The sequence below is a fragment of the Thermobia domestica genome, chromosome 2, assembly GCF_964235325.1.
Source record: "Thermobia domestica chromosome 2, izTheDome1.hap1.1, whole genome shotgun sequence".
NCBI lineage: Eukaryota > Metazoa > Arthropoda > Insecta > Zygentoma > Lepismatidae > Thermobia > Thermobia domestica.
This window is the reverse complement of record NC_137455.1, coordinates 98,470,478-98,614,656: the sequence shown is the minus strand read 5'-3', so window position 1 is coordinate 98,614,656 and position 144,179 is coordinate 98,470,478. Positions and strand designations below refer to the sequence as shown.

General features: G+C 35.6%; 2 protein-coding genes across 5 annotated transcripts; both read left to right on the top strand.

Moving 5' to 3' along the window:
- Window positions 1-10,963: 10,963 nt before the first annotated feature.
- LOC145679113 (zinc finger MYM-type protein 1-like) lies at window positions 10,964-13,081 on the top strand. The gene has a single exon (XM_081749706.1). The coding sequence runs from the start codon at window positions 10,964-10,966 to the stop codon at window positions 13,079-13,081; it is 2,118 nt and encodes a 705-aa protein (XP_081605832.1).
- An 82,036-nt stretch (window positions 13,082-95,117) lies between these two features.
- Window positions 95,118-131,693, top strand: lolal (longitudinals lacking protein-like). 4 transcript variants are annotated; one of them, XM_081744208.1, is made up of 4 exons: window positions 95,118-95,250; window positions 115,782-115,980; window positions 125,372-125,567; window positions 130,891-131,693. In XM_081744208.1, the coding sequence occupies exons 1-3, from the start codon at window positions 95,228-95,230 to the stop codon at window positions 125,564-125,566; spliced, it is 417 nt and encodes a 138-aa protein (XP_081600334.1). In that variant the 5' UTR covers window positions 95,118-95,227; the 3' UTR covers window position 125,567; window positions 130,891-131,693. The 4 variants fall into 4 exon arrangements, with proteins under 4 accessions (XP_081600334.1, XP_081600345.1, XP_081600353.1 ...); XM_081744219.1 differs by having other exon boundaries at window positions 95,160-95,288; XM_081744227.1 differs by lacking the exon at window positions 95,118-95,250 and adding an exon at window positions 95,255-95,399.
- The last annotated feature ends 12,486 nt before the right edge of the window (window positions 131,694-144,179 follow it).

Sequence of the window (144,179 nt, the reverse complement as noted above, 5' to 3'; positions counted from 1 at the left end):
GAAGGACATGAAAACTATTATTGGAACGCTGAATCAATTGCAAAAAACCGCTTCTGGATATCTTCTATCGTTTTTGCTGCTATACCGTTGACTAAAGGATGGACGAATGGACGGACATAGCCATACTATAAGACAATTATGCATAGTATAGCTTAGAAGTCTAATTTTATTTTTTTTTAAAATATCTATGTTAATTAATCACAATGATACTGTTTTACCTATGGTTGCCAAATCTTACGTTTACCCGTAAGTTTCTGGAACACGTTCTGAAATCAAAATAAAATATTTCAGCTTAACGTCTCGTAGTTATGGCCATTAAGCTAAGCGAGACTGATGATTAGGGCAAGTGAATGATGATGGAAAAATTGGTGGAATGAGATTGTGGAGGGAAACGGGAGTACGCCGAGAAAACCCACGGACACGATGCTATCTATCACAATCTTACTTGCCCTGGTATCGAACCAAGAGACCCCACGTGCCAGATCTAAACGCTCTACCACTGAGCCACAATGCTCCGTTGGGCATGTTTTAATTCTTCCCTTAACCCTTTGGGGATCCCATGGTACAATTTGTACCATACGCGTTTTTCATGGTACATTGCGTTATTTCTCTTCTATTTCAGCTTTTTCGTCCGGTTTTTTTTTGTTTGTTTTTTTGTTTTCCAAGTCCAGAGGCCTTGTAGAAGACATTACGTATGGTTTCAGGCCGTCCTGCGTCCAGACATAGGAAGTGATGACGTCATAAGTCAAAAATTTATTTTCTCATTTTCTAAGCCTATGTTCAATATTTTTTGGCGGGCTTATTTTTCTACGTAGAAGATTGAAATTTTGCACAAACATTCAGTCCACCGAGTAGTATTTACCAAATGTTTTGTTCCGATGTCAGTGCTAAAACAGGGGGGGAACCAGAGGGGCAAAGAGGTAAAAAAAAGGGATATTTTTACCCCCAAAATCCCGTTTTTCGTAATTTTCCCGCCTTACATACATGATAGGACCACGTGAGTCATACCGTCTGAAAGGCAGTTCGATTCTGAAGAGAACGACGGTTTAATTATTATCCTAGGGTAATTAGGGATGTCTCAGGGAATTTTAAAAAAATATACTTCTATATAGGGAAAAATGAGGCATTGTCGGTATATATATTTTTTGGCAGGCTTATTTTTGAACGTAGAAGATTGAAATTTTGCACAAACATTCAGTTCACCGAGTAGTATTTACCAGATGTTTTGTTCCGGTGTCAGTGTTAAAACAAGGGGGGAACCAGAGTGGCAATGTGTTAAAAAAGGAATTTTTTTACCCCCAAAATCCCGTTTGTCGTCATTTTCCCGCCTCATATACATGATAGGACCACGTGAGTCATACCGTCTGAAAGGCAGTTCCATTCTGAAGAGAACGACGGTCGAATTATTATTCTATGGTAATTAGGGCCGTCTCAGTGAATTTTTATCCAAATATACTTCTGTATAGGGTAAAAGTGAGGCATGGTAGGGAAATTTTTTCTGGCGGGCCTATTTTTTTACGTAGAAGATTGAAATTTTGCACAAACATTCAGTCTACCGAGTAGTATTTACCAGAAGTTTTTTTCCGATTTCTGCGTAAAAACAGGGGGGTCCAGAGGGGCAAAAATTGAAAAAAGGGAAATTTTGCCCCCCAAAATCCCTTTTTTCAGGAATTTTCCGCCTTAGATACATGATGGAGACGTGTGAATGGTACCGCCTGAAAGACAGTTCTATTCTGAAGAGAATGATTGGCGAATTATAGTCCTAGGGTAATTAGGGATGTCTCAGGATTTTTTTTTTCCTGAGATCATAGTGTTTTATGGTAATTTGGGGCATTGTGGGAATTTTTGGTACAAATTCTCTCGCCCTTACTATTCAAGATAGAAACTTGAAATTTGGCCCACACATTCAGTATACCAAGTACTATTTATCAGATTTTTTTTAGATGGCTACGATCACACAGGGGGGGTCCAGGGGGGCCAAAGTTTGAGAAAAAAAATTTCCCTCCGAAATTTACACTTTGACATTTTTTCCGCTTCTGGTATATGGTATGAGCATGCAAGTGGAACCATTTGAAAGCCAGCTCTATTCTGAAGAGAATGAGGTATGAACCATGATCCTAGGATAAATAGTGACGATACAGTAGCTGCTTGACTGAAAGTCTAAAAAATAGCCCAAAAAGCCAGGATCACAAAAGGGTTAAAGTGACTTCTTCCGGTTTTTCAATAAGTAAAAGAAATGATTTTCCACATGCTATTAACAACGTAATATACGTATTGATGTAACTTACTGTAGTATTTCAGAGTGTCTACTGAGTTTCATTTTCAAAATTGCAGTATATTTCCAGTATATTCAGTATAACTATCAGGAAAATTCCTGATACGGTATCCTCTTGTTTACTATAGAAATCAGCACGGAGCATACGTTATCCGTATGCTACATAGGCACTGCAATTAGATGTTACACCATGCTGTTGCAGGATGTCTGACATCTAACAGTTTTCCGTATACCACATGCATATACTTATGTTACCTTCGTCAGCTGTATGTTATAAACGCCCATTTGTATGTGAGATCCTGACGCCTACATTGTTTCATACGGAAAGTACGTATAGATGGAACATTTATACAGAAAGTATTATAAAACATGCGTTTTCAGTTATACGTCTGCTGTACGTTGTCAACAACTACAGGAATTACGCATGTAACCTATCTTTTTAAGTACGCTACCTACATTTTTTTCTCAGTGCACCCATTGCTTTAAATATCTAATTACAAATTGTATACAACTCTTGCTTTGTAAAAATTTACAATCCCAATGGATATAGAATTGTTTCTAAGACTATTAAAACAATTTCAAACAAGTATTGTTGACAAATGACCAGTTTCATGAGTTTTTCAGTATGTGGACCAAATTCCAGTATTTCCAGTATCAAAATTAAATTCCAGTATAATTCAACTATTTCCAGTATTTCCAGTATCAGTAAACACCCAGTATTTAGAGAGAAATGCAAAGTTGAGTTTTTATATTCTATTTAACTGGAACCCTAACCTTATCTTTCAGAATAATTTGGTTAGCCTTCTCTGCCAATACCGTCTCGACCATATCGCAGTTTCGATTGATAGTGGTATACTGATGTCACGAACAGAAGCTACTATGAAGTAATAAAAGCAGAACTACAAGTGCTTGTGAAATTCATATATTCCGCAAGGATTTTTTGAACGAATAAGAAAAGAATGGGGATTGTTAACAGATGTCAAGTCTTCATTAAAATGCAATTAAAGGTCAACAAAGGTTTATGTAATGAAGTCTTCCTTTTTTCACCTTTTTCCTCTGAAAAATCTGACAACCCTGTACCAGAATGTGTTAAATTTTGGCACATATCCGGTGCTACTTCAACTCCACCGGATTTTCGAGTACATTGCTAAAATGACAGTGGTTAAGGAAAATTATTTGATGTGTTACTTGGAGAAGGCTCTAGTGTTCTTTTAGTAGCACGTCATCGTTGTTGTTTAGTCTATAGTTGGCAAACACAATGTTTACGAAACATTTTTTTTTAATTAAACGAAAATGAATATTATGATGGTTAATAAAATAGCTTATGTGGAATAAGTATTTATCAGTGGTTACGAGCAACAAAATATAGTTGGTAAGTAAACGGAACATCGTGGACTTTAATGCTATGGTCTCGCAACTTCCTTTTCTGAATGAAAGAAGAGCATCAGATGACCAGCAAAGTAATCAAACACGGTGTCAAATGTTCTTGGTTTAGCCTAATTTTGAAGAGCCTGTATGGTTGAAATACACCATGAACAAATATAACAACATCATAAACAGATGGAAGAAATTCTGCTAATGTATATTTTATCAGAAAATTCATACGCTCACAAAACTATTTTCGTACAAGATTACAGAAAATATAACATATTACTTGTTACTTGGTATGAATACCAAATATAGTAAATAGAGCTTTGGTCGTAGGTCAAAATAAAAACTAAAACAAACTCTCGATACGTTACTTAGATACTTATGTCATCCCACAAAAGAAATGTGCATGTTAACACTTTTGATCGATTCCACTGGCGCAAATCCCGGGGGGGGGGGAAGAGAGGGACATGTCCCCCCAATCTTGGAACTGCGGGGACTGTCCCCCCCAATAATCCGATTTGAAATTTTTTGGGGGGAGAAATATGATGATTTCTGTCCGAAGGAAAGTGAGATAAAATTGATATACCTTGGCTTGTTTCGTTTTTAAAAAGAATCATATTCTTTAATATTTCAAACTGAACTTCGTGTCCTGGTGCATTTTAGTCACATCAATGTTTATGAATTCCGCTCCCTCTACTTGGACACAAATTGCAATAAGTGGCAGAGCAGGATATGTTCCTCTCCTCATGCTGGAAAATTGACTCAGCTGTAGATACGGGCACAAATCCCGGGGAAATGGAGGAACATGTCCCTCCAATATTGGAATTGGGGGACTAACCAAATAATCCAATTTGAGAAGTGCTTTTTGGGAATAAGTGTGGTGACTTATGTCCGACTGCCACAAAGGAAAGTGGGATGGAATTGATTTCTCTTGGCTATATATAGGCCTACGTTAGAAGACTATTCCAAGCTCTCAAATTTCTAGCCTTTTCCCATACATAACAACCTAATATGCAGGTATCCATAATGGATAATTCATTCAGTGGTGGATCTAGAAGGTAAAAACTGGGGGGGGGGGGCATCCAGAATCCGGACTATGATAGGTATATCATGAGTTTACTATAAACTTTCAAAAATATATAAATAATAGCTTCAATTATTTTTGTCACTCAAAAAACTGGGGAGGGGGCTAGGCTCCCCGGCCCAGCCCTAGATCCGCCACTAAATTCATTGCGAAACATGTCTCATCAGGTGTATTATATCATTTTAATAATTAAACTTCATAAACTTATAGACGTTTTAATATACTTGTGTTGCAGCGCAACCACAACAAAAATAGTCACCATTCATTGCAAAACTGAATTACGCAATAAATGGCTGATCTGTCATTGTTGATTATCGCCAGAGGTAAGAGGGGAACTGTGATAGACATAGAGATATCACGTGATTTTGTGTGGGCGACAGCTCATTCTTGTGGTGAAGTTTAAACCGATCGCACTAGCATTTTATATTGTGAAAATGAAGAAAGCAAGATTTTCGTTTGATTCCTGGAGGATTGAGAAACCTCCTGATAACATTTAGGATCAAGAGCACAAAACAAAAGAGGTGAGTTTAATTTAACTAATGTTTTCGTTATTCTGTTGTTCAAAACTTTAAATCTATTTAAGTGCAAACGTATATTATATAGTCTACCATTACACTAAAGACAATATCATTAATTATTGGCTGCAAACATGTCAATAACTATGTAAATAGAGAAAAACAGAGAAAGGTCTCTGTGTGATTGTGTGTGTACGTTCGCGCGTGCATTACGTTTGCTGAAACTAAGTATAACTATTAGCCTCGGAAATATAGCCCTATATAGTCTGATTATATTTAAATTATTTAGGCTGTCGTTTCATCCTCCTTCATGCAGATGTAAAACAGCTCTAATTAATCGATATACAGGATCGTTTCACTCATGATCAGAAATATTTGTAATTGATAAATGATACAATTTACAATCTTACAATACTGTCTCTACTGTAGAGAAAGTGATATATTCAAATCACAAGCAGAAAATAATTGTCGCGACATGATGAGATCAAGTACACAATTTTATATACGTAGTGGACTAGTGATTAGTGATAGACCAGTGATCTGTGATGCCGTGCGAGAAATCATATCACCGCGAATGTGAGCAAAGATGGTGCCCAGACCAGGCCACGCAGGTGGTTTCAATCAATACACTATGAAATCCTCATGTCATAAATTTACCCCCAAAAGGTTTCTATAACAATTGCGAGGGGCAAGTGCCTTGTAAATTGTATTTGTCCAATTGTTCTCAATAGTCTTAAAAATGAAGTAGAACTTCAAGAACTATGTCTGTCATATGGAAATGAATACACATGCTTAGCAGTATTTTTTTGTTTCTCTTTTGGCTATTATAATATTGTACTCCAGGGGAGCACCCACGCAGGTTGACCGGGACCGGAGCCCCCTTCCCAGAACTGTGTAACTTCTTTAAATAATATGTTTTTGTTGCCTACACCAGGGGTGCATTTACGGAAGTTCACGAGTTCATCGCTATATGCAAGTAGTATCTAACAAATCATCTATGCTCCAAAACGGCTACCAGTCAAATCCGTGCTTTGTATAGCCCTACTTGAGGACAATTCTTGATACACACAATCTCTGTTAAGGAAACTTGTGTTAAAATTTCTAAAAGTTAGCCCTTTCACAGAGGAAGTCGACTTTTGTCGACAGAAAGAAAATTTCCTTAACATGTGAATGTCGACTATAGTCGACGTGTTAAAATTTGTTTGTCCGTATCTTGGCTTTGTCGAGAGTAGTCGCCAAAGTTGTACCGTTCAATTTTTTTTGTGTTCTATTGTTTTCGATAAACAATAGAAATCACACAGAAAACCTTTGGCGACTACAATCGACAAAACCAAGATACAGACAAATTTTAACACGTCGACTATAATCGACATTCGCAGGTTAGGGAAATTTTCTTTCCATCGCCTTCCACAGTGAAAGGGTTAAACAAAAAAAGTTGAATAGCCAAGAACAAGAACATTATTTTCTTAATGCTTTGCTGTGCTAAACGTTAGTTTTGACGCTTAGGTTCTGTTCTATAAATTCGAATATGTTACAATTTTTTATGAAATTCATACTAAAAGAAAAAGTTCTCTCAATATAAATATTTATATATAATTTTGTTCACAACAGTAAAATGTTTTGATATGCATATATGGGCATGTAGTGTATCCACATGTTAGATACATTTTTTAATCTTACGTTAAGTAGTGTCATGGATAAGTTTTGTGTGTGATACTGATGTGAAAGTATTGAAATCAGGGGCGGATTCAGGCTGAATATTTGGGAGGGGCGGTCGTTAGAGCTGAAAACAAGATAAGAGTGTATTGCAAATATATATATTTCCTTTAGAAAACGAAACTCTGCTCCTTTGTAGAATTGATTTATTTAAAAATTGCTACTAATAGGTTACAAATAATAATAATAATAATAATAATAATAATAATAATAATAATAATAATAATAATAATAATAATAATAATAATAATAATAATAATAATAATAATACCAATAGTTATATCAGGTACCGGGGTGGTTCACAAGATGTTAAAAAAGACACTTGAAACCACTGGAATTGAAGAAAAAACAAAGAAGAAACAAAGAAGAAAAGCGTAATACTGAACACATGCAGAATCGCAAAAAACTTCCTGCAAACCCCAGAATAATAATAATAAAAAACCGCAAAGAAACAGTAATATATTTGGATATTACCTTTATATTACTACGTCGCCTGTTCCAACAGAGTAGTAGAGGATAATAATAATAATAATAATAATAATAATAATAATAATAATAATAATAATAATAATAATAATAATAATAATAATACCAATAGTTATATCAGGTACCGGGGTGGTTCACAAGATGTTAAAAAAGACACTTGAAACCACTGGAATTGAAGAAAAAACAAAGAAGAAACCAAGAAGAAAAGCGTAATACTGAACACATGCAGAATCGCAAAAAACTTCCTGCAAACCCCAGAATAATAATAATAAAAAACCGCAAAGAAACAGTAATATATTTGGATATTACCTTTATATTACTACGTCGCCTGTTCCAACAGAGTAGTAGAGGATAATAATAATAATAATAATAATAATAATAATAATAATAATAATAATAATAATAATAATAATAATAATAATAATAATAATAATACCAATAGTTATATCAGGTACCGGGGTGGTTCACAAGATGTTAAAAAAGACACTTGAAACCACTGGAATTGAAGAAAAAACAAAGAAGAAACAAAGAAGAAAAGCGTAATACTGAACACATGCAGAATCGCAAAAAACTTCCTGCAAACCCCAGAATAATAATAATAAAAAACCGCAAAGAAACAGTAATATATTTGGATATTACCTTTATATTACTACGTCGCCTGTTCCAACAGAGTAGTAGAGGATAATAATAATAATAATAATAATAATAATAATAATAATAATAATAATAATAATAATAATAATAATAATAATAATAATAATACCAATAGTTATATCAGGTACCGGGGTGGTTCACAAGATGTTAAAAAAGACACTTGAAACCACTGGAATTGAAGAAAAAACAAAGAAGAAACAAAGAAGAAAAGCGTAATACTGAACACATGCAGAATCGCAAAAAACTTCCTGCAAACCCCAGAATAATAATAATAAAAAACCGCAAAGAAACAGTAATATATTTGGATATTACCTTTATATTACTACGTCGCCTGTTCCAACAGAGTAGTAGAGGATAATAATAATAATAATAATAATAATAATAATAATAATAATAATAATAATAATAATAATAATAATAATAATAATAATAATACCAATAGTTATATCAGGTACCGGGGTGGTTCACAAGATGTTAAAAAAGACACTTGAAACCACTGGAATTGAAGAAAAAACAAAGAAGAAACAAAGAAGAAAAGCGTAATACTGAACACATGCAGAATCGCAAAAAACTTCCTGCAAACCCCAGAATAATAATAATAAAAAACCGCAAAGAAACAGTAATATATTTGGATATTACCTTTATATTACTACGTCGCCTGTTCCAACAGAGTAGTAGAGGATAATAATAATAATAATAATAATAATAATAATAATAATAATAATAATAATAATAATAATAATAATAATAATAATACCAATAGTTATATCAGGTACCGGGGTGGTTCACAAGATGTTAAAAAAGACACTTGAAACCACTGGAATTGAAGAAAAAACAAAGAAGAAACAAAGAAGAAAAGCGTAATACTGAACACATGCAGAATCGCAAAAAACTTCCTGCAAACCCCAGAATAATAATAATAAAAAACCGCAAAGAAACAGTAATATATTTGGATATTACCTTTATATTACTACGTCGCCTGTTCCAACAGAGTAGTAGAGGATAATAATAATAATAATAATAATAATAATAATAATAATAATAATAATAATAATAATACCAATAGTTATATCAGGTACCGGGGTGGTTCACAAGATGTTAAAAAAGACACTTGAAACCACTGGAATTGAAGAAAAAACAAAGAAGAAACAAAGAAGAAAAGCGTAATACTGAACACATGCAGAATCGCAAAAAACTTCCTGCAAACCCCAGAATAATAATAATAAAAAACCGCAAAGAAACAGTAATATATTTGGATATTACCTTTATATTACTACGTCGCCTGTTCCAACAGAGTAGTAGAGGATAATAATAATAATAATAATAATAATAATAATAATAATAATAATAATAATAATAATAATAATACCAATAGTTATATCAGGTACCGGGGTGGTTCACAAGATGTTAAAAAAGACACTTGAAACCACTGGAATTGAAGAAAAAACAAAGAAGAAAAGCGTAATACTGAACACATGCAGAATCGCAAAAAACTTCCTGCAAACCCCAGAATAATAATAATAAAAAACCGCAAAGAAACAGTAATATATTTGGATATTACCTTTATATTACTACGTCGCCTGTTCCAACAGAGTAGTAGAGGATAATAATAATAATAATAATAATAATAATAATAATAATAATAATAATAATAATAATAATAATACCAATAGTTATATCAGGTACCGGGGTGGTTCACAAGATGTTAAAAAAGACACTTGAAACCACTGGAATTGAAGAAAAAACAAAGAAGAAACAAAGAAGAAAAGCGTAATACTGAACACATGCAGAATCGCAAAAAACTTCCTGCAAACCCCAGAATAATAATAATAAAAAACCGCAAAGAAACAGTAATATATTTGGATATTACCTTTATATTACTACGTCGCCTGTTCCAACAGAGTAGTAGAGGATAATAATAATAATAATAATAATAATAATAATAATAATAATAATAATAATAATAATAATAATAATAATAATAATAATACGTAAAAGAATAATAAAAATGCGAAATCCTTTTGAAAGAAGAACTTTTAATTCGTATTCATACGATACATTTTATTATTTCGTTCATTTCCTTGCTATTTTCAATTGTATGCTTCACTTGTCCAATCTCGATCCTTAACACTATTCGACAACTCCCAAATAAAACCATTTGTTTCCTGTACCTATCAAACTGATATTTCTAAAATCGGAATATTGACAAAAACTTGCGGATAAATACGATTTATAGTTTATTGTCTGTTAATTGTTAACAGGAAGGAGTATTCGGTTTTGAGAATGGAGGGAGAGCGCAAAATATCGTATCTTGAAAAAAATGAACATAAATTACCACCCGAATTTTCAAAGGTGGACATTTTCTTATCACGAACGCCAAGGAAAGTAATTTTTTGAGATGTATTGCTTCAATTTCCTTCTGCAACGTAAAAAAGTAAGGAGTACCTATTTCATGTTTTATTTTACATTTATAATACAAAGTTGAAAATCAAGATTTTCAACTTTAGGTTCAGTTTTATTTTATTTTTAAAAGTATCCTATTCTAGAGTAGGGCAATTGCCCCGATTGCCCCTCCTGGATCCGCCCTTGATTGGAAGTATGTTTTGAAACGTAAACAAAGAGTGGAAGACATTTTCGACTTTAGATCCTCCTCCCAAACAAAAATTTTTGGGTGTGTGCTTGTTGTACTCTTGTAATTTACTGACATAAAAATTTATAAACATCACGATTCCAGTGCTTGATTTTCACAACTGATGAAAGAAGAATGTCAATGTGATACATATTTCCTGTTGCTCAAATTTTAATAAGAGTTTTCCCCCTCACCTACAGGATTCACCGGAAGCTCGTCAAGAAAGCAGCAAAATGGAACCACAAGGAACATCTCACCCTAGTACATCCAGCGTGGATATGGCAACTGGAAGTCATGTTGATGATGAATGTTTTGGATCTGTCAGCAGCTCATCCAGTGAGGGAACAGCCTCTAATATGGATTATCACGAACCAAACCAACCAGGTCCCATGAGTTATCCTAAACAGCACCTTCAATCAAGAACTTTACAGTTTCAAATACAGTGGTATAAGAACTTCCCATGGCTTCAACAAGACAAACGTAAAAGTGATGGTGTTCTGTGCTTTTATTGCACAAAGTATGTGGACACTTGTACTGAGAAGAAAATGATGTCCAAGTGTGAAGATACATTCTCAAAAACCGGCTATTTCAACTGGAAAAAAGTAGGAGAGAAATTTTCAACACACAGCAAATCACACTCTCATCAGCAGGCAGTAATGAGCTTCCATCAGATGAAAAATCCCATTGAAATTCAGCTTTCTTCTCAGTGTCAAGCATCCCAGGAGAAGGCCAGGAAATGTCTCAGTGTAATAATAAGCACTATTGTTTATCTAGCTAGACAGGGTATGCCATTAAGAGGACACAAGAATAATGAAGGTAATTTTCAAGAGTTGCTGAAACTGAGGGGAAATGATATTCCGGAAATTCGTGAATGGTTCAATAATTCAACAACATGGACGAATTTCGACACACAGAATGAAATATTGACAATTTTGTCAAATTTCATTTTAAGGGAAATCATTACCAACATTAAGACGTCACGAAATGGAATATTCGCACTAGTGTGTGATGGTACAAGGGATATATCTGGAAATGAGCAGGAAAGTATATGCATACGCTATGTCGATCAAGATCTTCATCCTGTGGAAGCCTTTATTGGATTTTATGAGACAGATACTACAACAGGACAGGCAATATCATCTCTGCTGTTGAATGTTTTGAAAAGACTGGACTTACCCTGGTCATTACTTAGAGGTCAAGCATATGATGGTGCAAGCAATATGAGTGGTAAAGTGAAAGGTGTTCAATCAATAATTAGGGAAAACCAACCTTTAGCTACATTTGTTCACTGCAAGGCTCACTGTGTAAATCTTGTAAGTAAAGAAGCATGTGAATCCAGTATTGTGGTGAAGAGTGCAATATTAACAGCCCATGAAGTAGGTGTCATGTTTTCAGAATCACTTAAACTGAAAAGAGAATTCCAGAATGTGTGTTGCAACCAAGAGATGGAAGAAAATAACATAAGAAAGTTAAGACCCCTGTGTCCAACTAGATGGACTGTGCGCGACTGTCAAATTCACGCTGTTATTGTACAATACGGACAGATTTTGGAAACAGAAAATGTTACCCAGTCAAATGACCTCAACCGTGATTCTGCATGTGGGCTTCTTGTAAAATTGGAGCAGGGAGAAGTGTTCCTTGGACTGCTTATAGCTGAAAAGGTAATTGAAATTCTAGAGAGATTAAACCAGGCATTGCAAGGTAGGCAGCAGAGTATAAGTGGTATGAAGGAAGCTGTTACAATAGTTACAAGTGAGTTACAGACTCTCAGGTCTGAAGAAGCATTTCAGGACTTGTGGAAAGACTGTGAGAAGGAAATTACTCAGAATGGCCTGACACCTCTCCAGTTACCTAGAAGGAGACAGATTCCTGCTCGCCTAGGTGGTGGTTTTGTACACACTAGTACTACAGCAGAGGAATATTATCGACAAGAGTACTATAGAGTAGCTGATACTGCAGTTACAGCGCTGTCATTGCGGTTTGATCAGGATGGAATGAACGAAGTAGGGAAATTGGAAGATTGTCTTATGCATTGCACTAAAATAAATGGCATAATTAAGAAGTACCCAGAACTATGCCCAAATGACCTACAGGTAGAGTTGCAAATGTTCAGAAAGACTTACAATTGCAAAAGTGTTAATGCAGTTGTTGAAACGCTCAGGACAATACCTCCTGAAGTTCGCGCAATGTTCTCACAGGTTGAAATGCTGGTACATTTTACTGTTAATTGTACCGGGGTCTTCGTGCGAAGCAGAAAGAAGTTTCAGTGCATTGCGAAGATTGAAAACCTATCTACGGTCTTCAATGACACAAAAGAGACTGAACAACCTGGCAGTGTGTCATGTGCATAGAAAACTCCTGGATGCACTGAACTTGAAAGACGTAATGAGAGCATTTATAACAAAAAACAAACAAGGAAAAATACTTTTGGCATAATTTAATAGGAGTTTTCCTTTTCTATGAGTTTAATACCTTGGTACACATATATATACCTAATTCTATAACAAGCAAAAGTGTTTGAATGAATAGTACTGTACTGTGTAGTGATATTATTCTTTGTTTTATTTGTAATAAACTTCATTTTAAGTTTAGGACTGCATCTATGCCTAAGGCTTCATAGTTTCTGTTAAGTATTCACCTTAATGATGTAAAGGTTTTAAACTTAATTTCATTAAATTTGCCATTAATGATTGTTACTCTATTTTCAACTATTTGTTTAATTCCTGTAACGATTACTGTAATGTTGTCGAGATCACCATCATTTTGCTCAGATAAGGATATTGTTGCGTCATACATATTTGATTTTCTTTCTTCATAGTTTTGGGGAAGTCATTATTTATATTATTGTAAAACCAGTGTCCAAAAATGTTAATGTGGATTATTGTGAATGCTTAAGTAGAAACATACCAATTATAAATATGCATGTATTCAGATTTCAGAATGTGTTCAAGGCACTGATTGTATTACTGATATGTACCACTACTTCACTTACATCGCCTGATATATAATATACATGTTCAGCTCAGAAATCAGATTCACCTACTGTAATAAGTGTCTCATCTCCCCCTCCATTCCAGAATAACCCTCAAATCTGCCAATGTTGAAGATAACTCTGCTCCACTGATCCTCCACAGCATTGTTTTCCAACTTCATAAATATTTTGAACATCACTTAAATAAAATACGGGAACGGTCTTACTCGTCCCCCCCAATGTTGATGACAGATTTGCGCCGATGATCGATTCAGTTTTACTTTTCGGTTCCATCCTTATTGCAACTTGCTTTGCTCGTGCTTCATGTTAATTGCTTTCCGTTTCCGTTTTAACATACTTATTATTTACGGAATCCCTAAGCTCATTGTCACATAGCAAAACCTCATCATATCCCTTCATAGCCAAGTGGGCAACATTCATGATTCCTGTAGGCGTAGTTCCAGGTTTCATCTCCAATGAGGATATAAAGTACCGTCGGTGCTGAACTTTCGTGGCCCAAAAGTCAGAGTTGAACTCTGTACGTTAAACTACATGCAACCCAAATCTCGTTATTGAACCCTACGCTAGGCAGAATCAATACACTTTTATTTTTACTGCCCAATTTTATATTGTTTTTAACTAAGATCCTATGCAGCTAGACCATTTTTTTTCACACGAATGACGTGTTCCGCCCATCTTAGACGTTTCACCCTTAGTATCCGTATGATTTGTAGTTGAACATTAACCTGATATAACTTTCTCCCTTCAATGATTTGTTCCTCTTTCATACCCAAATACTTTTTTGTCAAAATTTTGTATTTAAAAATCCTTAATCCTTGGCCTTTCTTGCGTGATAGTGTTCAACTCTCACACTCATATACTGCAATAACGGAAGGAAAAATTACGTTTTCTATTGATTTTTACTTTATTTCCGTTTTCGATATTAATCGATTGAAAGGTTTGTAGGAAGTCGTAACGCGCAATTTCCAACAGTAGCTTTCCTTTCTTTCTCGTACTTCATTGATTTTCATGAGTTAAATAAAATAAAACTCACAAGGACAGTAGAGTAATTCGGGGGGAAGTGAACATAGTAGGCATGAAAGTGAAAAAATCTTCCACAGAAATGGTAGCACGGCTGATTGAAAATTATATATGAATAGTACAGACCTTCTGTATTCTGAAAATATAAGTATGGTTCATATCGTGTCTCAAGTAATGTGCACAGAAAGAAATGAATCATACAAGGTAAATTATTCACTTCACCCCACACGTGGGGGTGAAGTGAATATACATATGTTGTGAAGTTGTGAGAACAAGTGTCCTTAACATAATGTAAATAACAAGATACAAATTGCTATATAATGAGTATACAGCTAACGAAGAACATCTACATGATGTAAAGGTACATAAGCTATTGTTGTAGAAATGCTTAAGAAGCAAATAGACATACAAATCCGAGATTGTGTCCAAAGTACCGTCTTGGGGTAAATGAGTTCTTTGATCTTACAAGGAAGGGTACAATATTGGAGTTCCCAATAGGTCTTGAACTCAGGTTTCTCTTATACGAGACGGTGGTTAGGAGGCCAGACAAGGAATAGTTAGATGTAAATATATTGTTTTGTCCATATTGTATACAAGGAATGATTAATGATTAATGATATATGGAATGATTAAGAGGACTATTCACATCTCCCCAAAATATGATATGTTAGTTACTTCACCCCATCTCGTCGTCTTTTTTCAAAACATTGTTTTGCGTCTTTATGTTCGCAATATATTGAGGAACATCTATATATGCATACCTAATAGTCGCTTCTTGTTGCTGTGAAAGTATTGGGTACAACACGACTACTTCAGGAAAGAGTTGCCCTAACTACTTACTGTTCCATATTACAATAGGAGCAAAAAAGGCTACAAATCTACTCGCCTACCCTGCTGTCCATGCTCGCTGCATTCAATAAATAGTTCGCGTCTTTCCTCTGCACATTTCCTTCTTCGTAAGCTCCACACTCAATACTGCACACACAGTGCTTTACAAGATCAGCACCGATCAACTTTGTTGCCACATATCATTAAACTTAACTCTATTCACTTCACCCCTATGGTCACCCCCTCCCCGAATTACTCTATATGTAGGTATATTGTACTTATTATAGAAATTCATCTGATTTTTGTATACATGATCTGCTGAACACATTCGATATTGAGTAAACTTGGCAAAAAAATAGACCTTGGCTTGTTTAGTGACCTTGTAAAATATTTTCTGTGCAGATCAAAGTATCAAAGTTGGGGTTTGGACATACAAATTGCTATTTGGAAGAAGAATTGGAAGAAATTTCCTGGAACAAACCTGTTAAAGGTTAAGTAAATGCTTTGTGTATACTTGTATTAATAAAGATTATTCAACTTTAATTAAGGACTTTTTTCTACAATAAGAAAAAACATTATTTACAAGTTCTTTGCTTTCGATCATGGCGAAAAGCTTCGTTCGATCATGGCGAAAAACCTTCTGTTGTAACCACTTTCATAAAGGTTTAAATGTATTTACTAACTCTACGATATATTATACCATTGATTACTATTGACTCTATTCTATGCTACAATGGCTCTTGGCTTGTTAGAGTGTTATCCACGAGACAAAAAGGTTATTATTCTTAAATTCTTATGATAACTCTCGCCTCGTTTCTGAGAGGAGAATCTAGACGAGACGAAACGTTTTACGAGTTGTTTTCGGTAACATTAGTTCACTCAAGTTTTAAATCTCAAATACGGTTTTACTGTTGCATGTTTCATAGCATAAAAACTATAAATGGCTAGTGACTGAACGAACACAACGAAGAGCATTTACCAACTTTTAAAGATACGCAAGTAATTACACCATATACTCCAATAGTAAATATGGTTTAAGTGTTCTTATATGACTGCCTTCATGGACCTCTCGTTGCGTGGATGGATTCTGAAAACTTCTAGATGAAATTAAGAGAAAAATTATTCCATAAATTTTGTAAATAAAGTTACAAAACAACACGAGAAAAATTTGAGACGAGAAAATGTTACTTCTCATCTCGTCTCCTACTGTGTACAATACTGCTTGTTCCCATGTAATTCGTCTTATCTACAATCATTTCAAGAACGATATCCTTACACGATGCCAGAATAAGATTTCTGTTGTCTTGCGTGTTATACACAATGTATTAAATTAGCTAAATACTATAGTGCACGCCAGCCAAATTGGCGTTTGAATTTAAGCACTGTTCTCACATCGATCAATGCGCTTACAGTGACGTTGCTGTCTCCGTGATTTGGAAATTCGATTTGGCCCACATACTGTTTCCTCTCAATGAGACAACAACCTTGTTAACATGTCCCAATGCTTTTGCAAACGTCTGCGTCACGAGTTCCTCAGACGTCAATTCAGTTAACGCATAGAATTGAATGACTATTCTATGAATAAATCTTGTCTAATGACTTCTGACATAAATAATCTGCAAATAGTTAATACTTTATTCAGTATCATTTTATAGATATTGCATTTATTTATTTCTAAATTTCCAATATTTTTCATTATTTTGTTGGGCAGTATAGAAATCTACCGCAGCAGTTGAAGAAACGCACTATTATCTGTTTCCTTTTCTCGGAGTACTAACAGGTGGTAGTAACAAAGATAGAATAATATGATATACTAAATCCCTCTAACTACGGCCTTCGAATGCACGCACTCGAAGCTCGTTATAACTTGAAAAAATCCTTGTGGATCTGCTGCTTTCTTGATACTTTTAAAAGCTGTTCGCCATGCTATGACTAGTAGATATTATTGTGGTCTCTTTCTCTAATGCTTGACAGTCCAGAGCTTTAGAGATCCGTCTTTATTTACATCTAAAAATAGTTTCCGTTTGAGAGATAACTTTACTGACTTCTTCTTTATTTTTTCTCTTTTTTTTATTGTGGTGAGCTTTTTCTTCTCAATGAAAAAAAAATAAGAGACACGAGTTGTCCGACAGTTCTGGAAGGAGGCCGCAATATCAATATTGCCTACTTCTGTTCCTTCTCTTTCTCTCGCTCATTCTAACCAAGCTGTCTTATATCTGGACATTTAATAGCCTCATCTAACGTTGATTATAGCTGCGAAAATGAGCTTCTGCGAAGAGCAAGTTACGGAAATGAGATTGTGGCAGGTGGACGGACGGAAGGCTATTTCTATACAGAAAGAGAAAGGACAGGGGAATGGAAAAAAGAGAGAGAGTGCCAGTGAGTGGGAAAAAGAAAGTAGATGAAATTACGCTGAGATTGAGAGGAAGGAAAAGGAACATCTTCGCACGGAATTTTTTTCCGGAAGCTTTTCGCGTACCACGTAGTCACAAAACAATGTTTTTGACGTGGATTTAGCGTTAGATATATTAAAACAATTTATTCTCAATTATCTCAAACAACAATTATCTACTTACTGATTCCTTGTTCTGCAAGTAAGAAATATTTACACTGACCACTCAGAATATTATGATCACTATCCTATTACTTGGTATGTGTATCTTTGACTAGAGCAGTGATTATTTCAGGTTTACTCCATGGGAGAATTTCAATACACTGGGGTGAGAAGTAGTAGTACAAAAATACTATAAATCCACATTAAGCACGATAGGATATATACGGTGGCGGAGGAGAATTCCCCACGGGTCACCCTCAGAGATGATCACTGAGCTCCAGAACAGCATCAGTGTGGTTTGGCAAGGAAGCAATGTGACCCGCAGGAGACATGACACACAACATCTGTGTACACAAATTAATTAATTTATGTGGAGAGAGTGCGAAAAAACAGTGAGCTCGGATATGACATTCAATGACATCCTAAAAAGTGTCCAATTAGATAGAGATCAGGTGAGTTTGGAGGCCATTACAGCCATTAAAATTCACGGTTGTTGATTTGCATAAAATAATTCAGAACATTCTAAATAATTACTTATCGTTTTAAGAATTCTTATCTGTAAGGTTCTGTATGGATCATGTCACTCATGATCTTCTAACTTCGAAAAATGTCCATGCTGAAATTATAAATAAAATGGTGAAATTATGAGTTATTTAAAAATTTACTTTGAAAATAGATATACAATTTTACGAATAGTTTTAACATTTTACAAGTAAGTTAATTCAAATTCAGACATGGAAGTTAGCTCAAAGATATTCCTTTTACTTTTGGACATTCACTTTTCTTTAGAAGGAAAAATGTATTTGTTTCGCCACAATTGTTCAAATATTACAACTGGCAACGACATAGATAATATCTAGACAGTATTTTTTACTAGATTTTGTTCCACGGAATTATCATGTCATTTAAAAACGTATACATTTAAACTTGAAATCAAATGAAATGAAATCTTTAATTTTTACGTCCCACGGCTATGCCGGCTAGGCTAAAGGAGACGGTGATGATGAGAAATAAAGGAATGAAGGAAGTGGGAGGAAACGGGAGAACCCCGAGAAAACTCACGCACACAGTGTTTGTCCATCACTGGGGCGAGCTGAGATCAAATTAAGGACCCCACTCACCAGAGGTAAACGCTCTACCACTGAGCCACTGTGGTCATTTAAACTTGTGATAGTCACATGTTTTAGGAGTTGAAGTCGCATTTTAAGTGAGAGCATTGACAGTATAAAGCTTTACATCACATTCATAAAGGTTTTAATTTTTCACTTCAAATATATTTACACGATATAGTAATGAAGAAAGATAAGTTCTATGGATAACTTTATAATGTTGCTAGACTTACAGAATTTCCAAAATGACAGTCCGTTTCTTAAGATTTGCACACAAAACTCATGTTACGGTCTTCACATAGAATATTTGAAACACATAGAAAGTGTTTAACAAACTGAGAACGTGAGGTGAATGTTATTTTCTACGAAAACAAAAATATGTGGGCTTTGAATCTTTCTTTGGTGAAGATAGTATTGTTTTCTTCCCTGGAAGTTTAAAATTGAGCAACGTAACAATTATAGGATAGGCAGCCAAAACGACACCAGTGATAAGTTGGTTGCATAACTTCCTGTGCACCCAAAAAATCACGAACCGATAGTCAGCAAAAATATTTTTCTAAAAAATCATCCGACTTAAAATTTAAGACTCATAAGCAAGGGTACTCTCAGGTTAATTTTTTAAATCACAAATTGCGCCCATGAATTTTTTGTCGAGATGCATTTTTTTTAAATTTCAAATGGCACAATTTAACTGAAATTATATCATTAGAATGCTTTTAAGAACGCCAACTGTGAAAGAGATCTTACTTGTTAGTATGAAAAACATTTTAAAATATTTTAATTGCCGTAGCAAAGAAAGAATTCTCTTCTGATTTCAAGGACAAAATTGAGGCGGGAGGCATAAGCATAGACTGACTTTGCTTTCGAAATAGAAAAAAATTTAGTCTACGAAGGAAGGTGGCTGAAAAATTGTCACAAGGGGGAAACAGTAAACTTGGGGAAATTTCGCCCAAGCACGTAGGGAAGAGATGGGTACCGCTGCTCATAAGTACTGTGCGTATGTTGTAAAGGTACTTTGTTAATTCCAGAATATAATATAGTAGAACAAACGTGGTAACTGGATAAAAAAATTATTTTTTAAAATTCAAAAATGTGAAAATTTCCATCATCCTCTCCCCAAACCGATTATGTTTTAACGGAAAAAGTCTCCATTCTCACCCAAGATAGGTGTTTTTGTGTTATCTCCAAGTGATATCAACAATTTCGCTGTTGAATGAAATGAAACTTGTAGAAAGTTTTTTTTTATTTGACATATGATTTTGTATAATTTCTATATGGTAATTCCGAAAATTAAAGTAGTTTCTTTTTCTACAACATAGATATTGTTAACAAATTGGGAAAGATGGTTGAGTAAATTTTGCTATTTACGTAACAATTCTGCTAACTTTATGGTTATATTTGACCTACAAAAGAATATTATCTTAGTATGTATAATACGATACGTCATTGATAAACTTCTCACCTTTTTTGTTGTTGTTGTTGTTGTTGTTGTTGTTGTTTCTAAGCATAGTTTCTTTTGTGAGGAGTTCGTGCATATTCACGTACCAACGTCCAGCCATCATTCCTGTACCCCAACGTCGCTGACACCCGCATTCACTTTCTTTTATGACCTGGTGAAATCTTTGTGTTCTTCGCTTAAATCACTCAAGTTAGGAGAAAAATTGTCTAAATGTGAATACAGGAAATAAATCTTACGGCTCACTTTGCACTCAAATGTTTTAAACTTCTGCAGTGTATTAAACACAATGTACTTTCCCGAGAAAATTATAACAGCCTCTTCGAATGCATCCAATGCTTCTCTTTCAACACGTGACATGCGATGTTTAAAGTCCTTAAACAACTTTCTGATCGAAGAATAAATGAATTCTCTTTCTTTCAACTCAGCATTTAAAAGTTCTGGAAACTTTATAACTAGATACTGGAAGCACTGCCCATCTTTATTCAAAGTTTTAAAAATTGTTTCATTAACATCCAGTTTAATATGCAAAGGTGGTAATATTATTTTATGGGTGTACGAGGCTCACGTATTCCACACTTTTGCTTCATGCAATACAGCTTCTTTTTATAGGCCAATCTATTTGAGTTCAGAATTTATCGTGAATTCGGTGTCCCATTCACAATCTTTACATAGCTGCAGAATAACCACTAATCTTCATTTTATTTTATTTTATTTATTTATTCAATTAATTTTTTGCAAAAGCATTTTCATATTTTTGTAAATTTCTTTTAAATCTGAAGAATGTGCAATTGGTACAGAAATTGTTGCTATTCAAAAGAAGTACATCCCTCAAACTTCTCTTGTTGGAATCAATGAATATCCTCCATTCTTCTGGATAATACACACCTCCTGTGAGTTTTAGCATAAGATTTCTGACGTGACTACAATACACTAAGTTTCCCTCAGCAAACAAGAATTGCACAAATTCTGGGTTATATCTAAAAAGAATGAAGATGATGTCCATGAAGGCAATAAATTCTTTTTATTGAGCCTAGAGCTAAGTGTTTCGCTGTTTCCTTAGATTCAAGTCTCGTTTAACTCAGGATGTATAAATAACTTAGTTTCAGTTTTCTCTTGACTGCCGTCCTCCATGTCACAATTTGCGCTCCTGCTACTAGAAGAATAATCTGAAAGCAGTATGATTAGGTATTGGGATATCAAGACGATGCAGTAAAGGTCGTGATGCAGATGGCAAGTTAGAATATGTACAAGGTTCTGTTTGTTTTAGCGGTAAAACCTTTAATGTCAGACTAACAAAAATAGTAGTATGATCTTTTTATTCGCGCCATATCATTGGTATTCCAAAACGTAGAAATATCTTCTTACCTTTACTCCAGTGCCTTAGATTTTCGACACATACATTACATACTGTATGTAATGCAAATGATTTGTTTAAGTCTAACTTCATTAGGGATAATATGTACGTTTCAGGAACGATGTTATTTTTGTGGACTGCTTTGACTCTACATAACTACCACAAATGTAGCAGAAATAATCAGGATATTTTCGACACTTCCTACATTTCATTTTCACTCAACAACTAATGGCACAGTTGGACACAACAAAACATACTCATAGACAAACCTAATTGTCACAATCACAGTTCATACTACGATATTACTGCGTCAGCAACATAAGACTCATCGTGAAATCAATTAGTGATACCATATACTGTACAAACTTCTCCATTGTGGCAGAGTAGTTAATTATGCCTGTTTTATTCTAAATATTCAAAGATAATCACAAGGATATGACATTGATAATTTCTTTTTGTAATAATAATAAGTAGTTCTTCGGAAATATACATTTACGAGGATGATTCAGAAAGTAATGCCTCCTTTATTTGCGTTTAACAGATACCACCGATATAGGTATCAGTGGAAAGCTTGCAACGTCACCTACAAATGCTGGTATTACTTTTCAACATAGTCCCCATTACATGCAACACACTTGCGCCAACACGAAACAACGTTTTTCATGCCGTTGTGGAAGAATTGTGGTGGCTCCTGGCGACATCATTGTCGAAGCGTTGGCCCTTAACATGATTCTTAAGTTTGGGGAGAGTCAAAAGTCGCAGGGCTCAAGATTCGAACTATAGGTAGGATGAAATAGGATGAGGTAGATGGAACGGGGCGTAGCGGAGAAGAGGACGTGTGGCGGTACTCCAACGACTGACGCTTCGTTTCCGGGTCGTAATGATGTATCTACGACTCTTCGCCGGCGATGAATGTTCCTGGACACAAATCTTCCGTAGTCAGAAATTCAATGACAGCCCGCTGTTTCAACCGGACGTCATGACTGGATGCCATGGATCGCTCCATTCCTCTGGAACGAGAAGAGATAGGAAGGTATAACAAGTGACATTCTATAGCTTAATTATGAGTACATTAATGATAAACAGTTCGGAATGTTTGCAGTACTACTGGCCAAGTGGTGAGCTTAGAGACATTACTTTCTGAATCATCTTCGTATAAGGCGTATTATCATAACCCCCGTCAATTTAAGTAAACTGCACGTGATGTAGCAAAACCAACCACGTTTTAGGAATTTTCAGGAATCTTTGGAATTTTTTGGAATTTAAAGAAACGTTAATAATTTCGAAACAGATATCACTTTGGAGTAGTGTTTTTTAAAAGTTAAAATACAATTAACTTATTGTCAACTCTTTGCAGTTTAACTTTCAAAGAAACTTAGATCAAAGTCGACCAACCCCTGCCGATTCCTGAAATCCTTGAAATTTTTAAAATATAAATACCGTTTAAATAACTAGAAGATACATAATAATACTAGAAGATAATAATACCTGTGCAACGAATTTTATATATAAAAAAAGTGTCGTGATATATTAACACATTTTAAATACATATTAGTCATACTTATATGAATTTCCCTCTTAACGGTATACTAGAAAGCAATATAAAAGTATAGACTTAATTGACACTGATAAAAATTATATATGTGTGTGGAAGTTAAATTTTACGTAAAAAGTTTTCCCCTTGCACAAAGCTGAAAGAGCATTTCTATTATTTCATGAAAGTGGAATGTGTTGTTACTAGTTATCATTTGGAGAACTTTGAATTTATTTCTAAAAATTATGTAATCCATTAGCCTTAATAGAATATTATCTAGTATCCTGCAATCTGCTATCCTTACTTCCCTTGTAAAATTTATTACTAAGGTGTCGTATGATTTAGAAACTCGTATCTCTCGATGGATTGTGTCTAGAATTCTGCGAATCATCTTTGTAACTGTCCACAATTCTCGAGATAGTTCGATTTACAGTTTATGTGCGTCACTTGTTTACAAACATCCTTGGGTGTTTAAGTGCATCTATTAAACTATTTGTTTCTATGAATTAAACTATTATTTTATGATTTCTTTTAGGTTAGTAAATTAATAAATAAATGTTAACAAAATCATTGTAGTATACATATGAGTCGCGCTGACAATAACGTTAAATTTAAATATAATGTATATTTAACAACTCTCCAAATTCTTCACAAGATAGTGGTTAGTGTTAGCCCAAGGTGTGTGCTCTTGCGGGTTCAAACCCTGGAGAAAATATTATTCAGACACCGTAACCGTCCTATTTGCCTTAAAGTTGCTATTTAATAATCCGAAAAAACAAACATTTAGATGTTACTATCTATTATTATTAGAGATGCAAAAAAGCCGGCTTTTTTGAATCGATGGTTTTTTTCACATAAAAAGCCGGCTTTTTTGGGAAAAAAACGAGAATTTTGGAAATTTTGGCTTTTTTCAACTTCATGATTTTTCTATCTAAATAGCTTTCTTATAGTATATTCTATTCTATCTATATATATAAAAGAGAACGTACAAATCCTTTGTCCGCTCATCACGCTAATACGGCTGAACCAATTTCTTTTATTTTTGGGGGGTTATTAGGATTTGGACCCTAGATGGTTTTTATCATATCACTTTAATTTTCAATTACCAGTGTCTTGAGATAATTGACCATTCAGGTGTCCATTACGTACAAATCCTTTGTTAGTTCATCATAGGTATAAAAATAAACGTATTTATATGCAACCCGCATGACCGTGTCACTCGGCGGGTTAACATAAATGACAGGCGTTATAATGGTTTTTATCATATCACTTGAAAGCGAAAAAGTAAAAATTATCTAAGTAACAAAGTTTATTGCGTTCGGGGGTGACCGCAGCGAAGCGGGGCGGGTTAACATAAATGACAGGCGATATAATGTTAACATTTACTGCAATCTTCTATGGTTTTTATCATATCACTTGAAAGCGAAAAAGTAAAAATTATCTAAGTAAACAAAGTTTATTGCGTTCCGGGGTGACCGCAGCGAAGCGGGGTGAACGCTGCTAGTAGTTAGATAAGAATTCCATGACCTGAATGTGATATTTCGCTCTGAAATTCACCATCAAGATGGATGGAGCACATGTTTTACGAATTAAAGCTAACATGAAGAATGTAGTATTTGAGGGTAATTTTAGAGGCTATTTAACTTTATTTTAACTTTTGAGTTATCGACATCTCTTTTCTTCTCTAGTTTGTCATCCGTGTTTCATTTCTAAGAGCTTTTAGTACTCTAGCTTCTAGCGCAGAAGTTAAACTTGCCCGTTTTTCTATTTATCCGTCAAAGCGTACGTTTTTCAATATATCCGTCAAGCCGTACTTCCATATTTCTGTTATACTGTAGCTGTGAAGTGATTTAGCAATAATTTTCCGGACACAACCTTGAATACCATTTTATACAAATAATCAATAGCGGATTTAGAAAAGTACTTTAGGAGGGTTTTTTCTGATTGTTTCGTTTCCAAAAAAGTCCTAATTTTATTTGGGAAGTGCTTGAAGTTTATGAGTACAGGCATAATATTTCGTTTCGTTCATATGTTTAGCAATAATCTTCCGGATACAACTTTAAAAATCATTTTATACTGAGAATCAGTGGCGGATTTAGAAAAGTATTTTGGGAAGGGTTTCTTACTAATGTTTAGTTTTTTTAAACATTCGTAATTTTTATTTGACGGGAGCTTAAAGTTTATGAGTAAAGGCATAAATAATAGATATTTCGTTTGTTGCAGACATTCCGTAACTTTGGGGAACGAGCTTCAGTCCGAAAGACCGCCCCCCTAACCTTCGCAAAACCGTCACTGCTGGTAATTAGTAATAATAACGATTTAAAAACAATAAAAAAGGAAGTCGCCCAACTCACAGTACACGCACTATTTCTACTTTCACAGATGGAATGAAGAAAAGCTTTGTCAGAATGGTCGAATGCTGGTTGAATCCCGGACTTCCCGATAGAAGCGCAAAAGCTAGTTTTTTTCGGAGGGGGAGTTCCGTAATGATATGTTGAATCCCTCTTGTTAAAAATTCAGAAAACTTGAGGATTGGGTAAACTGTGATGGTGGTTCTATAAAACTTAACTGTAGAATTTTAAGAATATACAGAACCAAAAGCTCTAGATGTACAGCCTTTAAGTGTATCATATAAATCTAAATATTTCTCTTATGTTTTATTTTAATTTTATTTTGTTTCAAAAAGAGGGTATGGAATATTTTGAAGTAAAAATACTACATACTATTTTCCTAGTTATTTGTGTATTCTTTAAAAAGAAGTGTTTACTTTTAGGGTTGGCTGGTTTACACCAACTTTTTTTTTAATAACTGGTTTAACCCTTTCACAGAGGAAGTCGACTTTTGTCGACAGAACCAAATTTCCTTAACATCGAATGTCGACTATAGTCGACGTGTTAAAATTTGTTTGTCCGTATCTTGGCTTTGTCGAGAGTAGTCGCCAAAGTTGTACCGTTCATTTTTGTTTGTGTTCTATTGTTTTCGATAAACAATAGAAATCACACAGAAAACCTCTGGCGACTACAATCGACAAACCCAAGATACAGACAAATTTTAACACGTCGACTATAATCGACATTCGCAGGTTAGGGAAATTTTTTTCCGTCGCCTTCCACAGTGAAAGGGTTAAACCACAAAAATAAAAAGAATGAAAAATGCGAATCGTGTGAACTTTATGGTAACGTTTCCAGATATCAAACCACCTGCAATAGTTTTATTTCCCTTTCACCTTTTAATCAATGTGTCCCATGTCCAATTCTCGGTCGAACCACAAACCTTCTTTCATGCGTAACCCAAGTAGCGGTTCGGATGTCAGTTTAAGCGAAAGTCTTCTCCTTGATAACCTCGGTATTTCGTAAGGATGTTAAGCCTAAATATACGAAACAAACCAAATTGTATATTTCTGCATGCCTAAATGCGTGTTGTTTTATAAAGAAGCCAATATTGCTTAAATATATTGATAGAAATTGGCAAAATTTATCGATTGCCTACGTAGCTTCCAACATTAGCTTGGATTGGACTTTCAATGATATCTACGTACCGGTACTAAATTTGTAATTTAATACCACAGTTTTAGCGTACTGATTATGGTACGTTGACCTTTAAATTTTACATGCAAAGCAATAACAGGATTTTCCCGTTATTGTCTTACATTTCAAGTAATGACGGGATTTTCCCAATGGCTAGGGCGGGAGATTCTCAACTTAAGAAATTTACTGACCGCACTTCTTTAAGCTTATGGGAGTTCTTCCGGCATAACCCCGCTGTTGCATAATAACATCAAGGCGAAACAAACTTATTTCTGTGAATATGTAATATAAATACATAAAGCAAAAAATCTAAGTCAAAAAAGCCTGGTTTAAACCAAAAAAGCCTGGTTTAAACATCCCCCAAAAAACGGGTTTTTGGCATTTTCAAAAACAACCACGGTTCTTGCCAACTCTGCTTACTTTTGTATATAGGAGGTTAAAAAATTCTTATTATATACATTGGTTAATCCTGTGGAATTCATAATGTAAATATGTCGAAGAAAAATTGTTTGAAATATTTTTTCGAAATTCATAGTTTATTTTCGATGTTTTATATTATTATCAGCATCAACCACTAATTAAATGATTTTTTGTGTTATAGAGAAGCGATACAAAGTCTGTTTTATCAATTTAAAGCAGTATTTTGAAAAAAGCCCAAAATTTCCCAAGCAAAAAAGCAAAGCAGAAAAAACCGAGTTTTTTTCCAAAAAAGCCGTTTTTTTTTCGAGCCCTTGCATCTCTAATTATTATTATTATTATTATTATTATTATTATTATTATTATTATTATTATTAGGCATTCTAATTGTTGGCAGGTTCGGAAACTAACGAGTTTATTTGTTTATTATTTTAGTTCTTCCTTAGGTTCAGGTCTGGAAACGTTTCTTGTACGTTTCTCGATCTTCAGCTTCCTCTTTTAACTTCCAATATTTTCTTCTATTTTTCAAATCATCTACCAGTTGTGTATACAGTGTATTACTCAAAATACAGGATGGGCACAAAATCGCCTTCTCCAAAACAAGTAAGGAGAGAAAAGAAATAAGCGAACTGTATACAATCAAGCGTTTTTATGTATTAGTAGGAGTAGAATTTGTACTACTGTATGTCTCTCAGCGTAAAGACACACCACAGATACCTCGCGATCGAGGTCGAAGTGTAAATCGCCGTCGCTACCTCGATGGATGAAGAGTGCACATAGCGAGGACGTCGCACCCTCGCTGTAAGTTCTCAGTTTTAGGAGAAACATTACTGTGACGCGTGTGAAATTATTCTGCCAGTGCATAAAAATCACTGCGAAACGACATTTGAAATCTAAAGGACCAAACTAGTTATAAATAAGGATGGACGCGAGGCAAGACATGAGAAATGCCAAAGTCTCGTCTCTTGTTTTGCAAAAATATTTGAGTCTCATCTCTTGTCCATCTCTATCAATATTCTAAATCAAAGACTTTTACGTCTTTTTTTTAAATTTTCTGTGAAGAAATGCCCTCTTTCAGCACTCAGGAGAGAAATCATTTCTTAATAAAATAAAAAAAGGAAAGAAGTTTGTCCTCAGGTTTCGAGCTGAACGAGGTATTAACTTCATCAAGTGTAGTTTCGTCACTGCAATTCCATTATTCGACGTTGCCTCCCTATGGACACCTGCCTGTCTTTACAGTGTTTCTTTACGGTATATCAGTAACGAATTTAGAAGAAATTCTTTTTATTAATCTCGGAATTAGGGGGTGGCGTGAAGTTTTTAAGCATTGATATGATTCTTGTTTCTTTAGAAATTCTGGAATTTAGGAACTTCAGCCCGAAAGCCCCTTCCCTGTAACCGCCACTGCCTTATATAATAATAAGCTACAGTATAATCTTAAATAAATATGAATAACTTATCTGACATTCCCATTTGAGTTGCTTTTATCTTACATTCTCTACTTGAAACGTGCTTATTATGATATTGTTTGAGCCTGCCTCTTTGTCCATATTGATGGAACATTCATTAGTTCTACTAATATGTCTTTCATAAACAAATTTAAAGTGAAGCAAAACCTCTTGAGCATAGATACACACCATTCTCTGCAGACGAAATTCTGAACAAATGAAGATTTTAATCCGTGCAGCGCTTTAGGAAGAACCAATGAGAACACAAACCACCAATGCTTCCACTGAACATCGATGTAAAAACAAACTTGGTTGTTTATCATCGCAACCACAAATTCACCATCGCGGTCGACCTCTATGTCGCGATGTAGTGTACAACTTCGGTATGAGCTTACCAATTTGAATCCTGTGTTTGTGCCGTTATCGAGGTAGCGACCGCGACTTAAACCTTGACCTCGATCGCGAGGTATCTTCGGCATCTTTCTATCCTAAGTTTGACTGGGACCGGAACCGTGTTTTCGTACTGATGTCGCTAAGAGTTATTTACTAAATGAAGTTGTGTTAAGTAGTACAGTTGTTGAGATGAATCGCAAATTCACGAAGGAACAACGTATTGTTTTCGCACTACAAGGTTGGTTGGTGGAAACAATGAAAGCACAAATGTGGTGACAGTAGAGTTTAGTAATAAACACCGTTTTCTTCCCTCAGATAAAGACACTTTTGAACTACAGTTACTTTTATTTTTACCCACTGTATTTCCTTATAAACGAGGAAGAAGAAAGTTCCTTTGTTTGGAAACTAAAAAGGGAAAAAAGATAATTGTGTTTAGTGTATATATAATGTATATAGTGTATAGATAGTGTATATACACTTACAATGTGTTGTGTATATGCATACAATGGATGTTACACGAGAAGAACAGAATGGAGCAATAAAGTGTGGTTTTCGCTTGAACCATACATACGAAAAGCTCAAGCAAGCTTATGGTGGAAGTGCATTACCTCGAGCAACAGTGTTTCGGTAGTTCAAAGAATTCAAACAAGGACGAGTTTCATGCGTCAAGCAAAGTGGACGTGGTGCTTCTGCCTCTGCTGTGACAGAAAGAAACATCAGTTCTGCTGCCGAGATTGTCCGTGAAGATCGAATTACGTAAACTAAGTGAAGTGTTGGGAATTTCGTATGGTAGTGTTTTTTTCAATAATGCATGACCACCATATGTCCCGCGTTGTGCCCTTGGCTACTACTACTGTTGCCTCCGGAACAAAAGGCTGTGCGAGTTGAGACTTCCCGTGAGGTGCTGCGTTCCGGAGATGAGTTTCTTCAGTCAATTATCACTGGAGATGAAAGTTGGTTACATCACTACGATCCAGAGAAAAACCAGGCAGCACAATGTGAAAATCACCAGGTTCTTCCACAGCAAAAAAAGGCGAAAGTTGTTCCAACTGCAGGAAAGATTATGGTAATCACATTTTCTGCTGTAAAGGAATGTTTTATCTGTATGTAGTTCCCGCTCATACTACTGTTATAGGAGCATACTACACTTTCGTTTTGGCACACACTGAGGAAGAACATTGCGAAGAAGCGATCTGCACTTCATCAAAATGGTTGGAGACTTCATCATGACAACACACGACCTCATCGCACTTCCAGTCTGGAATATTTAGCTAGATTCAACATCAATTGTGTACCACATCCACCTTACAGTCCCGATCTCGCTCCGTCCGATTTTTTCTGTTTCCATCTCTTAAGGCAAAGCTCCGCGGTACTCACTTCGAGACCTCTGAAGCAGTGGTGAAGAAGTGAGAGGCGATTCTGAAGGACATATTTTTAAAAAATGGCATGCATCACATATTCCAGGAATGACAAGAACGTTATAAAAAGTGCATTCACTCAGGAGGGGACTACTTTGATAAAGATCATGTGAGCATAGAGTTTGAGCAATAAACACGTGTTCAAAAAAAATCAGTCTGTATTTATTGATCAGCTCTCGTAACATATGTATAGTATTTTGTAACTTTTCATGTGTTACGTAGATGCATTCTGCGTGCCATGAGTTGGTCACTTCTGGTCTATAGTCTATTAGTTCCACTATTCACTTTGTGTGTGCGCCTCGGAACAGTATTTGCAGGTTGAAAACTACTTGTAATTTAAAATCTAAGGTAGACTGAAATGAAATAAAATTTTCAATCCCACATCCCATGAGAAGGCTAAAGAAGTCGGATAATTAATGAAAGTGGATGATTATGAAAGAACTGTTAAAATGATAATATAGGAGAAAACCTCAAGAAGACTCGCGAACACAAAGTTCTTCACCACAAATTTCCATGACGAGATCGAACCAAGTATTCTTCGCATCAGAGATGGGTTTTCTGCCACTGAGCCACTGAGAGCCCTCATCCAAAATTTGGTTGTATCTTAATTCAATATAAGATAATTTTGTTTCGTTGTTGCATATAAGAACATAGAAACAATTAGAGGAACTCGTTAAAACAGTATTTCAGTTCTGAAAAATAATACAATAATACAATCATAATACATGATGTTTAGGTTTTTATATTACTTTTCCGTTTTTATTTTAAAACTGACAAATAAATATAGATTAGCCTGATGCCAATTTATTTCTAGAATGTTTTTTTAACAATACTAGTCTTATAGCTGAAAATAATGCCTCTATAAAGAAACTAATGTTTCAAGAATAAGAGAGCATTCCCTTACAATACAATAAGGAGTGGCTACCTGTTACAAATCGGAGACCACTATGAGAAGCGATTTTCCACAGTTTCCCACAGCCGATTTATTTGAAGACTGAAATCTGATTTTTCGAATTCCAGTTCTTTTCGAAATCCGGAACTTCCTCTATTTTTTTTTTTCAAAATTAAGAATTATTCCGAATTCTTAACTTTTTCGAAATTCAGAATTAGTTCGAATTCAAAATTTCTCTTTTTTTCTTTCCAGTGTTCGGCAAAAATTTGATTTCGCTATCTCGAGATTAGGCCACTCCACTGTAAAGCTACTGAATTAATTAATCAGGAAATCAGTTATTATCGCATGCAAGACACTAATTATTTTATTCTTGTAAAAAAGAATGGAAACACAGTAATTCCTCAGTAATTAAATATAATAGTGATGGCCAAATCTGCGGAAAACGAAAAATATGTTTTCCAAAATTGAAAATTTTAGTTTCATGATTTTTTTTTTAATTCGAAATCTTTCCTAAATCTGGAATTTTCCTGACACCGTTTTTTACTTTATATTCCGAAGTTTTTTTTAAAAAATCCAGGTTTGATCATTCCTAAAATATACAGAGTCCGCCAGAAAAATGTATACACTCTTTGTCATCCTCTATCGGGATACTGGCGTTGACAATATTGTTCTGAAATTAAGTACATTCTAGTATGCTTTTCGCCCAGTAGATGTCAGCATTGTTTTCAGTTAAAATGTTGCTCGCTGTGGCTTGGGACTTTCGAGAACCTTCGCCAGAAGATTACAGGCATGTACAGTACATCGGTCTCCATTGACACATTGACCACTGCAGCTGCAGCGACCATTCGTTGTTCCGTGCGCCTCAAACTTGTCAACAATGCATTTGATTGTTAGACGGGTTAGTAGTTCAGTACCGAGCTTCCCTCTCCATTGACGTTGCACTTCCATTACATTCCCAAACCTGATAAAACACTTCAAAACTTACTTACGCTGCTCGAACGTCATTCTTATCTCACTAACCGTGCTGACAGTACCGACATCTGTTGAGCGAAATACAATACTACAACATAATTTTAACTGAAAACAATTTATAATGGCGGCATCTGTTGGGCGGAAAACCATACAACAACATGCTTAAATTTCAGAACAATACCAGTATCCTGATACAGGATGACAAGTAGTGTATACATTTTTCTGGTGGACTCTGTAGATACAAAAAACGCTTTTCTTTCTAAACAAAACATCAATCACATAAATTCGTATAATTTAGGACATACATGTCTTTATCATTGAAACAATCTTTGTATTTTTCTCATTTGCTAGTTTTCATATCCCTTGTTATTGTCATGAAAGGTTAAGTGAAGCGATAAAATGTAAATCTACAAATCTCCTTCTTCATTAATATTACCTCCATTAAAACCAGTGAAATTAATCACGCCGTCTTTTCACCTGTTATTCTCACCTTTATGAATATACTTATAAGCAGGTAACGCCCTGCAACAATGAAGTAGGAAACGTACGACGTCTATCAATCTCCTGTGAAAACTAACAACAAGCAGTCACGGACAGCATTAGAAGAGCAAGGAGGGGAAGTAAGAGCTATCCCCCCACCCCAACCCCTGACATGACAATTCATCATGGTGAATGTATTAGTGATTCCACGAGCGTTAAATTAGGTCACGAACTGCATCGATTTGGTTCATCTTCTCTCCATTTGAATTCCCTCTTCCCTGCTGATTTTTCCCTTTTTAATTTAGGTTTCTCGGGAAGAGATGCCCCTTGTGCCAAAGAGTGCAGGATGCCCATGATTGACTTTTGAATCAGCCTGAACTCTTTTCAGCTCAGCCTACCACCTGGGCGCTTTTTGCCGTTCGTTCTTTTTTCTATCTTGTAGCGAACGCAACTTCATTTTCGCGTCTACATTGTTACGAAACGACATCGGAGTGATGGATGGTTATGACGTCACGCTTTGTGGCGCTAGTGTTCCCGTGAATACATCCCGCAGATGGTTCCCAGAATGTATGAGCGAAGTAACAATCGTTGTAACAGCTTTGGAAGCAATTAAACATGGAAGTAGGCTATTCATTTTTTTTTTTTGAGTCTTATTTTTTAAGTACATGCATAATGCACGTCACATACATACTCATACAGACACTATCAAACACAATCCATACATACAGACAAGAGGTGGGAGTTGTATGTTGTCAAGAAAAATTGTCACGGACACAAATTGTTAAGGGTGAACGAGAAAAAAATAGTATATATTGAAATTGTGCATAATTACATATCCTAATTGTTCTAAAACCTTGGCGGTAATTGATGTATGTCCCGCATTTCAATCATCACTGCTGAAGAAATGATTGGCGGGACATTAATGTAGACTTGTAGGCCTAAATATCTTAAACCAACAGCAGTGATGCCAACCTGAAACAATATAAAATCCCATGTCGAGAGGCAAAAAATCCCATTTTACGTGTGAATTTCCCACGTTGTATTAATTAAAAGTATGGTGTAGCATTAAAAATTAAATTTCTTTGTATTAGTCACTTTTTACAATATCTAAATGAATAAGCCGTAAATTTCGATCTCGAAAAATCCCATATATGCTGCTTATTATCCCTTTCCGAGAAAATAAGGTCAAAAACTCCCACGATATGGAATTATTCCCACAGGTTGGCATCACTGACCAACAGTCGGCAACTAGCGGATCGTCAAGGTCAAAAACTAGACCGTCAAAAAATTTCTTGAAAATATAAACTACTCAAGTAAATTACAAGTATTTAAAAAATAATTCTATAGATAACAATACACTGTCCCTTATACATGTAATTTTTTAAATAGTATTTTGCAAGTAATTGTGCGACTGATTTGAGTTCTTAATGATAAGTAGGAGATTAAATACATAGATGCTATGCTGTGTAGCGCAGGAAAGTGCGCTGGAGAGCGGGGACCGGAAGGAAGCAAGCGGGCCGGCCGGAATAGCTTATCCCGAGCCACGTAAAAGCTCTGTGCACCCTAAGGAAACATAAGAATTGAAAGGTGTGAGGCAAAAACATGGTAGCCCACAATTTTACTATTTTAAGAAATTAGAGGTTTTCTGCTGCACGTTCATTTTCAAAGTCGGAAAGCTATTTTATTATTATTATTATTATTATTATTATTATTATTATTATTATTATTATTATTATTATTATTATTATTATTATTATTATTATTATTATTATTACATAAGACTATACATGAAGGATTAAACGGCCAAGGTTAAACGAAGCGGTATGGGTTACTCTCTGTCGAATGCTGCAAAAGGCAGCGATTGCAAAATTGTGGGCTACCATCTTCTTTACTCACACCCTTAAATTTTATGTAATGAAATAGGAAATTTTATAAATCGATCTCTCACTTTGGCAACCTCTGAAGCCCCTCTTATTCGGAGCAGGCCCATTCATTTTAACACAACTTTTGTGCTCGTCACTCAAATGAATTTTTAACGCCAGTTTATGAAACGTTGATGTAAAATGACAATTTTATTTTTCGAGCGGGTGTACTCGGCGGCGGCGACCTGTGACATGGAAGCCGCTCCTTTGCGATGCAACACCACACAACATTGTTTAAATTCAAAGAAAAGTATCATACTTAAGTGAAATAAAATATCGATATTAAAATGTAACTTGGTAATATTTGAAGGATATACTTACTAACTTATACTTCTTTTAAGAATAAAAGTAGCCAAAAAATCTTAGAATTCGACAATCAATTCTATCTTGAAATATGTAGTTTTTCATAAGAGCTAAGATTGTAATCTAATTTATCGTTAGAAGAAACACGTAAATGAAAAAAACAAACAGGGAGAGATTTGAATCCAGTTTCTAATCTACCAACTGTTACATTACCACCAGGCCCGTATCCAGGGGGTCTAGGGGGGCCGCCCCCCCCCCTAAATTTTTGCTGGCCCCCTCTAAAGTTTTCACGGTAGGCTTGCAAATGAACTATTTATATAATATGGTGATGAACTATAATATTGTTGAATCGGGCCCCCCTAACTTCAGCCGGGTCCCCCCTAAATTTTTGGGCTGGCTACCGGCCTGATTACCACTGAATTACCAGGAAATATATTTTTTTTTCCGACACTGCTTGGATTACTTTTCCGAAGAGTCTATTTGTTGTAGGTTTATACGAAACAAATCCTTTTAAAATTCCTTTACAATAGTTTGACGTGTGTGGAAAATAAACTCTAGAATTGTCAGGTTGACAGATGTTTTATTGTAGCAACAAGGTTGTAGGGAAAGGAGAAACAAATGGGTGCTAGACTTCCCAAACGATTTCGTAATCCCCTAAGTCTTATGCGTTTATTAAACATGTTTAACATTTAAATGTTTAGAACAGGGATCCAAATAAGCAACAAAATTTTACTCTCCCAAGAAAAGAGCTACTTGTCCACATCCCAGTCTTCACAATTTGAAATAAATAATAGTGACTCGCCCGCACCAATGAACCATTCACCCGGGCGAGTGGTTATTTGCATCCCTGGTTTACAGCAAATGATGAACATTTATATTCGGTTGGAGCGAATAAAATATTCGTCCCATCCTAAGTACGTCAATTTCAGAGGCCTAAAAGTGTAAACTATAATATCTGGTTAATAAAACTATTTCAAGTTTTATGAAGGTATACGAAAGTTACTACTATTTCGAGTAACTTGTGAAAAAAAAAAAAGCACTGTTCGAATTTTCCAAGTAATAATTAGTGCAATAGTTATTAATCATCAAGTGTGTTACTCTGAAACGCCGAACTGAATGCTCATAGTTGCGAATTTATTACTTTACTATGGGTATATATGTGAATTTGATCTGATTTTTTTATAGTTTTTTTAAACATATCATTTATACACATATAAATCATGTCAAACAAATTGACTTCTTAAATAGTTTTTATTCCCTTATGGATAGTTAATCGGTAAATTTCCTCTAACTCGTGATTCTATGTTCACATACTGTCAAGATCTATGCTTCAATGAGCTCTTTTTGTTTAGCTCATTCATTAGTCTATTTACGCTTTTCCTCAGTGATACCTAGTTTCTGAAGATTAAGTTCATGAAGAGTTTACAGGAATTTCATGGAATGACCTGGACATCTTATGTCAAAATTCACGTTTTGTTATTTAACCAGGTTATCGTTATACCAAAAATTACTTGCATATTAAACTATTCTATTTCAACGAAGTACAATACACATGGAACAATGTTTAGAAATGCAACAAAATCTACTAGCCAGAGTTAAGATGAATCGAATCACTGTCTTTCGAATCGAATCAGTCTTTGCTCAGTGAACAAGAGATTTCTCAACCAAACCTCAAATAACCAGACGGACTCTGATATTATTTTACCAAGTCAACCAACTATTTCGTAGTCGTTTCAAATTAAATATCTTTGCATTTTCTTGGAAGTTTTAATGGAGGAATAAGATTGATTGATTAATTGATTTTGAGTTTTACGTCCCATTCAGCAGCGAGGCTATATGAGACGTGAACCTACTGATTAATGTGGAATCCGAACCACATGAGCTCCCGCCGGGAATCGAACCCGGGTCTCCCGCGTCAAAGGCGCGTACGCTAACCGTTCACCCACGAAGGAGCTCTGGAGGAATAAGAAATGACAGCTCCCAGAAAATGGATGGTCCAAGTTTCTTTCTATTTGAACATCTAGAAATACTTATTCCACCAGTATTTAGTAACTGGAGATGCTCGTTTGAAAAACAATAATTTAAATTTTGGTTATTTATCGTTCCTTCGTAAATAATGCAACAGAGTTCAAAAAAGCTGATGTCCAAAGTTCCTAAGCTATAAAGTAACCGTAATCGAACAAGAGACCTAGCTTCAACTCTGCTAATTGAACCATAAAATTGTTTCTTTAAATTCATTTGTACAAAGGGCGTTCAATAAATTTTTGCGCAGATGGGTATAATATTTTTTAATAGGTGCAATATGATGATTAAATTTCAGATGAACATACTTTGATTCTTTGGCTTCAAAATTGTAATAATTGTTGTTTCATATTCTTTACAGGTAGACCACAATGGACACTGAAGTAGACATCAGGATTCGACAACGATAGGTAATGGAATTCCTGTTCAAAACCGGTGATGAATTAGCCACATCAATTCGTAAGAAGCTATTTCTGATTTATGAGGTCACACATTGGACCGTGCCAGTATCCAACGTTGGTTACAGCGGTTTAAATGCCCTAGACTTTCCATATCAGACCAAAAAATTAAGGCCTCCTTTTTCTGGTATCAGTGCCATGTCATTCTCATAGACTACTTGAAACATGGCTCCACAACTAACAAGAAGCGTTATTGTTTGCCATTGGATAAGGTACGACGTACTCTCCAGACCAAGAGACTGGAGTTACAAGATAAGGTAATCAAACTCCATCATGACAATGCCAAGCCTCACACAGCCATGATGACACCAGAAAATCATGAAAACGGAATGGGAAGTAGCACCTCAGCCTCTCTATAGTCTGGACGTTGATCCTTCGGATTTTTTCCTTTTGTTCGTCTGAAGGTTTACCTACGAGAAAAAACATTCGAGAGTGACAAGGCCCTCAGTACTTGTACGACACAATGGAATAAAAGTCAGCCACCCGAATTTTACCAAAGTGCATTCAAGACAAAGAAAGAACATTGGATGAGATACGTCACAGCAGATGGAGACTACATTGAGTAACATGGAATTTTAGCCAAAAGACCAAAGTATGTTTACCTAAAATTTCATAACCATATTGCAATTAATAACAATATTATAACCATCTGTGCAAATATTATTGAAAACTCTATTTACCTTCTAATGACTAACTAGATTATAATCGTTAGCTCTTGTGAAACAACTACGTATTTCAAGATAGAAGCGATTGTTTAACGCTAAGATATTTTGGCTATTTTTATTCTTAAACAAGAACATTTTGGTAAATAATTAATAATCCTTAATCCTTAAAATCCTTAATCCTTAATCCTTAATAATAATCCTTAAAATGTTAACAAATTATATTTCAATATCAAAATTTGATTCCACGCCATTAATATCGAAATTTGATTCCATTCCATGAAAAAACTTTTCTTTGAAGTTAAACTTCCTAAGTTAAACTAAGAAACAAGATATGGCTCTTTAAATCTCTGGAAGTAGGCCATTTTTGGGCCAATATCTCGGGAACGGTAAGAGTGATGCGAAAAATTTAATCACTTTATCAGATAGTTTTAGATGCTCTATCGAATGCAGGGTTCAAAATTGAAAAAAAATTGCAAATAACAGACAGATAGACACACAGACATGGAGAATTCAGTAACGAACTTTTTAAGTTCGTTGAAAACTGAAATTTTATACCAAACAAATATGTATAAGAAGAGGGAAAAAGTTTGACATACTCGATAATACCATTAGATTAACAGTGTTGTCACACAACATGAAGTTTTATTTTTCAAATGGCACTATGTTACGCTATTACATATTTCAAATCTATTGTCGTACAGTGTTGCAAACTGATGACGCTATAATATCATAAACATCGAATAATAAAATTTGGAAGGGTTCTACGAAGCTAATAAGGCAAACGTGACATGGACGAGGTAATGCACATCAGGCCGGTAGCCAGCCAAAAAATGTACGGGGTGCCGGTAAAACTTAGGAGGGCGACCATAGTATAGTTCATTTGCAAGCCTATCGTAAAAAGTTTAGGGGGACAGTAGAAATTTAGGAGCTGGCCCCCTAGACCCCCCGTGGGCCTGATGCACATCCAAAGTGCCTTAGTATCCAATATTAGGGTCATCATAAGGTATTTTGATGGTGATTGTATGAAATACCATATTTCGAGCAAGTAGAAACAAAGTAGCAAGGAATTGAAAATTTAACTTTTATCACAGGATTTGATTTCGAAAAAATGTTGAGATAAGGATCAGATCCAATAACATACATGTTTTCCAATAGACAGAAACATTATCGTGCTGTTTACAATAATTTCATATCTCAAACCATTCCGGAGACATGAAAAAATTGTTAAATTTGATATATTGCTTAAAATAGCGTATTTGTGGGAACTTTTTAAAACATTATTTTATTCACTCTGCTTATACATTACAACAACTCTTTTTGGAAGGTGTAATTACAAGTTCTCGGAATTACATAATTTTAAGAAGTATTGCAAACTTTTACCATGTCTATGAAGCGATTTGTGACAATAAGTTGCTGTGAACGGCATTGTGGTCTTCACATTTATTGAAAACTATTTGTAATTAAATGAGGTACTTAACCTAAGCAGTTTCTCAAAATACATTTTCAATCCTTTGTTATTTTGTTCGTATTCATTTGAAATCCGTCATATCATGATCATAGTATTAGACACTAAATTACTTTAGATGTGCATTGCTCTGTCTATCTTACTTGCGTTATTACTGCTATAAGAGCCACCAAAATTTCAATGTTTGTGATACTGTAGCGTCCATTAATCAATTAAAATGCTCATTCGGTTTTGCATTCAAAGGAGTGCTAGGAATGACTGAACATTAAAAAAAAGAAGAAGAAGAAGCTTTAATCCGAAAAAACTATAAAATGCATTTTCTTGAGGAAAAATGGATTGAAGTTTAACGCTTGAAAAATTTAAAGTTTTATTATAAACTATTAATAAATCCATCCACGCAACCATCTATTTGTATCTTCTGCAAAGAACGTAATATTATTAATCTCCATTTGCTGCTTCTAAATCTAAAAATACAGCAAATACTATTTTCTTGTTTATTTGAAATACACAGCATGAAAATTTAGTCTTTTTCTTTTAATTAATTTCACAGGATTTAGCAGATGTGCTTTGAAGAAAAAAAAATTAAATTAAACGCAAATCCCAACGTAAAATAAGCACTAAAGAGACCCTACTTTACATATGTATTTTTCTGCATTATAAAAACGTATGAATCCAGTTTCCGTTCTATATTTTCTTTCACCGTCTGCTGATTAATCTACGTACTTTTAACGTGAATCTCTATGCCTTTCAACCAAAGAGCACAATATGCAATTAAGAAAAGAAAGCCTTTGAAAATTAATCCTTTGAAAAGAAATCCTTTCAATCAAACTCCCAATATGGAAGAGACATGAGGGCTCCTCTAAATTTTCGCTGAGTATAAATAAATTAAGTCAATTAATATTGATTCAAAGAACTTAGTCTTTCTCCTAAATTTTATATTGTCCGCTTCTATTTCTGGCAAGTTTCTCGTCTAATTTGAACTCACTGAGTTTATGTACACTAAGGTGAAACAAAACAAAATCGATTTTTTTAATTTATTTTTAACAGTGCTGGAAAGTCTGATGTGAAAAAGACAAAGTTATGGAGTAATCGAAGTGTGGTTTGAGGTGCTCCAAGTGCGATAAAGTTTCATAAAGTTGACATTTCTTGTTTAATTTCAGCCTGTTTCACTCTTTTATTTCCACTATAAAAATCTTGATTGTGTTTTTTATGTCTTTTTATTGATGAATCAAAATTTGTGGTGGTGGAGGAGGACAGTTCTTAATTTATTATGAGATTTTTTAAGATATCCAAAAATGTGCAAAAAAATTTAGCGTTTTTTTTAAAAAAAAACAAAGAACAAATACTGTATACTAAACAGAATTATTACTCCGTTATTCCTCTCTCCCTTGCCGAAAGTTTGTTTCATCAATAAAAATACATTACAACATTAACAAGTACAATCAAGGTTTTTATAGTTCAAATAAAAGAAGTATGGAAGAGACTGGAATCGAAGAAGAATTGTCAAATTTATGAAACTTTATCGTACTTGCAGCAACTCAATACATGCTTCGATTACTCTAAAATTTCATTTCTGTCTTTGTCACATCAAACGGAAACTTTTCCTCACTATCAGAAAAAAAAGAAATTTACAAATTCGAGTTTATTGTTCCACTTTAATGTACACCGATGTCCAATGAAGATGACTTTGTTATAATAATGCATCTTCCGTTACATTGTTGTGTGGTTGGAAATTGTAGCATCAGGAGAATATCATTATCATAAGTTGAATTGACTAGGTTTGCATATGAGACAAGATTTGAGACTTTCTCGTCTCGAAAAGTTGTCATAAAAATTGTGTCTCGACTCGAAAAGTGTTTCTTTTTCAGTTGGAAGAGCTCTGGCTTTAACCCATCAAGTATGAGGGATGACATCCCTAGGCAGTCACACTATCTGGTGAAAGGGAAAGAAGAAAGGATTGGGGAAGGAGAGAAGTGGCCTGGGACCTATATGTTAGGTATTATCCCGGAATTTGCCTGGTGTGAATAAGAAAAAAAAACAGGAAAACCTCATTAAGGATGCCTGGCCTGAATAAGCTTTTTTAACGCCTTTTCAACCGAGTGCCCTCACAGGGAATCGAATCCGGTACCGTTCTCACCGAAGGTGAGAGCGTTAGCGACTACGCCACGCGGAGCCACTTTGAGCCCTCTAGCATCATCACTAGTTTCGTCCCGTATCTCATCACAAATATCCTATCTCATTTCGTCTCGTGAGCAGTTAGATTTTAGATTTTGTTTTCGAACCACGAGAGACCCAATTGGCGGGTACCCAGATCATCACGCAAAATCAATTCTTGCAGTATAAGCCGTGCTCCAACAAACCTGGATGCAGACACCACCCATTACATCTTTACTATCGTAAATATCCCGTCAATTGCAGCACATTTAGAAGTTTTACTGCATTACCATATTCTGCTAACTTCTTCGCATTTCCATAAGGGTTATGTACTGTAACACCATTCTTAATTGTAATTCCTCTTTTTCCTTTCACCATGTTTCCTATCACAATCCCGTTACACACATTTTATTCGGAAACAACGTCCAAATCACTTTTTTTCTCCTTTTAATTAACTCAAATAATTATTCCTAATACTTCCTCTTTGATCTATTCCACCCAAATACTTTTTTACATTCTTCGCTATGCACAAATTTAAAAAAGGTTCTAATACTTTTCATCGTTTTCTTGTGGTATTCATGTATAGTACAATATTCCACATAACATTGGATAGAGTTTTCCTTAACTCGTTTCATTTTTAAAGCCTACCAAAAGGTTTCTTTAAACACACTAGTTGTGGTTTTATTTTACTTTTTAACTTCATGCCAACATTAATAAATATTTACATATCGACAATAGTTCATCTGTTCTAATTTCTCTTCATTCTCATTATCTCCTTACTCTCACATTGGATTGTTTTGTTTCAACGACCAATACTATTATTTTTATCTCGTAGTCTTTGCCGATTTTTCTCTAGATTTTGTGTCTCATCTTAATTTTTGACTTAGATTTTCACAATGTGAGTCATTATATACGTAATTTATTTATCTCCTATCATGATGCCTACACAATTCATCACAATTTCTTCTACAATAAAGCTTGTCTATGTTGACAACCATCGGTACCATTCTCCTCCTAAATTGCCAACTTAACAGAAAATAAATGATTTCTGAAATAAAAACTATTATAGATTATAACTATGAGCATGCTTGCCCGTCGTAGCAGGCCCTGTAATGTTCAGGCTTAGTTTTCATACCAAGCTGAAGTATGTGCTCTTAAACATGCTTGCCCTTCGAAGCAAGCCTCTTGGCGTCTATGCCTAGCTTCTATACTAAATGGATTAAGGTGTTGTGGAATAGCATCTTGTTGTGGTAGATTTAACCTTAGCCAAACTAAACCATCAAAAGCCATAGCCATACTAAACTCTCTGTGGTTCACACTTAGCTCTTGTGCTAAGTTAATTGTTCAGAAGTGAAATGAAACGCTAGTCTGACAGTGGCATATCCATAGTGTGTCCATAATCGCAAACAGTATGTTAATATCTACAGGCATTTACCAATACCTTTTGTTAATCCATAGTGTCATACATCTAATTGCTAAAGTTGTATTTTATATGCTAATGTAACGATGCACTTCACCAGTGCTGGAGCTTCTCCATAATTCCTGTGTTTACGTCTACTGAATATAGTCACCATTTATAACTTGCCTTTAAAGAATGCCACTTCTTCTACATGGTTTTTATAGTGTCTTTAGCGCAAGTGTGATTTATCTCATCTTTTTTTTTTTTTTTTTTTTTTTTTTTGTATAGCTAATTTGATTTTGTGAAATCTCTGTCTTCGTCCTAGGTATGGCATCATTTTACACTCCTCACTTATGGAGTGTTATTAATGGAGCATCAGTCATGCGTTTTAAGTGCGTTAGTGTGTGGTATCTAGTTTTGCCTTATTCATACGTTCTATGCCCTCTCTCTGAGTGGCTCAATTTTAGTATCAGTTTGTCATAAAATGCAGCTATAATGCTACTCCGTTGTGCTAACCCAAGCGTTATTCCTGTTGGTAACCAAGTGAACAGATGTTTTTCCCTGGAATATGGAAGCTTCAAGTTATTGAAAAGTTTTAAACATAAATGTTATAATGAATTCTGATCGAAGTAAGATGTAATTTTCTTATTTCTTTACGTAACCTGTAATCTTGGTACAGGTAAGAGTACTCTTACTTATGGTTTTCTTCTTACTTATAATTTTCTTTTATTAAGCGCGCTCATTTATGTGTTCATTCTGATATATTCTATCAGTGTTTACTTCGTTTACTTTTATTTTATTATTATTTTCATGTAATGTTTTCTGACGTATGTCATTACACAGTCGTAACCGATTTATTTTGCCTTTCTGCTAATGATTATGTAACAGGAATTGACTTGTTGATTTTGTTGTAAGCACTAAATGCTTACCACAGCTTTAGCTATCTCTTATATTAGCTATTAAGAATATTGTTGTAATTTCGGGTAATCTCATACCTCCGTTATTCAAGCTATTAAATTTTAGTAAAGGTGTTTTAGCAACAAGGAAGGAACCTGCCCACAATAGTTCCTGAATTATTTTTTTCTTTCTTTTCTTTAAACATGTAATTTCTAGTTTGTTTGTTGTGTTAGTGTGATTGCTTAATTATATACCTCTATAATCGGAAACACACTTAATTGTTTGCATACTTCCACAAAATATACAAACACCAAATTTTGCATACTTGTTCATCATGGGATGTGAGTAATGGGAAAATTCCGATATCACGAAAAAGGCGACATTTTCCATGTAAATGAAATGTCGAAATTTTTCGTCGTTTCGAAATGCTGGTTTTTAGAGTAGTTCCGCACAACATAGAAACGTCATATTTTGTCAGGAAGTGAAGCTAAAAACATAGTTTATGATAGAAAAAAGAGCATTAAAATTCGTGTTCGTTTCGCGGCGCAAATCGAAAAAATGTGAAATTTGTAATGGCTGTATCTAGGACGTTGAAATTTCGAGGTGATGTTTATTCTGATGCGTAGTTTGCGAATCCGCCCTTAAACTTGAAAAAATAGTCATGTTTGGTGTAAGAAAGTGCTAGGAATGTTATAAGGGGGCGTCTAATTCTACACAACTTGTAGATATGGTGGAATCACGAAATTGCGTTCAAGTGTGTAGATTACAGCGCATGTGAGGGGAAAAATCCGACATGTTGGAAAAGTCGTCATCTTCGATTCAAAATGGCGGCTCAAAAATCTGTAACCATGAAAATTGTAAGTTGTGCTCTTGGTAGGTAAGCCAGGTTTCGCTATGTTATTAAGGACGTAGTTCAGTTTAAGTGAAGAAACAAATCATTGGAGAAGTCGCCATCTTGAATGCAAAATTGCCATATTTTTGAATTGCCTTCATTTGGACTCTTATGTGGTATATTGAGGAGAATAAAACATACAGAATTCAACGTAGTAAGTTAGCTCCGCGGTAAAGTGTTTGATTTCTGAGTAGCAGGTCTGGGTGCGATTCCCCGCCGAACCTTGTTTTATCTTACGTTGTTTTCTTATCACGTTGCTTCGTTTTATCAAAATAGTTTCTGTTGGCATTGCGTGAACAAAATATTTTCGTTATTACAGACATAGACGAAAAGAATATATTTATACACTAACTGTTGATATCGTCTCGAAACTAGGCAGTATGTTCGTGTGAAGATTCGAGACGATACTCAACTATTTAGAAAGAAACATATGTAGCTTTAGAGATGGGGCAACACCAGTGTTTCTTTCAGAAACAATGTTCCTGAGGATCACAGTTAGTATTCCCAGGGGCACTGCTCATAGTATTCTATTTATTATTCTATTATACACGTATTATTTGGTCTCCTGCGGGGGCACTCTAAGAGCCCCAAGGAGGCAGTGTACCCCCCAAAAACATTTTGGAAAAAAACATTGAGCATCATTTCCACGATATAGTAAAATATACAGACGAGACAAAAATACATTTTGTCTCGCGACGATAGTGTGTGCTTCGAACCGGAAATAATTGCAAACAGTCTCCCTTTTTATACTGGTCGTTTAGATAGATGCGTATACCAAGTTTGAAGTCTATACCACAACTGAAAAAGTATAAGATTATAACTTTTAAGGAAATACACACACACAGACACACAAACACACACACACACACACACACATATATATATATATATATATATATATATATATATATATATATATATATATATATATACGCACCTTTCGACAATTTTCTCGTTGGCAGCGTATATAGTTATAATATACGGGATACGTGGAAAAGTGCCTCTTTCGGTTCAGTAGTTTGTTTACAGGACCGGTTGGAGAGAAATGCGTTTTATAATAGACTCAACCTTATAGGCAAACAATATATGCTATAAAAATAAAATTTCAAAGAAAGAAAAAGTGAGAAAAAAATTGTTAGTAATCGAATCCAGGTCTCCTGTCCAGTAGGCCCACGTCAATCCCCTACACTACCGATTTCCTTAGATTTCCGACTTCGTTCTTACTGTTCACATAATACTGGTACGTTGAGGCCGGCATCTGTGGGGAATTATATACCTCTATAATCGGAAACACACTTAATTGTTTGTATACTTCCACAAAACATACAAACACCAAATTTTGCATACTTGTTCGTCATGGGATGTGAGTAATGGGAAAATTCCGATCTCACGAAAAAGGCGACATTTTCCATGTAAATGAAATGTCGAAATTTTTCGTCGTTTCGAAATGCTGGTTTTTAGAGTAGTTCCGCACACCATAGAAACGTCATATTTTGTCAGGCAGTGAAGCTAGGAACATAGTTTATGATAGAAAAAAGGGCATTAAAATTCGTTTTCGTTTCGCGGCGCAAATCGAAAAAATGTGAAATTTGTAATGGCTGTATGTAATACGTTGAAATTTCGAGGTGATGTTTATTCTGATGCGTAGTTTGCGAATCCGCCCTTAAACTTGAAAAAAATAGTCATGTTTGGTGTAAGAAAGTGCTAGGAATGTTATAAGGGGGCGTCTAATTCTACTCAACTTGTAGATATGGTGGAATCACGAAATTGCGTTCAAGTGTGTAGATTACAGAGCATGTGAGGAGAAAAATCCGACATGTTGGAAAAGTCGTCATCTTCGATTCAAAATGGCGGCTCAAAAATTTGTAACCATGAAAATTGTAAGTTGTGCTCTTGGTAGGTAAGCCAGGTTTCGCTATGTTATTAAGGACGTAGTTCAGTTTAAGTGAAGAAACAAATCATTGGAGAAGTCGCCATCTTGAATGCAAAATTGCCATATTTTTGAATTGCCTTCATTTGGACTCTTATGTGGTATATTGAGGAGAATAAAACAAACAGAATTCAACGTAGTAAGCTAGCTCCGCGGTAAAGTGTTTGATTTCTGAGTAGCAGGTCTGGGTTCGATTCCCCGACGAACCTTGTTTTATTTTACTTTTTTTCTTATCACGTTGCTTCGTTTTATCAAAATAGTTTCTGTTGGCATTGCGTGAACAAAATATTTTCGTTATTACAGACAGGCGAAAAGAATATATTTATACACTAACTGTTGATATCGTCTCGAAACTAGGCAGTATGTTCGTGTGAAGATTCGAGACGATACTCAACTATTTAGAAAGAAACATATGTAGCTTTAGAGATGGGGCAACACCAGTGTTTCTTTCAGAAACAATGTTCCTGAGGATCACAGTTAGTATTCCCAGGGGCACTGCTCATAGTATTCTATTTATTATTCTATTATACACGTATTATTTGGTCTCCTGCGGGGCACTCTAAGAGCCCCAAGGAGGCAGTGAACCCCCAAAAATATTTTGGAAAAAAACATTGAGCATCATTTCCACGATATAGTATACAGACGAGACAAAATTACATTTTGTCTCGCGATGATAGTGTGTGCTTCGAACTGGAAATAATTGCAAACAATCTCCCTTTTTATACTGGTCGTTTAGATAGATGCGTATACCAAGTTTGAAGTCTATACCACAACTGAAAAAGTATAAGATTATAACTTTTAAGGAAATACACACACACACAGACACACAAACAGACACACACACACACACACATATATATATATATATATATATATATATATATATATATATATATATATATATATATACGCACCTTTCGACAATTTTCTCGTTGGCAGCGTATATAGTTATAATATACGGGATACGTGGAAAAGTGCCTCTTTCAGTTCAGTAGTTTGTTTACAGGACCGGTTGGAGTGAAATGCGTTTTATAATAGACTCAACCTTATAGGCAAACAATATATGCTATAAAAATAAAATTTCAAAGAAAGAAAAAGTGAGAAAAAAATTGTTAGTAATCGAATCCAGGTCTCCTGTCCAGTAGGCCCACGTCAATCCCCTACACTACCGATTTCCTTAGATTTCCGACTTCGTTCTTACTGTTCACATAATACTGGTACGTTGAGGCCGGCATCTGTGGGGAATTATATACCTCTATAATCGGAAACACACTTAGTTGTTTGCATACTTCCACAAAACATACAAACACCAAATTTTGCATACTTGTTCGTCATGGGATGTGAGTAATGGGAAAATTCCGATATCACGAAAAAGGCGACATTTTCCATGTAAATGAAATGTCGAAATTTTTCGTCGTTTCGAAATGCTGGTTTTTAGAGTAGTTCCGCACACCATAGAAACGTCATATTTTGTCAGGCAGTGAAGCTAGGAACATAGTTTATGATAGAAAAAAGAGCATTAACCTTTATTTTACGGCTTGTCAGTACACTGCCAGAATAGTAAATCCGTTCTTTCCCGCGTGGCACTGTACTGACACAGGCGAAAGGTCTACTTTGACCCGTGAGCACACCGTTTGAGAACCAACGTTTTTGGTTCCTTTCACTATGGACTATCTCTTCATACAATAAGGCACATCATTTAAAAAAATATGTGTGCTCGCGGGTCAAAGTAAACATTTCGCCTGTGTCAGTACAGTGCCACGCGGGAAAGAACGGATTTACTATTCTGGCAGTGTACTGACAGCCGTAAAATAAAGGTTAAAATTCGTTTTCGTTTCGCGGCGCAAATCGAAAAAATGTGAAATTTGTAATGGCTGTATGTAATACGTTGAAATTTCGAGGTGATGTTTATTCTGATGCGTAGTTTGCGAATCCGCCCTTAAACTTGAAAAAAATACTCATGTTCGGTGTAAGAAAGTGCTAGGAATGTTATAAGGGGGCGTCTAATTCTACACAACTTGTAGATATGGTGGAATCACGAAATTGCGTTCAAGTGTGTAGATTACAGCGCATGTGAGGAGAAAAATCCGACATGTTGGAAAAGTCGTCATCTTCGATTCAAAATGGCGGCTCAAAAATCTGTAACCATGAAAATTGTAAGTTGTGCTCTTGGTAGGTAAGCCAGGTTTCGCTATGTTATTAAGGACGTAGTTCAGTTTAAGTGAAAAAACAAATCATTGGAGAAGTCGCCATCTTGAATGCAAAAATTGCCATATTTTTGAATTGCCTTCATTTGGACTCTTATGTGGTATATTGAGGAGAATAAAACATACAGAATTCAACGTAGTAAGTTAGCTCCGCGTTAAAGTGTTTGCTTTCTGAGTAGCAGGTTTGGGTGCGATTCCCCGCCGAACCTTGTTTTATCTTACGTTGTTTTCTTATCACGTTGCTTCGTTTTATCAAAATAGTTTCTGTTGGCATTGCGTGAACAAAATATTTTCGTTATTACAGACATAGACGAAAAGAATATATTTATACACTAACTGTTGATATCGTCTCGAAACTAGGCAGTATGTTCGTGTGAAGATTCGAGACGATACTCAACTATTTAGAAAGAAACATATGTAGCTTTAGAGATGGGGCAACACCAGTGTTTCTTTCAGAAACAATGTTCCTGAGGATCACAGTTAGTATTCCCAGGGGCACTGCTCATAGTATTCTATTTATTATTCTATTATACACGTATTATTTGGTCTCCTGCGGGGCACTCTAAGAGCCCCAAGGAGGCAGTGTACCCCCAAAAACATTTTGGAAAAAAACATTGAGCATCATTTCCACGATATAGTATACAGACGAGACAAAAATACATTTTGTCTCGCGATGATAGTGTGTGCTTCGAACCGGAAATAATTGCAAACAGTCTCCCTTTTTATACTTTTCGTTTAGATAGATGCGTATACCAAGTTTGAAGTCTATACCACAACTGAAAAAGTATAAGATTATAACTTTTAAGGAAATACACACATACACAGACACACACACACACACACACACACACACATATATATATATATATATATATATATATATATACGCACCTTGCGACAATTTTCTCGTTGGCAGTTCTCTCTATAACTATATACTCATACGTGTATATAGTTATACGGGATACGTGGAAAAGTGCCTCTTTCGGTTCAGTAGTTTGTTTACAGGACCGGTTGGAGTGAAATGCGTTTTATAATAGACTCAACCTTATAGGCAAACAATATATGCTATAAAAATAAACATTCAAAAAAAGAAAAAGTGAGAAAAAGATTGTTAGTAATCGAACCCAGGTCTCCTGTCCAGTAGGCTCACGTCTATCCCCTACACTACCGATTTCCTTAGATTTTCGACTTCGTTCTTACTGCTCACATAATACTGGTACGTTGCGGCCGGCATCTGTGGGGAATTATATACCTCTATAATCGGAAACACACTTAATTGTTTGCATACTTTCACAAAACATACAAACACCAAATTTTGCATACTTGTTCGTCATGGGATGTGAGTAATGGGAAAATTCCGATATCACGAAAAAGGCGACATTTTCCATGTAAATGAAATGTCGAAATTTTTCGTCGTTTCGAAATGCTGGTTTTTAGAGTAGTTCCGCACACCATACAAACGTCATATTGTGTCAGGCAGTGAAGCTAGGAACATAGTTTATGATAGAAAAAAGGGCATTAAAATTCGTTTTCGTTTCGCGGCGCAAATCGAAAAAATGTGAAATTTGTAATGGCTGTATGTAATACGTTGAAATTTCGAGGTGATGTTTATTCTGATGCGTAGTTTGCGAATCCGTCCTTAAACTTGAAAAAAATAGTCATGTTCGGTGTAAGAAAGTGCTAGGAATGTTATAAGGGGGCGTCTAATTCTACACAACTTGTAGATATGGTGGAATCACGAAATTGCGTTCAAGTGTGTAGATTACAGCGCATGTGAGGGGAAAAATCCGACATGTTGGAAAAGTCGTCATCTTCGATTCAAAATGGCGGCTCAAAAATTTGTAACCATGAAAATTGTAAGTTGTGCTCTTGGTAGGTAAGCCAGGTTTCGCTATGTTATTAAGGACGTAGTTCAGTTTAAGTGAAGAAACAAATCATTGGAGAAGTCGCCATCTTGAATGCAAAATTGCCATATTTTTGAATTGCCTTCATTTGGACTCTTATGTGGTATATTGAGGAGAATAAAACATACAGAATTCAACGTAGTAAGTTAGCTCCGCGTTAAAGTGTTTGCTTTCTGAGTAGCAGGTTTGGGTGCGATTCCCCGCCGAACCTTGTTTTATCTTACGTTTTTTTTCTTATCACGTTGCTTCGTTTTATCAAAATAGTTTCTGTTGGCATTGCGTGAACAAAATATTTTCGTTATTACAGACAGACGAAAAGAATATATTTATACACTAACTGTTGATATCGTCTCGAAACTAGGCAGTATGTTCGTGTGAAGATTCGAGACGATACTCAACTATTTAGAAAGAAACATATGTAGCTTTAGAGATGGGGCAACACCAGTGTTTCTTTCAGAAACAATGCTCCTGATGATCACAGTTAGTATTCCCAGGGGCACTGCTCATAGTATTCTATTTATTATTCTATTATACACGTATTATTTGGTCTCCTGCGGGGCACTCTAAGAGCCCCAAGGAGGCAGTGTACCCCCCAAAAACATTTTGGACAAAAACATTGAGCATCATTTCCACGATATAGTATACAGACGAGACAAAAATACATTTTGTCTCGCGAGGATAGTGTGTGCTTCGAACCGGAAATAATTGCAAACAATCTCCCTTTTTATACTGGTCGTTTAGATAGATGCGTATACCAAGTTTGAAGTCTATACCACAATTGAAAAAGTATAAGATTATAACTTTTAAGGAAATACACACACACAGACACACAAACACACACACACACACACATATATATATATATATATATATATATATATATATATATATATATATATATATATATATATATATATACGCACCTTTCGACAATTTTCTCGTTGGCAGCGTATATAGTTATAATATACGGGATACGTGGAAAAGTGCCTCTTTCGGTTCAGTAGTTTGTTTACAGGACCGGTTGGAGAGAAATGCGTTTTATAATAGACTCAACCTTATAGGCAAACAATATATGCTATAAAAATAAACTTTCAAAGAAAGAAAAAGTGAGAAAAAGATTGTTAGGAATCGAATCCAGGTCTCCTGTCCAGTAGGCTCACGTCAATTTCGTACACTACCGATTTCCTTAGATTTTCGACTTCGTTCTTACTGCTCACATAATACTGGTACGTTGAGGCCGGCATCTGTGGGGAATTACACCTCTAAAATCGGAATAGTAATCGGGTTGTATATGCGTTTTTTGTATCATTAAGGAAATGATGTATTGTTATTTAATTGTAATAAGAAATGAGAAAGACACCATTCTAATACACTGTTATACTGCTATGCAAAAAGTGGTTTGTTTAAAATGCTATAAAGAAATTTTCAAAAGCCTCCAAAAATATTCATATTCTAAATTACTTAGTTAATAATCGTCTTCATTGAAAATATGAGAGTAAAGATACAGGAAGACTCTATGTAATTGGCCAGTGTATATAAACATTTCAAGAAGTCTTGCTGCCCAGTAAGTACATTTTTTTACCAAAGGACACCTTTATAATAAGATGTACTACGTTACACTGCAAAAACTAGTGTTGAATCATATGTTATGAACTAATGTTTAAAAAGCCCTAACAAAATTCATTTTTATAAATTACCTACAAATTGTAGTCTTTATTGAAAATACAAGACAAGAGATACAGGTTGACTGCAAGAAATTGTCCAGTAAATATGAAATATTTGAAAAAGTCTTGCTGCAGGTAATATGTACAACTATGCCCAAGGTTTCCATTATAATCCACTGTACTACATTACAGTACAAAAGTAGTGTTCACTCAAATGCTATGCAAAAAAATTAAATAATTTCCAACAATATTCATATTTGTAAATTACCTAGTAAATTGTAGTCTTCATTGTAAATACAAGAATAAATATGCAGGAAGCCTGAAATATTTTCGCACTCTTATATCACAGATGTGAATTACTTTTAGTGCGGGTAATATGTACAATTAACAACAGGGACACTATTATAATACATCGTACGTACTAAATTACACTGCAAAACATAATATTTAAAAGGGTGGAAAAATTCACATTTGTAAACAGTGAGTGTTTTCGGAAAATGAAAGGTTTAATTGGTAGGCTATTGCAAGACAGTTTCCGCTGTTTATGTTTCAGAAAATAAATTCTGTTATTGTCTCTAACATGTATAGATGTGCGCAAAGTGTATATAATTAGCCATGTACAGCGGTGGACACTTCTAAATGGTACACCTTAGCCGTAAATCTCCATATGGCTCCACCGCTGTACATGATTGCCAGAATAGAAGTAGTAATAGAGTTCTTTCTTATAAATTGTGTGTTTGCTGTCCAAAGTTAAATGGAAGAAATAATACAGGTTCAATTGAAGTATCTGTTGGTAACAGGTGTGTGCTGTGAAGGGAAGTGAATTCCTCAAGGAATAGTTTTTTAGAACTTGACACCTTATGGCAAAGCCATGACCGGGGGTCTGGGGGCGGAGCCCCCAGCGAGCTTTAGCGAGTTCTTGATATAAAGTGCAAACCAAAGTTCTTAGATCAATAAAAGGTTAACCGCATTTTTACTCTGATATTTAATAGCTCTATTAACTCCTTCGGGATCCTATGGTACAATTTGTACCACACGCATTTTTCATGGTACATTGCGTTATTTCTCTTCTATTTGAGCTTTTTCGTCCGTTTTTTTTTTGTTTTGTTTTGTTTTGTTTTCCAAGTCCAGAGGCCTTGTAGAAGACATTACGTATGGTTTCAGACCGTCCTGCGTCCAGACATAGGAGGTGATGACGCCATAAGTCAAAAATTTCTTTTCTCATTTTCTAAGCGTATGTTCAATATTTTTTGGCGGGTTTATTTTTCTACGTAGAAGATTGAAATTTTGCACAAATATTCAGTCCTCCGAGTAGTATTTACCAGATTTTTTGTTCCGATGTCAGTGCAAAAACAGGGGGGAACCAGAGGGGCAAAGTTGTGAAAAAGGGATATTTTTACCCCGAAAATCCCGTTTTTCCTCATTTTCCCGCCTCACATACATGATGGGGACACTTGAGTCATACCGTCTAAAAGGCAGTTCCATTCTGAAGAAAATGACGGTCGAATCATTGTCCTAGGGTAATTAGGGACGTCTCAGGGATTTTTGGAAAAATATACTTCTATATAGGGAAAAATGGGACATGGTGGATATATATATATATTTTTTGGCGGGCTTACTTTTGCATCTAGAAGATTGAAATTGTGCACAAAAATTCAGCCTACTAGTATTATTTTTAAGATTTTTTCAGATCTCTGCATTAAAACAGAGGGGATACAGAGGGGAAAAAACTGAAAAAAGGGATTTTTAGACCAAAAAATCCCGTTTTTTAGAATTTTCCCGCCTCACATACATGATGGAGACACGTGAGTCATACTGTCTGAAAGGCAGTTCCATTCTGAAGAGAATGACGGTCGAATTATTATTCTAGAATAATTAGGGACGTTTCAGTGAATTTTTTTCAAAATATACTTCTGTATAGGGTAACATGGGGAAATTCCTGAATTTTTTCTGGCGGGTCTACTTTTGCACCTAGAAGATTGAAATTGTACACAAACATTCAGTCCACCGAGTGGTATTTAACGGATTTTTTTCAGATTTCTGCGTTAAAACAGGGGTGGTCCAGAGGGGCTAAAATTTGAAAAAAGGGATTTTTAGACCAAAAAAATCCTTTTTTCTGGAATTTCCCGCCTTAGATACATGATGGAGACATGTGAATGGTACTGCCTGAAAGCAGTTCTATTCAGAAGAGAATATGGGCGACACATGACCCTAGGGTAATTAGGGATGTCTCAGGATTTTTTTTTCCTGAGATCATAGTATTTTGTGGTAATTTGGGGCATTGTGGGAAATTTTGATAAAATTTCTCCCTCCCTTACTATTCAAGATAGAAACATGAATTTTGGCGCACACGTTCAGTATACGAAGTACTATTTCTCAGATTTTTTTAGATGGCTACCTTCACACAGGGGGGGCAAAGTTCGAGAAAAAAATTTTCCCTCCGAAACTTTCACTTTGACATTTTTCCCCGCTTCCGGTATATGGTATGAGCATGCAAGTGGAAGTCAGCTCTATTCTGAAGAGAATGAGGTATGAACCATGATCCTAGGATAAATAGTGACGATACAGTAGCTGCTTGACTGAAAGCCTAAAAAATAGCCCAAAAAGCCAGGATCCGGAAAGGGTTAATCTAATCTGTTACATGAAGCTACACCGCTTATGGTAACAACTTGTGTTAAGAGTGTGCGAGAAAAGGGCTTCCCCATGCCTACTCGTATAACTAGGCATGGTGCAGCCTCGCTTAGGTCAGACGTTTGCTTTTTCATATGTTTCGCTTTGAGCATTTTCTCATTTTATTTTTAATTTTTCCGAATTCCTGTGCTCGGTGGCCCTCACAGGATGGCGACCACATTCTATCTCGGTCCGACAGTACTGAGAGGGGAAATTGTGGTGTCTTAGAGCCTTGGGCATCTCTGGGGCGCTACAGTTTCTTTTGTTTTTGGCGACTACCATCCAGGATTCCAATTGGCATTCTTTTGATTTTTCTCATATTTCATGCAGTTCCATTTTGTCGTCCATCATCTAGGATTTTCGGAAGTAAAATTGTATAAACTTGTTTGTTTTTTTTCACTTTCATGTTCTCTATCTAATATTTATCGTATCCTTAGTGTTCTCTTAATTTTAATCTAGTGTCATGAAGCAAATATTATATTAAGGTCCTTTTAAACAGAAAGGTTAAACCATTTATTCCTTAAGTTAATTTTTCAACAATAAAATGTCTGCATTGTTACTAACCCAAGGTTGAACAGAATCGATATGAGCTAGGGGCTCCCACATTTTATGAGCTATTGTTGAATCGCAAAGAAACTTTTTTTTTAATCAGTGTTAAATATATTGAACATTTTAGTGTGTTGGATCAAAACTTTAGTAAGCAGTTAGAATGAATAAAGCAAAGAAAAAATGGCGTCAGTGTGATCATATCGGTACATTGTTGGAGTGTACCTCCTCTAATACCTGGTACTGTAGGTTTTGCACCGGGTTAACCGACGAGGAGTTTACTGAAAAGAGTAAACCTGAAGTCCTCTGGGATTGTAATAAATGTTTAGTCCAATCCCACAGGTCAGCAGATGACGCTATTGAGAATGGGGATTTGAATCCTAGTGCCTTAGTCACGGGGAATCAGAATGAAAAAGTAAGCGAAAGGGTTGGTGATGTTTCTAATCTTTCTGAGCTAATGTCTCAACTTACTAGTCAAATAAATATGTTGAAAGTAGCAGTGTCTAAAGAAGTTTCGGAAGTGAAAACAGCAGTAAATAACCAAATTTCAAATGTTGAAGAGGTAGTGTCTAAAGAAGTTTCAGGGGTGAGGATAGCTGTGATTAGTGAAATGTCAGGTCTGAAAGAGACTGTCGACAAACATATCAAGGAATAGGACAAGCGTATTACCTCCCTAAGCAATCGCATAGGGGGGACACCGTTGAGTTAGTTCCCCAAATTGAAGTGGCTAGTGAGAGTTTGGCTTCGCAGGAAGAAACTCTACACAACTTCTTGAAAGATAATCGTGCATGTAAGCGTCAGTTGAATAATCTAACTGATCAGATCAGAGAAATTCAGCTTCGCAGCAACTCTTGCATTGGTCTGAGAGAAGATTTTGAAACTTTGAGGCAAAAGATAGACAGCTTGTTTGATCAAGGTGAAAATGAGGAAGAAGAAGAACAGAGTGATCAAGTTAATTCAAATGCCATCAACATTGAGCCTCGGCATTTTGAAGATCTCGATCGATTTCTGGGAATTTCTCACAGCAAAAATAATGGAAATGGTGGTCTCCCTGAAATCCCTGTGGTCGTTTCCAGTCCTTCAATTGGAGCAACTTCAGTAGTTACCACTTCGTGTTTTCAACCATTCAGTGTAAACGCTTCTAGCAGTCGTCACTTGTCAAGTAATGATAATGTTATTTATACAACCTCTTTTCATGTGTCGTGTCACTCATTCATTTCCTAGTCAGTGTAGGGACCCCTCAATTGGTAGAGAGAGGAGTTTTTCTAATCATGATCTTAATAATTTTCTAGATCCTTATATTTTCCAAAGTTTATTGGGTAGAAACAACTCTTCCATTATTTCTTCTGGTGTCAGTTATGTCAAACCTAGCTGTCCAAAAGTGTCGAGTTTGGACCAACCTGGCTCTTCGTTGTTATTTAATACTTACCCTTTGTCGACTGTCGCTGGGCAATCTAATAATTGTCAGAAGTCTCTACGATTATCGGACCTTAGTCATTTTCCAGAATTTACGGGAGATGTCTTAGAGATTTCATCTATTGGTTTTTTGAAACAGTTGGAACAGAGCTTTAAATTAACGAACTTGTCTCCTGAGTATCAAATTTTGGTTGCATTTCGCTCCATGAGAGATGCCGCTGCTTGTTGGATTTCTCAGGTTAAGGGCCAGATTCATTCGTACGATGATTTTAAACGCCTTTTCTTAGCACAATATCCGAATCCCAAGGTTTGTAGGGCTCAATTCCGTTATATTTTATCCACTAAATATTATCCTAGTGTCCATGGTAAAGCTTCTGAATTTGTTTGGAAATTGTCTAAAGGTATAAGAATGCTCAAAAGCAATATGACTCAAGAAGAGTTAGTTGACTATCTTCTCGATATGTTACCGCCCGAATATCAATTTACTTGAAGTCAAGTAGGGATATCATCTGTCTCTGAGCTCGCTGAGCGTTATCCTAACAAAAACAAAAAGCGTAATGTTCATTTTGATGTAAACTTAGCCACTGTTAAAGAAAATAACAGTAGTCAGAATGATTTAGTTCAGGTTTCTGATAACCAAGATAAAGCACCTCACAGGATGGCGACCACATTCTATCTCTGTGCAACTGTACTGAGAGGGAAAATTGTGGTGTCTTAGAGCCTTGGGCAGCTCTGGAGCACTACATCTTCCACTATATTTTCAATCTTTAAACTGGAACTGAAATCTCTGGGTTAAAGAAAACATAGTATATTTACAAATTTACTCTTGTTAGATACCACAAATTACTGTCAGTAGTAGTGAACTCAGGGTCGTAACTTGTGGGGGAACAGGGGGCAACTGCCCCTCCAGGGAAACTCCTCGCCGTTCGAGGGGGGCCCACTTTAAGGAAAAATTTTCTTACTCCATATACGATATGAACATGAAATTATAAATGAAGCATCAAACAGGTTCACTACATTACATAAACAAAACAGTACAAAAAAGATAAATAAAACAAAAACATTTCCTATTAGGGGCCCTATAAATAGTATTTATTCGTATAGCTTTGAGATAGGTTCATATTGTCCCTTAATTAATTTGTCATGTATGGAACTGACCCAGAGGCGTAAATAACGGCTCCGCAGACCTTACCGTTCGGGAGGGCCCACAGGCTCCAGGGACCCGATGGAACGAGGGGGACCAAGAATTAGAAAAACAAGTTTTTCTAGGGGTCCCAAATACGCGTATTAATGCTTTTCCCCTCAGCAAAAAATCAAAGTTACGGCCCTGAATAAACTCTCCCCGTGTGAATATACGTATTAAGTATCTCGGGTAAACATAATGGTAAGCGCCACTACTGGTGAAATTGAGTTATTGTGTGAAATAGGTTGTGATCGAATCATAGGAGAATATCTTGGTAGTTTAATTTCGGAAATGTAACTTCAGATGGCAGGAAAAGCTTGTTTGCTATGTGTCATTGCATTGAATTGCATAGGAATGGTTAAACTCTTTAGCAATTTACTCGAAAGTTACAAAACGTGGGATACCATTATGTTCGCTCGACCCGCTCACAGCGAAAGATGTTTATGTGAATGAAAAACAAGTCAAACATGTAAAACTTTTAAGAAAACGACGAATTTATAATCTTAATTCCTCAATAATTACTTGAAATTTAGACTAGATGTTCCAGACCTGGTGTTGGTGTAGTTTTAGCGCGCCACATTTTGAAAGATTTACAGGTAAAATTCAATACTTTTCATGAAAAAACATGTTTCTAAGGAACAAATTTCTGCAGGCAATAGAACTAAATACAAAGTAATACAGCTGTATTTTAGGTTTACACGTGTAGAGTTACTAGTGTAAAATCATTACAAGTGCTTTACGAGAAATAAAATAATTGAATGTGTAACGTTATTTCTTACGTTACAATCTCTCATTCCAAATATATATTGAATATTTATATACTACGTAAGATTATAATAAAATCATACCTCGAGTATACACTTCAGAATATATATTTTCTACTATATATCGAATTTGTCACATTGAAAAATGAACAAATATTCCTACATGATGGTTCTTCATTCTGTCTTTTTTTAGTTATCATATCAGTTAAATAAACAGGTTGTCATAGCAACGAAAAACAAGAAATATATCGATATAATACAAAATATTTAAGACTATTTCTTTATATCGTTTTCTTCTTCTTAACAACTTATGCCTTTTAAATAGCACTTTTGCCCGTAAATAGAAACAATATTTAGAAGTACATACAAAATATACATTATCGTTGTATGTATGGCTCCCGAACTATAGGACTTCTTAAATTGATTACAATTGAAGAAAGAATCCTGGACCGTTAGACATTTTTTATACATAGTTAACTTACTTTATGAATAGCCTTTACATATAAAAATTACAATTCATAAAGCAATATATTATTTTCATCTCATCTCAATATTCTTATATTTGTCCAATAATCAATTTTATTTTAATTTTATAAAATTATTGATGAGAATGACATATTCAAAACGTGGTAAGTTTGTTGATTATTTAGGTCCCATATAGATGCTTTAATTCAGTACCATTTGTACTTGTTAACAATAAAGTTGATGTAAACTAAAATACAACACAACCTATTTCACTTATTCGGGCATAGTTAGCATAACTTTGATAAACAATATTTGTATTAATGTATAGATGTGATTGCATAGAATGTGAACAAAGTAAAAATTACAATGAAATCATAACAATATTCAAAGTGAAACAACACAAAAACTAATTGATATAAAAAAAATAATCACACAATAAAGAAATGATTACACTAAAGATTAATCTAAAACTTCGATGTTATCTATATTGATCTTAGATAAAACTTCTGTAGGAACTAACTTTTCAACTAATTGCTTCCATTTACTTTTGGTATGCTTTGACGGACGCCATAACTTTAGTTCAGGTTACATTACGAAAAGATTCGATTAGGTTGCATTGAATGGCACGATCTTGAGTACAGTCCTGTATATTATTTACTTCACCAGTTCTTTGGTTCCTATTTTGAAAATTTCTGCCACCTATGTAATTACTACGAAATCTGGGAGTACGTGAAAAATTAGATCGATTGTTTACATTATTCCTAAAAGCTGTACGATTGTTATTTCTGTTTCTTCTAAAATTAGGTTCAGTCGTATTGCCATTATGAGAAAATCCAACATTACCTCTTGTATTATAATTGGAATCTTCTCTAACATTGATGTTTCGCACGGGAATATAATTAGCTTGATTTCTGTTAGTATTACCTTGCAATCTAGACTGACTCTCATAATTTTGAACTATTGTCATTAAGTGATTAAAATTAATACACTGCTAAGAGATCAATACTTGCTGTAGCCTATACGGTAATAATATTCTTATTGATACAATAATGCGTGATTCCTGCTGATATGGATTGATCTGTTTCAAGTCATTATATGCTGAAATTATAAAATCTGTAAGACTTTTGTCCACTTTAGGATCAAAATGTCGGTTTCTAATCTGGACGTCCCGATCTGCTAACATAAAATCGTTTTCAAAATTTGCTATCAACGCATTTTTAAAATCTGAGTAATTACGCAGACTACCTGTCGCCGCTTTATACCATACCGAAGAAGGTGGTAACAAAATATGTGGCAATAGTTTGAGGAAATTAGCCTTATCTATACCAATTAGTTCACATTCTTCTTCATTTTTTCTAAAAAAAGTACTTGCTGGGATATCCTCAGATCTACCGCTGAATTTAATTAAGGATCTTATTTCACTAAATTTCACATGAGTATTAGTACTAAAATACCTTAGATGTCTAGGTTTTACGTGTGTATGGTTCTTTCGACGTGGTCTTCTTTCTTCGTCCTTGATATTATAGATGGTGTCCACCCTTTCAGAATAGCCTTCTGATGAGTTTCTGTATTCTTCACAGGGTCTTGATTTATCTCCTATTTTCCTCATACACTACCGGTACGTTGAGGGCAGGATCAGCATTACACTTTGTTGTACTGATTTTCTCTTTGATGGTCTGTACCTCTTCTTGCAATTTCCGAATTTGGATTGTATATTCATTGACTTGCATTTCTACTACATCAACGGTACTTCTCACCACTGCAAAACTATGGATAATTTGCTCTATCCTATTGTCGGTTATTTCCAGTTTGGTATTTATCTGCTGTGTTACTTGCTCCAATTTGGAATCCATCTGCTGTCCTGTTTGTAGTTTTACTTGTTCCAATCTGGAATCCATCTGCTGTTCTATTTGTTGTGTCACTTACTCCAATCTGGAATCCAAATTTTGTGTTACTTGTTCCAATTTGGAATCCATCTGTTGTGTCATGGAATTCATCTGCTGTCCTAGCTGTCGTAAAAGATCAATCACATCCGTTGAAGTCTCAGTTGCTGGAATATTTGACATCTTCAACTCCTGTACTGGTATTCATTTTAGTTCTTCGATATATTTTTCTTTTATTACGTAGTAAAATGTAATCCGTGATGTTGAGATAGTTTACTGAAACTTCTAACTAATCTCAAGGCTCCCACGGTTCCGACACGCATATTTTCGAAATATACTCAGCCCTAGTCAGAAGGCATTACGTTTGGCAACATCGCAAGTAAACAAATGAATGCTGAATTTCATTCTAACCCGTTCCTACTACTACTACTACTACTACTAATTTTACTATGGTTCTATAGTACAAAGGCAAACTTATTTTAATGAAAGAAGTTTAATGAAAATTTTAAAAAATAATCGTTAAATCACTTTTTGAATATTATTTTTTATCTTATTTTAACGAAAGAAGTGTTATAAAAAGATTTTTTAAAAACTTTCCTTAGGCAGGGATCGAACCCACGCCAAAAACGATATTTCTTACTACCATGTTCCGTTAGTTCACTCGGCTACGAGGGTCGACAGCAATTGGCGTTTACTTTGTGCTATATGTAGATCATGACTCGTCATCAACAGGATCGTGATATAGACGTCATTCTTTTTCCTACATTGTTGCCAAGCGTAACCCCCTTCACAATGCCTTATGGCTAGAGTTCAGTGTATTTCGAAAATACGCTTCCGCCACCATCTAAATATGCAGGCACGTAGCCAAGGAGGACCAGTTAAAAATCAATGTTAAAAATAAATTACAGGAAGCTTTTGGTTACTCTTTCCTATGGGAAGATTTGTATTATTTGTAATACATGGTAGCGAGATGAGCGAGATATCCTGGAGGAGTCAGGGAATTTCAAATTTCTACAAAAGTTACGGAATTCTCATAATTTCTGCTACTAGTCAGGGAGATTTCAAGCTTCCGAAAGCATAGTGCCGTTGTGTAACAGCGTGGACATTTTTTATGATAATTTTTCGTCATCGCATCCTTGCAATATCAAACATGTTATTTCAAAAACAATTTTCTACTACTCCTTTAACCTGTCATTTGGAACAGACAGTAGTTGACGGAATAATAAAAACAAAAATTTATATGGAAAGAAAGTTCTAACATTTGATTCAACAGAGAAAGAAACGCAGATATTGTGAAGTATTTTACAAGACATTATTGAGTATGTAGTTTTTATAATAGTGAATATGTACTTTTTTATAATAGTTGAGGTCATAATGAAAGGAAAATTGTTATATTTGGATAAACAGAGGAAGGACGTAAATGTTATATAATCTTTTTCAATACATTTTTTTAATTCTTTTACTCGAAATTTCTTCATAGTTTGTTATTAAAATACTTACCAACATATCTTTATTTTATTGTCCTAACAAACCTATATGTTGATAGTAAAGTAGTTCAAATTGATCAGGCTTCTGGGCCTTCAGAATTTCATGTCACGCCCCCTCGCCCCCATTTAGACATCCTGGCTAAACGAACCAATATATGTTCCAGTAAAATAATTTAGAATGATCGAGCACCTGGTGTGATGACCACAGTATTTCATGTCACGGACCCCCCCCCCCCTTCACGAAATCCTGGCTACGTGCCTGAAATATGTAACGTTATTTCTTTCGTTACAATCCCTCATTCCAAATATATATTGAATATTATATACTACGTAAGATTATAATAAAATCACATCTCGACTATACACTTCAGAATATATATTTCCTACTATATATTGAATTTGTCACTTTGAAAAAATGAACAATCACATTCCTACAAGATGGTTCTTCATTCTATCTTTTTTTAGTTACCATATCAACTAAATAAACAGGTTGTCATAGCAGCGAAAAATAAGAAATATATCTATATAATAGAAAAAATTTTAAATTATTTCTTTATATCGTTTTCTTCTTCTTCTTCTTCTTCTAACAGCTTATGCCTTTTAAATAGCACTTTTGCCCGTAAATAGAAACAATATTTAGAAGTACATACAAAATATACATTACCGTTGTAAATGCATATGAAAGATGACTCTATTAGAAGCTACTTTCCACCGGCGGTATGTTTCTGCACAGTGTACAGAACTTCTATTTTATGTTTACAAGCGGAAGTTAGTAGTGAAACCATGACAAGCGCTATTGAAACTCATATCTTTGCCAAAACCCGTTTCTTTTCAATACCCTCGTTTACGCTTCTACTTATTATCGCTAATGCGCCTGATCCCTTTGGACTCACCCCCACGCTACCACGCAGGCTGACTAGCTTCATCCTGCACTGATTTGGTTCAGGCCCGCAACCAGAGGGTGGCTAGGGGGCCTGGCCCCCCCTAAACTTGTCGTGGCCCCTTCAGGCCTCAATACAAAAAACACATTTTAGATATTTGTAAGAGAATTTTTAATGACCTGCCCCCCTAACATATTCATGCACCCACCCCCAAACCTCTGTGGCTGGTTACGGGCCTGACTCGGTTAGATAGCATTCTTTTTTTTTTTTTTTTTAGATACCTGGCACAGGTTGGTTTGTGTTTTTTGCACTATAGCTTTCATGCTACACATCTGGAAGCTATATATATACGCAAATCGTAAAAGAATTGTACATTTTCAATAATTACTTCTGGTGGCCCCCTTGAATTTTATCTATGCCAAGTGAGATATTTTCATGTCGCCCAGCGGAAACCTTTTCGGGACAATAAGAAGGAAATTAGTGAAAGAATTATAATTTGTCAATAATTCTTTCCAGTGATGCGCCAAAAGTAAACCAATAGGCCAGAACTTTATTTTATGACGGTCATCATTTTGGTTTAATTTGCTTTCGGTGGAACATGAATTCCGGTGAATACTAGCTCCCCAAGCTAATTGGAATTTAAAAGCATAAACATTTTATATTGACTTCTACCACAAACAAACTTCAATGAAATTTTATAGTTGCACTTGTCCTGTTTCGAGGTTCTTTTTTCAAGAAAAAAAAAATCTAATCCTTTTTTTAACGTGGATGATACTATCAAATTTTAAAGAAACTATAAATATAAGCAGTAACTATATTTTTCTAATTAAAGTGACTAGCTTGTTGAACATTTTGTTGACAAGTACAGAATCAATAGCTATTTTGTACTTCACAAAGTCATTTAATTCCTAATTTCTGTGTTTTGATTCACCAATAACCACCTTCTGCTTGGTGCTGATCTTTTAAGAAGATATAATCTTCGAGCGGAAATTACAGACATTTACAGAAGCATGCGGCACGATGCATCAAAGGTAAAGCTTTCATTCAGCAAAAAGAAAAAAATGAAGGGGTAAACTATGGCATTTTAATATCCGACAGTTAATGCAATTTCTATGTCTGATGTCAAGGCAAAAACTTTTAATATTTTGTCACTGTCTTCCCCACTCCTATATCACATTCTGCTCTTCCTTCTTTATCTCTCTTTATACGTGAACGAAGAAATGTATTTCATCTCTTACCAGAGAGATGTGGATATTTCCTCCAAAAGTGGCTACAACCTCAAACAATGTTTAGTAAATGAAATGAAATGAAATCTTTGAGTTTTACGTCCCACGATTATGCCGGTTAAGCTAAAGGAGAAGGTGATGATGGGAGATGAATGAAATGGTGGAATGAAGAAAGTGGGAGGAAACGGGAGAACCCGAGAAAACCCACGCACACGGTGTTTGTCCACCACAAAGTTCACTTGGCGGGAGCAGGGTTTGATCCCGGGACCCCAAACACCAGAGGTGAACGCTCTACCACTAAGCCACCGCGGCCCCAACCAATGTTTAGTGCTCAACATTCCTATCTTATGTTTAATTGTTAGAGTTTAAAATACTTTTTCAACATCGACGCTATATAAGACATTACTTACGGTTTAAGGTAGGTATATAATCCGAAACATAATGCTCCCCCACCTGGGAATCGAACATAGAACTCTGTGCACCAAAGGCAAGTGTGCTAGACACTGTCAACGTAGAAAGATATGCGTCAGGAAGTTTCTACCTCTACCATGATGGAGCGAGCTAGTAATGTAGAAAAAATGAACAATGATAGGTTCATATCTCATTAATATGTGTGCTAATTTATGTTTCTACAGGTTAGAGCTACAAAATTAGGTGGCTGGTGCGGCGGCGGCTGCATGTTGAACAAAATCGAGTACCGTACGAGCTGTGATTTGATTTCCCCCATCTTTAACCCTGCAACCCTCGCGCGGGGTAAATATGACCCCAGAGGGATATTTTTGTTTTGCTCTCCTAGACAGTTGGCAATTCTGACCCTGCCACCCTACTATTAAATCATGTTAAGAGTACAATACTTACATAAAATATGCTATTAACATTTTTCGTACACAAAAAATACGTTTAATATAAAGTGGGTCACTGTGACCCCACGCAAGGGTTGTTGATACCTAACACCGCGCGAGTGGTGCAGGGTTAAGGAAGAACAGCAGAAACGATATGTGAAGAGATCTTTCAGTTAAGCGTCTCACGATTATACCCGTAAGGCTGAGGGAGACAAATGATTAACGCAAATGAATGATGATGGAATAATTGGTGAAATGAAAATGTGGGAAGAAACGGGAGTACCTCATGAAAACTCAAAGATACGATACGTGAAGAGATGGCAGCTGTATGGTGAGGAATACCTATCGTGTGACACAGTAATATTGCTGGAAGAGAGAATTCAAATGTCGTCTTACAAATCTTCGGGATGACCTAAGAGATCCTCTCTCAATAGCTGTGCACCTAAGTGTGGTGGTAAACGTTGAGCAGCTAGTGCATAAAGATAGACATGCAACTATCAATTGTTTTGCTACAGAGGCGAACATTAGTAGGTGGGGATCCATTAACACTATATTAAATGGTATTCCACTTATGAGCAAAATGACAGCAAGCTGGTCCCCGATTTTTGACACTTTTTCAAAAACAACAATGTATGTAATGCGCACAAAGCATTTTGGACCTGCACCTATAACAACAAGGATGCTCTTTAAACAGATTAGTGACATGGAAGAATGCTGGGTATATAGTTGCCATGGCGTCGACCTTCGGAATTAGCTTTATAAATCTCTAATAAAGATTTTTAGACCGGGTTTTTTGCATTCATTCAAGCATGGTAGCATCATAGAACATATTATATGGGCATTTTGCAGTCTCTCGTGCTCTGCCTGGAGGCAAGGACGTCACAAACATGGACGATGGGTTTCTAAAAAGCGTAAATTTTAGTAGTTTTTTTAAAAGAATCCCTGACATTATTATTTATCCTAAAATCATGACACACCTTGTTTTCTTTGCCATGAACCAGCCTTTCAAACGGTACTACTCGCATGTCTGTTTCGTGTACCATAGTGGAGGGTAAAGGGATTTTTCCTCAAAAATTTTCCTTTTCGGGAATTTTCTCCACTATGGTACAGGATAGAGACATGCAAGTGGTACCGTTGGAAAGGATGCCTTGCGCCAAAGAAAACGGCGTACCAATCATGTTTCTACGATAATTAGGAATGAGTCAGGAAATGTTTATATAAAAATCTGTTTTCCTTCTGTCACTAGAGGAAAGTTGCTATTGTTTGCACATGGGGTAATATTTTTTCCTTCCTGTATTTTGAACATATAACATTGAAACTTCGTACAGTTATTTCATATGGTATGTAGTATGTTTGAGAATTTTTGGGGCTCTGTGCGTTAAAACAGGGGCCCGCCAGAGGGGCCCAAAATCGGGGAAAAAGGATTTTTCTCAAAAATTTTCCTTTTTCGGTAATTTTCTCCACTATGGTACACGAAACACACATGTGAGTAATACCGTTTGAAAGGCTGCTTTACGCCAAAGAGAACAATGTATAAGTCATGTTCCCACAATGAACAATCTTGATGATGAAGCTAATAGTATAGAAATTGACTAAAAATGTATTATCAATGGAAAATATGTAAATCGGCTGTAGCATCAAAACTATTCATCCCAGGACCACTTTTTGTATCTCATTCTCTTCAAAATGAAGTAATTTTTTTAGTAGCATTCGCATGACCTGTACCAAAGGGGAGATATTCGCGATAAAAAAAGGGATTTTTTTTACAAAATCCCATTTTCCCACTCTGAGTGGGAATTTACCTCATTTGGTACTCATTAAGGAAATTTGACGAATGCAGTTGGAAACAATGGTTTATTAGAAACAAAACGAGGTATGAACCATGATCCTACGATAAATAATCTTGATGCAATAGCTGATTGAGTGAAAGTCTATAAAATATCTCAAAAAGGCCATCATTTAAAAGGGTTAAGCATTGAATTCGTTACGCCGCGCCGCGCCGTCACGAAACAAATGTTTGAAATTACCTAAGTAGACAGTCTACGAAGTGCACTTGGGTTTTATAGCAAAATTCACAACATATGATTTAATTTCACACATTTCTAACCCAAATCGTATTGTGACGAGGACAAATAACTTCCCTGCCGAATCCACAATAAATCCTAACTAATGAATTATGCTATAAAGGTGAGATCCGACCTTAAGTCTTACTTTGAAAGTTTATGTTTGATTGTATATACTGTATATAAATTAATTAAGATGAGTTAGTTGAAACATTTTTAGAAGGGATCAGTTACAAAAACAGAACTTTGCTACCACTAGCGTCATTTCAGGTTTTATTTTGGGATGGGGGAGACAAGATTATCCGAAGTACAATAAGTAGAATCTCACGTTGTTATTTTTTTCATTACTAGTATTTTATTATACTATTGATTCAAGTGGATTCATATCTCAAACTCAGTGTGAACAAATACTCTCGTTCACTACTTGCGTGTTGCTACTCACTACTTGCATTGTGCATACTGTGCGTACCCTCTGGTTGCTACTCACTACTTGCATTGTGCATACTGTGCGTACCCTCTGGTTGCTACTCACTACTTGCATTGTGCATGCTGCGTTCACGTAATGCATGCAATGTGTATAGGTGTATCCAGCATTAGTTAAGAAAGTTTAAACTTGTCTTTCCATAGAACAATTAGACAAAACAATAAATTTCTCAGAATATAATAACTTATTCCGACCAGTCATGATTTCAAGGGGTGATCGGGGGGAGGGAATTTCCCCCCGGAGCCAAGAAATTTCCCGCGTAATCCTATAATCTCGTACTCAATTGTATGGATTCCCGTATTTTCATAATACAGTGAAACCTCCCTTAACGGATACCTCTCAATAACGAACACCTCTATAATACGGACAGATTTTTATGTCCCGGCAAAAATAAATGTTTTCTTACTGAAGAAAACCCTCCCTTTTACGGACACTCTCAGATACGGACGCGGACAGTTCATTTCCCCCCAAAACGTTTCAATAACCTCTTCATAACGGACAGGAATTATTCTCGCTTCTGTGATATATTACAATAGACAAAAAGTGTTTTCGCCGCAAGGGTATCTATCATGAGTCTAGACCTGGTGAACCATCAAACAGAATAGTTTCAAGCTGAACTTAAAATTCCTCTTTTTTCTGCCCGCAAAGACTGTTTTCTGGTGGAAATCCTAGAAAACCTTCAATAAGCAATAACACTCATGCAGTCGTATGGCCAAGACTTGTATGCGAAAGATCTTCTCTGCCCTAACAAATTTAGTCCTTTTTCCTCTCGGTCTTGCATCTTTTCGACAATTTCATAGATAAGAAGTGAATAAATGGATATTTTTTACAGGGTAATGATATGTACTTAAGAACATTACCATACACGTATTATCTTTTGCAGTATACGAATATATTAACACATCCCTCAGCAGTAGTATTATTTAACAGAAATGAATGTCTCCTTCATCCCTCCCAGTCATTTAAATACGTACGAAATAGAGTATTTTCATATTGAATTTTACGTATTTACGCACATGTATATTACTACATACAATTACCGTAGTGAGAAATTAAATTCCTGTAACCTCTCTCTAACGGACACCTCTCAGTAACGGACAAAAATTTATGTCCCATTGGTGTCCGTTATTCAGAGGTTTCACTGTATTGCGTTTCACCCCAGTATATTGACCCCCCCCCCCGAAAAAATGATCTGAAATCATTATTACATCAAACAATAAATATCTTTTGTCTTACGAGACGATCTGGAGAGGACTAAATATGGATTTGAAAAAGGATTAAATTCTTATATCAAAATGGTGACTGTCCTGCCATCTGTTGCGCAGCTTTAGAACTTGAACGAGAGCTCAAAGGACAGTTGCATGTAACATACAGCGTCGTACTCACACCTCTTGAAGTTTCGAAAATCAATAAACATTTATTAACATGCCGTATTCACAGTATCAAGCATTACCCTTTCCTTGTTAAAACCATTTATTACATAAACGTGCGCAGACTTTCGGATTAGCGGGCACTAGAAAAATTCCTTTGGGTGGCTTATTTCACTCTATATTTGAAGAAAGAGAAAACATTTCTTTCAAAATGTTATGTTTTATAGATAAGCCAAAAGGGAAAGAACAACCGTTACCGTAACGTACGGTCAAAATTATTTTTCATACATTTTACTAGTAAATAGGTGGCATTTTTAAAAATTTCAAATTTCCTATTTTACCATTTGTAACACGAAGATTTTAGTTTTGACCATGTAATTTAACAAAGTTATTATTATCTAGTTGTGATCGACTTCACCCTACCTCGTGAAGTGATGATCAATTATGTGTGTTTCACACATTTTACTAATACACAGGTGGATAAAAAAATTTTTAGAAAAATATTTCTTCTTATCTTACCTTTGTAACAGATGAAAATTTGAGTATGATTTTGTAATTTAATAAAGTTATTATTTTAATTGAAATCGATTTCACCCTACCTTGTGGGACGAAGTCGATCACGCACAGGCCCGTATCCACGGGGGGGCTAGGGGGCCGCCCCCCCTAAAATTTGGCTAGCCCCCTAGAAGTTTTACGGTAGGCTTGCAAATGGACTATAATATGGTGATGAAGTATAATATGATTGGGTCGGGGCCCCCCTAACTTCTACCGGGCCCCCCTAAATTTTGGGGCTGGCTACGGGCCTGATCACGCATAAATGTAAAGTCAATTAGAAAGAAACTTCTTAAAATCTTTAATACTGTACTGGCACCAATCTATATTAAGTGGTGGTGTCCCAAACGACCTCAAGTTATTAATGCATTTATAGTATCCAATATGAGGCAAAGGTACTTACAAACGCGTTAGTCAATTGGAAAAGACCATTTTAAGTTAATAAACAGATACAAATGCAAAAACTATTAAAAGTTGTAAATAATATCAGATGTGTGTTTGTGGTGAAAAGCTACTCTCAAACGATGTCATATCATCCCTGTGACATTGGGGTTCCTGTATTGGAAGCCAAGTTTTGTAACGATTGAAAATTACTAACAATGAAAGGAAAGTTTCTGCTCGGGCTGCCAAATAGAATTACTGCGTGATATTACGAATAAGCAGATCTTACGTATTCGGGCGACGAGGAATATGAAACGTGTTGTTTTCGGAATTCGATTCCTTATCTCTAATTTGCATATTTAATCTGCACTAGAATGAACAATTAAGGCACTCACGGATGAGCCTAATATGCATCAGAAAAATGAATACCTGACCTTGTACTTGAAAAGTGAATGGTACTGATGAGCGACAACTCATCTGCCTATTACACAAATAAAAAAAATGAATGAGAGTTTGGAGAATTGAAGTTGACTCCACGGGGCTCGAACTTCAGTTCTCCAAGGTAAAAAAATACAGTTTTGCTAAGATGGTTAGGAATTTAAAAAAATGATATATATACAACGAAAGATGACCTAATGTCTAATCGATCCTGTTTTCCCCATAACGGTGTCTCCAAGGCGCTAGGAAAACAGGTGCGTAGTTAATGGTTAACTGATTTAAACATGCGGAGCAAAAATCTCACAAGCTGCAAAGCTGAAAGAAAGATTTTTCGCTAATGGCTTGTTCAGTTGGCTACACTGACTATCACTCTGTCACCGAAGTGTGTGGAGATAGCAAAAATAGTTAAAAAGCAACAAACAAGGAAAGTTTAATTTAAAGTTTAAAAAAAATGAGTTAATTTAGATTAAAAATTTCTGATAGTCAATGTAACCGTATTTCAACTTTTTCAGTTCTTCTAGGTATGCTAATACCGGTTAAAGAAATAGGCATATCTTTGAAATGATAACCACATAAATGCTTTGGTTCTAACGTCAAATAGACTTTTAATAAATTTAACGAGAAATAAGGTGATATCTACAAAAATCAACAAGAAAGTTAATTTGGATTTACAAAAAAAAAAAAAAATGAATTAATTGACTTTACTGAAAATGAATCAGACTTTTGACTGTTTTGACCAAATAATATGATTTCTCTTAACACATTCTTCACTGTACAACGTAATATTCAAATTATTCAATCTTGACTGTAAAATTTAGCAACAATCTATTTCTACTCAACTAAACTGACAATATTCGATTCTTTATAATTACCATGACGTAGTTATACAAACAAAAATTTCTATTAAACTGAATATTAATTAACAAAATGATTTATTGTTTTTCCCCTAGGCATAAACGACTATTAAGTAATTCGCCCACAGTTACTACCTTTTTTTATTAATAAAAGAAATGGAAATAAGTATAAGAATCGGATTGCGGAATGAAAGAATTAATGGTTTAGGTTGCTTGCAAGACTCACTGGAGAGATAGTTTAGAAGCGATAGTATGCTTTTGAGAAAATTTAGTGCACTGTTTCTAATTAACTCTAATGAATTTTCAATATTAAAAGATTTGCATAAACAAAACATAGCTTTGTACACATACTATATCAGTTGGAAAATAATACCATTCACAATAAAAATCGTTACACAACACTAACTACACAAATATTTCATATTCAAATGCACTACACTACTATTATTATAATTTGGCCAATTGATCAAAATAATTACATTGTCGACGCTTTCTGATTTTCTCACTGATTCCTTATTTTGCGAATATACGTTTCTCCATAGCTATGGACCCTCTCTACGTTCGTTGCTCAGATAGGTACCTCCGAAGGGATTTACTCGAGTATCTTAAGTTGTTTACCTTATTTATGAGACTCTAACGATATTACGAGATAAGAATATTTACACTTATTTGTCTGAAACTTACTCAACATAGCACGTCTTTGGAAGCTTTATATTGATTGTTTCTTTTAAGAATGAGTATAATAAAAATTGACAAGTTACAATAAAATCATATTAAGCCTGTTTACCGCTCTGACACATATTTCCCTAACACAACCTATACAAATGTTAAAATTTGAAAATCTAGACTTTGACGCTAAATCATAGTTTACTCAAAACAGAAATTACATTACATTCACACATCTTAAACGCGATTTATGTTTAAAAGAGAAATAATCCATACTTGATATAAATAAATACTGGATTGCATATAAATGATTATAATGACGGCTTCAAGGATCTAAATATTGACACATGACGATTACAAATAAATGCATGATTGAAGATAAAATCAATATATACAAATTTCATTAGTATAATAATCAATGTAATGTGCCATTACAGTCTAATGAGATTATGTTTTAATAGGAGGGTGCCCGAAATTTTTTGCACCGACTGTACTTGATGTTTAACAAAAAAATTTCTGGCTGTTCATATAATTCGTAATTTTATTTGTTATTCTATTTCAAATTAACATGGGAAACTGTAAAAAATTCATTAGGAATTATAGTTTTGGGAATCAATACCTTTATTTATATTTTAAATTAGTTATAAGTCTTGTATATGGATGTGTAAATGGATTATTACAATTCTTACGGTGTCAGTGCTATCCGAAAATATAGATCCACTATTGGACGGAACTTTCCAGATCAAATAACCAATCTAAAATTCGACAGAATTTTCAGGACCACCCTTCACCTCTCTTTTAGATACCTAGGTCCTTCTAAAATCTAGTTTAATCCAGATTTTACCAAATTTTATTCGTTTCAAAGCCCCACCGCCAAAATGCTTAGTTTTGATTGGCTGATAAACCCACGCTATGATATTAGGGCGCAATTATTCCATTCCATGCCGGGAAGTCTCGCTGAAGACGCCAGATTCTGATCTTCTCGATCAAAAAGGTCGAAAAGGAGTGAGAAAAGCTACAAATAAAGGTAATATTGGAACTTTATTAACGTCTAAAAATCACTGGAAGTCTTGGGAGCCATAAACTATTAAATTTCAGAGTAAAAACTGGACTAAAAAGCAAAAATAGGAAGCATAATTTAGTAACGCCATGTTGAGCAGATATAGTCAATAATGGACAGGTTTGTGAAGTGCATCAGTTCGCGAGTTATTCTTAGGGATCCACAAATAGTTTCGGAAAGTGGTGTTTTCCCCTTAAAATACTTTATCCTTAAAATTATTCCTTTTCTAGTTACGTAAGACCTGCCCCACTACCGTTTGTGTTCGTGTATATAGTGGATGTGATTTCTTTTGTATTTATTCATTCGTAACATGGCGGTATTTAATTTCTTTGTAGTTAAGATAGGTAGAATAATGCACGTGTAAATTTACAGTAAGGGCTCCTATCTGACTCCCAAATTGGGAGTACGGCTTCCAGCGGGATGAGTTGAACATTTAGTTTGTTTCCGGGTTCCTGCCCCTTCAGGGCAGGGGTCCTATTGTTAGCTAATACTTCGATATGTCCCCTCAGGGCATTGATTAAACAGGTTGAGTAAAGAATGTGATTTAGTAAATATAAGGGCCAGTTGGCCCTGTTCATTTCTTTCCTTTCGTTACCTTTCATAGAGCCGATTTAACATGGTAAAATATGAATGTTTTCTGTATATATTTATTAGTATAACATGTATTAATGTAGTGTGTAGTATGAATGTGGCATGTATGTGTTCGTAATGTAGAAACATGTTTTAGTAGTAGTAATTTTGGTAGTTAAGTGATGAAAGAGTGTGTGAGATAATTAAATATGGACAGTGTAGTATTTACTATGCGATAAATTCTTTATTATTCCGTCATTAAGTGAACTCATACACAATATTTAATAGTGAACTTAATATAGTATAATAATTCCGTGTACAAGGTCACATTCAGTTGTTCAAGGGTTGATTATATCGTCGCTAGCCCTAGTGTCAAAAGTCAGTACTAACCGCCATTCTTCTGTCGAGGTGCTTAGTGATTTAGATTTCATGAAATTGACATTTCTTTCCGAAATAAAACCTAGAAGGTATAATTCACAGCCCATATGAATGTACAGTTAGGTCAAGTGACCCAAAATTAATATATTCTGAAAATTTCAACATTCTGCCTAGTCTAGAAATCGAAATATTTAAATAAATAAACAGTACGTAAATTTTTAACAGAAGTCGGGCGATATGATGCTAGTTCTTCGCTTTGGAATTATATTAGATGTTCATTTTTCTTCGTGGCTGCAGAAGTTCATTGTTGCTGCAGAATTTTATAAACATTAAACATTATCGCAGATAATTCTATTTTCAGTGAATATACGTAGGATTTTTTTTCTTCGTTCTTAATAAAGCTACCAGGTATTACGTAGTATTGTGTGTGTGGTGAAAGAGTCTTGGGTTCGAGTGAGGTTGTCGTGCGGTGATCGGAATGGGAAATGTTAGCAGTGATTATAGATTCTAAAGTGTTATGATGAAATGTGTATATAGGCTGGGCGTAGATAGAGGAAACAGGGTGTTTGTAGAATATAGCGTCGTGGCAAATGAAAAGAATGATGATATGAATATGATATGAATATTAATGTGAATATGAATATAAAGTATATGAATATTGTAGTAAATGAATATAGAATATAGGACACCCATATAGTTAAATATATAGTAGCCCAGTGAATACTTCGCCGTGTGTTGATATATAGATATTGAATAGATACGTGTAGCTACAAACATCTCAGGTTCTGACCCCTGCACCATGATATCACGCGGACAGGAGGGCGATATATAGTCGGACTATGGTAATACTTTGTAGTTTTATGTGTCATAGTAGTAATCAACCATAGGAATACCGTCTGATAGAATGGGTAGCATCATATAATCGCTGACTAGACATATTGAATAATCAATTATGAAAAGACAGTAGTAGTTATACAACAGGGCTGTAGTGAATCATATCTTCTGGTCGGTTTTAAAAATAGAATGTACCACTCCGTGAGATTTTTTTTTCTTCACGTTACCTACTCAGGCTAGCTTACAATGTTCATGGAGGCGACGGTTCGGACAAGGGTACAGAAGCAAAACAATTAATTATTGAAATTTATTATACCGTACCCGGGCATCGACCTCTTCCCCCTTGAATATTTTCGTTTTCTTTTATTAGTTTCCAAACTAGATAGTGATGGAAATTAATCGATGCCTCAGAATTTAGCGCATTCTGCGAAGGGGAGCTATCGGTGAAGTTTGGCAATAGAAATCACCGATCCAAAATTCAGTTTATTTAATTTTTTTTTATTATTTTGGCAAATCATTAGTTAGGGATATCTTAGCTATTACTTTTACTCTAGTTTCATTACTGTCCTAGAACCTTCTTAGTTCTTCTGACGGGTCGAATATTTTTTTTGTCTTACTTAGAGATTTCAAAATTAGGGACGCAGTTACCTGGTCCCTTCCCCCTCTCTTTTTATCCTGCTGGTTTGGGCCGGATACGGGGCTCGGATTTCAATCTTACAACCAAACTCTTGTGAGATTGGGATCTGATGGACACAGAACTTGCATCCTTGGCAGCAGGGCGCCCCCTTGAGTCTACGTATTTGAGTAGACCACCCCTTTTGGCATGTTAAGAATATTTTTGGATATGAGTTGTTATATATTTAAATTCGATCACTCTTCTGAGTAGTGAGTAGTACTTTAATCTTTCTCCTTTCGTTGGCGCCGCTTTCTCTCCCTTGTCTCTTCCTTCTTATTTCGAGATTTTTTTTTAAATTTTCAACCTTCCCCCCCCCCAGATTTTGAACTTGTTGCTTACGATTTATTTAACGTACAACTCTGATCTGAAATTACCAGCTGAGACGTTGCAAGACACGATTCATGAATGGAGTAGATAATGATTGGGTCCTCCATCACATTTTGACCTATCGCTGAAATGAACAAAGACTTAGTATTTGACGACACTTCGATTACGTTCTTTCACCGTCGTTCCTCTTTAGTTTTTTTTTTTTTTTTGTAATCCGTTGGTCACTTTCCTTTCTGTTTTGGTTTTCGATTACTTTGTATTTAACCTGGGCCCAGAAATTGTATTTTAGGTTATCTAGTTATATCTTTAGAAATGCTCTGTGTTACGTGCCTGCCTTCCAAAGTTTTTTTTCCTTCATGATTTAAACACGAATTGATTATATAAAAGTGAAAAATTTATAGATGCGCGGTATCAGGTAGAAAAGCGATTTTCTTTTTCATATGTAATGTCGGAAGTCATTTGTTTTTGGACAATGTTTGCAACCTTGTAAAAATTTTATTGTTGGGGGTGATTAATTTAAATGTGTGCGCATTTATAATATATATATATATATATATATATATAGAGAGAGAGAGAGAGAGAGAGAGAGAGAGAGAGAAATGAATACGTCGAGATGTATATGTACTTAGTATACGAATATGATTTTATAGTAAAAGTATGATATTAAAGTATTATATGAATATATGTAAGAGCGCTCGTGTCTGTCCCCCTAAACGTGTGTTGGTTGCTATAGTTTACCAGTAAGTTCTCCGACGAATGTAAGAATGTAGATTTTGTTAAGAATACCGCCGTGCACTTAAGTAATTTTCCTTTTCTTTTGAATAAATGTAAATGGTACCTTATGTAATTATGTAATGGCATGTATTGGAAAGTAACGGCAGGTCTAAACGTAACTCACATCATAACGCATATTATCCCTGAACTACCAACCTAAAACCATTGTGGAAAGTGCACCTTGAATCCTTCTCACCTTCATATGTATCCTGTGACTTGACCAGTTTTTTTATCCTCAATTTGAACCTTTATACTCCGTACACCTGCGGGAGATCGTTTTTAAAAATCCGAATTATATACACATATATACGAAAGTGATCCTGAAGAAAGGTCTCATGACGTGTCCCTGTGTTAAATAAATAACTTAAAACTATTCAAATAATAAGTTTGGAAATGGATCGTCTAAGAGGAGAAACATCCTCTAGTGAAAGTTATTTTCTCAAAATCCCTAGATGGGTAAAGCGTCGTAATGTGCGATTGCAGACATAAACTGTTACGAGTTACAAACCAAATATAGACGATAAATGGTTTTTGTAAACCGATAGTTATATATATATATATATATATATATATATATATATATATATATATATAGATATATAAATGACCACAAACTAAGTCAAATGGAGCGAAATGTTTTGGACACTATGAGTAGTGCGTGATCTGTGATTTGAACGCTCAAAATCATTAATATTTTATTACCCGATGTGAGGTAGAGACTCATATAAGTTCTGATACACCAAAAAGTTTTTTTTCTCTTTTCTTCCCTCTTTGTCAATTTTTTTTAAGTGAAATAAGTGTCTTTTTTGCGTATGTCGCAAATCATAATTTGTTTTAGCATGCCTAAGATATGATACATGTAAATATTTTTTTTCTCTTTCTATTTGTCAAGATGATTGGATATATAAAAAAATTACTAAAATATAACACTATGTACTCTATTAATATATAACCAAGAACTTGTGCTTTTAAGATTTTCGTTGTAATTAATTTTTTCTTCTTTCCACTATGAATGTAATAAACTATTTGTATCTTTGTAGTTAGTTGGTTTCCTTTAAACATATATACACTGTCCTGAGTGAGTGAGCGTGTGAATGCCTGATAGATTTAATTTAAGTAATTTGTGTGATATCATTTGTCATATTAACATCTGTAATATATGTGTCATGTTTTGACATATGTGTTAAGGTAAATAACCTAGGTCATGAAGGACCGTCACTAACGGTTTAAATCGGCTCGAGGAGCGAAGCAAAAATAGCAGGATGAGCCTAAATACGACATCTTCCTTTCAGGAAGTTGAGACTTCGATTGATACGACACATAAATTTATATTGAGTTTATAAGTTTGATTTTTTTTTCTTGGCTAATTCATATGTGTGGTCGATCCTAGAGGACAAAGTTCAGATGCTGGATGGTTATCAATCACCGGTTGAAATAATATTACAAAGAATTAAATTTCACTTTTCTCATTTCCAGGTCTAGGTCTGGGCAACCCCATGATCGTGGTGCCTGGAGCTAGGTCTGGGTGGTATGAGGGAACATGTGTCTATTCCGAAGCATTCCGAAATTGATTAGTCGTTAATAACATTTAGAATGATTCATCTTTCGAGGACTTTCTCGACTTCTTACTATATTTCCGGAATTATCCAGTAATCTGTTTCTCATTAAAATACCCTATTTCTTTTCTTTCTTCTTTTCCTACCTCCTTCTTTACCCTTCTACTTTCTTCTCTTTCTTTCCTATTTCTGAATGAAAGAAAACGGAGTCATGACAGAGTAGTAGCTATTTGCACGGTCAATAAGTTGTTTCGATGAGTTTTCTTCGGGAGTCCGATATGGAGTAATTAACGATAACAAGAAAGTTTATTGAAATTTACTGTATTGGAAAATAATCATGACTTCAATTAGTAGATGATGTTTCGTAAATCGTCCTCGTTAAAGAGAATTAATTTTAGCGACTCCTCTACATTGCGCCTTATCTTCGTTTAAAACTATATTTTTTTTTCGTTTTCTTTCATCAAAACTTTATGGTACTTATTCAAGAATGAAATTAATAGTTCCTATATCCGTGAATTAATTTTGGAAATGCAACCAAGGCATTAGGCTATTTGTTTACTTCTTTTAAAAAGAATTTTTAAAAAAAATGCTCTAAATGTTTACGGACAGTCCCGTATGAATAAACAATGTCCCGAAGTTTCTAGAAAAAGGTGAGTATGGAGATCACGAATCACGGAAATATTGGCCATAGTCCTTCTTCAATAACGAAAATAACAGAATACTTTGTCCTACCTTAATAAGTCCTTCCGCTTATATTTCCACACTTCAGAAGAAAACTGCACTGTACTTAACTGACCGTCACAATGCTTCCTAATGTCCCTTCTCAGACCCCGCTGTCCTCTGGATTCAATTCCCGGAGAAGAGGTCCTCGTTTGTCTGAAGCGTCTGGGTCTTCCTGTGGCAAGGCATCTGTCTCGAGTATCGGGGATCGAACCCGTGTCTCCGTCCTTCATCTCCATGTTGTTGAAATGCAACGATGCGTCACTTATCAAATCCATCTGCACTTAAATTTCACTCGCACAGTTTATATATATATCCGCCATACATCGCACTACTTTTCCTGTCTTTACACTTTATGTGGGAAATCAACGTATATAGAATCACAGACTCACTTCAAAATCACCAATTATGTAGCGTTACCGTAAGATGATAAGAATTATGTCTATCTGTCGATGTTTTAAATATTTGTATAAATAATCTTGTAACGACGAAGTTGCTGTGGATAACGCGTGGTTTAAGTAGCTGGCTGCTAACGGGTCTTTAGCTAGCCATTTTTCTGAAATTTAAACACTTAAATATATATATATATATATATATATATATATATATATATGTGTGTGTGTATATATGAGTTGACGTATGCTTATGAATCGCGTGTTGGTGATGTTTTCACGATGAAGTGTCGACTTAGAGTAACCTCTCTTCCGTGTAGGCGTTCTCCCAGCTTTCTTTCTTTTTTTTTCTTTTTTTTTTTTTTAAATAGACGCTTCATTCTTCTCTTTGTGAATTTTGAATTTCGGATTCTGATTCGCCGCTTTAAGTTCGTGACACCATTTCCCAAAAATCGGTTGATAATTTGGCTTGGGTTTCTAGCGTCTCTTCTGGGCTAGTACGTGATGTTAAAGAGTTTCATAAGCACTTGCGAAGATTGTAGATAAAAAATTTTGGTTCCTGTGTGTCTGTGACGTGATATTTGCGATATCGAGGTACTTAGGTAGTGCGACAGTATGGCTGGAGTAACAATAGCAAATTCCATTACCGTTTACTGGCGAGGTAGAAAAGTGGGTGGTCAGTTAGTGCGGTTACCGTCTTATGTTTTTTTTTCTTTCTGAAAAGCAGAGAAACTTCTTTACCTGGGACAAATGAAAGAGGTTCGCTTGGCTGCTAAATGAAACAAAATAAAATTTTCCTTGACTTTTTAAAATAAATTGAATTTACATATAAATATGTTTTAATTTGAATATAAGAACAATTAATTGAGTGTGTGAGCGTAATTGTCACAATACCCCCCTCCCAAGATGTAGCAAGTGCTGCAACAGAGTGAAGCACGGCTGCATCTAAGGAGAAGTAACATTTGATAAATATAAAAGTTCAAATTCTGACAAAAAGTACAAGTACATGAAAATCCTAACCCTAATCTATGTTGAAGAAGAAAATTTATAAATTCACCAAAAATCCGAACCCTAATGGTAAAATTTCGTGCAAGCTGAGAGAGATAATCTCAATCTAGATGAGAGGTCTCAGGTATTGAGTTGGTGGTCTGTTCAAGCTGCTGGACACAAGCTTATGAGGCATGTTTTAAATAATATGACCTTATTCTTAATTGTTTCTTGGAGTTCTTTATTTTCTCTGCGCGGGATACGACTCCTTATATTTCTTCCAAAGTGCTGGCTGCCCTAGGTAACAAAACAACAAAACAACAATATTATATAATCTTCAGCGTCTTGTATCATCGGGAAAGAGAGCATTGGTTACAGAGGGTGGCATGGAGCTTCAATTCCTCCATGTGCGAGGGCAAAGCCACTGCTCGCACTTTTGCTTTTATTCTTCGGCCATGATTCATCTTCAGTACCATAACTTTAAAATATAAGGAGAGTAAAATGATTAAGGCAAAGTTCCATGTCGCGTACATCCAATTGTGGGAACTTGCGAACATCTTGGTGGATTTGTCATCTGCTCGCAGCTCGTAGCTCACTATTCTTTGGCTCGGCGCGTTTTCGCAGGTATCATCACCAAGGGGAATGGGTGCGTTGAGTCTCTGCTCTAAACGCAAAACTCCACTTCAGAGAGCTCAAATCGGGAATCCATCTCTACCGATTGCTCCGTATACAGGCACTTCTTCGTGCATAACAAAAATTACATCTCCTGGGCCGGTTTCAATGCTGGGTTGCGCACATTGGTGAACATCTTTTTCCAATCTTCCTCTGTAATTTTGATTGCCTCACATCCGATATCTGAAATAATGTTAAAACAAATGCTGGTAAACAAATTCATTTCTGGGCATTATGCTTCCATATAGTTCATCTTATTATTTGTATTTATCTTCTACGGTTAGCCGCTTGGATAAGAGATGCAGTACATTCAACTGAGCTATGCCATAAACAAACTTCTCTTATATTTCTTTCATCAGTTTCCTGCTAAGTTTTCTTTCTTCGCGCTAGTACTTTATTCTTGACTTATACTTTTCTTGCAGTATCTTCTTGCAATTTTTCTTTACTTCTTGCCTACAATCATTGTATTTCTGTGCTTCCATTAGTTTTCATGCCATTGTGTATCTTAGTCTGTTTTCCAGCAAGCTGTCACATAGCCTCGACTCGAACCTGGACCGTTGCAGGTCAATTTTTAGTTTTCCTGCTGCTGCTCTGCCTGCAGGACCAGTGGGATGGTAGCATTGATGCTGTCTGGTGTACTGTTACCTCTCCCTCGTGACCCACGATTGTTTCCTCTGGTGTGACCTCTTCGCTCCGAGCTGTTCCCTCGATGTGTGGTCACTTGTCGGACTTGTCTCTCTTCATTTCTTGGCCTGTCTCCTCTGTTTCTTTGATCGCGGCGGAAACGGCGCTGCGCGTGACCCCTTGTCGGTGCTCCTGTACTTCTCTCGCTGCCGGAACTGTCTTCATCAGTCCGCTGTGATGGCTGGTGAGTGTTGCGCAATCGATTGTCCTCTCTTCGATAAGGATGGTACCGTTGTCTTCTATTTCTGGAGTCCCTATATACGGTTTCCTCCGTTGACTGCCTACGCACATTCTGTACTCTCCGTTGGCCTGTCGTACCCCTGTTATTCCTTTGGGCATTTCGGTCTCTCTGGAAACTCTCTATCCTGTCCAGCTCTTCGCTGTCCCAGAGGATCATTGACAGTTGCTCCGTGTCCTCCAGCTGAACTCCGATAAGCTGCCTTTGGATACGTAACGGTAACATGTTCTTCACGTTTGAGAGAACTTCCGCTTCTGACATAGAAGGACTTAGTTCCCGGAACGCCTTGACTTGCTCCCAAAAGAATTCACGCAGGGATTTACGTGAATCAGCCCTATAGCGTGTGTTTCTGAGGCGAGTGAGCTTTCGCTGAATAATGGCTTCGCTTTGGAAATTCCTCAGAAAGGCACGACGGAAGTCTTCAAAAGTTCTGAACTGTTGGATGTGATTGTCTATCCACATCTTTGCTGCTCCACGTAGGATACGTGGAATTATGTGGAGAAGTTCTTCCTGCGCTATTCCGTATAGCCTGCAGTCATCCAACAACCGCTCAAGGAAGGTTGATGGCAGTCCCACATCCGTGTCCGGGTCAAACGATGGCAATTCATCTATTTTAGGAGCTCGAAGAAAACTTCTGCAGCTAGCGTGAGAGTCCACAGATCTTCCACTCTCCTGATTCCCTTGACTGAGGTCTTCTAAAATTGGATTTGAAACCGGAGGCATCGGAGTCCTTCGAGGTGGTTCCATTCCTGAGAAGGCGGGTTGAGGTATGTTTCTTACTGCTTCCCCAACTCTCCTTTCTACCAACTCGGACATCTTCTCCGTTAGGGATGCTGTCAGTTGGTCCACCGTCTGCTGAATAGCTCCTGCTTTCTCCCGTTCGACATCTTGGATTTGCCGGAGTTCCTCAATCCTGGTGCTCTGATTAGTGAGGCTCTCTATTAGCTCCTCTTGTCGTACAGTCATAGAATGTTCAATATTCTCCATCCTTGTCTGCAGCTCTATCCTTTGTGCTTGGGTCTGCGTCTCCAAGTCCATCCGCATGCGCTGCATATCTTCTAGGACCTGTCCCTGCCTTTCCTCCATTTGCCTGACCATCCTCTCTTCCATTTGGTTAGCTTTTGCCGTGAGACGTTCTTCTGTCTCCTGCAACTGCCTGTGCTGCCGCTCTCTCTGTTCCTCCAGACTTTGGGAGATGGTGCTCTTGAAGTCCTCCAGCGCTTCCTTGTTTGACTTCTCGTGTTCGTCCAGCCTCCTGGCTTGCTCCTGTAGTTTCCTCGAGAGGTCTTCTGCCAAATGGTCTTGTTTCTCCATGAGCTTGTCAAGTTTTCTCTCTTGTTCTTCTCGGTCTTGTGCCAAATGGTCTTGTTTTTCCATGAGCTTGTCAAGTTTTCTATCTTGTTCTTCTCTAAATTCTTCGTTTTTCTTGTTCTGTTCTTCTATATTCTTCCTCTGTTCTTCTATATTCTTCCTCTGTTCTTCTCTAAATTCTTCGTTTTTCTTGTTTTCTTCTTTTTGTTGTCTCATGAACTCATGTAACGCTGATAGAAGAGATTCCTGAAAATCGCCATTAGTGCTGTTCGGCCTGTGATGCTGTTGAATGTTGTCTCTACTTCCTTGAGTGACATCATTTTCCATAACTGGACTTGTATCCCTCTGGTCACCACATTCAGGACAATTTCGAGCCTCATCCGTGGGATCCAAATTCTGTTCCCATAGATCACGTCCACACGTGCGACAACGTTGTGCTTCTTCCATTGCAGACATCCTGTTTCTTGGTCGTTGCCTCAAGGTAGATGGCCTCAACTGTGGCATCTGCAAGTAGACTTAAATAACTGGATTGTCAGAATGATTCTTATTAAAATTTGTCTAAAATGAATTCTAATTGTCTGACCTATGCTGTCAATCACTCTAAATTTCGTACTCTAAGTTCACCTTAATACGCAAAAATATTACTATTTCATCAATGTAGCATGCCAAGCTACTTTATCACCACACGTTTTCCACAACAACTTAGTTCATTCTTGTTTTTTTTTTTTTTTTTTTTTTACTATATTCATATGGATATCCATGTGTATATACAAATAGTGTATTAATTAACAGATAACATGTCTAAAACACAATAATATGTAAGTAATAAAATGCATGTGTAAATAAAAGTATTAAATCTGACCTATTCTAAACCTATATCTATATATGAATATATAATTATGTTAATACTAATGTTATTCACTAGAAACACACTTAGCTAAATTTATGCATCAATATGCCAAGAATTTGCATGTTCACTTATATTAGTCGCTTACCTGGTGCATTACCTTTTTGTTTTCTTCTTTCCTTCTTTTCTTCTCTTTTTTTTTAAACAAACAAAATGGTGTATCTTTTCTCTTCCAATCACATAAACCAAAAAACAAACATGAGGTAAGAACAATTATTATTATTATTATTATTATTATTATCATTATTTTTTTTTTTTTACGCATGTGCTGAAATGAAATAAAATTGGTTGCGAGGGGGAGTAGAACGCTTAATCGTTCCTTACGGGTAATCTCGAAATAATGATTCTTTGAATACAAAGTTACCTAATTTCATATCACGCTTCCCATTCTTAATTTTAGTATTACGGAATAGACTTGATTACTGTTTTCGTTCGCTGTTCGAAATTTACTATGTATGCTTCTCCAAACCAGATTTCCTACTTTTTTTTTTTAGCTTACTACGCTTTTCGGTCCTGAAATAAAATTAACTACGCATGTTGGTCCTTCAAATAAGATTAACTACGCATTCGGGTCCCTCAAATAAGATTAACTACGCATTCGGGTCCCTCAAATAAGATTAACTACGCATTCGGGTTCCTGTTAGGGAAGCCATTTCTTGTGACATTGGGGTTCCTGTATTGGAAGCCAAGTTTTGTAACGATTGAAAATTACTAACAATGAAAGGAAAGTTTCTGCTCGGGCTGCCAAATAGAATTACTGCGTGATATTACGAATAAGCAGATCTTACGTATTCGGGCGACGAGGAATATGAAACGTGTTGTTTTCGGAATTCGATTCCTTATCTCTAATTTGCATATTTAATCTGCACTAGAATGAACAATTAAGGCACTCACGGATGAGCCTAATATGCATCAGAAAAATGAATACCTGACCTTGTACTTGAAAAGTGAATGGTACTGATGAGCGACAACTCATCTGCCTATTACACAAATAAAAAAAATGAATGAGAGTTTGGAGAATTGAAGTTGACTCCACGGGGCTCGAACTTCAGTTCTCCAAGGTAAAAAAATACAGTTTTGCTAAGATGGTTAGGAATTTAAAAAAATGATATATATACAACGAAAGATGACCTAATGTCTAATCGATCCTGTTTTCTCCATAACGGTGTCTCCAAGGCGCTAGGAAAACAGGTGCGTAGTTAATGGTTAACTGATTTAAACATGCGGAGCAAAAATCTCACAAGCTGCAAAGCTGAAAGAAAGATTTTTCGCTAATAGCTTGTTCAGTTGGCTACACTGACTATCACTCTGTCACCGAAGTGTGTGGAGATAGCAAAAATAGTTAAAAAGCAACAAACAAGGAAAGTTTAAAAAAAATGAGTTAATTTAGATTAAAAATTTCTGATGGTCAATGTAACCGTATTTCAACTTTTTCAGTTCTTCTAGGTATGCTAATACCGGTTAAAGAAATAGGCATATCTTTGAAATGATAACCACATAAATGCTTTGGTTCTAACGTCAAATAGACTTTTAATAAATTTAACGAGAAATAAGGTGATATCTACAAAAATCAACAAGAAAGTTAATTTGGATTTACAAAAAAAAAAAAATGAATTAATTGACTTTACTGAAAATGAATCAGACTTTTGACTGTTTTGACCAAATAATATGATTTCTCTTAACACATTCTTCACTGTACAACGTAATATTCAAATTATTCAATCTTGACTGTAAAATTTAGCAACAATCTATTTCTACTCAACTAAACTGACAATATTCGATTCTTTATAATTACCATGACGTAGTTATACAAACAAAAATTTCTATTAAACTGAATATTAATTAACAAAATGATTTATTGTTTTTCCCCTAGGCATAAACGACTATTAAGTAATTCGCCCACAGTTACTACCTTTTTTTTATTAATAAAAGAAATGGAAATAAGTATAAGAATCGGATTGCGGAATGAAACAATTAATGGTTTAGGTTGCTTGCAAGACTCACTGGAGAGATAGTTTAGGAGCGATAGTATGCTTTTGAGAAAATTTAGTGCACTGTTTCTAATGAACTCTAATGAATTTTCGATATTAAAAGATTTGCATAAACAAAACATAGCTTTGTACACATACTATATCAGTTGGAAAATAATACCATTCACAATAAAAATAGTTACACAACACTAACTACACAAATATTTCATATTAAAATGCACTACACAGAAACATATATATATATATATATATATATATATATATATATATATATATATATATATAGTACTACTATTATTATAATTTGGCCAATTGATCAAAATAATTACATTGTCGACGCTTTCTGATTTTCTCACTGATTCCTTATTTTGCGAATACACGTTTCTCCATAGCTATGGACCCTCTCTGCGTTCGTTGCTCAGATAGGTACCTCCGAAGGGATTTACTCGAGTATCTTAAGTTGTTTACCTTATTTATGAGACTCTAACGATATTACGAGATAAGAATATTTACACTTATTTGTCTGAAACTTACTCAACATAGCACGTCTTTGGAAGCTTTATATTGATTGTTTCTTTTAAGAATGAGTATAATAAAAATTGACAAGTTACAATAAAATCATATTAAGCCTGTTTACCGCTCTGACACATATTTCCCTAACACAACCTATACAAATGTTAAAATTTGAAAAACTAGACTTTGACGCTAAATCATAGTTTACTCAAAACAGAAATTACATTACATTCACACATCTTAAACGCGATTTATGTTTAAAAGAGAAATAATCCATACTTGATATAAATAAATACTGAATTGCATATAAATGATTATAATGACGGCTTCAAGGATCTAAATATTGACACATGACGATTACAAATAAATGCATGATTGAAGATAAAATCAATGTATACAAATTTCATTAGTATAATAATCAAAACTTTATGGTACTTATTCAAGAATGAAATTAATAGTTCCTATATCCGTGAATTAATTTTGGAAATGCAACCAAGGCATTAGGCTATTTGTTTACTTCTTTTAAAAAGAATTTTTAAAAAAAATGCTCTAAATGTTTACGGACAGTCCCGTATGAATAAACAATGTCCCGAAGTTTCTAGAAAAAGGTGAGTATGGAGATCACGAATCACGGAAATATTGGCCATAGTCCTTCTTCAATAACGAAAATAACAGAATACTTTGTCCTACCTTAATAAGTCCTTCCGCTTATATTTCCACACTTCAGAAGAAAACTGCACTGTACTTAACTGACCGTCACAATGCTTCCTAATGTCCCTTCTCAGACCCCGCTGTCCTCTGGATTCAATTCCCGGAGAAGAGGTCCTCGTTTGTCTGAAGCGCCTGGGTCTTCCTGTGGCAAGGCATCTGTCTCGAGTATCGGGGATCGAACCCGTGTCTCCGTCCTTCATCTCCATGTTGTTGCAATGCAACGATGCGTCACTTATCAAATCCATCTGCACTTAAATTTCACTCGCACAGTTTATATATATATCCGCCATACATCGCACTACTTTTCCTGTCTTTACACTTTATGTGGGAAATCAACGTATATAGAATCACAGACTCACTTCAAAATCACCAATTATGTAGCGTTACCGTAAGATGATAAGAATTATGTCTATCTGTCGATGTTTTAAATATTTGTATAAATAATCTTGTAACGACGAAGTTGCTGTGGATAACGCGTGGTTTAAGTAGCTGGCTGCTAACGGGTCTTTAGCTAGCCATTTTTCTGAAATTTAAACACTTAAATATATATATATATGTATATATGAGTTGACGTATGCTTATGAATCGCGTGTTGGTGATGTTTTCACGATGAAGTGTCGACTTAGAGTAACCTCTCTTCCGTGTAGGCGTTCTCCCAGCTTTCTTTCTTTTTTTTTCTTTTTTTTTTAAATAGACGCTTCATTCTTTTCTTTGTGAATTTTGAATTTCGGATTCTGATTCGCCGCTTTAAGTTCGTGACACCATTTCCCAAAAATCGGTTGATAATTTGGCTTGGGTTTCTAGCGTCTCTTCTGGGCTAGTACGTGATGTTAAAGAGTTTCATAAGCACTTGCGAAGATTGTAGATAAAAAATTTTGGTTCCTGTGTGTCTGTGACGTGATATTTGCGATATCGAGGTACTTAGGTAGTGCGACAGTATGGCTGGAGTAACAATAGCAAATTCCATTACCGTTTACTGGCGAGGTAGAAAAGTGGGTGGTCAATTAGTGCGGTTACCGTCTTATGTTTTTTTTTCTTTCTGAAAAGCAGAGAAACTTCTTTACCTGGGACAAATGAAAGAGGTTCGCTTGGCTGCTAAATGAAACAAAATAAAATTTTCCTTGACTTTTTAAAATAAATTGAATTTACATATAAATATGTTTTAATTTGAATATAAGAACAATTAATTGAGTGTGTGAGCGTAATTGTCACATCCCGTCCCTACTTAACAAATTGAACTTGAATCCAAGATGGTGAACTTCAAGATAGTGCAACCCATGATCGTACTATACAGCAATAGATGCAGTTCTACCTCCATTACTATTGCCATTATTCAAGACGTGGCGTCACTCTTTTTAGCCGTTCCAAACATGCAAGGCACCTCACATTGTATACTGTAAATACATTTTTATTTATTTTTTTAAAATTGAGGTTGCTTGGAACATCATTTAATATTATTCAATTGAGTTATTTTGCCTCGTAGGTTATTTTGGTCTGCTGTTGATCCATATTAGGGATGATACTAAAAAAAACTCGAAGTTGAAAAATAAGAACCACCCTCGTAGTCGGGTCAAGACAATACTAAGGAACTGGTATGTGAACTACCCAAATACCCAACTTTCAGAAACTACAGTACTTGCACAATCATTTTTAAGAGAGGCTATTGGGAAGTACTTAATCACTCTCTACCTACCTCCCTAAAAATTGGAGTGCAAGTACTGGAGCATTCTTAAACATGGATATTTGAATAGTTCACATGGCAGTTCCTCAGTGATATCTTGACTCGATATGTCCTCCATCAACCTCAATACAATACTCCGCACGAGTTGACAGTGATTCATGTACACAATTGAAACGTATAGGCGTATTACGAACCATTGCAAATCTATCACGAATTCTTTACTCCAATTCGTATATTTCGGTTATATATGTTTCATACAGTATACTTTACAGCTATCTCCACAAAAATCCAAACGATTCGGGTCAACGGAGCGAGGATTTTCCCCGACCAGCGTAACTCGACGTGGTATTGTGAAGGAGCTTCCAAGATCTTCGAGTTCCCAGAATTTTCTCAATTGTGTATCCAAGTCTGTCTCCATCTGAGCAAAACATGAAATTACCGACTGGTTGGCTTCTTCGGGTATTGAAGGCATATTTCCGACGACAACGTATCCTAGCTTCGTTTCCTGCAAAACTGGATAATTTCCTTTTCTAGTCTTCTGGCCTGGCTCAAGGAGACTGTAGAATAACCCCGCACCTATAAGCATGTCCACTGACGACGAGCGATTAAAATTTGGATCGGCTAAGCAGATATCCTTTGGAAAGTTCCAATTACTGTAATCAATATCCTTAGAAGGTATGCAACCCGTAATGTTTGGGAATACTAAACAATCGACTACTGCATTAAAATCACATGTTCTTGAATAAATATGAACTTCAACACTGTACTGAGCCTCGGAGGTTACAGAATTGATACCTCTAATGGGAACACGATTTTTCGTTTTCTTGAGGCCTAATCTATGAACTAAAGCTTCGCTTACAAAATTCGATTGAGACGCTGCATCTAATAACACTCTGCATTGTTGAAAACGACCTTTAATGTCTGTTACGTTAACTAACGCTGTTGCTAATAAGACTTGCTGACCATAATTAATCTTAAATGAGCAATAAGAGTCCTGTGGTTGAACTTTAACCTGATTCTGTTCCTTAACTTTAGGTACGTTAGTAGTATTGTTATTTGTTTTGCTTGAACTGTCTTTGTTAGTAGCCTCCTGAGTAGTATCTTCATGCAACAGTGTATTATGCTTAAAATTACATTTCTTACAAGTACTTGATTTGCATACCCTTACTTGATGTTTATTACCTAAGCAATTAAAACATAATTTATTTTGCTTCACGAGCTCCTTTCTTTGATTAATGTTAGCACTCAGAAATTCTGGGCAGCGAAAAACAGCATGCGTATGTTTGCTACGGCAAATATTACATGCATTTGGAAGCACAGCAACAAACGAATTCACTTGACTGTTATTCTTTCTTTTTGCTTTGGAATCTACACTTTTGTTGTCATAAGTACTTTCAGATTGAGTAGGACGAATGTTTTCTAACATTTGACAACGACCTTCTAAAAATGAAAATAATTCAGATAACGATGGAAAGGAGTCACTACTTTGCTCAACTTCCCATTCCCTTTTGCTTGCCGAATCAAGTTTTTCTACTAAATGTTGTGTTAGGAGCACGTCATGCAAAGGTTTGTCCAAATTCAATGCTTCAAGGGCTTGAAAATTACTACGTGCAGTATTTGCAAATTGTCTAATGTCTTTAGCGTTTTCTTTCATTACTGGCTTGATATTGAGCAACCCTTGTACATACGTCGAAGCTATCAACCGTTTGTTTTCGTAGCGTTCAACAAGAAGCTTCCATGCAATTTCGTAATTTACTTCTACCGTTGGCAGATTTGCTATTAATGTAAACGCTTCTTCCTTGAGCGATGTACGCAAATATCGAAACTTACAAACTGTACTTAATGATTCGTTATTGTGAATAAGGGAAATGAAAATGTTCTTAAAGGGCGACCACTCCTCGTATTTACCGCAAAATGAGGGCAAGGAAATTTTAGACAATTGTACTGAACTACTACTAGAATTTCCAGCTTTGTTATTTGTTGTCCCTGAATCCGTTTTTTGTTCAAAACTATCAATAAATTCTTGTAACTTAACCTTTGAATCATAATACAGTTCCTCGAATGTAATTCTGTGCGTTTCTTGTTCACCCGTCTCATCCAAGAGCTCTATTTCTGACTGTATTTCATCAAACTTAATAAAAACCCCTTCAAGTGCAACTAACCTCGTTCTTGCTTCTTGTATGCTAGGTTTATTTTCATTCTTTAGCTTTTGAAGAAATGTCTGTATTCTTGTTGCCTTACCTTTGACCGAAGCACGTTTTTTAATTAATTGACCCAACTGCCCTTCTGCCATTGTTTGTCCTTTTTTTTAACTACACAAACCGCTGACAATATATTTTACTTTTCACTTCTGAGTGACCTACAAACGTGTAACCTTGAATTCAGCTGGGTTGAATGCACACACACCACTGTAATGATATAAACAGTTCTGTCCTGCTTATGACAGCAGCACCCACACAAACACACACACGAGAACAAACAATTCAAAGTCACGTTTCTCGTTCTGATATCCGGTGGACGGAGGACCAAAAAAATGATGATGTATAAAGATATGTTTATGTACTTTATTTACAAATCACGCATATCACAACCACAGCTAATGAACTGTATGATTTAAACCCATATTACTGATTCACCCAGATATCATGGAGGATCGAGAAATAAGACTTAACGAATAATTTAGCTGTTACTTGCTTCAATTCTTATTCAAAAGTACATGCGTTAATATGATAAATATGACATGCTTTGTTCATATGTTAATATAATGATATAATACTTAAATATTAGTACAATGAATTACTTATCTTAACTTCTTTTCGCAGTTAATTGTTGCTAGCTTGCTGCTAAACCACATGGTTGCTTGCTATACTGTCATACTTTGTCTTCGGTCACACATAAACTGAGTAGCACTCTAAAACACTGTTAAGAACATGTAAATCTTGTATATTAATGAACATGAGTGTTTCTCTAAAACCTATGAATAAATATCCTTTTCTAAAACTATAAATGAATATGCTTGTCTAGTTGCACTTCACAGCACATTGTCGAATGCAGAGACACAACTTGAATAGAACACTGAAGGCACTGTTGCCAGCCAATGCAAACACAACTCACTAAAACTCACCAGAAAAATCACTAAAAGAATCACAAAGAATTCACTAACACCACTAAACTATATACAAAAAATGAAACTAATATGAATAAAAATAATGCACATATGCAAGCTTATCCAGGCGAAACGAGCAACTGAGTGCCGAGGATCTGTTAGAGAAGGTGATTGAGGTGCATCCTGTAGGGTAAGTTTGATAGGAACATAATCACTCCTAAGAGGTTCAAGCATAAACAAGGTAAGCTTAGAATATTGAATAAAGGGAAAAGAATGAGCGATTGGTTTAGATGGTGAGGCTTTTGCAGTGATCTCTATCTCCATGTTGCTAGAGGCTGCTGATAACTCGATCAGAATGTAATAGTGTTCAGTTGGAGGTATCACCTGTACCGCAGCAGCGAAAGAATTAGTTAATGTGGAGAGTGACGTGGGTCTACTCGGTAGTAAATCTTGGCGTGATTTTCTTCTATCAATCTTTGCCGCGGCAAAGAAGGACCCTTCACTACAATGGGAGGTTAGTCCGGCATGTCTTGCCCCTTGTCGAGAATCCATAACTAATATCACCAAGTTCTATACAAGTTTATACGTGAAGAAAAAGATCACCATGTGTAGAATTGAATAGTGATCTAGGTGGGTTAAAGAGGCTTTTAACCTGCATAGGTATCGGATAAATTGAATAATACTAAAGACTTGTCTGGTGATATTGATCCACAATTTTTGGAAATAGCTCTAAAAATTTTCCTCGGTTGTGAATATGTTATCCCTACGCCATTAAAAACATAAAAAGTCAGTACAGGAAACGATTTTATACCTAGGCAACACTTTCTTTATCGTAAACTAAACTAACCTACATTTGATATAAAAGGACCAAATGCGTATTGAAAATTTTGTGAAAATCGATTGAAATGTTTTCTAAATGTTTATTATAATCTGTTAGTTTCCAAAGGCTTGCAGGAAGTTACAATAAAACACAAATATTTTCATTGATTGTGCGTAAATCTGAACAAGCTCAATACACAGTTTCACATTCACGTGTTTACATATTTTCGAACACTTCTTTTGGACTGCCCATTTTCAAACACTCGTTTTTGGACACTAATACATAAAACACGATTCAATCTTTCTGTAGACATGTATAAATAGTTTTAATTACATTCGAGATTCTTGTTCAAGTTTTGAATTATATATCTTTGAACGTGTAAATTGAAAATATTGATCTCTTGTTACAAGCTTTCTTTGACCATGTATATATAGTATAAGCAACAATTTATAAGGTAATATCGGGCACATTCCACAACGATTTACGTCAACAGAACGCTATATTTGCAATTTATTTTGCGATAATCGGCGTAACACCGTAGCAGCTATATTAACTTTTGCCTTGAGTTGCTATACGTAGAATTTTTCGAAAACTGAAACGGGACGACCTTCTATGTGTCAGTTTTATTATGAAAGACGTTCATAGTTCATGAATTCATTTATGGTCTCTTTATCTAGGATGGTGCTTGGAACAAATTTTACCTCTAAAGTTTCCTACCGGATCGTTCCATTCCTATCTTCTCAGCAGTACGGAACGTAACCAACAAAAGCAAAAAAAAAAAAAAAAAAAGAAACGAAAAGAAAAAGAAACATTCAAATTTAATGCAGAATATTGCAAATTTTGCGATGCGGTTTGACGCAAGCCGTTACGCAATGTACCCGTAAGTTATAATAGTAGTTTAACCTAAATGAATATTATTGAAACATAGCCATAATTAGTTGCTGGATTATTTGTGATACGTTGCAATCTGAAAATTTAGCGCATCATAGTCATCGCAAACTAAAACGCCTATTTTGCTTTACGTGTTCCCAAACTACCACAGAAGGAGGCCACATGACTATACGAAAGATCTCTGAGTAGCAAGAATTCATTTTGTTAGTGAAGTTAAAAGTGAAAAACTTAAAACCAGTTTTGCATAGATGGCAGCATTGCGCGGCAGGCCGTAAGTGTGTTTTTGATATTGTTGGTGTTGTAAATTAAGTGAGTTTTATATATTTTTATAAAACGTAGTCTATAGTTCCAATTTATATGTAGTATCCAGTGGATAAAAGTACGATAATTAGATAGTGATCATCGTAATATAATTGTCTGGTAAGCTTGTAACAAGAGATTTAAAATTTGACATATTCATTGAATGGCCAGTATTATGAAATTTGAGCGAGAGTACCGTTATCCAATGTTTACGTCAAAACTTAACTACGTTGCTTGCGGTGCCATGCACGGGTAAATGATTTTCATCAAAGAAAGCTTGGTGTGTTCGTGTAACTTCCAGATTGTGGAGTTTCCATATCATTAGTCATAATTAATAATTAAAATATTGCTGTGAATGTTAACGATTTTTTCTTCCACAAGTAAATTAGTAATTTCATTTAATTGATTACAGTTATATCAATTTAATTGCTCCACATTATATAAGAAACTTTTTGAGGGAGAAAATTGTAGATATTTTGAATTAGTCCGAGTAAATAATTTTTTCCTTCATATTTGCTGGGTTAAGGAAATGCAAGCGTCTAATGAAAAAATCCATTAATTACCCAATTTTAATCGTCGGTTCTTGTTTGTTGTTTTGAACTGAATGCAACGCTTGTAGTTAATGTTCCTAACACTATAATAATTTGATACGCAAAGAGTTTCAAGTTACTGGCATTCTAAATTCAAGGTAATTTCAAGAAATTTTTTTTATTGCAATTAAATTTTACAGAATAATGTAGCCTAGATATTTAATGTTGCACATACAGTATTTGATGTGAAGGTAGGAAGTGAGAATTTATTTTTCCGTTATATTCTTATTATGGTACTATTTAATTTCACCCCCAAAATCACTTGGTAGTGATTTCGGTTCGTTATTTGTAACTGACGAGTATAAGTACAGTGTAAACGTATGGCATAAAACTACACTGCATAAAATATGAACCAGCTTGTGCAAAAAGGCCACTAAGAAAGCACGAATGCTATCTACCCGGGTCTGGGTTATGTTTAGCAAAAGGGATCCAGAAGCAAGTAAACACAACATTTAGAGGAGAAATGAATGATGCAAGTATTTAGACCTGACATAACGTAAACTCGACTAGGCCTATGTTTAGCAGAAGGGGTCCAACTCTTTTCTCTAAAAAATGTTACAAATTTTGGTAATTTCTGTTCACATTCGGTTAGTTTAGGGTAGGATTGGTTAGTTTAAGTTAGGCTAGGCAAGTTTAGGTTACGTTAGGTTAGTTTAGTTTACGTTATATTAGTGTAGGAATCCCGCAAAATTTTCCAAAAAATCATAGTATTTCGCTTATTTCTACTAATATTACGTTAGTTTAGGTTAATTCAGGTTAGCTTACGTTAGTTTGTGTTAGGTTAGATTTGGTTATGTTATGTTACGTCTAAGCACTTGCATCACTCATTTCTCCTGTAAATTTTGTGTTTTTTGTGTGCTTCTGGACCCCTTGTACTAAACATACCCCCTCAACTAACCTAATATACGCAGAAATAAGCGAAATTCTATCATGTTTTCGAAAATTATGCTGGACCCCTACAGTAACATAAACCTAAACGAACCCAAACCAGGGTGGATTGATTTAAATCAGTCTGATTTAAATCACTTGATTTTTTTAAATAAAAATCGTTGATTTAAATCCAATTCCGAAATAAATTAATTTAAAGTGAAAATAAGTAAAATCCCGTTTCTGCTCTGTTATTTCGATTATGGAAGTTAATAATCATAAAACAATGAGACTCAAATGTACAGTGTAGTATGAAAACAAGTGTCATTCAGACGATGATTAGGGAAAATCCAGTTTTGAACAGGTAACGGAGCAATCCTGCTTTCTTCTTTTCGTAACATTGGGTTTGAGTTTTAAAATCGTTAACTATTCCAATGGGGAAATCACCATCGATTATTAAGACAAAAATTCTTTTTTGTGTGTGTCTGTTTTTGTTCCCAGATAATAGGACGTATTTAGAGGAATCCTATCCCGTCTCCATTTTTTTTTTTTTTTTTTTTTTTTATAACTTTAGACGAAATTTATGTATTTCATGCCGCAAGATAGTTCTGAGTTTTTTTAAAATATGCCCCTGCCAAATATCAGTAACTTTTGTGAAAAAAAGTGTCATTTTTATAAACGTTGCTGTACTTTTTCCTTTTTACTTACCTTTTAAGTTGTATCACCTATTTTTAGGTGATAGGGTAGAATCTTCATTATTCGATTAGAAAAGTTCTAATAAGGCTTTTTACTTCGTTTTCTTCAAGACTGGAGTCATTTTAGAACACGTTACATATGCTTTCACGCCTTTCTGCGTTGAGGTATAGTGTGTGATGACGTCATAAATTTAAAAAGATATTTTTTGTTATGCGTATTATTATTATTTTTTGGCGGATTACATTTTGCAATCAGAAGACTGAAATTTTGCACACTCGTTCAGTGCACCCCTTAATAAATTTCAGATCTCTGCGTGGAAACAGCGGGGTCCAGAGGGGAAAAAAATGTTTTTAAAAAATGATATTTTTAATAAAATATAGCTTTTTTCGTGAATTTCCCGCCTCAGATTGAGACATATGAATTCTGAAGAAAATGATATACGTACTATGCTCCTAGGATAAATAGGGATCTCTCAGGAAACTGTTACCTGAGATCCTCTTTTATACGGTAATGTGGGGTATTTGGGGAATATTATTTTTCGCGGGCCTACTTTTCCACCTACATGATTTAAATTTTACACATTTACTCAGTGCACCCCTCAGTATTTTTCAGATTTGTTTCAGATCTCTGCCTTAAAACAGGGGGAGAGGTCCACAGAAGTAAAAATAAAAAAAATAAAAAATATTTTTAACAACATTTTTTTTCGTGATTTACCCGCCCCAGATACATGATGGAGACATTTGAAGGGTACCGTTTGAAAATTTGTTTTATTCTGAAGAGAATAATGTACAAATCATGATCCTAGACAGGGTTGGCTGGTTTAAACCAAAAAAAGAAAAATGTTCGTAAAAGTGTAAGTGTTCGTAAAATCTTGATGAACACACATTTGTGGCTTACAACGTTTCACCCCCGTATATTATACTCAGACCTAAATTCCCCATTCATTACTCAAAGAGATTATACCACAAAAGGAACTTTTTTTAATATATAAGTTTATGAATATTTCTTTCGTGATTTTTTTATAGTTTGTTATTATTGTTAAGCAATTGCAATCAAAGAAATTCTAAATATTGTTTCGTTTTAATAATGTTTACTATTGATAAAATACATTGAAATGCCGTATTTTTTTTTTTTTGGGGGGGGGGTATACAAACCTCACGAGAGGCATTTATTGAAATCATAAGTATCTTTTGTAACTATTTATGTATAAATGGGTCAGAGCCAAAGTGGTCTCAAATAATTATTCGTGTCTTTATTCACTTTTCTTAGTGATATGCAAATGAAGGCGTTGTATTTCTTTAACTTGGACTAATAAAAGTCGTAGTGAACTAACTTGGACTAAATTAGTTGTTTTGTACTCGGCAGTATTTTGAAATTGTCCATATGTAATTCCGTATAATGGTTTTACTTGTGCAACTGATTATCTTTTTTCCTTCTGAAATGACTTCTTGACAGTTATGTTAACGAGTATGTAGATATTACTACAACGTTTATTATTATTATTATTATTATTATTATTATTATTATTATTATTATTATTATTATTATTATTATTATTATGAGTCCGTGAGGAGTCGGCAGACGTATCGCATTTGTGGCCAATTAGTCCCAGTTCAGAGTTCAAACGGAGGATAATTTTCTCGGATGTATGCCGAGAAGCGGTTTGGATTCCACTTTGGATTTATGTGACCCCTTGTAGCATAAATCACCAAAATCAATAAATTACATAATAACACCAAGGCGAGAAAAAAACCTTGTTTCTGTCTATATGTGGTATAAGTGCGTAGAGCAAATTATTTAAACAAAAAAAGTTTAAACCCAAAAAAACTGGTTTTCTGTTTTTTTCAATAAAAATCATGGTTTTTGCCAACCCTGATCCTAGGATAAATAGGGATGTCTGAGGAAATTTTTATGTTTCATCTGGGGCATTGTGGGAATGTTCTTTGCTTATTGTTAAATAATTTCCTCACACTTACTACTCAAGATAGAAGCTTGAAATTTTGTACACACATTTAGTACACCCCTTAGTATTTCCCAGTTGATTTTGAGATCTGTGCGTTAACACAGGGGAATCCAGAGGGGATCAAAATAAAAAGAAAAAAAGTTTAAAAAATGCCGATTACTCTCTAAATTTCTCGCTTCAGGGACATGATACGGAAATGTGAATGTTACCGTTTCAAAAGCTGTTGCTGCTGTTGATGCTGTAGCTGCTTGACTGAAAGTCTATAATTTGCCTTTAAAAAGAGCCATAATTTAAAATTGTTAAGAAACATTGTTTGGGATTGATATAGGTTAACGATTGGGGATAATTCAAAATTCAACCCCAATACTTTCACTTAAATAGGATAATTAGCATTTAATACTAATTCCTAATGCTTTTTCTTCAGTTCGCACCTTGTATTATACGAGGAGAAAGATTTGATTTAAATCAAAAAAATCGTGATTTTTTTTTTTTTTTTCACCCTGACCCAAACTCACCTGAACCTAATGTCAACAGGAATTACTAAAATTGTAACATTTTTAGAAACAATTGCTGGACCCCATCTGCTAAACATTAGCCCCGGGCTAGGGCAGGAGCGCAGAAGGGGGTCCCGAGCGGAAGGGAGGGCGTAATATTAAGTTTTTCTTCAATGTTAGTTAATCTGTAGGGTAAGTTTGTAGGATCATAGCAATTGAACACTGGGTGAAGTTAGCAGAAGAAAATTATTATAAAGGAGGGAGAATCAGTAATTAAAAAATCGAAACATGAAAATAACCACTTCTGGAGCTACTTGATTTGTTTGTATGATGTTGAACTTGTCGTGATTTTTCTTTGTAGAAATTGAAGCAAAATGGTTCGCTCTTGAGCCATATCCATACTTTCAGCTCAATTATTGTAGATTTACAATAGCTGTCCCACTAAATTCTTTCCATATGCTGTGCTTTTTTTCCCCCCACAAAATGGACTCTTATTACCTTTTAACATTGTATTTCATAGATAGTGTTGCATTTCTCTGTGCAGGTTAACTAAAGGAAGGTTTAGTCGGTAGATACTGCGTTTTCTTTACTAAATTCGAAGAAAATTCCTGGTAGTACGTGCCTTTACAAAGATGTACTACCCACCACTTGAGTTTATTAAATAAGCATGCAAACATTTGCCTTGTATAGCCAAGACTTCTATCCCGAACCAGGTCAGGGCGAAGCTGGATGGTACGCTCAAGGGTCCGTAGCGACAAGGTACGAATCGTCGTTCGGTATGTCCGTTAATGATAACAAATTCGAAAAACACACTAATCTATGTTATTCCCACCCTCCTGGCCTAGTGGTAGCACTGATATGTTTGGTATCCGGGATTCTGGGTTCGATTCCTGGTAAGGAAGTCTTGAAGTTTAAACACACTACGATGGTTTGGATTCCATCGTAACCCTGTAGGTCCACGTCCCACAGCTTCGGTGCTGAAAAGGAATGTTAAAGCCAATCAATCTATCCCAGGTAGTAGTTAGTACCTTCTCTGTCACTAGGGTTCCGTAACTACACGTAAAAAAAAAATCTACATGACGCGTAAAATATGTAAAATACGATACTTAAAAAATAGAAACGAGACTGCAAAATAAATCTTTTTTTTTTTTTTTTCGCGCTGGTTACTATTTTGTTTGGTACACAGAAAAAAGCTTTACAAGGTTCCTTCCAAATTTGTGTGAGCTCTCGCTGGAATTTGCACTTTCATAAACTACCACATTGACTTGATAAAGTAGCCTTGCGTGTATAAATGACAAATAAGTACTACGACTTCCAAACGCATGATTTTGTTTATACAACATTTCATAAAGTTTTATGGTATACGGATAAAATCTTGCAGCTGAAACCTCACCGGTCAAAATTTCGCGTGGCCTGATCCTGGCCGCCGAAAACCTCGTTGAGCCAATACTCAGGCTGAAATCTCGTACGGACAAAACTTCGCCATAACAATACAAGCCTAGATATATAAGGGTTCCTAAGGTCAATATAATAATAATAACAAGAACAACCTGTAAGTGCTCAATTTCAACACTAGGAGCCAAAAAAGTTGATTCAAAATGAATCCATAGATATAATCGTAAAGTAAACCTAAATTAGAAGAAATCTTATCCATCGAATCTATTTTAGTTAAAGTTTTTGGTGAGAATGAAGTGTAAATACCACTAGTTCAAAATGAATGAAAAAATCTACTGTCATGAATCCTTGAGTTAAAAGGAGAAACTCTGTGTATATAAACTCCGTATTAAAATATATAAAAACGTGTTCCATCGTTCTCAGAAATTCAGATTTCAAAGGGAAGGAGACTTTATATAGTTTTCCTCCATATTTAAATCTCTGTGTTGTCAATACTTGAAAACAGCTGGACCATTTGAAGTGAATTTTCTGTCTGCTGTACTGTATTCGGATTTATTTTTAAAATGCAAAAAGGCGATTTTTTTTTCTAAATTTTGTTTCACTAAATATGTGTAAATTGAAAATAATTTCTGTCCGTTATAAAGAGATACAATACAATGTTAGTACCATGTTGCGTGCAGGAGGGGGGAGAAGACTTGTCTGGGTCCATATCAGAGAGTGCCCGTGAAATAGATAGAAAAATATGTTCCATAACAATACATACCGTATATTCTTACTGAGATAGAATCTGCTTACGAAGGGACAAGTAAATAGCAGACATTGTGACAGGGTTTGAAAAAACCCGGGCTTTTTTGAAAAAGCCCAACCCACCTGGGCCCATATGGGTATTTTCGGGTATTTTCGGGTTTAATTGGTTTTTTTCGGGTTTAATCGGGTTTTTTCGAAATATTTCAATGTTTTTGGGGTAAAAGTGTTAAAATGTGATTTATATTTCAAGATTGTCATTTTCACAACTTGCAACAGTTTTCTACTCACTGCTGTTTTGAAAACAGTGGCCGCCATATTGAAATTTTACATTCGATCGCCGAGAAAATCTATACAGCAAATTTAGCATATCTCGTGCTTCCACCGTCAAAATTTCAATTTAAAAGACTGAAAATTGCGCTTCGTAGCGTGGATACTCGCTGGTTTGAAAACATGGCCGCCATTTTGATATTTTACGTTGGTATACCGCCAAAATCTATACAAGAAATTTACAGTGTTTCGTGCTTGTACTCTGAAACTTTTAACTTAAAAGGCCGAAAGTTGTACCATGTAGTGTGTGTGGTAGAGGAAGACCAACTAATTGAGCTGATTGTGTGTTTAACGTCCCTTTCAGCAGCGAGGCTATATGAGACGGGACCTACTGATTAACGTGAAATCCAAACCACATAAGCTCCCTCCGAGAAGCAAACCCTGGTCCCACACCGAAGACGCGTACACTAACCGCATAGCCATGAAGGAGCTTGGCAGACAAACGAATAAATGTAGATGAAGTCATCCAGAAGCCTGACTGACGTTCGCCAAATATGAATACCAAAAGGGGTCTATTAATTTAAAACAAAGATAGAGTTCATGTTGTGTGATGTTTTAAAATGTCTTATATGAAATCAACATCTTCCAGCGTAAATAAACCTGCCATATTTTCTCCATGAGAATACGGGACACCTCAGATTCCGCCCCCCCCCCCTCAACTTTCCAACACAATGCAATGAGCTGTAGTCTGGTTATGAACAAAAGTATAATAGGCCGCGGTGGCTCAGTGGTAGAGCGTTCACCTCTAGTGCATGGGGTTCCTAATTCGATCCCAGCTCGCGCCAAGTGAGCTTTGTGGTGGACAAACACCTTGTGCGTGGGTTTTCTCGGTATTCTCACGTTTCCTCCCACTTTCTTCATTCCGTTATTTTATTCATTTCTCATCACAGTCACCTTGAGCATAGCAGGCATAACCGTGAGACTAAAACTAAAAGATTTTATTTATATTTTTTCAAGAATATAATAGGCGAAAGTTCACTAAGCAGCAGCTGCTTTTCGCTGTTCGTACCCTGCAATTAATTGTACAGACTGAAAATGCTTAAAAACTTAAGATATGCTATAAAAATGCTTTACAGGAAAACAATATGCAAATTATTTAAATCAGTGGTACAATCTACCTTCAATATTCTTCGCGCGTTTAGCAATATTTATTTACATGGCTGTATTTGCCAAAATTACGTTAGTCAGTTTAATCTGATGAAAAGCTGATTTTTCTTCTTGTGTCGTGTGTAATTGTCAGGATCAGATTTACACTTTTCTAAGACCTGGACCAAACCACAATTCTGTGCCCCTAGCCTCTGAAAAAGATTATAATTCTTGTTAACTTATCTAATGTGTTGCTGGAGAAAAGTCAGTCATCTTCCCTGTGTTTGTAAATGTAGAAACACTCAAAGCTTTTTTTTTTTTTTTTTTTTTTTTTTTTTTTTTTTTTTTTTTAATTTCCAGAGAGTATCTGAGTTTGCATGAAGTGCAATGGAAAAAGTAGCATTGCAAATTTCGCTCGCTATCAAGTCGTACAGGGTGGTGTAATAACATCCTCGAAACTGTTACATGCAACAGCTACTGTTCATTCACTAATTACAGGATTCCCAGCCAATGTCAGAATTTTTTGTTTTTCACTTTTCGAATAAGCTCATTTTGATAGCAGAAATAAAACGGAGTTAAAGTACGGGACATTTCCCTGTCCCGACTAAATTTACGGGGAGGCGGTACATCGGGCCCAAAAACGGGACTGTCCCGCTTTTTACGGGATGTATGGCAGGCTTAAGCGTAAAATTAATAGTTTTATTGTTGAAGTATTCGTTTCTGATCCTTCTTCGTTTAATTCGGGAATTCCTCGACCATTTCTTTCACGGCGTGTACATCAAAACTTCCACTAGTAGGGAAATTTGAACTCAGCAGTTGAAATAGTAAGCGTTACATAGTCTTCGGAACCTCGAGCATTAATCATCTCAAATTTGACAAGAATTTTTACGCTATTGCTGGTGTTGATTCTACAGAATGCTTATTTGAAGAGTAGCAACAAACAACTGAACTAAACTGTTATTGTTAGAAAACCAAATTTTAGTTGAAGAAACTTGTGTTTTACATCAAAGGTAAGAAATAATATTAATAGTTTTACTAATGTATTTACATATGTACTATTAGTACCGGCACCTATGACCTTAAACCCGTCAAACGTATGAGTGATAATGATCCTCGGTGTCGCCAAGTCGACGAGCACAGTATTCACGGAAAATATTTTCTAAAGTACAAAATTGCTTATTTTACTTCAAATAGGCTATAAGCATAATCCATACATTAATTTGTTCTATAACTATCTCAAGCTAAGGTGTTTTTATATATATATATATATATATATATATATATATATTCATTTAGTGCATTCAGAACTTTATAAAGGTATTATGTTGAAGGTTGTTGTATACCTTAACGTGAAAGCCTCTAATTCGCCCAAGGAACGTCTAAAATCTGATAAAAATCACTTTCAATGTGATCGCCTTAGTTGTATCAATAATATACTAACAAATAGCTCAAAAACCCAGGTGGGTTTTAAAGTGGGTTTTTTCAGGTGGGTCCAACCCGAAAAAATCCACCGGGTTTTTTTCGGGTTGGGCCCACTTGGGCAAACCCTGCATTGTGAACTGTAAACAGTAAAGCAAACTTCTTTAAATGTTAACCAATATAATATAATAGAAAGCTGTAAACACAGTATGCACGTATCACACCACGATAGAAATATATACCAGCCTCTGTAAACTACAAAGATCTGTAATATTGAGAGCTGAACAGGGTTGGCAAAAACCATGGTTTTTATTGAAAAAACCAAATAAAAAAAGTTTTTTTTGGTCTAAATAATTTGCTCCACGTATTTATATTACATATGGACAGAAATAACTTTGTCTCGCCTTGGTGTTATTATGCAGCAACGAGGTTGTGCTGGAAGGTTTCACATAAGCGTAAAGCGGAATCCAAACCGCTTCTCGGCTTACATTTGAGAGAAATTATTCTCCATTTGGACTGAAAACCGGGACTATTGGCCACAAATGCGATGAGTGCCGACTCACTCACGAAGGACTCCTGATAAAAATACGTTGTACTGATCTTGACATACTTGTTCATATAATTGTCAAGAGTTATTTCAGAAGGACAAAAAGATAAACAGTTGCACAGATGAAACCATTATACAGAATTATATATAAATCGGAAAACTCCCGCCTTAGCCATTGAGAAAATCCTGTGTAAATGCAAAGCAATAACCGAAAAGTCTCGTTATTGCTTGGCATGTAAAAGTTTATGGTCAACGTATCATAATCAGTACGCTAAAATTGAGGTATCAAATTAGAGTATGTAGATATCATTCTATTAAATTAAAACTGAAAGTCCAATCCAAGCTAATGTTGGAAGCTACATAGGCAGTCGATAAATTTTGCTAATTTCTATCAATATATTTATGCAACCGTGGCTTCTTTATAAAACAACAGGCCCATTCGGGCATACAATTTGGTTTCGTTTCGTGTGTTTGGACTTAACATCCTTATGTAATACCGAGGTAAGAAGAAGACTTTCGCTTGAAGTGACATCCGTACCGCTACTTGGTTTACACTTGAAAGAAGGGTTGTGGTTCGACCGAGAATTAAACATGGGACGCCTTGATTAAAAAGTGAAAAGGAGATAAAACTAATGCAGGTGTATATGATGTGGAAACGTCAACATGAAGTTCATACTATTTAAAGCATTTTTCGTTTTTTTCTAACCAGTTTTTTTTTTGAAAAAACCAGGTGAGTTAAACCAGCCAACCCTGCTGCTTAATATAATTTAATTTGCAATTTATTACAGAGAAAGGCATTAAAAAACATTATTTCAAGCATGACTCATGCTTTAGTTATAGTTTGCTCCTTTTGGTCCCTTTCATATATTTGCTTGTAATTCACAACTCGTAAACAATCCTAACAACTGTTTCGACCCCATACGTCATTCACGCTTCTTTAAATTCTTTCTTCTTGGTGTAGTCTCGTGGTGATTTCTTCTGTTATTCTACCATCTTCCGTTTAACATACTATGTATAATACAACCTTCAGAGATGTTCTGAATGCGGACAGTAGATTGTCCAAGCACAACAAGGGTTGTGGTGTGCGAAAAATCTATACAGAGCAGTGACTGGGTAAAGAATGAATAGGTCAAATCCATTTCCAGAATCTGGGGATATACCCTTTCTGTGTAAGAGGATGAGATATTAAGAATTGCCAGCATGGTGCAGTAAATTTACATACATTCACCTTCGAAAATTTGCACGAAGAAATTACCAATCTGAAACCTCATTCGTAATTTCAAATAATGAGCTGCTGCTTAAATAATAATAATAAAAAAAAAAAAAAATACATGACAACCCTGAATTGGCTTTCATAACGACATCTTCATCACACGATGTCTTGTTCCCGAATGAAATTGCCTACCCCGTACCAGTGAAATCAACAGCTGGGAAATCATTTACTACAATAACATCACAGGTCTTTCTCTTGGCGAGCGGGCAGTACAAACCATGTAATCTGAATAGATGAATATCACCTTCACGAGTGAGGAAATGTGTGGCTGTTCAGGGAACGGACTGAATAGCGTAATGGTTAACGTATCGGCACAGTACGCTGAAAATCTCGGGTTCAAGTTCCAGTCCAGTCGTACATTTTTTCACTCTTTTTGTAACAATCTATTGTAAATTTATGCTTAATTAAAATTTCGTCATATAAACATAGCAAAGAAAAGAGGGAGATGTACACCCTCCATTCCAAAAGAAACCGAACGTTTAAAAAAAAAACAAAAAAGCAATGTACATTTTGGAACAAATCATTTTTATTAATCAATGTATTCCCCTCCTGCATCGATACACATATTTGCACGCTCCAACAAGTTGTCAAACGACTTCTCCACGTCCTTTATTGGAATGGTCTTTAGGACGGCGGTCGTCGCCTTCTCAATGGCATCAATCGATGCGTGCCACTTTCCTTTCATCGCCAAATGCAGTTTCGGGAACAGATAGAAATCGCACGGAGCGAGATCTGGTGAATAGGGCGGATGATCCAACCGAATAATGTTATTTTTGACCAGTTACAAGTCGCGAACGATGTGATGGTGCATTATCGTCCAAAAGAGTCCAACTGCCGATTTCGCGATATTCGGGCCGAATACGACGAATTCTTGCCAGCAAACGCTTCATGACGCCCAAGTAAAACTCTCCAGTGACTGTCTGGCCGGGCTGAACAAATTCTTTGTGGATAATTCCTTTTGAATCGTAAAAACAAATCAGCATCACCTTAACTTTTGACTTCACCAAGCGACTTTTTTTGGGTGTTCCTTCATCCGGCGCTCTCCATTCAGCACTTTGCCGCTTTGTTTCGGGCTCATATTCAAAACACCACGTCTCGTCACCAGTTACAATCGATTTCAAGAAGTTTCGATCCTGCCGAGCACTTTTAACGATGTCTTTGCAATGCGCAATTCGATCAACTTTTTGGTCTTCGGTGAGTTTGTGTGGTACAAACCGCGAATTAACCTTCTTAAGGCCCAAAACTTCGGTCAAAATGCGGTATGCGGTTGTTTGAGGAATGCCTAATTCCATTTCAATAACTTTCACCGACAATTTTTTGTTATGTTTGATGAATTCACGCACTTTTTCTTCCGATAATCCGGTTCTGGGACGGCCTGATCTTTCGTCATCATCCAGCGTCTCTCTACCCGATTTGAATCGCCTGAACCACTCGTAAACTTGCGTACTTGATAGACACTCATCACCATATGCATTTTGTAGCATTTGGTGCGTTTCACTAAAAGTTTTACCCAGTTTAACACAAAACTCAATTGCAGCTCGTTGTTTGAAACTCATTTTCCGACCGATGTACACAACACACTGACAGTTGAAACGCAATAACTTTGTTGCCGTGCATCCAAATGTCATGACAGTTATACCAGTTGTCAATGAGGGACTACGCCATCTACCGGTAAAATATTACAACAGATGGCACTAGTGGTACTATTTGTTTTCAAAAGTTCGGTTTCTTTCGGAATGGAGGGTGTATCCTACTTGTGAGCTGTATTGGAGACTGAAGTGTTCACATTGTTCATTGCTATAGAAGTCCAAGAGAAATACCATAATTTGCCGGGCATTATAATAATAATAAGAAGAAGACTATCCAGAGAGTAACTCACGTTTTGGAATGAAAAGACGCAAAGTGACGCTCTTACTCTACTTTTCGACGTAGTTGATGAATAAGTTGCATACAGCGATGAACAAGCTTATAAAATGCATTGTTATAATAGGTTACAGCCTGTGACTTCAACCATTCCTGCAGCACGCAGCCTGAAGGTCTGCGTCGTCATAAAGCTCTGCGTTGCTAGTCAGGTCTTCATGTGGAGAAGGAAGTGGTAGTCACGTGGTTTAATCCGGGCTAAATGGTGGGTAGTATAAAACCTTTCAATAAAAGTCCTGTACAAGTTCCTGAGTCGGCTGAGTGCAGTCGGGCGTTGTCAGGACTTTTGCACTCATTTCTTCTCAGCGTTTGTTTTGAATTGCACTTCACAATTTCTGTAATTTTTCACAATGCTTTTTCCAGCGGTAACTGTTGCACTACGTTCCAAAAAGTCGACTGACAGAAATAGTTAGCAAGAATTTTCTGGAAATTTGTGGTGAACAGGTGTGTCCCCACTCAATGGATTTTTGTTCTATTTCATAATTAGCGTTCTTAACTCAAATCTTGTCCTCAGTAACGATATGATCAATAATGGTATCGCCGTCTTTGTTATAGACCTGAAGGAATTTCAAAGCGGCTGTCATTTGCTAAGTTTTGTGTGTTCAACCCATCTTGCACAAAACTTATGGTAGCCTAACTTTTGTGTCATACTTTCATGTAATAAGCTCCGTGAAATTTGAGGAAACTGAAACGAGTGGTCTGTTATCGTAAAACGGCGATTTTGACGGATCTTATTGAGCTTTGCGACCCATTCATCTGTCACCGTGTTCGGTCAGCCACTTTGATCTTCATCGTGGACGTTTTTTGCGGCGATCTTGAAACCACTTTCACTCATCACATCTTTACCGTTAACTTCACACAGTTGTCGGTGAATATCAATTGATTTAATCTTTTTCGCCAACAAAAATCATATGATCGACCTCACTTCACAACTGATGGGATTTTCAATCGTATCACTGATGTTATCAATGTATTATGGACAGAACGGAAGAAGCACGTATTTCACACGCCCACAGCTGAATGCATACTCAACGGGCGGAAGACTCTGCACAAAATGACAGCACTAGCGGTACCCCACTTGAGTGACTTTCTGGATAACTCTCATAATAAAGATTTTAGGGCCAAATGTTACGGAGGGAAACTGAAATGAATTTTGTTTGACATTCGAATTTAAACTTTTATTTTCCGAATTTTATTTCCCTATCCGTATTATAAAGGCACAAAATATTTTACGTGCAGGTAAAAAAAATATAGTATTTATCAATCATAGAAGAAAAAATGTCTTACTGCATGATATCACCAGTAATTTGTATAAGGATATCTGTATTATTTTCAGGAACACTGCTTTTATCATATAAGTACACAAATCTGAGAATTAAAAACATTTATATAAATACGGAATTAGTACTACCCATGTATAATTCGCACCTTATTTTTATCTCAATAATGTTGGACAAAAGTTGTGCATTATGCACAACAAAATACTTTAATAACAATAGTGTTTGAAATTAAATCAATAAAAGGATTTAGTTGTTTTTTGTGCCAATCACCGTTGAGAAAGGTTAACAGTATAAAGTAGTGTGATTCATTTTGCCATTTCCTATTTCTTCTACAGCATTAATGTAAGTAACAATAAAATTATTACTGTTACTGTACTAAATTTAGTTAGCAATAAAAACAATTTTTCTGACGTTCTCACCAGTTTCGTGAATTGTACAATCCGCGGCAAAAAACCTGCAACATGAGGATGTAAGTTTATTGTGAAACTACGCCTAACAGCACAGGGAATGAACATAACGTCTAAGTGGAACGAATCACGCCAGGATAAACCTCGGCCTCCTCCCGTGCATACTTATTTTGGAGCTAAAGACTTCGTCATTTCACAATAAACTTACATGCTCATGTTGCAGGTTTTTTGCCGCGGATTGTACAAGGGTCATTCCACGTCAGTTCAACCAAGGGTTTTAACCCACTATCTCAGATTTGGATGAAATTTGGTAGTGTTATAAAACTTTTCATGCTGATTACAAGTGTGTAAATTTTATTGCAATAGCATTAGTGCTTCAGAAGTTATTGCATTTCAAAAATGAGAAGAAAATCCATTTTTAACAGTCGCGACACGATATTTTCCAGTTTTGTAAGAACACTAAAACAATCATATTTCGGTTCCTATTAATGTCATAAACATTTTTTTTTTTTTTTAATTCAGATTGTCTTTAAGTTATTTACCATTGAGAACATGAAAACTTTCCTTAGAGCTGATAGAAAATTTATAGAGTCATTTGAAAGGTAACATTTTGAGGGAAGAAAAAAAACGCCATTTTGTAAACTTCAAACCTTAATTTCTCAAAATCCTCATCATGGATTTCAATGAATTTGTTTTTGTTTGAAAGCTTATTACATCTAGTATCACATATACAAAAATTGTGATGGGCCATCCAATCACTGAGATACCCCTGTCAGTGTTGCCAACTGATTGCAAAATAAGTATTTTCCAATAACTTCCATACGATTTAACATATCCACCCCAAATTTGGTATAAGTACTCTTCGGTATCCTAGAAACACGTCTATGAGCATAACCACTCCTCCCAAGCAACCCAGTTGTCAGGGTTGCCAACCAACTTCAGGCTTGCCTGTTACAGCGTTAGATGCATATGTGCCCACACTGCATTATTACGTGCGACATTACAAATATACGAAATCGTGTGGACCAAATACCCCTAATTACTGAACTACCAATTTCGTAAAAATATAATATATATATTCAATTAATAGAGAACACTGTGTTCGACATCCTACTAACCTGTACGTAGGGCTCAAAACCCGTATTCACTCTGCTCTCATTTCCATACAATAGCGAAATTCGTCTTTTGCTTTCTTTTGAAAATGCCCATGACACTAGAAAAAATACTACATGGTTCAATGCTCTAAATCTTTCCAAAAGTCAGAGTTAGTGAGTGTATTTGAAGATCTTCCAAATATTGCTTACCCGCACAACGGAAGACGTATTAGCTAGTATATTTATAACAAGTAAAGTCTTATTTTGCTGTTCTAATGTAGTATAGTTATTGTTAGAATTAAGGGAACTATTGTATCTCAATGTGATTCCCTAAATTAATTATGACTATTCAACACCACAGTTACTGCAGTCTTTCAGATAATATGGAACATGACGTACCAAGTCTTTCGAACACAGAAACTGGTAATGTCGGATTTAAAACAAAATTTTCCTCGCGTAACAAAAGTGGAATCTTTCACTGATGGGTGTGGAGCCCAATATTAAAACTGCAAAGCTTTCTTTCTTAGATCTTTACTTCCACGCAAGTGATTTCCATGGTATGGTGGCAAAATGGTCTTTTTTTGCTACCAGCCTTGGAAAGTCCCCATGCGATGGAATTGATGGGGCTTTTAACAGGGTTGTGACAAAAGCAAGCCTTCAGATACCATTGTCTGGTCAGATAAATACATGTGCCCGTATGTTTCATTTCTGAAGAAAGCATCATTAGCACTATGTTTTTCTTTGTGTGCAAAGAAAAAATGGCTGTTGTTCGTGCCACACTTCAACAAAGATTTCTGAGAGCAAGAACTATTCCGGGAACACGTGCAATTCATTGTTTTGAAAAAACTGGTCTATTAAGATTGGATCGAAGCGTACAGGTTTGGTTGAAGATTTTAGTTAGTGAATAGTGATGAAGGTGATACATCAGTAAATTTCCTACATCCCCAAGGTCCATCTCCCTAATTTTATTGGGCTGAAAATGATTCCTGTTATGTTCCGTTTACTCACATCTTATGTAAAGTTGATATAACAACTGCTACTGGCAGATCATACCAGTTATCTCCAAAGTCTCTGAAAGTAGTTACTTCCGTGTGGGAAACGTTTTACAAAAAGTACTTGATGTTAATATCTAATTACAGCAAAACCGAAGATTTTTTTATGTGCCATAACATGTAGGCCTATAATACTATCAAGCTTTATTATATTTGCTTCTTTGGTAGTTATTATAATTAACATTTAAAAATGCTAATGCCTATTTGGTGTTTAGATAATTATATTTTTTCCCTTACCTGTAAATTTTTGAAACTCCATATTTCTCCTCCGTGCTTGGACGGCCCATCACAATTTTTGTACAGTGAAAATAGATGTAATAAGGTTACTGCAAAATATGGCACAAATACGTCTAACGCTGTGACAGGCAAGCCTGAATTGGTTGGCAACTCTGACAACTGGGTTGCTTGGGAGGAGTGGTAATGCTCACAAACGTGTTTCTAGGTTATCGAAGAGTACTTATACCAATTTTGGGGTGGATATGTTAAATCGTTGGACATGAATATTGCAAAAGAAAAGCAAAGAAAATGGACATGAGATTTGGAACATGGAATATTAGGAGTCTTTATAGGGCAGGCGCGTTAAAATCCGTAACGAGTGAGTTAGAGAAATACAGGATGGACGTAGTAGGAGTTCAGGAAGTTGGGTGGGATGGGAATGGATCTGCAAATTCCGGAAATTTTACATTCTTTTACGGGGAAGGAAATAAAAATCACCAGTTAGGAACAGGGTTTTTCGTTCATAAACGTATATTACCAGCAATTAAACGGGTTGAATTTGTTACTGACAGACTTCCTTTAATTACTCTTAAGGGACGGTGGTGTGATATTATTGTTTTAAATGTATATGCCCCAACTGAAGATAAGGATGACGATATAAAAGACAGTTTTTACGAAGAAGTGTAACGGATATTTGACCAACTCCCGCGATACCATATGAAAATTCTATTAGGGGATTTCATAGAAGTAGAAGAACCCAACCGAATAGAAGTAGAAACCGCTGTAAAGAAATTAAAGAAACATAAATCTCCGGGTGTAGATGAAATTCCGGCGGAGTTAATTTTAGCTGGAGGCGAAAAATTGTGGAACAAGATACACAAACTCATCCTCCTTATCTGGAACAAGGAAGAATTGCCACAAGAGTGGAAAGAATCAATCATTGTTCCAATTCACAAGAAAGGCGACAAAACTGACTGTAATAATTATCGAGGCATTTCTCTTCTGTCAACATCCTATAAAATCCTTTCAAATATTCTATTAGCAAAACTGACCCCATACGCAGATGAAATTATTGGAGATTATCAGTGCGGATTTAGACGAAATCGATCAACTATCGATCAAATATTTACCATTCGCCAAATACTCGAAAAAAAAAGTGGGAATACAATACCCCGGTACATCAACTATTTATTGATTTTAGAAAGGCTTACGACTCGGTTAGGAGAGAAACATTATACAACGTTCTTACAGAACTTGGAATACCGAGAAAGCTAATTAGATTAATTAAGATATGTTTAAATGAATCCCAAAGTAAAGTCCGGGTAGGAAAATTTTTGTCCACGAGCTTTCACGTCGAAAATGGCCTGAAACAAGGAGATGCGTTGTCGCCATTATTATTTAACTTTGTTGTGGAATACGCTATAAGGAAAATCAAAGATAGCAACCAGGGCCTAGAGTTGAACGGTATTCACCAGGTTATGGCATATGCTGATGATGTAAATTTAAAAGGGGATGATAGGAGAACAATAGAGAAAAATGGAGAGATCTTATTAAACGCTTGCAGGGACATGGGTTTAGAAGTAAATGCACAGAAAACTAAATACGTGGAAGTGCGTCCGAACCGTAATACAGCAAATTATAGATGCGTTAAAATATTAAATAATACTTTTGATAAAGTGGATAGTTTCAAATATCTAGGATCAATATTAACAGAGGAAAATCATATCCACGAAGAAATTAAATGTCGATTAAAAGCAGGGAATTCGTGTTACTATTCGGTTCAAAATCTCTTGTCGTCGCGAATTCTGCCGAGGAATTTGAAGCTTAAAATATACAAAACGATAATCATGCCTGTTGTTCTGTATGGCTGCGAAACATGGTCACTTACTCTGAGGGAAGAACATAAACTGAAAGTATTTGAGAACAAGATCCTGAGACGAATATTCGGACCCAAGAGAAACGGGAATAGGGAATGGCGGAAACTTCATAACGAGGAACTACGTAATTTATACGGTTTACCCAACATTGTTAGAGTCGTCAAGTCTAGGAGGCTTAGGTGGGCGGGTCATGTAGCTAGAATGCAAGAAAGTAGAAACGCTTTCAAAGTGTTGACTGGAAGACCAATCGGAAAACGACCATTAGGAAGACCTAGGCGCAAATGGGAGGACAATATTAAGATGGATCTCGCAGAGATTGGAATCCAAAGTAGAAACTGGATGCAGTTAGCTAAGGATAGAAGTCAGTGGAGAGCTTTTGTGAACGCGGCATTGAATCTGCGGGTTCCATAGGCCATAGAGTTAGTTATGTTAAATCGTATGGAAGTTATTGGAAAATGTTTATTTCGCAATCAGTTGGCAACACTGACTGGGATATCTCCTCAATGCTTGGATGACCCATCACAATTTTTGTATATGTGAAACTAGATGTAATAAGCTTTCAAACAAAAACAAATTCATTGAAACCCAGGATGGGGATTTTGAGAAATTAAGGTTCAAAGTTTACAAAATGGCATCCTAGTTTTTTTTTTTTTTTTTTTTTTTTTTTTTTTTTTTTTTTTTTTTTTTAATGTTACCTTTCAAATGACTATGAATTTTCTATCAGCTCTAAGGAAAGTTTTCATGTTTTTATTGGTAAACAACTTCAAGATAATCTGGATAAAAAAAGAATCATGTTTATGGCGAAAATTTCACGTCGCGACCGTTAAACATGGATTTTCTTCTCATTTTTGCAATGCAATAACTTCTGAACCGCTGATGCTATTTTAACAATATTTACATACTTGCAGTTAGCATAAAAAGTTCTATAACAGTGCCAAATTTCATCCAAATCTGAGATAGTGGGTTCGATTTCCCCAATATTTTGGTTGAGTTGACGTAGAATGACCCACAACTAAAATTATGCTTTAGAATTCAAGAACATTGGTGATCATATATTTTTTTATTATTATTATTTATTAAACTAAGTTTTCTTATACGAATCCCAAAGGCTTATGCCAGTCAGAAGTCGGTTTGAGAAACAGTATTTGACTTTATTGGGCTATAATTGGTATGTGTCTGTCAATTACGTTTTTATAGTTGTACTTTTGTTTATATGTATAGTTAATTGCATTTCTACTCTGTTCACTTACAGATATAACAACATGTCCTCCGAACAACAACAGTTCTTCTTAAAATGGAACGACTTTCAGTCAAATATGGTCTCCTCCTTCAAACATCTTCGAGATGAGAAGAGTTTCACGGACGTTACTTTGGCATGTGAAGGACAGACTTGCAAAGCTCATAAAATGGTGCTCTCGGCTTGTAGTCCATATTTCAAATCACTTCTAGAGGTAAGAAGGTTTGACTTGTATATCTTGGTAGGAAAAACTTCAGTATTCTTAGGCTTAACTACTTTTTCTTTCTGGGAGCTGCGGTGGCTCAGTGGTAGAGCGTTCACCTCTGGTGCTTGGGGTCCCGGGCTCGATCTCAGCCCCCGCCAAGTGAACTTTGTGGTAGACAAACACCGTGTGTGTGGGTTTCCTCGTTGTTCTCCCGTTTCCTCCCACTCTTCATTCATTTCATTCATTACTCATCATCACCGTCTCCTTTAGCCTAACCGACATAACCGTGGGACGTAAAACTTAAAGATTTCGTTTTTTACTTTTTCTCCTCGATCATAGGTGGGCGGGGCAATATGGAAATTTTAAAACTTTCCTCTCCGTTGGGAGAGCTGTTTTACACTTTGGTAAGGTTTACTGAAACAACTAAATTGACACATGATATTAATTATTAAACCTAGAAATTTGTACCGATAAGAGAAGTTTTCACAAATATAATTGAAGCCGTAGCAAGTGATCGGAACAGGAGCATTAGTATATTTGAAACTATCCTTCGTGATGTGGTTTATGTATTTTGTTTTCATAATGTTATAGGTAAGCTGAACCATACCAGCAGTGGTTTTCTTCACTATGTAAGGAAACCATGAGATGAGTAAAAAGAGCATTGAAAAAAAGTAGCAGTGTCACGTGTAGTAATATTTTCTCAATTAATATTGAAACCGACTAATTAATACTATAAAACCACGTCCATAGAGAATAATTAAATTTTAGGAACGCTTAATTGATTTGAGAAAATAGCTTTCGGTTACGGTTTTTATTCTCTAACAATCAGTATTAAAAGCAGAAGTGATTGATTTCCGCAACTTCAGGTTTAGTAGGTAAATTAGAATGAAGATAGTACCTACTGTTGGTGCACACAGTTGGTTGCAGACAACCTCTTCTCGCAATCTGTTACGGTCTTTATTCTTTGAAGATCAATATTAAAACCTTCCGGTTTGAATAGGCTGTTGAGAAAGATGGTACTTATTTTTAGACCGCTATCTCCTATCGTTTTTAATCTATGTAGATGAATATTGAAACCGATAGTTATAATGTTTGAATGTCGACTCCGTCAACGAACTTTTCACCTTCTACATTCTATCCAAGTTCGGTGGTGATTCCTCCAGTAGTTCTTGAGATTCTTTTGTCCACTGGACAGATGGATCAAGTTGAATATACAAAATAGTTTTTGTAAACCAAATTCTTAAAAATAAGCTGCTGAGATGGTGGGTATCCTCATTGAACATTTCGACATCAATAAATATTTAGATGCATTCCTAAGTTTTAGCTACACCTAGTTTTGTTTTTAGTAACCTTGAATTTCATATTCTAGCGTTTACATGAACTACACTATATTTAACATAGTATCTTAGAAGAAGGTCCTTATAGGTAAGCCAGAATTATTATTATTATTAGCTAGCCTAAACTTGCATAGAAGCACATAAAAATTTCAGGAGCACTCACTCACATTCCATGTAAAGACTTATTATTTTCTTACTTGTACAGGAACTATTATCTGCAGCACTACCCTCCCTTGTGCTAATGGAAACTGAACTTGGAATAAAACTGCATCGGGAGTGTCACTATTTATCTAAGCAACCCCTAATAGATTCGAAACTAATATAGGAAATTTTCGTTCTTTTTTTCACATCACTCTTCTTTGTTCTCCTAAGCGTCCTCAAAGATCTTATCCCTACTGGAGGCTGAAGTTAGACTTACAGGGGCATCAGAACTGTCACCAATGAACTTACAGACCGCGAAAACTGTGGATTTGACACTAATATCTGTCATTTTAGATTATTTTTACATGTCTCCAATTTTTCCTCCCAGGGGTGTTAATGGTGGCTAAACTTAAATCTAAACGGCTCTGGGAGTGGCACTGTTTATCTCAGGTATGTGTATCTTTTTATTGATTCGAAATTGATATCAGACATTTTCGATCATTGTTATGTCTCCCACTTCCCCCTAAGTGTGCTTGGGAATCCTTACCTCCCACTGGACGCTGAAGTTATACTTGAAGGAATCTGAACTGCCATCAATCAACTTAGGGACCCTGAAAACTATATTGTTCGTTTTCGATTACTTTTACTTGTCACCATCCCCCTTCCCCAAGGCTGCTAATGTGGGCTGAACTTACACTTTAATGACATCGGAAGTGTCAATGCATCTCAGCGACCCCGAAGACTATGGATTCGGCATTAATGCCCATCGTTTTCGTTCATTTTTATATGTCACGCGTCCTACTCCCGCCCTAGATGTGTCAGGGAAGTCTTACTCTCACAGTACTGTTTTCCAGGCTGTAAGTAGTATGTGTGCCAAGTTTGATTAAAATAGCTCCAGGAGTTATGTTCCAGAGTTATTCTGCAAAATACATATTTTTTATTTTATATACTGTGTATATAAAATTATATATACGCGAGAAAGTATGGTACAGGGTGTCCGGCTTAGAGTTTTAACGTTATAAAACAGTGTAATTTTAGTTGCATTTAATTTGAAATGAAATGCAATTGTATGCGACTGGCAACTGTGCCCATTTGCGAGAATCGTCAGTATTTCGAGTTTACGTGACGTGCATAACGCATAAATTCCAAGATGGTGGAGTGGACGATTTTTCGCATAAAGTGTTCTACGTTTTTTCACTGGCAGAAAACAAAACTAGGGAGCTTGTTCAATTACCTTCACAAGAAGACCGGGAAAATCAGTCAAACGTGAAAGTTAGAGCTTAACAGTCCTCGGTCTACTACCCATAACGTTGTGCACAAAAGGTTACGTCTACGGGCATACAATATCCAGTTACATCAACAAATTTATCCTGATGATAAACCTAAAAGACAGACTTTTTCAGGCAAAATGTTAACCGAAATTGACAACAATGCTTTTTCTGGACAAGGTATGATTTTTTAATAAAGCTACATTCCACATATTTGGCAAAGTTAACAAACAGAATTGCCGTGTTTGGGGAAGTAAAAGCCCTTATGGATTCCGTGAAGTTATGAGACACTCACTGAAAGTTAATGTGTGGTGTGAATTAAGAAACAATAAATAATAGGACCGTTCTTTGATGAAGAAACAGTGACAGGAACGAATTATTTAGACATGCTTCAGCATTACACTGCGCTCAAATGTCTCCAGAAACCCTTTTCCAACAAGATGGAGCCTTGGCACATTTTGTTATCATTGTACGAAAATTTCTTGATGAGCATTTTTCTAGGAGATGGTTGCTTGGCCTTCGCGCTCGCCAGATCTTTTCTCCCTAGACTTTTTCTTATGGTGGTTTATCAAGGACTAAGTCAACAGTATCCCTGTCGACAACTTGGAAGATCTGCGTAACAAAATTCACTAGGCGAATAACAGTATAACCCTTGAAATGCTAATGGATACTTGGACGGAATTGGAATATCAGTTAGATGTCTGGCTTGTTACTAAGGGGGAGGAGGAGGGCTCATCAAGGTTGTGTGAAGTCCTGATGCTGAGGAAGAAAATGTATTAATTTTTCTACTAAAATGTACATTTTGATAACAAAATGTATTTGTATAAAATTATGTTCTTTCGTAATGTTAAAGGTCTAAGTTAGACACCTTGTAGAGTACAAATGGTCTGCTTATATGGTCCTGTTCCTGATACTCGTATTTCTTGTGTGCATTTTAGACATTGTATATTGTTAACCTGTAAGTAAAAGGGAAGTATTTACAAATGTGTTAAAATAAATTTGAATTGTCTGATCTGTAGCAAGGCAGGAAGGAACACACCAGGTATCTGAGTGTGAAAGAAAATGGATTTATTAAAACGGATTAAAATATATTTTATTTTTGATTTTTTTTTGTTTTTTTTTGTTTTTGTTTATTAAATATAAAAATTGAGAGCTTATTTACATAGCATTGTCTTTGTGCTTTTCTTATTTTTGTAGAAGGACACTCAAAATAGTAGATTTAAAGGAAAATGCATTTCTATAGCCGCGAATTGTTTCATGTAATGACTCGTTCCTTCTAAGTTTGCAGCCCCTAAAACTACGCATTAGTAATTAATTTGAGCGTGATAGGTAGGCAGGCTCTTTCTCGATTATCTAGATTTTCCACATGCTACACAAACAAAATTTTTCCGTGTCGTCTTTTGCTTTCTATCGTATTTTGATATACGATAGAAAGCAACAGGAAGTACTGTAGATTCATGCTTTGCCGTTTGTCTACTTGATCAACCTTATAATTTCCAGGCTAAACTTTCACTACTCTTTTCTTGATAACTTGCTTTAGTACCTTAAGACGATAAATGTAATGTCAGCCGGTTGAATATCAGTATGCATATGCGGAATGTAACATAGTGATCGTGAATATTCTAGAATCTCTATTTAACTAACATTAAAACGTATTTTGGGATGGCGTTGCCCACCCAGACATTCCACAATTATTTTGCTGCTAAAAGCATCTTTGTAAACAAATGTATCTTCTTTTGTTTATAAATATAATAAGAATGCCTTGGATGAATATTATATTTTTATTATTCAATATGTAACGCATTGTTTCATGAAACAGTACTTTTCTGTTCTTTAAATATTTTGTCTTCGTCCCAGTTCCCATCTTTGATAAAGCATGTAGCGAAAGTGCTTATAGTTATTTATCTATCTATCTATCTATCTATATATATATATATATATATATAAGTGTGGTCCACAAAACAAAACTAACAGTGTTCGGGCGTCCACAAGGCTTATTTTATTCCTTCTGATGTATTTAAATAACTAAGGAAATTTCAGTATAGTTAAGTCATATTTACAGGTTGCTCTTTTATATATATAATTTTTGTCAAAACTTTTAGAACAAAATGCGAGTATCTGTATTCTCAAATTACAAAAACGCCTTCTTCAGTGGAGCGGGAACATTTTTACGATGGGTTTCAACAAATCGAAAACTAAACTGCTTCTATTCCTCGTCTTTTGTCAAGGCTTCATTATACTTTTGGATGAAACATATACCTCTTCCAGCTACATCATTCACCACAGCCATTTGTTTTAATAATTCACAAACATCTTGGACAAAAGGATTATTTCGCCATCTAATGATCATAATGAAAGCTACGAACTTATATCTATCCGGCTATTAGCACAGCTAGTATGTTAAATTGCATTGTAGTCTTGACACCTATAATGTCGTATACAGGAATGTAATGGGGCATATACCCATTACCCACCTAATATTTTTATAGTGCAGCATATATTTACCTTAAATTTACGAACGAACGAGTATATACGGAAGTAGGCATATGCTATATTTTGGAAACGGTCCAGCGTATACCTCGTAAAAATTCTAGCATTAGATCATTGGTAATACTACATGAACAAATAGGTATAAATGGAGTGACCTGTAACTATTGAGCAATAGGGCTGAAAATTTGCTAGTAAGTAGCTTATGACTCGAGGAAAAAATAAGCCTTGTGGAGGATTATTTTGATTTTTTTTGCATTCTATTAACGCAAGCTCCGAACCATGACCAGAGCTTGAATTCGCTGGAGTTGGCGGCTGATCAGACCATCGCGCGAGATCAATCCTCACAGTATAGGCCGTTCCCCACCACCTTTCTCGCGTTCAAGAAAGCTGCACTACAGAATCATGCCACTGATCTCGACATAACATTTATAGTAATTCTTTCTTTGTATTAGCGTAAATCCAGTAATACATACAGGGCTCATAGCGAGTCACTTTTTTTTTTTTTTAATAACTAAAAGTTACTTGTTTTTCAAGTTGGTCACTAAAAGTTACTTTTTTCTAGTTTGTCACTCAAAAGGTATTTTTTTTTTAAAGTAGTCATCTTTTCGTGCGATTTATGTTTTGCATTGGTAGTTTTCTAAGAAAAATATTATAAAAATAAATGAAAAAGGCAGAAACTTGTTACTTATTACTCTTCTGAAAACTTTAGTACTTGCTGCCATGTGCAACTATGCTGCCACTTGTGATGCAAGTCAGATTTATTCTCACTTCAGCCTTTATTCTTTCTAAAGCACAGTGGTTGGTTGGTGGGTGCTTAAGGTCTCAAGGTGGGTTTGAGAGCCCTGTTGAAATACAAAACCGTGCAAAGTACGCAATTAATAATGAACCTCTAAACACAAGTAATTCACGTTTTTATTATCTGACAAACTGAAGTAAAATAATTTTTAATCTTAAGTTGTTAAAACCTTACGTATTTCTGCTACGATACAACCGGCCCTATTGTGGTTGAGAAAAAAAAAGGGGGGGGGATTATGCCCACGTTTGGCATCAAGGTTAAAGTTGCTTTTTGATGAGATTTTGGTCACTTTTTCATGTGTTGTGGTCACTTTTCAACTATTTAGAAGAGGCCAGATTACTATGAACTCTGTACATAGTTTCAGAATTAGAGTAGGTGGAAAAAATGTAGTTGAAAGCTAACGGCATGTTATAAACAAATAATTACATTTAGTGTAGCTCATGATAAAATGTGTGGGGAGAAAAGAACGACGTGAACTAGGCATCCTGTGTTCTTTCCCTTGCAAATCGTATATATGATTAGATAACTTCTTTTGCATATCAACTTATCAAAGTGTCGCGAGCGAATTGACCTTACACAGAGTGTTTCAAAATGAATATTGGGGTTTTAAGGCTTTGTAGTATTTGTTACAGTTAACTTAGTTATAAATAATACATCAGATGAAAGAGCAACTCAAATAGTTTTGTACGCACACACGCGTATACAGTTTCCTCTGTCTGCCATTAGAAAGCGCTAATAACAAAGATGACGACTAGTGAGCAGAAAGCATTTTTTGTTTTACATTTTACAAAGACTGAATCTGTAATTACAGTGCAATCGTCTGTGTGACGAATTTTAAGAAAACTACGTCGTTACCGTTTGCAATTGCTATAATCCCACAGACTACGTACGGTTTACGTGCCAATTTTGCAAATGAAATGTTGCTGCGCGACGATGAAGATTTTGTGGATCATGTCGTCTTCAGTGATGAATCGACATTTCAGCCAAGTGGCGATATGAATACTCATAATGTTCGCATCTGGGGATCAGAAAATCCCCACGAGATGGTACAGTTACAACGGGACTCCCCTAAATAGAATGTGTGTTGCGCAATATCCCGGCGGAATAGGCCTTTTTCGCGTATCGACTCGATGTGTGCCGTGTGACGAATGGTGCTGACATTGAACACTTGTAGCAAAAAACTTTAGGGTTGCTCTTTCATTTGATGTATTATTTAAAATTGTACATTAAATGTAATAATTACTACAAATACAGTGTCCGTTATTCATTTTGAAACACCCTGTATTTTAACGTTGAATCAAAATAAGTACTGCTGTTAATTGACAAATTACACTTCAAGCTAATAAGTAACCAGTAATTAAGAGCAAAATTGATCACAATATGAAAAATATACACTGTCAATATTTGCTATTTTTGGTTTAAAAACAAGGAAAAAGTTTCTCCTTTAAAAGTATGTCCGATGAGATTACTGAGTGTATTAAAATTCCTTACAGCACTTTTCTCTATAGGTCCATATGAACTGTTTTATTTACCTCGGTGTCAGAAATCGCCTCCCAGACCTTGTCAGTGTTTTGAAACACCCTGTATGTAGAAGTGTAATAAGGAGAATATTTGACTTTTTATTAACAATGAAACTAACATTATTATGCCAATATATTTAACTATTGATATAATTTCAAGAGTCTTACTGTTCCTTTCACTTGTTGTGATATGTGTTCTTGGGATAAGTTTTTTCCAACCTACATTGTGACATGAACGAAACAGTAGAGTTCTTAGAATTACATCACTTGATAAATACAGAGGTATAATAATAATAATTTTATTATTAAATGCATACATATAGAGACCGGAAATAGAATACAGTTATCTGTATTTAAAATGCATGTAAAGCTCCCTTATGGTCAAGTGGTGAGCTTCTCTGTGAGAAGCTTAAACTTGCGGAGATCATTGTATAGTGTCAATAAACGGACTTAATTGTTTCAGTTCTTGAGTGATACTAGCTTTTGTTCAATATATTTTTATTACATCTAATAATCGATTCAATATATCTCTGAATTTCGAGGGGAAAAAATATTATAACAGATCATTGAAGACGGGTGGATAGACGGATTGGAATACTTACACAAAACAAAACTTTAGTAATACTGTGAATGATAATTGTTCTAGCGTGTACCATGAACTGGAAGTAGACATAGGGCTACATTAGTAGAAACATCAAAGCTATGTTTAAACCGATAAAATTAAGAAACAATATCCGTCGTATCGCAGTTTCGAAGAATAAAAATAATAGAGAGAGAGAGAGAGAGAAAGGTGGAGATGATGATGGTGATGCTAAGTGGTCAGTTGGGATTAACGAACAGTTATTCAAAATATAAATGTCATGTAGACTGTAGAAGATGAAGTGGTTACGTTTTAAGAGCAGGGTTTGACTTGTGAAAATGTTAGGATTTGATTTACGATGATAATGTAATATGGCAATATCGATAGATTCAATTCGTGGTCAATAATATTGTTTTCGAATTACGATGAGGTATTATAATTTTGAAGAATGTTATAAAAGATTTGAAATCTGTGTTGATGGGGTAAGGATGATGGGTGCCAACTTCGTTGATCATGTAGAGTTATGATAGTACCTAGGTTTAGAGAACATGGAATGACAAGCTAGAGTTTAGAAGTATTATTTTCGCTCCTTATTGGTTCTCTTAAATAAAATTGATTTTAACAGTTATGAAGAGCGTAATCTACTATTAAAGTGTGACCAGAACCGTAACTGAGGTTTGTATCCAACGCGGTTTCCTTCCAGCAAATTTTGAATATGAAATACACGCACCAAAGATTAACCTTATATCTACTCTTATTAATGATATATGACATGGATTCATGATAGGAAAGGCATACTCTGACGGTACATCATTATGAGACAATTTAAATATCGTGAAAATCATGAGCGTAATTCATGCTTACTTTGATTTATTTTTAAACTTAAAATTTTAAGACATTACTTTAAGTTCAATAAACAGTCCTACCCTATGATCCTTTCTAATAATCACGTACACACTTGTATTTCGACCACTCTCCGTTTTCGCTCAAAGAATCTGTAAGTAAAGTTAATACAGTTTAAAAATTAAAAAATAAAAAATAAAAAAACTAATACGATTTCGTGTTTTACCATTGCTTAAAAATTAATTAACAAGTTCATACATGGTGGTTAACATACAGAGAGTGGACAAGCGTTTATTAGAGAGAACTGAACAGTAAGACTGTTTATTGTCTCTTTATTTGCAGTGTCTAAAGACAGATAATGTTTGCTGTGTTCTTCCTTTCTTCTTCGAGAACTGTGTATGTATATATACTTACATTTTTTGCAGGAGAATCCATCAAAACACCCGATCATAATTTTGAAGGATGTGCCATACAGTCACTTGCAAGCGATCTTGGAATTTATGTACGCAGGAGAGGTGAATGTATCACAGGAACAGCTCCCTGCGTTTCTCAAGACTGCGGAACGATTGAAGGTGAAAGGTCTGGCAGAAGCTCCCCAATCCATTAAGAGAGAGGGATAGGGTTAGTATGTGGTTCGTATATTCACCATGAATGCAATATTACAGAGCTATTACCGAAATAGGCCGTATAGAGTTTTTTTAAACCAAGGGATATAATATTTTGTATTCGCATGTGTATTCAAAATTTCCGAGGGCCTAGTAATAATTTCCTAGGCTAATAAGATAATAAATAAATAAAATAATGGCCCTCTGCTGAAAGATATTTAAGAATTTATTTTTGTCACGACATCAGAAAGCGACAGTACTGTTATAATTTGCTTCCCTCTGGCAAGAAGTTTGAAACTACATACAATCACTTTAGTTTTTGTATGTCGTTTCGGGTAATAAGGGCGAACTCGGCATTGGCTCGTTATTATTTATCGAAAGTGATATGTAGCAGAAGCCACATTTGCACGTAAAATTAAAATTTGTGTGGAGTTCGCCCTTACTATCCATAACACTTCATACGGATATATATACACACACATGCATTTTTTCATTTATGTATGTGTATACAAGACGAACACAAATGAAGTATGCAATTTCAGGTTTCCAAATGAAACTACGGTGTAGTAAAATGAATTTGTATTTCTCAGACAAGGCCCCTCTGTATTGTACACTCACTCTTTTAATATTTTTCTTATTTGGTGAATAGTTCGCGAGATATTGGCTTGTAACACTTATTTTGACTCACTAAACCTGCTGATCACTTAATGTCGGTGTGCTGACCTAAAAGAAATTGCAAACTCTTTTTTTTTTCTTCTTCTTCTTTTTTTTTCTTTCTTCCTAAATCTTATTTAAGCTGGGCATCTGTGGTTCGAACATATACAAGTAGTCAACCTGTAAAGTAATAGTAATACATGTTGTGGTTATGTTATTCAAAAAATGAGGAACTAAATTAAGCAAGTGGGCCAACTTAACAGATTTCATTGTCTGAATGATTTAAAAATTACCAGTGCTCATGAAAGCCATTTGTATTGTAACTTCGTAAACTGACTCACTTTTACAGCTTTCCAATAGAAGAGAGTTAATAAAAATCTAACCTTATACTTCAGCCAGACACATTAGACAATACTCGAGGCATGTCGAGCAAAAGTAAAGTAAGTGGGAAAATGAACGAAAGATGTGGTTTGTCTACTGTCTTGTTAAATTATGCCCATATTATGTAAAGTTTTAATTCGGAAACCGAATTTTTAAGCGTTGTTAATAATGTACTAATTGAGATCGGTCGAAAACAGTGTCTCTAAAACATTGACCGTGTTATTTTATAGTAAAGTTGTACTGCAGTAGATCGCACCAAACCAAAATTATGATATCTTACGGTTATTTTGAAAGTTGTAATTTTTCTAAACTCTACACCACGTCTCTGTCTATGTGACGTCCTATTTTCTCATTTAATATTGAAACGGTAGTAGATTTCTGCCATTTTCCGTTTTAGTACCGAGATTAGAGTGGCATGGCATATGTTCTTGGGACGCTCAATTGATTGCAGAAAATCGCTTCTTGCTATCTGTCACTTTTTTACTCAATAGCGATCAACATAAAGCGGGGAAGTGGTTGATGTGTGCCACTTCAGTTTGCGTATAGGCTTAAGGACATATATATCATAGAAGGCTTATCGTTTTTCTCTATGTAGATCGTATTGAAACGGGAAGTAGTTGTAGGTTTCTATCACTTCCGGCTTTTAGGAAAGAATTAAGGATAGATATGAAACATTCTTGTGGCGCTTAATCGATTGCAGGAAATCACTTCTCGCCACGATAAATGAAACTCCTTAAAAAGTGAATTTATGGTTACCTTAAACAATTCTTTTCTTTAAACATATTTTTTTTTCTTTCTGTCTACAATAGACTTTCAAAATATAGTATAGGAATCTATATCAGAACCAAAAGTGGTAGATGTACCCTTCAGATTTCAATGGACGGATAAAGCCTATTCTTCGGACGCTGAATCCATATATTTATATAAAAGATATTAAAAAGTTTAAAAACCAACAACATTTAGCTATTTAACGTTTCCGCTCATATACCTGTGAACAAACAGATGGAGAGAATCGTTCAGTGCAAATCCCCATACTTTTTGAAAAAGCTTGGAAATCTAAATGGAGTAAAGCGCTTGTGGTTGGCAAGACTTCCGAAATTTAATGAACTGACTCATCTATTTTTAATGCTGGTTTGGAGTTCTCCATCAGTTTTTAGAAAGGAAATAAAACAGGCTAATTTTACTTACTAGCGGTAAAAACATAAAGAATACAGTACAAGTTACTCAAACCACAAGGCGAATACCAGGATAATATTTAGGGATTGGACAAAAATATGGAAACACCTGAAACATTGCACATTACCTTTATTAATAGTAAGTAGGACCACCTTTGGTATGCAGAATGGTTTGCAGTTGACGGGGAATGGGGAAATACTGGTCGCGTATGGTTGTCAAAGAGATGTTGTACCATTCTTCCTCCAAAGCAGGTGCAAGTTGTTGTAGAGACGACGGTAGTGGGTAACGGACTCGCACCTTGGTCTCCAAAACTAACACAAGGGCTCAATGATATTGAGGTCTGGCGATTGAGGAGGCCATATCAAGATGTGATATTTCATCTTCGTGCTCGTCAAACCAATCCTGGACTATGTGAGCTGTATGAACAGGGACTATGCCATCTTGAAACACGGCATTACCATCTAGAAACAAAGTTTGCACCATGGGATGCAACTGATCATTCAAAATGATTACGTAGTCCTTAGCAATGAAATATCGATACAGGGTGATGATAAATCTGGCAGAATGCAGGACCCATCATCACTGAATACCCAAATGATCTCTGAACCACTGCCGTGCTTCACTCTTGGTAACAGGCAGGGTTGGCAAAAACCATGTTTTTTATTTAACCCCCCCAAAAAAAACGTTTTTTTGGGGGGGGATTAAACCAGGTATTTTTGTTTAAATAATTTGCTCTATGTATTTATATCACATGTGGACAAAAATAAGTTTGTTTCGCCTTGGTGTTATGCAACAACCGGGTTATGCTGCAATGAATCACATAATCTTAAAGCGGAATCCAAACCGCTTCTCGTCTTATATCCGACAAAAATTGTCCTCCATTTGAACTTGAAACCGGGATTAATTGGCCACAAATACGATACGTCTGCCGACTCACTGACGAACTAATTTAGCCCAAGTTAGTTCACTACAACTTTTATTAGTCCAAGTTAAAGAAATACAACGACTTAATTTGCATATCAGTAAGAAAAGTGAATAAAGATAGGAATTATTTGGGTCCACTTTGGCTCTGACCCATTTATACATAAATAGATACCAAAGATATTTCTGATTTCAATAAATGCCTCTCGTGGGTTTTGTATGCCCCCCCCCCCCCTCTCAAAAAAAGTACGTATTTCAATGTATTTTATCAATAGTAAACGTTATTAAAACGAAACAACATTTAGAATTTTTCTTCGATTGCAATTGCATAACAATAATAACAAACTATAAAATAATCACGAAAGAAACATTCATAAAATAAAAAAGTTGCTTTTGTGGTATAATCTCTTTAAGTAATGATTGGGGAATTTAGGTCTGAATATAATATGAATAGGGGAAATGAGTCTTATTTGGGGAGGTGGCGTATCTCAGCCGAGCAGAACCTGACACCTAGTATGGCGCGCTGAAAGCATTGTATAAAGGCTCTGTGGAAGTTTCCAGAGCTCAGTAGCCGCATGGCTATTGTAGTGGAAGCAGTAGTGTAAAGTGTGTGTTTTTGAACTGTGCGAAAGTTTTGGACTATCGTCAGTGCTTTTAATTTACAAAGCAGTGATACTTGCTGCGAAGGCGTGAAGGACCCTGAGAAGTAAAGTCTGGCGAATTGTTATATATCGCTCTATTGTAAAGAATTATGGTTTGAAGCACTACAAATATATATGACGAAAGTGAAAATAGGAGGGAGCCTAATTAGGGGAGCCCCAATTTTAGAAACCCCATTAGGAGTAATGACATTCCTAATTCGTTTTCACAGTGAGACGGAGAAGCGGAGAAAAAATGGCTAAAAAAGTTCATCGCTCGAAATCCAACACTTTCGTTTCGAAAACCTCAAGGATTGTATTTCACTAGCTATGGCACAACAATCGGGTGCAGTAAACAGAAGATGATACAGTACAATTGTGTTTGATTTCACCTGTCCTAAAAGCTTGTGTTCAAGTGTACCTTCCTTCCCAAATTAGGAACCTTACAGTCTACTAACAAAAATTTCTAATCTGCTATCACTCAACATTTTTCACAAAACCTTGCAGTGATGTCACTGGTTGGCACTTTGTATTTGTTAGTTAATTTAACTACGTGCGCCATTCATATTTTACTAGAACGCTGTTACAAATAAGAGAACGTTTTACAGCTTCCTGAAAAACCTCCCCAAATAAGGCTACTTTTCCCTAATATACGGGAGTGAAACGTGATAACCCACAAATGTGTGTTCATCAAGATTTTACGAACACTTACACTTGTGCGAACATTTTTAATTTTTTGGGTTAAACCAGTTGGTTTTTTCATAAACCAGCCAACCCTGGTAACAGGCAGTCTGTATCGTATGCTTGTGCTGGCGTTCTCGACACACAAACTCGGCCAGCAGTTGGAAATCATGTAAAGGAAGACTCATCCGACCAAATGACAATCTTCCACTGCTCCATTGTCCAGTTTTTGTGGGCGTTGTCCACTGTCTCTGTATAGCAGCATAGTCAACAGTCAGGAGTGGTTTGGGAATTGGAGATCTGCTATAAATACTCTGCTTGTGGAGTTCTCTTCTGACTTTTGATGCTAAGAGTTTGTAAGCACTGTATTCAGCTCTGCTGTGACGTTTGGCGCCGTGATGATCTTTTGTTTGGTCACAATCCTACCCAATGTACAGATGTCTCTCTCATGCTACACACACACTTGCGTCCGCGCTGCTCATACGGTTTTTCTGGAGCACTCGTAGGCAGTCATGATCTCCGAGACTGTGCCTCTTGATACAACACACATCTCCACTACTTTCGTCACAGAAGCTCCCACCATACGCACACCCACATTTGTCCTCTTTGAAACTCTATCAGTTCACATATGATTCCCGATAATCTGCACGGACCCGTTACTGAATTGCCATATTTTTGTCCATCCCCTGTATTTAGTATATGGTCTCTCGACGAGTTACCTCCACTGTAAACAAATATAAATATTTCGCTTAATCCTTTGAATGGGTAGTCTTGTTCGCTTGCCTGCAGTAGGCCCAAATTAAATTAAATTCATAGAAGCTGTAGAGTGACTCGTTCTAAATTTAGTCCGATTTTAACCTGGTACTAATTGTTGCTTTCTCGTTTCAGGTATTGGCTTTAAGGACTTGTGTTCAGTTGTGTATTAGTGTGAGTAATTGTTCTCTGAGTTAAAAATTGCGTACGACTACGAAGATATGAATGCGTGTGTGTGTGAATTTCGTAGGTGCCTACGTGTAACGTATGGGTGTGTGGCCCGATGTATACAATGCGTGAAGCATTTATATACATTACCTACTCTCTTTGAATTCAGAAGACTGTTGATGACAACACCTAGATTATAATTTTCATTTCTCTCAAAGTTTTAAATTTAGTGATCAGAAAAAGAAAAATGATACGGATCATTCTTCCAACCGACTATAATAGAATCCGAGTCATTACAAAGAAGTTGTCCACGATTGATATTTACAGTTTCTTTTTGAGAAGAATGGTCGAGTAGTAGAGGATTGGTAACGATGTTTTTGTGATTTAGCTATAGACGTGGAGGTGTGATAGTTTTATAAAGATGGAGTTTTTTCGGCATATCCTGGCACACTAATAAGTATATACATATATATGTGTGATTTCTTTCTTTTTTTTTTTTTTTTTCACTTTCTTGAAGAGCGAAGCAATTTTTGTCACAAATCTTTAATTTTTTAATTGACGTTACCGGTTTGTTACTGGTTAATATTCAATTGAGTCTCCTTATTCTGTTTCCTTTTTTTAAAGTAATAATAATAAAGAGTCGAGATAATTTTTTATGTTGTATAAAAGAGTTCTGTAGAAATATTCCTGTGAGCTAGAGATACTATATTCATTGTGTAAATGTCAGTATTTTCTTTTGTATAGAAATAATATTGCACTTTCAACAATAATTTCGTTTTTGTTATAATAATCATAACCCTTTTTTTTGGATTGTTGAGATTTCGTAATGCTGTATTTGTGTATTTATGGTACAAACACTGGAGAACTGTATGCAAATCACTGGTATGCTTTGGCATACAATCAAATTTTTTTAGTGGTTATCACCTGGTTTCAGACCATTTTATACGAAGGAACGCCCATTTTTTTACGAGCATATTTTTTCGTTGGTTTGTCAGCATGAGTCCATACCAAACAAGTGAGAGATCCATTATCTACACATGGTAGAGCGTTCACCTCTGGTGCATGGGGTCCCGGGTTCAAACCCTGCTCCCGCCAAGTGAACTTTGTGGTGGACAAACACCGTGTGCGTGGGTTTTCTCGGGGTTCTCCCGTTTCCTCCCACTTTCTTCATTCCACCATTTCATTCATTTCTCATAATCACCGTCTCCTTTAGCCTAACCGGCATACCCGTGGGACGTAAAACTCAAAGATTTCATTTTCCATTATCTACACATGAGAATATATATTAATACCATATACACTATCGTACTTTACATGCGGGATATTATAGTATGTTATATCATTTTCGTAAAATATACGTTAAACAGTACAAATAAGACACGGCGCACTGTGTTTTGTTTGGAATAGGGTTGAAGCAGGCTAACTTAGTACGTGCGGACTAAACCAGCTGTGGCAATTTAAGGCATTCGAAAATACTGCTTCTAGGAAGAGAAGAGGAAAATTTTTATATTTTTTCTTCACGTTCAAATCGACGTTGTATCGTCATCACGACAAAACAGCTGATTGGTTTGAAATGAATTTTTCAACACAGTACCTGACTCGAGCCTTTTTTAAAAACTCATTTTCATTAAAATGCGTATCCTAAGGAGGACGGGAAGTTAAAAAGGTACACCAAAAGTTCAGTATCTCACGATCCTGTCCTGTTAGGGAAATAGAACTCTCTCTCTATATATATAAACTCTCATTAAAAACAAGTTGACATATGATCCAAAAACTTGCACCGTTTAAGATGAATTTATAAACATAGTACTTGGTATGATAGTCCTCTACAATTTGTCTGAGATACGTTTCCTAAGGGTAGAAAGGATGCGGTAAATTTTTGTTATCAGAATATTTGCAGTACAATGAGAAAACCAGTTTTTCTCTGAGACATTTGCGGTGCTATTCAAAACTTTCCATTAGACAGCGTCAATTTGTAATACACATTGTTGAACATGTGTATATTCTGAAGATAGATGGCGAGACAAACTTCCTGCTTGCAGATAACTGCGACGGAAAGACATGTGCAACTGAGCACACTACGTTTTTCATGGACAAAATATTTAAGAGTTGTAGTTGGCAGTTTGCCCAATTATATACAGCACACACAGACATCGGAAGTAACTTGGAGGAAACAAATATTGTCCCTTTGATCTTCGGCCTCTTAGCAAAAAATAGTAAGACGTATCAGAGATTTTTCAGTTTGGTGAAGGCTAATATTAATGATCGGAATCCCAAATTAATCAAATTGGATTTCGAACAAGTCGCAATAACATCTTTAAAAGCATTGTTCCCGGAAACGCACATTCATAGGTGTAATTTCCATTTTAATCAGTGCTTGTGGAGAAAGGTTCAGGAATTAGGACTCTCAAATGCCTACAAATCAGTTCCAGAGGTGACGATCACTTCAGAATTGTTCTGCTCTGGCATTTCTCCCTGTATATGATGTCGATTGTTCGCTGGCCTTATCATTATGAAAAATGCACCACATCACGAAAAACTTGAGATTAGATTATTTTGTAGAATAGTGGTTAAACAAACCCAGTATTGACACCTCCATATAGAACTTCTTGAATCAGCAGCACAGAACGAATAATGTTGGTAAAGGATGGAAAGGCAGGCTCAAATCATAAATAGGTAAGTCAACTCCTAATGGGTACTATTTGGTGTTAAAAGTGAGGCTGTGTACAACGACTACCTATATGAAAGAAGAACTTTAAATATTGAAGGGAAACGTACACGACGTCAGTGCGTAAGATTGGACAGAAGAATAGAAAACGCATTAACTGAATATGTAGTCTCAAAACAAGTCAAGAACTTTTTAAGGAAATAGGTACACATTCAAAAGTTGAAATAAATTTTGTATGTTCTAGAAGGCAAACTATCTACTAATGTACTAACTGGACTCTTTATTTTATATATATAAAATATCTGTGTCTTCCTCTTGTACTTTCGTACCATGCTGTCGAAGAAAATGAAGGTAGGCTACTTTAGAATATATTTTTAAAATATATTTCGTACATATATTTTATACGGGACACATGGTTACAGTGTACCAACATGCCCCAACGCTGATGCCACAACTAGTCCCATCCGCTGCCATTTTAGATCATTTCATATTACGCAAAACCTTCAACAAGTAACACGGTAACAGCATGCAAACTTACAATTAACGAACGTTAAAGTAAAATGGATATATGACATACAACTTACCTCCTGTTTTGGTTGTAGATATGTACAAGGAAAGGAAACTTAAAAAAAAAAAAAATACTATTTACCACAGAAAATTCGCTATAACACACTTCAATGAACAACCTCAACATCCGAAAAAACTGTGCTTCCTCTTCACTGGCCACGTGTTACGGTGACTGAATGGGTTGTGCGCTTTGCCAATACCATGAAAAACAGAGCGTTTCAACATCTCCGCTGTAACAACTAGCCCCGTTCTCCCCTATATATATGTATACACACCAAAATCATACGTGTCCTCAAAGTATATGAGATTGAGTGTTTGAACCCCTGCTTGATAAAATTCTACGTGTGTCACTGATTTTGAGAATACGTTCGTGCAACATTGGATGTCATAACATCCTTTAATATTCTGAAGTTTAAAACAATACGGCACATTTGCATTTTGAAATGAAAATGAAATAAACATTTTAGTTTTTTAAATATATCCTGTAGAATAATATAGTAGTTGTAAAGGAATTGATGTTATAGAGATAGGCGTATTCTCAAGAAACCCACAAGAATAATGTTCTCTCCCATCTTATGAAATCCACTTTTTGAATCTGTAACAGTAGTGATTCGCCTTCCTATCGAATAGGTGTTCCTTTAATGGCACGTTCATTTATTCTAGTGACACATCGCTAGAGTTTCCTATGACACACCCTTTCGCATTTTTCGTGATCCCCATTTTATGTCTATTTCTGGCAAAATACACACTGCTCCTCATTAAACAGGATGTATGCTACATATTGCCAGATAGCAGTACACTCAAAATATGGTTAAATATCCACTGAGAGTGTACACTTACCGCCACATGTGACTTAGCAATCGCGATCATTTTGTGAAACTTTGGTAATGCCAGCGATAGACCGTGTTTGTTTGTATCGTACTCTGTAGGAATTTGGATGCAAATTGATTAATGTTAAGCGGTGCACTTTTGCAGTGTCAGTCTCTTGCCGCAGTACTTTGACCTGAAAATTTTTATGGATTTTTAATATTTTTTTCAAATGAAATTTGTCGTCCTCATGTCAGTTGCGTTTTATGCGTGGTGTATTACACAGAATTTTCGATTTTTCACAACAGTAATCACTTTTCTTGTTGCAATTGTCATCTGTCAGACTGGCTTCTTTTTGTTTGTCATTCTTCTTCAGAATAACTGAGAACACGTGGATTTCAGGGTGAATGTGCTACTATTATCAACTTACGGACAGACACGAACACAAATAATATAACAAATTGTTTAATATTACGGCAATTAAAAAACTACTGTGTGCACATGTAATAAGAATACATGCCCTACGCAATAATTTCGAGAGTTGTTTGATAACCACATACCAGCAGACATGTTTGCAAGTGTATTCGTTGTAGAATACCAAAACAACAAGTATTTTCAAACGAACATAATGGAAACGCACAACAGTAAAATTATTGCTTTGAAATATTTGCTATTATACCATGGACCAACAAACCATAAAACCTTCCTGGGGTATATCTCGGTACTGAGAATCTGTCATAATATAACGAATGAGAAAATCAACTAGAATAATTTGTATCACTTGTTTCCTATAGAAAAATAAAATGGAACATTGACACAAAGTCATATTCGAACATCCATTAAAATGTTATTATGAACCCTGTGAAGACTATAAAACACATATTTCCTCTGGTGCTATTTGATAGATCGAGACGAAATTTTCAGTTCAAATTGAGCATAAAATGGGACACACAAATACATTTTATTATTTACGTAGTTAATAACTAAAGAATCGCGAGAAGGGACTTTATAAAGGAAATTTTCTTAAATACCCCTCAATTAGTTTTCCTTTGTACACAGAAATGCCCCGTTCATTTCGTAAACTGTAAGCCTACAATCTTACAAATCGATTGAGGTGTAACTTATTCCAGTGTTCCACTAACGGTCTGATCTACAGTCATTTAAAGAGATCTCATCGATGTCTGTAAATATACACGGGTGCTAAAGGGTTAAGGGACCCAGGTGTTGCACTTAGATGTTGACCAACAACTATTTTTTTGATTCTAAGGACCCCAAGGAACACTTCTAATATAGTGGCAAAAGTTCCCTAGGGGGGAGTTATCACCCCCTTGGCCCTTGGTCTATAAGTGCACTCACTCAACTGAGCCATCCCCTATTGTATTTTCTTCAACTTTTCGATTGATGGTTCTTATTAATTCGTTCCAGATTTTTCCCGATAGCATTATCCAAAAATACATGTTTTATAATACCCTCCTATGTTCTATAGGCTTTTGCTAGGGATGCTGGCGTGCACCTGTGATCGAAATAGTGTGATTGAGTCTCTTAGGGGCGAAACAGTGTGATTGGGAACGATATATACTATGAGAGTTGATCTTGCACGATGAACTGTCTCGGTCGTTGTTCAGAGTCCACCTTAATAGTAAGTCTTGTCCTTTATACCTTCTATGTTGCATAAGGACACGAAGTACAAAAGCTCAAGTTCTACATGCCTTTCTCATAATTGTGATCGAAGTATTAACTTGGTGCGAATGAAACGTCCATCCCAGGGGTATTCCTGGTTTAAAAAAAAGAGAGAGAATAAAGTAGAAAACTACAATACCTCATTAATAAAAATAGTCCCGTTTGAAATCACGCACTTTTTGCCATCACTGAGCCAACGATTGGATTCCTTGGTGAAAGAAGTCTGGAGTCTGCGATGTGAAATCTTAACCGCATGTTGCACTGCCCTTCGATAAGGTCTTCCCTGCCAGGACTGATTAAGGTGTCGAAAAAGATGATAGTCGGATGGGGAGACGTCAGTAGGGTACTGTGAGTGAGGAAGGGTTTCATACTGTAACTCACGAAGAGCTTGCAATGTCCTTTGACGGACATTATAACAAATATATCGCTATATAACTGGCGTAACAAACTCACTGGCTCGTAAATGGTAAAATTGACCGACTTTAAATTACTTTGTTAAACCTTTATTATTTTTTGGAGCTTCATAAAACGTTAATACATTCAACATAACAGCGAGTCCATTACATTATATTACATTATAACTTGTTTGTTTTGTTTCTATGACAACCTTCAGTTCGTCGTTCTTAGTTACATACAAATATTCAATTATATATATATATATATATATATATATATATATATATATATATATATAAGGTATGTTGCAAAATGATACGAACGATCCAAATATGTGGCATAACTTTAGTAAGTGCACGTCACGGATAATTCATTCATTTCCACGGCTAACCAAATTGAAATCAAAAAACAATCAAAACAACATGATAATGACTATTGCAAAATGATACGAACGCAATACAAAAGCTAGTTCTAATAGACAATAAATGAGCTACTGCATAAGACCAGCTTGAATACTCGATTAAACATGATGTTTACCAGAGTTTGCAGCAGAGTCACATCAATTTGATTCCATGCAGCGATGATGGCATCCTGCAACTCACGAACATTGTTGTACTGGGTACCGATGGCGATCACTGAGCGACACAACATTTCCTAAAGATTTCCCATCGGGTTTTCGTCTGGGAAATTGAAAGGCCAATCAAGTACAACCACGTCTTTCTCCCGAAAGCAATCCTTGGTAGTTCCAACAACGTGGATAGTAGCATTATCCTGTTGGAAGATCCACTCGGGACCAGCAATTCGCTAGGTAAATGACAACAAATTGTCTGCAAGTACTGTTTAGTACCTGGTTGATGTCATATGAGATGTAAGAAATTCGTGATTTGTTGTACCATAACAACCGAAGCCCTCCCCCCCCCACACACATAATTAACGACTGTCCTTGCTATCGCTTGGAGAACATCTGCTCCTACTTCCGCAGATCGTGTCAATAGTATCATCAGCCATCAGGGCCATTCAAATTAAATTTCTTTTCGTCACTGAAGATGACACGACGGGTTCTGCTTCCAGGTCACATGTATTTTGGTCCAGATCACCCGTCGCTCCTTGTGCTGCGCGGTGAGTTGTGGTTGACGCTTACGCTTCTTATATCAGAGATATGATTACAGCGTTTCACAGGTCTTGATATGGTAGACTCATGTACACAAATGTTAGGGTCTTGTGTCAAGTGTGTAAGGGATATTCCAGCACAACTTAGCTTTCGAACAACCTGTCTTTGCTGTTGTGGCGTTAATTAAAGCGGCCTTCCTGATGATTTCCCTACTTCATACCGCATTCCAAGTTTAAGAAAATTGTTCACGACATAAGCACATTGCCCAATTCGACGTGCGATTTCATCAACAGATACACCTTCTTCTTTATATGCCATTATTTGGCAATTTTCGCACTCAGATAATACTTTGCCAGGGCCGATTATGCTTCTCTTACTCGTCACCTCACACAGATGTCCTCGCCGTAGTAAACTAGCCTACACTTCTATCATTCGTCTGCTATACATTTTGCCTTCTCGTCTAGCGTCCTCTATGTTCGTAGCAGAGACCTAGCTACATGTTATTACACTAAACATGTCATCGTTCGTATCATTTTGCAACACTTTTCTTGGGCTGATTTTTCATTTTTGTTTCGCCCTGTCCTCTATACGTGTATATTTCTACAGTACCTGTGTTCGTGTAACATAAATACAACACTGTTTCATTCACCCTCACTTCTATTTTCCGTTTCCTCTCCGATCCGATCACATAATATGACGATATCTGGTATCGTTCGTATCATTTTGCAACGCACCTTATATATATATATATATATATAATATTTTATCTTTCTTCTGTAAAATAAACTGGCTTGTACATATTTATAAACCAAATATTACTCGAAGATAAAAGAGAATACAAGTATACAACATACTGTTGTATATGGCGCTCGACGGACTTTTATTAGTTTATCAATTAAAAGAAAAAGAATTCTGGACCGTTAACTTTTACACATTTTACACGATCCTTGTATATGCAAATTATATTTCATATCATAATTATTATTATATTTATTTTATATCAATATTCATATTGTATTTATATCAATTTCATAATTAATTATATTCTTACATTTTATATCGTCGATAGGGCACATCGGAAGTCCAGTTTGTAAATTATTTTAGGTCCGTTTTTAAGACAAAGATGTTAATTAACAAATCAAAATTGTTCGAGCAAAATCAAAAAGAAGATTGACAAAGATATATTTTATAAATTATTCTAGTTATACTTTGGTTTAGTAAATTTAAGACACTATACTAAACTATTTGTTCTTTTAAATTACAATTGTCTAGTGCATTTGTTACAGCTTTAATGTTATGTAACAAACATTCACAAGTTATTGTTTTAAACAGCAAGGAATAATTATAGCATAAATGTACAAAACTAATTCAAAACAGGCGAAATACTGATAATATAGAAAATAAAAGCAATATTAGAACACACTACCATAAACAAAGAAAACGTCACATCAAATATGAATTTACAGATCAAAATGTTACAAATTAAAACTCAACATAATATATTGTATATAGCAATAATGCTCTTCGTTTTCCTTTTGAGATTGGGTATCTGTTATACGTCATCCATATTAATATTAGTCAGAATCTCCGATGGAATGAAAGTTTTAACTATTTCCATTCATCGGTTTCTAGTATCTTTTGAAGAATGCCAAAGTTTCATTTCATCAACATTACGTAGTCCCAAAATTTTCCAGTTTTTACGTCCATTAATTTAAAAACCTTAGGATTGATTTGCTTCACACATAGATAGGGTCCCGCAAGTAAATCACAGAATTTATACATTCTTTTCAAGGATGCATCGTTCTGTGGGTGGAGTTTTACAAAAACCAAATCATTAAGTTAAACTTTGGGTCTGCCTAATTGCTGCTCTTCAATTTTCTGATTTCGAGTTTTAAATTTGTGCATCCTGCGAAAATGCACCATACTCACTAGATGTGAATAATTTAATTCATTATTATCATTAAGTTGAAGTCGGACGCCAAAATGCTGTTCAATTGGTTTTATAAAATCAGTTCCATTATGTATGTTGGCTGGAGCAACTCCCAATGTATCAGATACAGAATAATTTAGGAAGTGCGTGATTTCCATAACGAATTTGACCCAGTCTGAAAGCTTATCGCGGGAGAAATGTCTAAATAGCATCCCAAGATTCCTATGTATATTTTCCACTATCGAACTGCTGGGATGATAAGGAGTAACAAAATGCACCTTGATTTTTGCGTTGTTCATAGCACGAAGGAACAAATTACTCCGAAATTGTCCACCATTATCACAGAGTATATGTTCGACGGGACCATAATGAGGTGTATATATACATTTAAGATCCGGTTAACAATGGCTTATGCGGTCGCTTTACGTAAAGCATAAGCTACTAGATAGCGACTGAAAATATCCATGACTGTAAAAAGAAAAGTTTCTCCTGTAGATGCACATGGGAGGAGCCCATATAAATCTTTACAAATAAAGGAATGAGGTCGATCAGGCATTATTGACATCATAGGTTTGTATAATGATTGATAATTGTGCTTGATCTTCATGCACTCTTCGCAATCCTTGATATAACTTTTAATTTGCGATCTAAGTGACTTCCAATGAAAAGTTTTATTAATCAGAGAAAACACCTTGAAATATCCAAAATGACCAAAGTCATCATCATATGCTTTTAATATCTGCGGCACCAACACTGTTGGGATACAAATTTTAAATCTGTGTTCGAATTTGAAGTCTCTAATTACTAATACACCATTTGAAATTTTATGAGATCCAAGAGCGCGGACAATTACAATTTTCTGAGCAAGATGTTAAATGATATTTTTGCATAATCGTCATAATTTCTTTGAGCTTCGCACAACTCTTTCAACGAAATGTTAGATATCTCTTGTAGAATTTAAAAACATTTATAGACAACACATTGTGATTTCCGTTTGGAAATAATCTATATAAAGTGTCTACTGGAACATTATGAGCTCCCTTTATATGTTGAACCTCAAAATCAAAGGATTGCAATTCCAAGGACCATCTCAATAAACAACTATTATACCCTTGTACCTTTTTTAAATGACATTGAGAACTATGATCTGTAATAACAGTAAAATGATATTCACTTAAATACGGTGCAAATTTTCTCAATGAATATTGTACTGCAAGTAGCTCAATCTCGGTAATTGTATATCCCTTTTCTGCTTTCTTTAGTGTTCTAATAACACAATGTATGACGGCCGGTTCATTAGTTGAGTCCTTCGGTTGCCAAAGTATTCCAGAAATTCCAGACAAGGCACCATCACATTGCACAAAGAAAAGACGATCATAATTTGGATGATTCAATCGGATATTTTTCATAATACATAACTTCAATTGCTGAAAGCTTTGTTCCTGTGAACTACCCCATCGCCATGGCACTCCTTTCTTAGTAATTGAAAATAAAGGTTCCGTAATTTCTACAAACTGAGGGATGGACCTTCTAAGCCAGTTAAATAAGCCAAGTATTTGGCGTGTTTCTTTTACATTAGTAGAAATAGGCAAATCTCTAATAGCTTGTACTTTTGAATCACTATAGCACATACCGCCGGCATCAATAGAATATCCTAAAATTCAATAGACTCCTTGAAACATTTTGTTTTTTCGATATTTACAGTTAAACCTGAATATTCTAATCGTTCGAGAACAATGTCTAAACTTTTCAGATAGTCTTATGGTGTTTTCCCCATGATCAAAATGTCATCTGCATAATAAATGACATTACTTCGCAAGTCTTGTCCTAGTACTCTATTCAAACATAGGCCAAAGCAGCACTGCCATTGATTAACCCCAAAACAACACGATTGTATTCGTATAGTTGTCCTTCGAATAAAAATGCAGTAAAGGGTTTTGAACTCTCATCCAACTCGATTTGGTTATAGGTCATGACAAGATCCAAGTTTCTAAACACTGTATTTCCTTGTAAAGACCTAAGGATTTCGTCTACAGGGGGTATCTCACTTGTAATTTAATATGGGGATTTAACTTTCTAAGATCCATAACTATTCTTAACTTGCCGTCCTTTTTAGGTACTATATGTAAAAGGTTTAAACGGATGCTTTGTGAAGGTCGTATTATGCCCTGTGCCAACATATCCGATATTTGTTTGAGTACGTCTTCTTTAAAACGATAGAGCATAATGTAGGGTTTTGTAACTATAGGGTTCTTGGTATCAACTTCAATATTATACACAAAATCTATACAACGTTCAGGTTTAAACGAAAATTCCCTTTTATGATTATAAAGTATATCTCTGAATACTAAAGTCAGAGAATTTATAATATTATCTACATCTTTATGAAACGAATAATTCTCGTCTTGATTCTTATGGGATTCACTTTCAATTGTATTAACATCATCATCAAATTATCCACTTTAGTATCAAAAACAGCATTTATAAAAGGCTGGGATTGATAGGCAATACTATCACCGGCTGGAATTAAGTTTAGAATTATGTCATCTATCGTGCGGATAGCAAACGTTTTGTTTTCAAAATCTAAAATAGCACGTAATTGTGTCAAGAAATCTAGCCCAATTAATACCTTTTCATTTAATTCATTAATGACCAAGATAGGGAGTATAATTTCATAATTTTGAATAGTAACTACAATTTGTTTTTTTTTTCATTACTCTTTCTGTGTTTTCGAGTATAATCAACTAAGGTCAAATTATCAACTTTTTGTAATCTAGGGTTGGAATATCCTTTAGTTAATTCACGCCAAAAAGGATAAAAGAGAAGTGACACTGTAGCACCTGTATCTATTAATGCTTGAAGAGGGATTTCATTTATTTTAATGTGTATTCTAGCTGTACAATATGTTTTCAGAAAAACGAAATCTTCGGAAGTATCTATCCCTTGCATATCATCATCAAACATCCAAAAGCAATTAGCAACCGGTATATATTGATAAATAACCTTCGTATCTAACGTCTTAAGAGTAGTTTCAGAGTCAAGATGATTCAAGTACATTTAACGCTGACGTGGATTTGACCCCCTCCACGTCAGCTGGATGTAGTTTAAATTACGTCGGTCTGTACATTCTATTATATCGCACTGTATACCGCAATCTTGAGTACATTCTTGTCTGTCATATTATGTTGTCACATTGTGTTTTCTACTACTGTAATTCCTGTGAATCGATTTCGTACAAAAACACCACGATTGTTATTTCTATTTCTAAAGTTACTGTAATTGCCTCTACTATTAGGTTCGGTTTATTTGTCGTTAGGATTCAGCCCATTTGTTCTACTATTAAAGCGAGGGTTACTATTCCACCTAGAATTTGAAATATCTTCAGACTGTTTATTTACATTATGAATGGAAGCATGATTGACAGGATTACGGATATAATTACTCTGTCCGGTCCTCTATTATTGCTTTGCATTAATGACTGGCTTTCAAAATTCTACACAATCATGATTAGGTGATTAAAAGTAATACATTGCACCGACATCAATATTTGCTGTAATCTGAATGGCAGTAATATACGAATGGATGCGATAATTCGAGACTGGATGGAATGGGTTAATAGATTTCAATTCATTATACGTGGATACTACAAAATCAGTAATATTCTTGTGGATCTTAGGGTTGAAATGTCTCGATCGGAACAACAACTGTATTGGCTAACATGAAGTCGTTCTCGTAGTTAGTTAATAACATGTTCTTGAAATCAGAGTATTTCTGCAAATTGTGTGGGATAGCTTTAAACCATGTTAAGCATGGTGGCACTAATACATGCGGTAAGATTCTTAGAAATTGCGTTTCCTCAATCCCCATCAACGCACACATCCTCAAATTTTTCCGGAAATACACTCTCAAAAATACCTTCGGACATTCCACTAAATTTTGTAAGAGAACGAATCTCACTCACCCGCAAAGGCTTACCTTTACTCGTAACTTTCCGATTTTGACCTCCCATACGTACCACTTTTCGATGTCGTGAAGTACGGATCATCTTCACCGTCAGAGCTAGCTTCACTATATCCTGAAGAGTTGGTATTTTCCTC

Coding starts and splice junctions, on each gene's coding strand:
- LOC145679113 (XM_081749706.1), top strand. CDS start 10,964: ATGGAACCACAAGGAACATCTCACCCTAGTACATCCAGCGTGGATATG.
- lolal (XM_081744208.1), top strand. CDS start 95,228: ATGGCAGCATTGCGCGGCAGGCC. Junction 95,251..115,781: donor GCAGCATTGCGCGGCAGGCC/GTAAGTGTGTTT, acceptor GTTCACTTACAG/ATATAACAACATGTCCTCCG. Junction 115,981..125,371: donor ATTTCAAATCACTTCTAGAG/GTAAGAAGGTTT, acceptor CATTTTTTGCAG/GAGAATCCATCAAAACACCC.